General features: G+C 44.2%; 4 protein-coding genes across 12 annotated transcripts; 2 read left to right on the top strand and 2 right to left on the bottom strand.

The window, feature by feature from the left end:
• The first annotated feature begins 8,623 nt into the window (after window positions 1–8,623).
• C13H12orf76 (chromosome 13 C12orf76 homolog) lies at window positions 8,624–12,700 on the top strand. Its single transcript, XM_065890574.1, has 2 exons — window positions 8,624–8,756; window positions 12,615–12,700. The coding sequence occupies exons 1-2, from the start codon at window positions 8,624–8,626 to the stop codon at window positions 12,698–12,700; spliced, it is 219 nt and encodes a 72-aa protein (XP_065746646.1).
• A 3,596-nt stretch (window positions 12,701–16,296) lies between these two features.
• On the bottom strand, window positions 16,297–55,917 carry ANKRD13A (ankyrin repeat domain 13A). The gene is made up of 15 exons (XM_065889623.1): window positions 55,822–55,917; window positions 37,306–37,438; window positions 36,370–36,494; window positions 34,179–34,224; window positions 32,532–32,675; window positions 31,655–31,844; window positions 27,815–27,881; window positions 26,402–26,483; window positions 24,678–24,739; window positions 23,798–23,928; window positions 22,988–23,145; window positions 21,955–22,068; window positions 20,779–20,939; window positions 19,159–19,226; window positions 16,297–18,310 (listed from the first exon to the last, which is right to left on the bottom strand). Exons 1-15 carry the CDS (start codon window positions 55,915–55,917, stop codon window positions 18,115–18,117), a joined length of 1,773 nt encoding a protein of 590 aa, XP_065745695.1. The 3' UTR covers window positions 16,297–18,114.
• A 4,056-nt stretch (window positions 55,918–59,973) lies between these two features.
• On the top strand, window positions 59,974–107,079 carry GIT2 (GIT ArfGAP 2). 9 transcript variants are annotated; one of them, XM_065890195.1, is made up of 20 exons: window positions 59,980–60,173; window positions 64,340–64,473; window positions 65,901–66,013; window positions 66,639–66,744; window positions 68,241–68,327; window positions 68,445–68,575; window positions 70,576–70,670; window positions 80,099–80,144; window positions 80,283–80,288; window positions 81,263–81,314; window positions 84,670–84,742; window positions 84,989–85,086; window positions 86,262–86,373; window positions 89,374–89,516; window positions 91,566–91,715; window positions 95,421–95,669; window positions 101,359–101,441; window positions 102,059–102,247; window positions 105,862–105,925; window positions 106,462–107,079. In XM_065890195.1, exons 1-20 carry the CDS (start codon window positions 60,122–60,124, stop codon window positions 106,672–106,674), a joined length of 2,196 nt encoding a protein of 731 aa, XP_065746267.1. In that variant the 5' UTR covers window positions 59,980–60,121; the 3' UTR covers window positions 106,675–107,079. The 9 variants fall into 9 exon arrangements, with proteins under 9 accessions (XP_065746273.1, XP_065746267.1, XP_065746275.1 ...); XM_065890194.1 differs by lacking the exon at window positions 80,283–80,288 and adding an exon at window positions 97,303–97,392 and having other exon boundaries at window positions 60,122–60,173; window positions 106,462–106,674; XM_065890198.1 differs by lacking the exons at window positions 80,283–80,288; window positions 91,566–91,715 and adding an exon at window positions 97,303–97,392 and having other exon boundaries at window positions 60,122–60,173; window positions 81,266–81,314; window positions 106,462–106,674.
• Window positions 107,080–120,432: 13,353 nt separating this feature from the next.
• Window positions 120,433–133,211, bottom strand: TCHP (trichoplein keratin filament binding). Its single transcript, XM_065890057.1, has 13 exons — window positions 133,072–133,211; window positions 131,556–131,749; window positions 130,348–130,558; window positions 129,682–129,738; window positions 128,240–128,308; window positions 127,186–127,359; window positions 126,237–126,349; window positions 125,986–126,052; window positions 124,707–124,879; window positions 123,781–123,862; window positions 122,229–122,414; window positions 121,503–121,646; window positions 120,433–120,465 (listed from the first exon to the last, which is right to left on the bottom strand). The coding sequence occupies exons 2-13, from the start codon at window positions 131,747–131,749 to the stop codon at window positions 120,433–120,435; spliced, it is 1,503 nt and encodes a 500-aa protein (XP_065746129.1). The 5' UTR covers window positions 133,072–133,211.
• Window positions 133,212–137,951: the final 4,740 nt, after the last annotated feature.

The following is a 137,951-nucleotide window of genomic DNA, read 5'->3' as shown; positions in this document are numbered from 1 at the left end:
CTATTACCACATTTATCATCTGTTGTATAGAATTTTGCAAGTAATGAAAAGCAAACATTTATTGGGGGACTGGATTTAATTCCAAACAAAATATTCATTCACTAACATTTTGTCATAAATACAATCAGTTATAGAAGTTTTGAAAATACTGATATCCTACTATTTAAAAATGACCACAAATAATGGATGATATTTTTGCTTCCACTCTTCCTGTTCTGTACCATTTATGTGTATTCATTGGTTAGTGGCTGTCCATACTCATACTAGTCAGACAACTGTGGGAGTTTACTAATGAGTTCATCCTCCAACACGACCCCCACAGCAGGCAGCCATACCAGCATTCCTAGATCAGCTTGTGGGAGCTACAATGGGCAATAAGAACCTTGCACTCTAAATGCTGAGGATCTGCGTTCTGATTGTGGATTACTGCTTTCTTTAATGGAGGTGCAGACATAAAGGCAGGCCACTATTGTTTCAAACCCCACCAGCTGAGTGGCTTCCAGGGTACTTAAAGGGAAAGCATCTTTTTTTTTTTCCTCTCTTTCATTTTTTCCTTTCCCTTTTTGGGGAAGCCAGATATTTAAAGATTAGGATATTCAAAAGTAATCATATGTATGGGAGAATTTAGAAAGTGACTGCACATTCCCAGAGAAAGACACAGCCTCAGAAAAGACCTGAGAAAACCTTAAGCTTATACCACAGAGTGATTCCAGCACAGAAACAACCTATAACAATTAAAACACACACACACACAAAACAGCCAACACTGCGGAAGAGAAAGAATCAGATTTCCATAGATACCATATTATAAGATTCAAATGTCCAGTATTCAACAAAAAAAGTACAAGGCATAAAAAGAAACAAAGTGTTTTTGGTTTTTTTTTTTTTTTGCAGTACGCGGGCCTCTCACTGTTGCGGCCTCTCCCGTTGCGGAGCACAGGCTCCGGACGCGCAGGCTCAGCGGCCATGGCTCACGGGCCTAGCCGCTCCGCGGCATGTGGGTCTTCCCGGACCGGGGCACGAACCTGTGTCCCTGCATCGGCAGGCGGACTCTCAACCACTGCGCCACCAGGGAAGCCCAACAAGAAAGTATTTGTCTAAAAAAAACCCGACAAAAACCATCCTCAAGGAATACAATATTGCAGATTTACTACACACTATCTTGAGATATTCAAAAAGCTGAACGGAGGCATGGGCAAAGTCAGGAAATTGATTATGCAATTAAACTAGATATCACAACAAAAAATATAGTAGGAAAATCCCCAAATACTTGTAGATTGAACAATACACTTCTAAATAAAACATGGGTCAAAAAAAGTCTCAAGGGGCTTCCCTGGTGGTGCAGTGGTTGAGAATCTGCCTGCCAATGCAGGGGACACGGGTTCGAGCCCTGGTCTGGGAGGATCCCACATGCCGCAGAGCAACTGGGACCGTAAGCCACAAACTACTGAGCCTGTGCGTCTGGAGCCTGCGCTCTGCAACAGGAGAGGCCGCGACAGTGAGAGGCCCGCGCACCACCGTGAAGAGTGGCCCTCGCTCGCTGCAACTAGAGAAAGCCCTCGCACAGAAATGAAGACCCGACACACCCAAAAAAAAAATCTCAAGAGAAAATTGTAAAATATTTTGAACCAAATGAAATGCAAATACAGTTTGTCAAAATGTATGGAAACACTGCCCTAAGAGGGAAATTTATAGAATTAAATGCAACATAATGGAAAATAAGATATAAAATTAATCATTAAGCTTCCATCTTAGAAAGCTAGACAAAGAAATATAATATAAAGTGAGCAAAGAAATAATAAAAATTATTGCAAAAATCACTGAAATTGAAAACAAAAAATCAAAAGAGAATATCAATGAAACCAAAGCTGGCTCTTTGCAAAGAACAATAAAATTCATGAACCTCTAGCTGGGCTAGCCATAAAATTTAAAAAAAAAGAAAAAAGAAGACACAAATTACAAATATGAGAAATGAAAGAGGGAGTGATCATTACTGAGCCTACGGACATTTAAAGGTTAACAAAGGAATATTTTGAACAACTCTATGCCCACAAATTTGGCAGCTTAAATGAACTGAACTAATTCCTTGAAAGACATAAACTACCAAAACCCACACAAGGAGAAATAGATAATCTGAATAGACCTATTTCTACTAAAGAAATTAAATCAATAATGAGTTATCTCCCCAAAATAAGAAAACACCAGGCCCTGATGATTTCACTGGTGAATTCTACCAAATTCTTACAAAGCAAACCATGCTTTTACTATATATTCCAGAAATCACGCTCTTATGTATTAATCCAATTAAGCTGAAAAATTATGTGCACACAAAAACCTGCACGGGACATTTTATGGAAGCTTTATTCATGATTGCTAAAACAAGATACCTTCAATGGGTGGATAGGTTTTTTATTTTAAATAATTTTGATACAACCACGCAATGAGTTATTATTCAATAATTTTAAAAAGAGGAGAAGAGCTATCAAGCCGTGGAAAAACATGGAAGAAACTTAAATGCATATTACAAAGTGAAAGAAGTCAGTCTGAAAAATCTACATGCTCTGTGATTCCGACTATTCTGGAAAAGGCAAAAATATAGAGACAGTATTGGAAAGGGGAGAGGGATTAATAGCTGAAACACAGGGACAGTGAAACTATTCTGTATGACACTGTAGTGGTGAATAAAGACATTATGCATTTGTCAAAAACTATAGAAACATATAACACAAAGAGTAAACCTTAATGTAAACTATGGACTTCAGTTAATAATTATATATCAATACTGGTTCATTAATAGTAACAGATACACCACACTAATGTAAGATGTTGATAATAGGAGAAACTAGGGTGGGGAATGGGAGTATATGAGAACTTTCTCTATTATCTGCTCATTTTCTATGTTAATCTAAAACTGTCCTAAATACTAAAATCTATTAATTAAAAAAATAATCTGAAAAAAAAAATCTGGCTGCACTGTTTCACGGAAAGACCTACTTCTGCTAATGTTCAGCAATCAGCTAATACCCAAACATTAGCTAAGACCTTGTTTACTATTAAATGTAAACCAAACCTGAGTTGTAAATGCATCTTTACTTCTCTGGTCATAGCACAAATTACTGACTTAGTATATCTAAATTTTCACACATGGGAAAAAAAAAAGAATATGGCTTAGCATTTCTATACTTTTCTTTACATATAGTACACCGAATAAACTTCAATCATTATTCTTCAATCTACTTAATGACTTAATTTCCAAAGTACCTTCAATTGACTCATTTGTAGGGTGCACTTTGGGGTATGGCAGGATGCCCATTTTTCTAACCCACTTCTGGGGGTGAGGTGCATATCTTCTTGAATGAGGATCAAATTTTCTTTTTGTATCCATCAGGCCAGATTCTGGGAAATGCATTCACAACAAAGAGAGCGGCTGACATGTTGCTAGCAGAAGAGCGCAGGAAAATTAGTGATAACTTATTCACAGTTCAAACTTTTGATCCCATTATTCACCAGCTGCTTAGTAGAGCCTCCTGAATCAAAGTTGGGCTTTAGGAAGATCTTGCAGTTTGCCGTGCACTTAGACAGACTGCATGGGCAAATACGTTTATTTAGACGGGGCAACATAGGAAGGCAGCACAGTATGGACTGAGAGCATGGGTGCTGGTGCCTGATCACCTGGGTTCAAATCCCACTAGAAGCTGCACGAACCTAGGAAGATTATGTACCCTTCTGTGCCTGAGTTCTCTGCACTGTCCTTAAACAGAACCTATAGCATCATAGTATGAGGCGTAAAATGATTAAATACAAGGAAAGATTAAGAAAGAGTACTTCAGAAGTCCTCTTTAAGTGTTTGATCATTAAATGTCTGGAAGAATAAGTTAGAATCTAGGTAGGGTTGCCTCCAGAGAGAGGACTTGGATGGCTATAGGACAGGGAAGGGTGGATGTTTACTTTTCATCCTTTACGTGGGAAGGGCACTTTACCGCTCATGGAGAATATCTGTTATCATCTCCTGTGATCCCCAGGTCAGCCCTGTGGAATGGGCAGTGCAGGAGCTGTAAAACCCACATTCTGTAGTTCACAGCACTGAAATTTAGAGATTTTAAGTGCCTCGTCCAGTCACATGATGCACGATGGAATTGGGACAGGAATGTATTTGGTTCCTTGAGGACAGAGATCCCTGAACCCCTAAGACTTCTAGATTGCGCCCTATACACAAATCAAGGGCTCCTCTCCCTCTTTTTTTTCAAAATACCCTGACCCAGGGTTTCTGTTGGAGAGAGTTGATGCCCTGGAGGAGATCCTGAGCTACAAGAAGGGCTTAAACCCTGACCCAGCCTCCTGCCTCTAAGTTTCAACTCCTGACCCCAAACATGGCAGATTCCTCCAAACAGAGCCCCTCTGAAGGACAAGGGGAAGTATTACAACCATGTGTCCATCCTCCCCCAGCATCTTCCCACTGTCAGCTGTCTCACATTGAGCCTTCCTGATGACCAGTGTGGACTACCCTGAATGACCAGTGGTCTGTTTGGCCCCCAAGCTGGCTCGGAACTCAGGACATTCCAAACCAACTGTCACATGACAGCTCTGCCAAGAATTAACTTCCTTTCAACGGACCAACCCTGGATGAGCAGTTCATGTGACTTAACTGGGAAAGTGGGCATCTAGGCTGGTGCATTGGTAATTTAATGAATTGAGTCTGTGACCCTCAGTGTTTCACTGACTACTGATGTGAGCAACTGTCTGAGCAGCCTGGCTGGGGAGGAGCCCCGGCTGCACTGGCTCTGAGTGCACATCTTTTCTGCCCATCCTTCCTCACCAGAATCCAGGCCCTACAAGCTTCTCATCGTCCCTAGATCCTGCAGTAGCAGAGGACAGGCTCCCATCTCCTCCTAAAGGGACCCCTCCATAGCCCCACCCTAGAGACCCTACCCCAGGACTTTCTCTGAGGATGACCCAGGCCCTCCTAACCTCGGTCACCAAACGTTCATTCCACTAACCTGATGGCGTGATTGTCTCTTCTCTCCACTCTCCCAGGAAGCATCCAAACACCCAGTGATCCTTATGGAAATCCTGCCACGAAATCCCAGTTTCTTTCCTTTCTAAAAATCTCTGAATCTAGACTGCTAATAATTGGTATTGGATTTTGGCATCACCATTCAGAAGAGTTTGGCCTGTAATTCCCCTTTCCTGCAATGTCTATTGCTAAGATGGTATCAAAATTCTCCTGATTTGATAAAAACAGTATGGGTGTGGTTCCTCTAAATCTCTTCTCTGGAAGATTGTGTTCAAGACTGGCATTATTCCTATCTTAAATATTCGGAAGAATTCAGAGGAAGACACCAGGGCCAGAAGTTTGCTTTGTGAGAAAAATATTCTCGGTATTTTTTTTAATTTGATGGCTGCTTTACATATTATATGGTGCACAGATATTAAGTATACAGCTTGATGACTTCTTATAAATATAAATGTGTGTACTGCCAACATCCAAATCAATATAAAGAATTTCTGAAACACCTAGACAGCATTGTTTTTGCTATTTCCCAGTCAGCAACCCCCAAAAGGAACCCAATGTTCTGACTATGACCACTATATTTTATGTTTCTCTGCTTTCAACATCCAATAAATGGAAACACAAGTATGAACACCTTTGTATCTGGCTGAATATTATGTCTGAATAGTACTGTAATTCATCGACGTTGTTATGAGAAGCAAGAATTTACTCTGAATTGCTGTCTCAGTATATAACATTGTACGTATAAGCACAATAGTTTACTTCCTCTACGTCTTACATACCCTGTGTCGTTTCTCATGGTGGTTACTCAGAATGATGCAGGATGAATGATTCTGTACAGGCCTCCAGGTGGACATAAGCATGTCTCCTTCATGTGTCTGAGGGAGAGAAACCAGTCAAAAAAATATATAACATATCGTATGATTCCATTTATATGAAATGTCCAGATTAGGCAAATCCATAGACACAGAACATAGATTAGTGGTTGCCTGGAGCTAGGGAGAGAAGAGAATGTTTCTTGTTGATTGAAAGTGTTTAGTGACGTGGGCTTCCCTGGTGGCGCAGTGGTTAAGAATCCACCTGCCAATGCAGGGGACACGGGTTCAAGGCCTGGTCCGGGAAGATCCTACATGCCGCGTAGCAACTAAGCCCGCGCCCCGCAACTACTGAAGCCCGCAACTCCTGAAGCCCTCAACTACTGAAGCCCGCGTGCCTAGAGCCCATGCTCTGCAACAAGAGAAGCCACCGCAATGAGAAGCCCGCAGCACAACAAAGAGCAGTCCCTGCTCTCTGCAACTAGAGAAAGCTCACGCACAGCAACGAAGACCCAACGCAGCCAAAAAAAAAAAAAATTAAAATAAATTAAAAAAAAAAAAGTGTTTAGTCCCAGATTCCAAATGGTTTATTAGTTTTAGGAGTTAGTTCCTGAGTCTTAACACAAACTTTGGAAGGTCATTTATGTTCCTTTATGTCCTAGCCAGGGACATAGTTCTCTGGAATAGAATTGTGACTCAGTGTCATCAAACAAACAAAAATAGATGCAACTTTCAAAGTGCTTGAAGCAGATGTACTCAAAATGATGGAGGGCAAAAGTTGCCAAGTCGATGGCTTTAAAATTAGAATGCTGATGAAGCTAAATTTCATCTTGTCTCAGGACACAGGAGCATAAAGATGATTCTGTTTGAGAAAAATGAAAAAGGCAACCTTGATTAACAATAAAAAGGACAAATGGTACAGGAGAGGACAGCTGCTTCCCTGCTCTAAATGTAGGTGAAAATATACATTTTGCAGCTGTATTTTAAATATATAACTTTCTTGGAAGCCAGTCTCTTGTCATTATTTGACACTCTACTTCTGCTGGGGTTTTACCATTTTGAAAATGCAATCTCAAGTGCCCAAGTAAGAAAAATGGTCTAAAAGGACATGAAGGTCATATGTGGAATTCCTGTTTCATGTCAACATGCACTGAAATGAATTAAGGACATGAGAGGGAGGAGGTGAGAGCAAAGATGGCTGGGTCCTACTTCAGCTAAAGGACAGGTCAACAATTGAGACAGTCACTCCCTTTGCTAAAATAATTGGGATACTTCTTGTTCAACTCAGGTTTCTGCAGGTCTACCATGTCAGGATCCTTTGGGGTGAAAATCACAGCCACCTGACTCAACAAAGAAACTAAAGCAAAAAAAGAAAGAAAGGAGGGAAGGAAGGAAGGGAAGAAGGAAGAAAGAAGAAAGAAACTTACTGGGTCAAGTGACTGCAAAGTCTAGCCCAGGTGTCTGGGGCTAGATGCTCAATGTCATCAGACTTCATTTCCATCTCTGCAGTCATCTCAGAGCTCCTTTCTTCTGTGTTGGTTTCATCGTCTCAGCGAATGGTAAAATACGCAGAACAATACCTAGGTCAACAATACCTTGACCCAGGTATTATTCTGTGCAGCATTGGGCCAAACACTTAACTAAGCTGTTTCCTCATTTATTTAGCCAACATTCATGGAACATAATATGCTACTCTTCTAGGCTATGAAACAACAGCGAGCAAGAACAAATCTCTGCCCTCATGGACCTTACATTCTAGGATGATAGCAGGTACCCAGTGCCAACTAAAAATTGTCTCTCGCTATCTGCCTCTACGAGGATGACGTCACTAGCCACTGCAGTCAATGACCTTCAACACACCCTGAAAGGAGTTCAGGGAAGAGATCAGGAATGTGGCACTCTGTGCTCTGGGAAAAACTGGCAGAACAGGCCTTCAGGTAGTTAGATCTTTTTCAGGAGAAGACTTTATGAGCCCAGTTTCTTGCATCTTAAATCTAGGAAAGCACTAAAATCATTGACAGAGACATCTGTTCCTCGTGACTAGCAGCAACCTTCTGCCAAAACGTGTGCTTGATTGCACCTATCCCCCTTCACTAAAATCATATATATAGCAACCTGCCCTCCCCCACCTCTTCAGAGCTGGTCCTCATTTTGCCACAAATAAAACTTAACTCACAACTCTCACCTTGTGATTTCTTTTTTCTCCAGTCAACATCACAAAATAACAAAATGTAGGTTAAATGGGTATGTAGGGTAAATGGGGAGAAGTTAAGAGGGGATGAAAGAGGCAAAAGAGTAGGGAGTGTATATATCGAGGGAGCGGAAGGGCTGCAATTTCAGAAAAAGATGTCCAGGTAAACACTCCCTGAGAAGGTGGCATTCGTAAGATAGGAATACAGTGTCTATTTCTCAGGCCTGTGGTGAAGATTTAGTAAGAAAATACACGGATTTGTAAAATACCTTCGATAGGTCCAAAATGGACCTAAGAAACCTCTCTGGAAAGAGGCCCGCCTAGAACTCTAAGAAAGAGGGAAACTTTGTTCAGGACGGAACTGGGATCGAGGTGGACGTTGCCGGGACGGAACGGTGATCCCCCTGAAAATTGGCCCGGGCGGAAACGTTGGTCTTGGAGGAACGTGGATCCGGGAGGAAGCTTGGTGAGGGCCTAACTCTGGCCGGGACGTACAGTTACCCTGGCAACGACGCGCGCCCGGTGCGACGGAAGGCGGTGCGCGAGAGGTAACCGGGGCGGGGCTTCCGACGGAAGTGGGTCGCTCTCCACTGCTGGGTAGGGAAGATGTTGCGTCCGGGTTGGCGGTGGATTTGCCTCGGTCTGTGCAGCCTCCTGCTGGGTCAGGCGGAGGCCCCGAGCCCCGTGGAGCCGCCGGAGCGGAGCCGGCCGTATGCGGTGCTGCGTGGGCAGAACCTGGGTGAGCGGCCGTGGGCGAGCGGGCGGCGGGGTCGGGTCTGCGCTTTTGCAGTTCCAGGCAGCCGGAGCTTCGCACGCGCGGGTGGACGGCGGGGGCCGTGTGGGGGCAGGCGGTGCAGGTGCGACCCTCTCTCTCCGAAGGCCTGGGACAGAGGCCTGAGCTGCGGTTCAGCGGAAGGCCTGGTCCTTGGTGGGCTTGATACATGCTGGTTGCATGAATGACCCGGGTCACAATCTGGGTCCCCTCCTCTATGGCTGTGTGGGCCCAAGCTAGGCAATACGGCGCATGATATGTACCCCATCCCCTCTTCTTTTCTAATGGAACTAATAGTCATAGTCATAATGATAACTGGCATTTGTCGAGCATTTCCTGTATACCGTGTTGTACTAAGCATTTTGTGTACGTGAGTTTATTTCAGCCTCACAGTAAGTTAATCAGAAAGGTACGGTTTTCAGCCCTGTTTACAGATAAGGGAAGTGAAACTCAGAGAGGTGAAGTTCTTTGTCCAAGGTTACACAGCTAGGAAGTGGTGGAGGCCAGTAGGAGAACCTAAGTTTTGTGGGGCTTGAAGCATACCTTTTGGGAGGATGTCATCAGCATGCACATATATATACACACATATACATACATACGTACATGGCTTTGGAAGGGGCCCTGGAGCTTAAAGCTTGGCAAACTTCACAATAACTCTGAATCTTGTTCTGCCAAAGTCCTTTCTTTGCGCTGAACGTCATTGGTATGTCTGTATATCTGCAAAGCTGCTACATAGTATTGTTTCTGGATTACCTTGACTCTCCATGAACTCATTGTCTGTCATGTATTGACCACTTACTGTGTCCGTAGCACTCTGCTAAGTGGTTTCTATACATTATCCTGCTTAATCCTTCAGAACAGGATTTCTCAGCCTAGGTACTACTGACATACTGGACCAGATGATTCTTTGTTAGGGGGTGGGGAACATACTATTGTGAGCACACACTGTTGTGAGCACTGTAAGATGTTTAACAGTGTCCCCAGCCTTTACCCACTAGATGCCAGTAGCACACCCCACTCCCGGTCCAGATAATCAAAATGTCTCTCGACATTTGCCAAATGGATTTTGCCACTGGGGCAAAATCCCGCTGGTTGAAAACAGTACTATTCAAAGTGTGGTGGCAGAGCAGTGAAGTCTGCAAACTATTTGTTATCTGCAAAGAGATGTCTTACAGCAATTGAAATTGTTTAGAAATTTAACGGTTTGACATTGTTGCAACATCCAAGCAACTCGAAACCACTTCTAGGTCCCTAACCTGGAATGCTTTCTAGGTAGAGGGAGCTGCTAATTAGTCATACACAGTAGGGCTAGGTAGTGGCCTGGGACAGACTAAAAGTTACAAAAACTAGTCCTTTACCACAGCTTTGTTTGAGAAACACTGCCCTAGACCATTCTGTGCAGTGGGTATTTTTATCTCCATTTTTGAAGAAGAGGAAACAGACACAGAGAGACTGTAACTTCTGTAAGGTCACGTAGCCTATAAGTGTAGACAGGAACCCAGACAGTCTAACCCCAAACCCTGCGTTCTTGACCACTGTACTGCACTGCCTGTCTTGGTGGTAATAATGGCTTTCATTTATCATGCACTTATTATCTGTCCGGCACTGTGTTGAGCGCTTTTCATATAAAATATGAAAAAATTTTTGAGCTCTAAAATGAGATTTATTTGAATAAGATACAGTTGACAGATAAAACAGTAATGATGTGGATATGCTTTTCTAATTTTCCAATATTTTGGTTGGTTGACAAACAAATGTCACAGAAGTATTCCAAGTAAGAGTTGGAACTGCCAGGAATATTGTAGAAAAAATGTTCACATGCAGTGAAAAGCTGGATCATACGTCTTTTGGGACCCTTCCAAGGCTAAGATTTTCGGATTCTTTTACAATACGCTGGCCACTTTAATTATTATACTTAAAACAATAGATTCCATGTGACAGTGTTAACTCAATCTTTAAAAAAAATGCAGTATTAGAATAGTTCCAAAACACTACAAAAACATTTCACTTGAAATTCACTATTTTAATGACATTGATATTTAGGCCTTGTGAGATGGGTTTCATTTGCCCCATGTTATAGGGTAGAGAATGAGGCTCGAAAAGGGGAAGTGACCATAAGGAAGGACCTAAGTAGTCTTAACCGTTCTGCCAGGGCCTGCCATTCAGGCAACTAAAGGGAGGGAGAAAAGATAATGATAAAGAGTGGGAGATCAAGGCCCAAAAGTATAGCTATTCCCGTGGATATCGTGTACCTAACAACTCTTGGTTTTAAGCTCATTTTTTGTATTTTTTAAGAAGACTTCCATTCTCCAATTCTAGTCCCCTGCATTCCTGCTTTGGAGGTTTTTGTTTTTGTTTTGTTTTTTTTAGAGCCTTTCCAAAACGCAAAAAAATTGGTTTAAATGGAATAAGACAGCTTTAGGTCCAATTGTAGTCAGAGCCATAGAAACTCATGGAATTCTGAACTTTAAAAATTCGGGCAGGGGCTTCCCTCGTGGCATAGTGGTTGAGAGTCCGCCTGCCGATGCAGGGGACACTGGTTCGTGTCCTGGTCTGGGAAGATCCCACATGCCGCGGAGCGGCTGGGCCCGTGGGCCATGGCTGCTGAGCCTGCGCGTCCGGAGCCTGTGCTCCGCAACAGGAGAGGCCACAACAGTGAGAGGCCCTCGTACTGAAAAAAAAAAAAAAAAAAAAGAAAAAAATTAGGGCAGGGACTTCCCTGGTGGCACAGTGGGTAAGAATCCACATGCCAATGCAGGGGACACGGGTTCGATCCCTGGTCTGGGAAGATCCCACATGCCGTGGAGCAACTAAGCAACTTATTTATTAAAATAAATAAGTTTGTTAAAAAAAAAATTAGGGCAGGTATTTAGGTAACAAGGGCTATTTTGAGATATGACATCTAACTCATGTAAGTCATGTTTAACAGAGACCTTTTTATTTTATTTTTGGCTCCATCGGGTCTTCGTTGCTGCGTGCAGGTTTTCTCTAGTTGTGGCGGGCAGGGGCTACTCTTCATTTCGGTGCGTGGGCTTCTCATCGTGGTGGCTTCTCTTGTTGAGGAGGCTCTAGGCACGTGGGCTTCAGTAGTTGCAGCACATAGGCTCAGTAGTTGTGGCATGCAGGCCCTAGAGTGCACTGGCTTAGTTGCCTTGCGGCACATGAGATCTTAGTTCCCTGACCGGGGATTGAACTCGCGTCCCCTGCATTGGAAGGCGGATTCTTAACCACTGGACCACCAGGGAAGTCCCAGAGGGATCTTATTTCCCGACTAAATCAGATCATGTCACTCTTTGCCTACAAACCTGTCTTTAAACTTAGAATAAAATCCATGTTTCCTTCATGGTCTACAAGGCTCTGCATGAACTGGCTCCAGCCTTCCTCTCTGGCTTCATTCCCCGCCTTTCTTCCTTCACTCCTTCCTCACAGCCACACTCGCCTCCTTCCTGTTCATTGACTTTCTGGCTTGTTCTGGCCTCAGGTGCTTTCATTAGCTGATCCTTGGACATGCAGATCTCCACATGGCCGGCTCCTTCCTCCCATTAAGGCCCCGGTTTGTCCCCTCCTCACTTGCTTCCTCCATCACCACTCCCAGCACTCTCACATTACCGTCTTCCTCATGGCACTTAAAAGCTGTGTGAAATGCTGTCATTTACGTTCTCTCCTCACGTGCATGGCGACACGCCCAGAGAGGGTCTGTCATGGCTGCTTCCCCCACACCTGGCACAGTGCCTGGCACCAAGTGGCATTTGGCAAATCGTTGTCAGTGGACAACTTACAGAACCTGAAGCTGCCGTTAGGAGGTAACCTGTTTTCCTTTTGCAGTGTTGATGGGAACTATTTTCAGCATCCTGCTGGTGACCGTGATCCTTATGGCATTTTGCGTCTACAAGCCCATTCGGCGCCGGTGATGGCCAAGCCAGCCCTCCCACGAGCCTTTGGGAGCAGAATAAGTTGTGTTGCACATGGGTCAGTGGAGAAGGTGGAATCAGAACTTAACTGCTTGGAAACGATCATCGGTCTGGACAGTTGGTAAATGCTGAATGATTTAGAAAAAACATCTAGCCATTATCTTATCCTAACACTGTAATGCAAGTATTTGGCCACTTAAGCCTGCTTCTCAGTGTTTCTTTTTATATCTGGCTGTACCTGTTGAAAGTAAGACCTGAAGCTCCAAGGTTCAGTGTAAAGTTGGAATGTTCACGAGAAAGAAAACATGACTTTGTGAGTGATGTAAAATCCACACTGGAAAGGAATAATCATTAATGCTTGAAAATATTAAGAAGAGTAAGACTTAACATGTAGACATTCCCTGCTTAAGAACCATTTGGTCACAATGGGTTAAGAATCCCAAATGTTTTTAATTATCCCGAGTTGGCCTAGATGCCCCGTTTGCAAAGCAATGTCAGCTGTGGGGAACACAGGCTGCCACTCCTCACTCTGCACGGAGCTCTGCACTCAGACGCCCCCACTGAAGTTGGGGTCACACCAGCTAGGCCTGTGACCATGGGCACCCTTGGGCTGGGAGGCACTGGGGGTGGCCGGAAGTGTTAGCACTTGGCCCATCTGAAAAAGAATTGGTCCCATTCAAACACGTTTATCTCCTTGTCCTGCACTTAAAAGTCTTCCCAGCCCTTGGCCTAGAAGTCAGGGCAGCTTTTCTGATTCGGAATCTAAAAGAGACTCAGCAGGACCTCTTTTCCGTCCTGGGTGGGGAGGGGCTACAGAAGTGCGTGTTCACCGTGGCGGGTGGGTGTGTGTTTACATAGTTTAATTTCAACTTTGAAAATGCTGCTATTCACTTGCACTGTTGGTGAACTGGAATTTTCCCCCATGGAAATACTTTCGTACATACAGTATTTATTTATTTTAAGGGTGCTGGGTTTAACTTTGTTGTTAAATTAAAATGTTTATCTTGTTTGTGCTCCATTCAAGCACAGCACTGATTTTTTTTTTAACAACCGGCACTTAATGTGAAATAACTGATGTGGGATACAGTAACTGACAAGGATTTTGTTTGTAACCCTAACACTGAGTCACTGAAACGTGCTTTTGAGCAAAATGTCCATTAAAACTAAAGTAAAATCTTATGTGCTGTTTTATTCCTAGTAATTATTTTCCAGGCATTTAAAATGCAGGTAGGGGTGTGTGTGCGTGTGTGCACACACTTGAATCTGATTTAATCTCTTGAGGCACTGAAGTGGAATTTTAAATTAATATGTGAAATAACACTACTGCCCCAAGGCAAACTATTGATTATTTCAGAAAACTGACTGTAAGTAATCTCTCAGGCTGGGCCAGGGGCCAGAAGACCTGGATTCTTGTCCCAGCTCCAGTTATAAACAGGCTTAACTTCTCTAGAGCTTCAGTTTTCTCATCTGTGAAACAGTGATATACACACTTCATCTTTCTTTATTATAGTGAGGATCAAATGATGTGAAAAGTAACACAGATGGAGGTGGGGTCACCACAGTTGGCCTGTGCCTTGGAAGCCCGTGTTTATTGACCAGAGGGAGGAATGACTGGGATTCTGAGACTCTGGCACGGACAGAGTTAAGTCCCAGGAGCCCACATCCCCGCCTCATCTGGGATGCCATGTTTTGATATCTGCCTAAAAACTTACTGCCATTTTTAGAATTTTAAAAGGAAACGGTAAAAACTTGTCAGGCCCATAAACCTTGTGACCTGCCGTTTGCCCAGTAATCACCAGCCAGGTAACTGGATCATGTTCAGTTTTCTGAAACAATAGTTATTCCACATACAGATCCAAAACCCAGCCTGCATCATCATCCCCGTGTTACCGTCTGTTAAGTATGAGATTTCAGTCAAAAGTAGGACAAAGAATAACCTTTGTAGAAAAAGGCTTATTTCAGAGAAATGAGTAAAGATGACAACATCAATTCCAGGAGCGAGAGAGCAATAAACTGAAAACTTTTATGCACCAGAGGTTGACCAATTGCTATTTTCAAGTGGAATTATTCTCCTGATCTTCATCTTCAGGAGTGCAGAGGGGCAGTGGCTGAACCCTAGTTTTCCTAAACTGAACTGTAACAAGTCCCCTAACAAACACATCTGACTAATTTACACCAATCATAAAAACAAGTTATTTTAGCAAACACTATCTTAACTTTCTTTTAAGTTGAGATTAAGAAGTCTGCAGGTGCTGCTTGAGAGTAGGGGCTTGGAGTCTTATTAGTGGATTACAGTTTTTCCCACAGGATCTCAATCTTATAGCCACACTCATTTCTAGACATGGGCCTAGCTTGGACTTTGAACTCCATCATTCATGGCACTGCAGCCATTTGAAGTTGCTATAGTCCAACTCATCATCTTTGACGTCATCTGTGTTCAGGAGGAAACTGGGACCAAGCTGGTGGTTATGGTCTCTTTCCTGTCATTATTTAGAGCAGACTTTGCCCTGACGCCTCTTATCCAGCATGGTGTGATGAGCTTGTTTGTGTATCTTCGGAACTTTGTTACCCAGTCAGCCCTCTGTATACCACATCCGTGGATTCACCCAACCACAGATTAAAAATATTTGGGGGAAAAAACATTCCAGAAGGTTCTGAAAAGCAAAACTTGAATTTGCCTCATACCAGCAACTATTTACATTAGCATTTACATTGTATTTATGTCTATTTATATAATTTACATTGTATCAGGTATGTGATCTAGAGATGATTTAAAATATTCAGGAGGATACAGTAAGTTATATGCAAATACCATGCCACTTTATAAGGGACTTGAGCATCCACAGGGTTTTGGTATCCATGGGGCATCCCGGAAACACGCCTCTGCAGACAGTGAGGGAGGACTGTACTTAATTCCCAGCACTGTCTTACGTGTGGAAGTTGCTCGATGAAAGTTTACTGCTGGTAATGGTCCACCCAAGCTTTAATAAACCCTGAAGATAAAGTTAGAAACTGTTAGTTTAATGAAATAAGCCGTAGGTATGGCTTGTCTTGACCTAAGAAGAGTTAGCAGTTTTCACAATGCTCAAAATATTGCTTACTTTCCGCCCACCCCACCCCACCCCAAAAAGCAAAGCAGATCCTTCACAACTTCTGGAAATACCAAGGCCTCATTTCCGGAACCCAAACCTTTTTTACTGGTCACTGCCTTTTTTGTTTTATTACCAACATATTCAGGTGTACGGCAAGTCCAGGAGGCTGAATCATCACCTGAACTTCCAAGAAAGGAGAGAGCAGATTTACTGAGATTAGAGAGATCTAATGTTGGCTTGGCTTCCAGCACTCCACAAGAGACAGTCCCTCTCCAGGGCTGCAGAGGTACTCAGAGCGGCCCAATGCTGGCTTTGGAGTTTCCATTTGAAAGGACTAGCGTGCGGGCGTGTGTGGACCGTGTGACTTGGGCAGGACGCTGAGAGGACTGTGCCACCTTTGTCACGCACAAGCGAGGACTGGGAGGAATTCTAATGTTCCGGTGACATACATAACAGGAAGGGACTAGAAAAACGTGAAGAGAAAAAAAGACTCAAAGGCTGTCTAGAATATTGTACGAGCACCCTCTAAGGAAGCAGTCTTTATTTGTATTTTAAGAGAACACATATCATCGAAAACTGCTGTGACAGTGACACAAAGTTCAGTCCCTTGTTAACTGACCTCCTGGGGAGAAAGTCAAAGACATGGGGAAGCAGAACAATGGAATGCAAACAGAGATTACCTCTGTTCACCTTAGTGAGTAAACGATGGGGCCTAACTGCAGCCATTCCCAAGACGTATCTTGGCTCAAGGTAAACGCCAAGTAAACAAAATGCTAACTGTGTATCTGAAACAAACATGATGCTGCATATACTGGCCTCGTGTGCAGAGAAGGAATTTTGGTCAGACCATGAAAGGAAAGGCAGATGGTCATATGGAATCAAAAGCACAATTCTTTGGGAACGTTTCATTGGCAACGCTAACTGTATATACAGCCGTTAAATGGAGCGGTAGTTCCCGTTTCCCTTCCGGTCCCCAAAGCAGCGCAACAGACAGGAAATGGACGCAAAACAGAGGAGGAGGATATTGTTACTAGGTGATTTCAGTGCAGCCTGTAGGAATGAATCCATGGGCCGGGCTGGAGTGAGGGTGCCCTCGGCCGTATTCCCCAGGTTCTCTATGTTGTGCGGTGGTTATTTACAGAAGAGTTAGACAAAATAGTTAACTACTAAGGGTATCCAAAAAAGGCCTGAGAAAATCTGGTTAAAATGTATAACCTTGTATTGCTACTGATGGGAGCAGTCGTTTTTATATCTTTTAAAAATAATAAAAAGATTCTGTTAAAAAATACATTCATCCAGAAAGATGTTGATTTGAACTCTAAAAAGTAATGTAGAATCATCATTTTCCCTTTTGAATACAGAGCCACTGAGTTCCGTTTGTAGCTCCCTTTCTAGTTTCAAGCCCACCCCTTCCTCTCAGGTGCGCCCAGGGCACGTAGTGAGGTCTTCCTAGGCCTCTGCATGGAGACCCTTCACCAGAGAAGGCCTGGAACACACCCCTGGTTTGGTGATCCTTTGGTCAGCCTGCCCACTTCAGTAACAAGCCTCGGGCTCTCCTAGCAGCTCCTTCAGGGCCAGGATTAGCTGCCTTGGATTTAGCCTGGAGGATCCTGCTCTCAAAGGAACTGCCTTTACAAATTCAAATCAGATCCCTCAAAGTGGAGTGAGGTGGTTTGAAACCATTAGTAATTTTTAAGGCTAAGGCAACATCTGTTGGCATCTGTATATCTTAATTTGATGCAAATAGTTAACCCTAAAATAAAATAGATCCTGTACTTATCTCCTCTCTAGCTGGGTGTGGAAGGAGTGGAATAAGGTGGGGACGGAGTAGAACAGTGACAGTGCCCTAGAAACCCTGTAGAAAGGTAAAAATAGAAAAGCAGAAGGGCACAAATGATCCATTTCTTTGGTGAACTGTACAGAAGTGTCTCCCAAGTTCTCATACACCACACTGCAAAGGCTGCTGCTCTCGTATATAAAAGCACCCTGACTCCGCAAGAACTTGTTTTGTTATCACTCCTTGATAAAAATTAATGTACAAACCTGCGGGGTGGGATTGGGGATTGGGTTTTTATCTAAAGCTGGTAGTAAAAACATGACCTGCAAGCCAGTACAGCTATGGAAAGTGAGGACGCTCTCCTCCCCTGAAGCCTGGAGATGGGGCCGCTGGCCGCCAGCCCGTTCACCAGGGAGCGTCGCGGGTGGCCCCGGGGGGCCCTGGCCCCGCACCTCTGTGGAAAGCAGGGTCCGATGCTGCATCGTGTGAGGCGCAGTCCCTGGGCCCGTGTGCGGACAGAGCCTCCGGGCGGGAGGCAGGAAGGACTACTTCTCGGTGAGCGACAGCTGTAAGACCTGCTGCAGCTCCGCCTCCTCCTCCCGCAGCCGCAGCTCGTGCTCCTCCAGCTCTTTGGCCGAGAGCTCCATGGCCAGCTGCAGGTCGCTGTCAAAACGGCTGGTCTCACGGGAGGCGCCGGGGCACAGGCCTTCAGAGCCGGAGGGGAGGCTCTCCTGGACAGCCCTGCGTGAGAACGACATGGGGCAGAGAAACTTTTAACATCGTCATCGTGGCAGCAGCAGCAGCAGCAGCAGCCATATTTCTTAACTGCGGACCCAGTGTGCGCCGAGCCCGGCGCTTCCTATCCCCTCTTGTACATGATGCCATCGATCCCATGTAACTCTGGTGGTGTAGGTGCTGGATGCAGGTACATACCTGCCCGAGATCACCCAGCCACTAAGTGATGGGGCTAGGAATTGAACCTGGATCTATTTTAAAGCAAAACCCAACTTCAACAGGTTTTCATATGTGCCCAGACTACAGGAAAATGCTTTGTAAAATGAATCTTTCCAGTTTAACCCCTTTTAAAACGGATAATCTGGGAATTCCCTGGCGGTCCAGTGGTTAGGACTCCAAGCTTTCATTGCTGAGGGCACAGGTTCGATCCTTGGTCTGGGAAGTAAGGTCCCACAAGCCACGTGGTGCAGCCAAAAAAAAAAGAATAATAATAATCTAATCATCTCTGTAGCCCTTCCCCAAAGTGGCACCATCCTTAACATTGTATAAACTTCCCACTGACAGCACCTAGACCCTCTGTGATCATACGTTCTTCGCAGAAGATCAGACCGATCAGAAAACATTTACTGGGTGCCTTTCTGCCCACGGCAATGGTTAGTGAACTGGTCAGCAATTCTATCACCAGTTCCTGGAAGCTCAGCCCCCAAGAGTTCAGAGCTGCTTTTATGAGGAATTGACCCAAGAGGAAGCAAGAAAGCCGACATTGTATCAAGTCTCTCTTGCCAGGCCCGCTGTCGAGTGTCCTAAGCGCCTGTGCCAACCTCGGGTCAATCATCAAGAGTCACATCAGTCACCTCTCATCCTGGGCGTCACAGGTATGCGCCTGGCCAGTCCCTCCACTAGAAGCTGGTCCTGAAAGCTCCTAGAAAAGACATGTGACAGACACAAATACCCCTTAGAAGGAATAAACTGTTGTACTGATAACAAAAGGAAAGCAGCAAGAACAAGATTAAGAATATTTACAAGTCCATTATCCACAAAGCTGTGTGAAAAATTAATAGAGACTGGGGTTATCTCTAAAATGACACCCAAATGTCAGCTAGTATATGGTCCACTACCCTGCTTGATTTGATATCAAGTATGAGAAGGTGGTAGCTGTCAATCTATTAAAAACAACTCAACCTCAGGCAAAGTTTCAATGAATAAAGCAGATAATTCTTCTAGAGCAAGACTGGAATACATAACTCATTATTTGTCATCTTTGGCTACTCCTCTTCTCAAAATTTATGGCCGACAAGGTTTAAGTAGCTATTGGGGAAAAAAATAAGCTCACTTATAACAGGAAAAGGAAACGCATACTGGATTGACAGTGACGGCTAGGAGAGGGAAGCCTCTCTTAAGGGGAACATGCCAGCCCTGGGGTCTGGCCCTTGGCCCAGCAGCCTCAGAAAACAGAATGGCTCTAAAAACGGGTCCATGGGAGGCGGGGCTCATGTTACCCAAGCTGAGACTTCAGAAAAACACAGGATGCCAAAAACCTCAGCTGGGGGGACACTGGAGTGTGGGTACCGTTCTCAAAGCTTAGCGGCCCCATGACGGCAAGGCGCTGGGGCTGTTTCATTAAAGAACTCCCAGCACCTGGCACAGAGTCTGGCACAAAGCAGGCACTGTGCAAACATCTGCCGAATGAACGATGGAAGGACAGAAGAAACCAATGAACAAACAAATGGACAACAGGAGCCCAGGACCACACCAAAGGGCAGTGGAGGGAGAAGCAGATCCCACTCTAGTAGAGCAGGAAGCCACAGAGGGAGGGGACAGAGGAGTTACTATCCTCAAGCCCTGGATGGTCCCAGGAAAGTGAGGCCTTGAGGAAGAACCACATAGGAAGACAAGAGGCAACTGTTCTCAGGCTGGTCTGTTCTCTCCTTAGTGCTCAAGAGTTTGAGATTATGCCCCTTACCACAGAATGAAACATCTGAGTAAAAAACAATTTTAACAACGAATCAACCATCCTTTTCATCACACACTTATTGAGCAACCACAACGCAATGACTGGTCTTCATTGGGGAGGAAGTTGGGATTAAAATCCACATACCTTTGTATGAGACTACTGACACATAGATAACATTCTAGGGAAAATATGATGGCGTAAACTAGCAAGAATTTACTGTTTCACCACTGAGAAGTTATAGAGCACGCTCCGAAAGATAGAAGATCATTAGCTACATCAGTGAGTATAAGAAAAAGACAAGTCTGTCAGGCTCTATCCTGTGAATGATGCTGACTGGGGCTATACAGATGGTCTCATAAGCTTTTATAAAAGACCAGGTACATAAAATATAAAATAACCCATGTAAATACCATGAATATGCCAAACTTGTCATTTAGAGTAAGTCGGTCAGGTTAGCCAAAGACTGAGGCCAAACTGAGGCCAAGCTCCCAAGCCCCACCATTTATTCTGATAAATGCACCTGGCTTCTTCTGGACTCCAGTAAGCTCTGCTGGATGGCAAACTGCATTATCTCGTAATCTTCATCCTGCAAATACACGTTTCTCCCGTTGTCTTGAACGTGGTAAGATTCAGGAATTTCAAACACAGATTGATCAACCTCAAAGTTTGTGAGAGTGGAGGCTGAGACACAAAAGGTGACAGTACAGTGCCTGAGTGAGTAAAATAAATTTCCACTTCAACTTTTTATAAAACTTTTTTTTAATTAAAAAATTAAAATGATTAAAATCAAGGTTGGCTACTATGTAAGAGAGATTTCAAGGAAGAATAATCTTGACAGAGAAAAGTACTGGAATACTGTTTTTTTCTTTTTGCCTTCACTTTTTTTTAGTAATAAAATGCATAGTCACACAAAAAATATACAGAAGACTGTAAAATGAAAAGTGAAGATCTCCCTCCCTACACCCTGTCTCCTATTTCCAAATTCCAGAGGTAACCAGTGTTTACTTGTGGGTCCTTTGAGGAATGTGATGTGTATATATCACACAATCACACCAATGTGGGTTTTTTTCCTTTTTTACTATGAAATATAGTAAATATATGAAAGAAGATATATCTATAATCTTAAAATAAAAATGATAATAATAAAACAAAGGCCTATATATCCCTCAACTGGCCTAAGACACAGAACACTATTTTACCACAATAAAAATTTTAAAAAAAAATCAATTACATTTCGATATACTAGCAATGAGTTAACTGGAAAATAAAATTACGAAGTAAGTCCATTTACAATAGCATCCAAAATCTGAATTGGATTGATGGCAAAGGAGCCTGAGGAAATTTTGGGGGGTGATGGAAATCTTCTGTATCTTGCCTGTGGTAGGGGTTACGTGGGTGTATACATTTGCCAAAAGGCACTGAACCGTTACATTTAAAACGGGAGTATTTTATTACATACACGTTACACCTCAATAAAGTTGTTTTTTAAGAACAGGCTGTCTTTTTAATTCGAGTGGGGTCATACATATTCTGCAAGCTTTTTTTCACTTAATTGAAACTAAACCTAAAATTTTCTTTCATTCAAGACAGAGATCTATTCATAAGATACTCTAATTTCAAACTGAATAATTACTATAATGACTAAATGTATGAGTTTTTTTTAATCACATAATCCCACTTTTTTTTTTTTTTTTACCTGAATCAGATGGGGTCCCTTCCACATTTTGAGATACAGTTTCTTCAGCAGTGCTACAGCCATTAACATTTCCAAATGTAATCCGTGCATTTAAGACATGAAACAAGGGAATTTCTAATAAAATAAAAGCTTTTATAAATAAACTTTACTGAGAAGAATAACAGCCAGCATTTACTGAGTGCTTACTATGCTGGTACCATGCCAAGTACTTTTTATAAGTATGATTTCATTTAATCATCATAACCACCCTTCCCAATATACAGATGGGAAAACTGAGATTCAGAGAGGTTAAGCGACTTCTCCTAGATCACAGTAAGTGATCGAGCCAGGATTCAAGTGGATACAGGATACAGGAGCCAGGATACAACTATCCAAAATGTAAATTCCTCACAAGTAATATGTATTATATGTGGTATCACGCAGACTAATTCAAGCCCAGAAACATATTAACGTATCAAAGGATCTTAGTGTCAATTGTCTTCCTCAAATAATAAGTTTAATTTGAAGTTTCACTTAAGTAAGGCTTCATATTAAAACAATGCATGTGTCACATTTTTATGCCTTTTTCATCTGTCAGCACCATCTGTAAACAGAACTGATGGCTGGGGAGGGATCTCCTAATGTTAATATGCAAAATGAACTAAGAATCATGACACTTCTTTTTTTTTTTTTTTTTTTTTTGCGGTACGCGGGCCTCTCACCGTTGTGGCCTCTCATGTTGCAGAGCACAGGGTCGCAGGCTCAGCGGCCATGGCTCACGGGCCCAGCCGCTCCGCGGCATGTGGGATCTTCCCGGACCGGGGCACGAACCCACGTCCCCTGCGTCGGCAGGCAGACTCTCAAGCACTGCGCCACCAGGGAAGCCCATGACACTTCTTTAAACCAAATTAAACTAGAGGATAACTCTGCCCTCCTCCATTAAGTCTACTGTCTGCTTCTTTTGCCTCAGATGCTCCAATTCCCTGAAGCACACTCTGTCTCCCACAAAAACGGGCAGAACCTATGGGCGCTCCTGTGGTTTATTGAACGGTACCTATTTTGACAGGAAATCCAGGTGGGAATTCCAGTTTGATGAAGTCTCTCAGTCGGGCAAAATGCGCACTAGTTCGGGCCATCAGGTCAATGATGGGGATGACCTGCTCCACGAGAGACAGAGGAAACTCCTCACACATCCACAGCATTGCTTTAAACCTGCCGGATTGGATGAGAAAAGACTGAGGCCATCTCCCTCAGACAGGGAGAATGCATTACTTCTATGCAGTAGGCTAGACAACGTCAGCTTCCTTATGCCCCACGCCCCAGCCTTCCCAGTCACCTTACCTCCCCTACGTCTAAGCTGGGAAGGGATTAGAGCCACAAAGAACTCGCATCACCCTGAAATCGGGCAAGCAGGAGAAATGACCTGCGCTACAGCCTTAATCGATAGCAAGCAGGAAGAATGGGTAGCTGGTAGAAACCATTTCATTTGATCAGCTGAAGCTTGTTGGCAGTTAAAAAAATAAATAAGGAATTCTTATATCCAATCTATATTCCATCTGGAGAAGGTCGAATAATAAGATGGGCAATCTACTGTTACCTTTCATCAGATAAAGTAATTTTTGTTTTGGGGTTTTTTGTTTTTTTTTTTTGCAGGATGTAGGACCTTAGTTCCCAGACCAGGGATCAAACCTGTGCCCCCTGCAGTGTAAGGGTCTTAACCACAGGACCGCCAGGGAAGTTCCAGTAATTTGAAATTATTTTTAAAGGAAGGGAACAGAGGAAGGACCGAACATGACACTGGAAAACAGCACGACTTCTGAAACAATCAAGAATCCGTTGACAACGGCTGCTGAGTCTCTCTTACTTTTGTGTTCTAATCGTCAGCTCTTTCGGCCTTCCGATGTCTCTGTCCTTCAGATCAAACTCTTCGTTGAAGTACTCATCAGGTGTGATGGCTGTGGGGTTGTTGGCGGTGGCACACTCTGTGGTGAGGTCCTGCCGAGCCAGAACTCAGGGGAGTCAGAAATGCCAAATGATGCTGACAAGTGGAGGCCTAGGGCACCTAGCCTCTGAGGTGGACATGTTAACCAGCTACAGAGCAGGAAGTTCTAGTCATTAACTTTTTTTTATTAAGTTAACTGCACAGAACAAGAAAATTGACAAACAGATTACCAAACTACATGACCAAGTCTAATGGATTTCTCCATTTCAAATCATTTCTCCACTCTCCTTTTATCTCCTGATTATAGAAAGGAAAAAGAGCGACAGACATAAATATCTGAAAGCACATGGGATCTGGAAGATTCGGAGTTCAGGTTCCAGCTCTGTCCTTCTTTAGCCTGTGGCGTTGGAAAGGTAATTTCACTTTTCTGACCCACAGTGACCTCCACGGCAGCAATTGCATATGGTTATTGTGAGGACTGAGAAAGAAAGTGTTTGTTCAGGTGCTCTATTAAAATATAAAGTCCTGAATCCTTTTTTCAGTTCCATTTTACAGAGAGGGCCTAGTTTAAAACAGGAGAGAAAGCACCTGATTTCTATAATCACTACCTGCCTCTAAAATCTTTATTTTCAAAGACTCACTCATCTTATTCTCTTCCAAAAGAATATCTCAGATTCCAGATGGGGAGTACTTTTTAGCCTGTTCAAATCAAGTGGTCTGCTCAGGATTCAGTAAATGCCACCACAAGTGGAGAAAAGTCATCTCCTGTTAAACCGTGCTGGAAGCTCACACTTCGACTTACCCCTTGAGCACCAAATTGGTGTTCCACAGTCCCCAGCAAAGACTCCAGTGGGTTCCTGTCCGCTACAGAGGAGGGAAAAGTTGAATGTCGAATATTATACCTTAATTATGATTACAGAAAAAGATTCTCATCCTACCTTCATGTTTCTCCATCATGCATTAGGAAATCCATCTATGGACAGGCCAATAAAATCATCCCCAATAGCCATCAGCTAACTTATCCTTTTTTGTTTTCGTTTTTTAAAAAATATTTATTTATTTATTTATGGCTGCGTTGAGTCTTTGTTGCTGCGTGCAGGCTTTCTCTAGTTGTGGTGAGCGGGGGCTCCTCTCCATTGCAGTGCACGGGCTTCTCATTGGGGTGGCTTCTCTTGTTATGGACCTTGGGCTCTAGGCACACAGGCTTCAGTAGTTGTGGCATGCTGGCTCAGCAGTTGTGGCTCACAGGCTTTAGAGCACAGGCTCAGTAGTTGTGGCACACGGGCTTAGTTCCTCCGCGGCATGTGGGATCTTCCCAGACCAGGGATCAAACCCGTGTCCCCTGCATTGGCAGGCAGATTCTTAATCACTGCGCCACCAGGGAAGCCCCTAACTTACTTTTTCTAGGACACTTTTTATTAGGATCTCTAAGCTAGATGAACAATAGTTATAAGAATTCAATCAGAATAGTAGAAAAAGTTTGGATTTAGGAACGAGCCAGATCTGGATTCTAACTGCACCTTGGCTGGTCGGAGGCCTCAGCTTCCTTAACTGTCAAACTGGACGAATGGGAACGGTAGAGGCGGTGTGAGTTAACAATGGCCACATGCTCACCGCACGCTGCAAGCCCCAGTCTCTAGGTTTACGTGTAATAGCTCATCTGATCCTCCCGATGACTCTAAGGCAGGTCTGGCAGCACTCATTTCACTGCTGAGGAGACCAAGGCACAGCAGGTAGGTACTTCACACGGCCCCGAACCGGCCTCGCGCCAGCTGGGATATGGCAGCCATGTATTGGCTATGTTTTGGCTCAGAGCCCAAGTTCTGTCCAAATCTTTCATTGTGATAGTTTGGACTAAATCACTCATTCCAGTGATAAATATTCTCCAATATCCTTATCTACTTTTTCAACCGAATCCAACAATTGTCCTGCATAACACATAAACAAGCCCTGTGAATGGCTTTAATTACAGCCCTGTGGAGCCAACCACAGGGGAGGACCTCCAAGAATGAGTCAGACTAAGGAAAATTTTATAAAAAGGAAATTTGGATTGGCATGACCTAATCACATTAACCCCCAAATTTAAAAGAGGCAACAAAGACTTCCTCTAGACTAAAAAAAAAAAAAAGAGGGGGGAGAAGGGGGACGTCCTTGGTGGCGCAGTGGTTAAGAATCCACCTGCCAATGCAGGGGACACGGGTTTGAGCCCTGGTCCGGGAAGATCCCACATGCCGTGGAGCAACTAAGCCTGTGCGCCACAACTACTGAGCCTGCACTCTAGAGCCCACGAGCCACGGCTACTGAGCCCATGTGCCACAACTACTGAAGCCCGCGCGCCTACAGCCCGTGCTCTGCAACAAGAGAAGCCACCGCAATGAGGAGCCCGCGCGCAGCAATGAAGAGTAACCCCCCGCTCACTGCAACTAGAGAAAGCCCGCACACAGCGACAAAGACCCAACGCAGCCAAATAAATAAGTAAAATAAATAAATTTATTTTTAAAAGAAAGAGAGAAGGGAAGAGATTACCTTTGTATCTCTTTTTTTCTTCCTCAGTCAGATGTTCTGTCCGTATTTTGGTTATCACACTCACATTGTTCACTGTATAAACCTTGAGAGAGATGTGTGAAAGGAAACAGTGACACGGGGAATCAAAACTCAACAAATAAGCATAGCAAGAGCAAGAATGCTGAAGCCAAAACAAAACAAAACCCAGCAAAATAAAAATGAGAAATGGTTAACATTCATCAGAACCCTTCAGAGAAAATACACAGCTACCAACTTAGAAATGCATCAGCAGCTACTTTGCATCTCTGACATTTTTAATTACCCCTGAGTAGTTAACGGTGACAGGCTGCACTTTCCAACTTGCCCTTCTTGTTGCTAAACACTCTCAAAGAAGGCCCTGCAATTTAGGCCTCCCAGCTGGATTTCTACTAAGGGGCCCAAACCTGCATCGTGTACTTGGACTGATTTGTGGTAATCTTATACTCAGACCGACTTAGACAGCCATCGGACAGAAGGAAAAAGGAAGGAACACAAGGTTCTCTACACTGGTAAGATTTAGAGAAAACCAGCAAGCCACTATTTAAAAGGTATTCCGTATATTGACCTCAAATTATTTTAACTGCCAGGGTCAATGCTCTGTTTTCAAGGTTGATTGAAGAATACTGGGGTCCGGAAAATCAAACATCACAGTTCACAGAGAATTAACTATACGCCAAAACGTGGATTCCCAACGTCTAAAGATTCAGGAAACACACCCAGCACTGGAAGGACTATTTCTAAGTACATCTCACTGAGCGTGATGTAAGCTTTCTTTGCTCAGAGGTCACCAGAGGACCCTGCAGCTGCTGGCAGCACCATTGTGAGCCATCAATCCCCGCTGCACTGCAGGGCTAACGAGAGGCCAGGAAACAGCTTTCCAGCTGACACAGTGCCAGATGACTCGAGCAACTGTCGTCTCCACTATGACAACTATCTTCTAAATTCACTGACATCAGGTAAGTGGGCTGGAAGCCTACTGGTTACAATTAGGCTGACTAAAAATATTGGGAGAGTCATAAAAGCTACTTTACAATATATATTTTTTAAACCCACTCAGGTGATTAAAATAAGATGAACAAGCATGTTAAATCTAGTCCTTTCTTTTTCTTTTTTTAAAGAATTAAAGGAATTGTCACTCCCACCAGGACAACTGGTACCTGGACTCATTTCTCTACAACATAGTTTCTCTTTGCCATAACTAGAGACCTCCTTGGGACATGCTATTCCATTTTCTGAAAGTCAAATAAGATAAATCCAAGGAGGAGACACATTAGACAGAACTTATTCCCCAGAGCACCTCCATGGCACAGATGCATGACAAAATCTGAACAGACTCCTCATTTGCATAGAAGCTAAATAGCTATGTTAAATCTTATTTTAAGAGTTTCCTTTTACCTTTGCTTCGTAACCATTAACAACTTCTGCTTTATCTGTCCTCCAGCCCCAGAATCCGGATTTAGTTCTGATAAAAAGTGAACACCACAAATTTCCACATGTACAATATGCCATTCAGATTTATCCCTGCAGCCTTTATAGGTTTCTTCCCCCAGCTTAAGTTAGTGAAGGACACTTGGAAATTAGGGTCCTACTGTCCACAGAAGGATGTTATTAACGACAGATGGCTCAAGCATCCCCCACCCCCTCCCACAGTTATTAATCAATTTGCCTCACCCCCGGCAAGAGAAAGCCTCCATTCTTGGCTTCTTTACGAAAGCTGCCGGCAGAGGCAACAAAGGTGGTGACATTTATTGGACAGCTGTCCCCAAGAAGTGAGTGCAGATGACCAGCGTCCAAGGGCTCGCCACTCTGGGCCAGAGCATTCATCTGAGTCATCCCAGCCGTGGGCACCGATAGAGTCAGTGGCTCTATCCCCATAAGCAGCAGTATCTCAATCCAGGAATTCTTAGAACAGTGAGGCACAGACCATCCTGCTCCTGGGAGAACACGGATGAGGCAGGAACTCATCACTGTGGAGAGCTGCTTGCAGAAGCCATTAGTGCCTGCGGAAAGGCTTGGGAGTTCGCGCGCGTTATCAGGTTTGGTGCAGCGGGGGGGAAAAGAATATCAAAAGCAGTTTTTCAGCCCAGCCATTGAGTCCAGCTCTGTGGAACTGCTTTTAAAGCAGCCCAGCACTTCAGCAGCAGCTGTAGCATTGGTAAAGTGCCCAAACACCCAGTTACTCAACTCAATATACTCCTGGAAAAAAAATGCATTTAGGAGCCAAATGCGGCCAAGAGGCTCTGATTCTTTTTCAAAGCAGCTCACCCTGGGAAATGCTCCCACTCCCGGGGGAGCCCTGCCCAGACTGCCCCTTTGTCTAGGACGTCACATCCCAGCTCCGCTGTGACTGCTGCACTTGGGCCTGTGTCAGGCAACTGCCTGCCTCCTGCTCCGACCCCGGGGTGAAGCAGGACACTGCGCAGGAAGCTCCAGAACGGTGGCCGGGAGGCGGTTATCTACATGTTGTGTTTCCAAACAGTTTGCTTTTCTTCTAATGAGATTTGGTAAATGCAATTAGTCCAGACAGGGTATGCGGAGTTTTATGTGTGCATTACAGTCCATCAGAGAAAGGAGGGACCAGAGCTTACTTTACTATTCGTTATCCACAGTTAGCACAATGTGACCGATGGAGGGAAAGAGAGGACGCCTAAAAGGATGATACCACATGCTAGCTATCTCCAATTTACATTCCAGAAACAAATTTAGGGACCGCACCTGCCTCATTAATGAACCTTAGTCCCCTTTTAGTCGGCGATCGATGAAAATCAAGATATTCCTTTGGGTGAACAGTTCAATCCTCAGTTCCTGTCTTTCACTAAGAACTTGGTATCTTGGCACAGGAAATCATCGCTTTCTGGCACTCGGACTGAAGGATGACTAGGTCTGCTCCACTTCGTCCTTTGTGGATGCTGAGAAATCAGAGCCGCACTTTCTCCCTGGGAACTGCCACACTCCTCACTCAGCCACATCTGCTCTACCTGCAATCCTGGCTGCTCCATTTCCTTCCCCACATCCACTCTCTGACAGCTTAGTTATTAAACTCAACCTCTACATCCTATTTTAAAACCAAGATTCTAATAAATCCTTGGCTCCTTGATTAACTGTACATGCAGAGGCATCTGATAATGATAGGAGAAAACCCAGCTTCCTCTTTTGCCATTTTCACCTCTGCCCGTCTCCACTGAGACCACCATGCCAAAGGCCACTTAGCACATGCTGGGACTCGGAGGCTGCCACACAATGTGGAGAAAGGCTCTGAGGGTGGCAGGGAATGCTCTGTTTAAGGTGGGCAGCACAGAACCTTTCAGAGGAGAGACAAATCCAAACTGCAACCAGAGGGTATATATCCGCAGGCTCAAAATTCACTCGGACAAAAGTATTACTTTGCAAACATCAAGCTCAGAGTAAGATTAGGAGAAAGAAAGGGGTGAAGAAGACTGTCCTAACAGGCCCACATCTTCCAAATTTGATCAGCTGAACACTAGCTCACACCTCGGGTAAGAACCAGGCAAGCACACTTTTTCTAGCAGCAAACCTCATCCTCAAGAGGGGCCCAAGCCCTTGCTTGAACCACGAGAAGCTCACTGAGCACCTATTTCATTCCAAGCACCACCGAAACCAGCAGGTGCCTTCTAGAAATTCTCTCTCAGCAACTTTCTGATGCTTGCAAAATGAGGGTTAGCCTGAACCATCTGAAAACCCCGGGACCACAGGAATACAAAATGTAACTCAGTACAAATGGAAGGGGGGCTGTCTACCCTCCGCTGGGTGACAGCCAGTAACCATCACAATTCTCTGTAAATTACACTTCAGAGCAAACAATGACGCTACAACTCTGCTGCTAAACTAGGGGGAACGGTGGCTCCTCTCATGACATCTGAGATTTCATCTCGAGATTGCCTCCTTTTTTCTTTTCAGCTGAGGAAAACAGGAACCTGAAGATGAGGCCGCTTGCTCAGAGCTGCACAGTTAGCAGCCCTGCCGAGGGTGCCAGGTTCCTCCAGCCCTCGGCTCCCCCATCTTCCAGCTTTATGAGCAGAGCCCTAGGCTGGCGTGCCCTCCCGGCCTGCAGAAGCAAATGCTGAAGCCTGGAGATGTTTTCCCGAGACCCTTCCAGGTAGAGCCACGGTCAGTCCCTAAACCTTGCTGTCCCTGGAAGACAGCGGCTGTCACCTGGTGAGGCCGGCTCGAGGAGGCTGGCAACAGGGGACTGATCCTGCCTCAGGGGATGTCACTCCCAAAGCAGCAGCATACCTGGCATTTTCTCTTCTGCTACCAACAAATACCCTAATTCCACAGCTTGATCTAAATTAGGGGAAAGGGGCACTTAAACCTTACGTTTGATTAAACCAAAGACTCTCAGTTTTATTAATAAATTTTATACTGGAAACAAAGAAGAAAAAGAAAAGATAGAACAGTCAGTATATTCATTAAGAGAAAAGAAAGCCTAAATCCAGAAGAATAGTGTCCATGTCAGCTCAGGCTACGTCCGCTGCTTTGGTTTACAGAGAGCTGGATGTGACATCCTAGGCAAACACTCAGGGCTCTTACAGAATCCCTCAGTTCAGTGTGTTCTACGGTAGAAGCACTCAGGCCAACAGCTATGACAGCCTCCACCCCCTTACAAAGGCCCTCCCCGCCTCGGCTCTGCCCACAGGCAGAGGCCCAGAAATGGTGTTCTCACCTGGGTTAACCGAGGCACAGACCTCCCCAGAGGTTTCTCCAGATAAAGTCTGGAATAAAACTGAAACCCCTCCAGACTCTTGCTCTAAACTATTAGGCCTCATGGGGAAGCAGGAGGTGGATGAGGGGGAGAACCACATTGAATTGTATGATAAGTGTGTATTTGACTGACTAATATCAGTATAACCACACTCAGTACTGGACCCATTCTACCTCGGAAACTCAAAGCTCCATGATTTGGGACTAGGGAGTCTTGTGGATTGCCAAACACAGAAATAAAATTCAAGTAAAATCCATCAGAAAAGGGCCCATAAAAGAACATGAAGACATTTCTCCAAGACTTAACCAATGTGCCATAAAAATGATACATGGTGGAGGATGTCAGCTGTGGTTTGTTTGGTTAGAGCAGAGATCAACTTTAAAACCCACTAGTGTTTCTTACACCATATTAGAAAAATCCCAATCCACCCATACTTTCCAATTAATATATACGTGGCACTAAAGATAGCAGTAAAGGGATTAGACGTGAAAATGCAGAACCTAAATCCATACCTTTCAAAAGCAATGTTTTTAGTATCAAGGCTGGTGTTAATGACTGGGCTTGTGAGCCGCCTCTCAACCTCCCTGCCTTTTGGCTTCATCAAGTCCAGAGTGAGGCGCTCCATTTCCTGGGAAAGGTCAAAGTGTTCGGTGGTGACCACTTTGTCATCGTGGTTGACTTCCATTAACTCTGCCCAGTTGTCTGCTCACGGAAAGAAGGGCATAACTAAGCACAGCGTAAGTAAGATGCAAAACCCAAGAAGCTCTGTATGTTAAACTGCATCATCTTTCACACACACCCCATCCCCCCCCACCCCCTGGTGCTATCTGATAAAACCTAAAGACTATTGATTATCGATTACCTATTTGCCCAGGAATGATCTGGCCAACTTTCCATAACTCAGAGGAGGCTCTGGGCCATCTTCCCCAAAGATGCAGACTTTTTAAATAACTTGTATTTTTTGTTAGCAACACATTTCATCTGTGTACTACTTCTTTAAGTATATGATTACCTAATTAATATAAATTATTTATGCACAATACTGGGTTAGCCACACCATTTCTCACCCTCCATTAGGGGACCATGCCTGATTATGGAGGCAATATAAAGAGACACAAGACAGAGTCTTGCACTCAGAGGTTTAGGAACATCATACGTCAAGAGGGTAACAGTGTTGGGTGGTAAATGGTATGTGCAAGAGAACTATCCAGATAAGAAATAAGATACAGGAATTGAGAGTTGAATAACTAATAAGAATAACGGCAACAACAACAAAACATGCCCCAGAGACAGGCACGGAAAAGGCACATAAGTGTGAATACATTTTGATGGTTAAAAAATCACTCAGAACTTAGGAAGAGCAGTGATTACTAAAACAGAACCACTCACCTTCTCCCTTAAAGATAAAACTCCGCCTCCCTCTTATCCAGCTCATGTTCTCAAATCCCAGCAATGTGATATCCACACGCAGTTTGGCACCACTTTTCCAAATGCGACAGACATCATTCGGGCATATTCTGGAAACCAAGGGCACTGGAGAAGAGAAGTGTACTACTGAGAAAAGCCCGAGGGCCAAGCAGAACAGCCAGGCCCCAGAAATCAGGATTCTGACTTTAATGAAAGGACAGGAGTGGCAAGATGGCGTCGGTCATACAGAACTGGGCTTGACTCCCACACTTACAATACAAGGAGTCATTCTTAAAATATAAAAATGGACTTTCTGTTCTACAGCTGTTTATAAAACTGCAGATCTATGTCTTGTCCAGAGAAAACGCTAAATCAATTTCCTAAGAGTATTCTCAATCCCGAATGAACCCCTCTCACTGACTACCATCAGGGCTAGAATGCATCCATCTGGCTGTCCTTATCCACATATGCTACACTCGCCATCTGGCTGAGGCCCCCCTATACTGTCAGGCCCACCATTCAAGATATCAAATGTCTAAAATATGCTACTTTTTTAACAAAAACTGAGATCAGAGTGGTTATTTGCATTAAAAAGAACTCAGTTTCACAGAAGAAGCTGAAGTTCTGTTCTTTCACATACTTTTTACTTCATTTAAATGTTTTATTATAAATATGACTTCTTGCCTGAAAGGGAAGTCTGGAAGTGAAAACAGCTGAAAATCTGGGAGTTAGAAACTGTCATTAACTGATCTACAAGAAACAGAAGTAGAACATCTAGGAAAATTACTGTCAGTCAATTTGCCTTACATAAGATTTTGGAGAAATACATCCATTTTGTTAAAAAAAAGCTATTCCAATATTCATCTCATCTTCTTCCTTAGAAAAACAAGTTTAGGACTTCCCTGGTGGCGCATTGGTTAAGAATCCGCCTGCCAGTGCAGGGGACACGGGTTCGAGCCCTGGTCCGGGACGATCCCACATGCTGCAGAGCAACTAAGCCTGTGCACCACAACTACTGAGCCTGTGCTCTAGAGCCCACGAGCCACAACTACTGAAGCCCGCGTGCCTAGAGTCCATGCTCCACAACAAGAAAAGCCACCGCAATGAGAAGCCCGTGCACCACAACGAAGAGCAGCCCCCACTCGCCGCAACTAGAGAAAGCCCGTGCGCAGCAACGAAGACCCAACGCAGCCAAAAATAAATAAATAATTAATTTTTTAAAAAAAGAAAAGAGAAACAAGTTTAAAAGGATCGCGTTGAACTCCACAAGGAAATGAGTAACTGATTTATGATAAACCTTACTAAGATTTTAGCCATTTAAAGTGAGATATTAAAAAACGAATAATATAGATAAATGTCAGCGATAACTGATAAAAGGAAGAGACAAAATTGTCTATATATTGTACTGATGAATGCTTGGGAGAAAAAGCCTTATGCACGTGGTAAAAGTTTGGAAGGAACACACCTAAAGCATCAACAACAGTTGTGTTTATGTGGGACTGTGGGTGACTGTCTTCCCTTACTCTCATCTATTCATTTTCTAGATTAAAAAAAATACATATAACTTTTATAAAAAGTTATATAAGCCTATATTCAAGCTAAATAAATTTCAAGCCCACAGCCACTCACCCCAGCTGGTGAATTCCCACTTCATCTGCACGTAGAAATCTGGAGCCTGAAGGACAAAGGTTTAAAATAAATTACCCCTTACAGCGGAAACTAACACAACATTGTAAATCAACTATACTCCAATTAAAATTAATTTTTAAAAAATAAAATAAAAAATGAAATAAATTACCCTTGGTACCATTAACTAAACACAAACACAGTAAGGTTTACTAGGGGTGTTTAAAAGGGAGAGCGAGAAAGAACAGAGAAGAAGAAACATAAATCGCAAACCCATCACACTAAATCCTTATTTTATGTTCAGGCTGTTATTTTATCTTAATATAAAATATGTCTAGACAGTTAATAAAGTTAACTGCAAGTGACAAGGTTGGAGGGAGATAAAGTCAAAGTTGATTTAGGGGCTCAACCGTGTTCCTAACAGTAATGGCCCATGAGCCAGGAGGATGGGCTCAAGCACCACCACACGATATGGGTCACAGGCTGGTCTAAGCAGAGAAGAGGGAGCACGGACCCCATCTGTTCTACGGGGAACTTGACTGTGAAAGGCTTTGTGTGCTGGGAAGTGCTTGGTGTTTATTGGACCACTCTGAAACCAAGAGGCTGCAAGACATCACTGCCCCCAGAAAGTTGAGTTTTCCCTCCAGAAGACTTTTGCCCCACTTTCCTCTTAAAGTTTTAGGATTTGGCTTTTTGAGGTTTCACACCACCACAGCAGGCCTGTTTAGGATGATTTTCTGACCTACCATGAATTCCTACAGAAGGTTCTTGGAGAGCTACTTAAGAAATCCAACAGTTAGCATGAAGGAAGAAAAATGCCAGAAATTCCAGGTGTTTTTCTGCTCAAGAAAAACCAGATTCCAATGATGGGTGAAGACACTCCGAGGGGCAATGGATAAGAAATGTGGACACGTAACAAGGAGACACTGTTGAAAGACAAGCCGTCATGCATGGCCTCTGGTGCCACCAAGCACCATGTTATTTGTGGGCTGTCTATAACCTCCAGCAGAGAATACCACTCAGTGCAGTTCACTGCTATGGATCAATACGGGTAAAAAACAGAAAGTCTTTTATACTGAATTTTTTAAGTGTGGGTGACCCCATGTTAAATAAGTCATTTTCTGCTTTGTCAAACGGACAAATGATGTTTTTAGTTCCTCCTACAGTGAGTTAGATAAGAAAACAAATCTATGTAATCTTTATGCACTCAAACACACATCTATTTTAAAAACAATGGATACAACAATTTCATACTTCATGGACGGGTTTTTTGTAGTATGTGTAAAATGAATGTCTTAGGCAGGATTTAGCTTGTGTCACAGCAATTTTTAAGAAGAGTGCTCAGATAACAAGCAGTGATTGTCTCACAGCAAAGTTATTCCTTTTCTCAACAGAATTGTTAATTTTTCTCAAGAAATGTGGAGAGCCGATTTATCTAGCAAATATCTTTGGAAATACTTGGGGAGCTCACTTCTGTGTTTAAACTGAGAATAAACAACATGAAAATTGAACCGCTGGTACTTTCTCGTCTCCTGCTGCCTCGGGAATATTGCATATAGTTAACCAATAAGACAGTTATTGCAAGTGACAAAGGTTATCTGAAGAATGGTAACCACCATCCAAAACAATCCAAGAACCTAGAAGTAAAGTCTTTTAAGAAAATTCTCTGTCACAGAGCCCATACATCATTCACAAGAGAGAGAAACTGCCCCAAAGCCAATAACTATAAATAAATTAAGGGAATGGATTAGAAGTCACAAAATACAAATGGCTAAAAGTGACAGGGGTGTCAAGAAGAGCTGCACACAGACTTCTGAGCCTCAGCAGGCCCTGAAAATCCCCATAAAGTCACAATGTTCATTACAATTTCCCCAAGATGACCTGAGCTCGGGATGCTACTTGTAAGAAAACAGGCAGCTAGACAAATTAATTGCTTGATGTCCATTTGTCTTTAGTTCTAATTTTTAAGTAACACTTAAAAGAGTAAGTCTTAATGACCCGGAAACGTAATTTGTGAAAGACTTCATACATTTAACAAGTTGGAAAAGCAAGGAATAATGCATTTGGTATTCAATACATCGTATTCATGACTCATAAAACTCTTTAGGAAGGCACACAAGGATGTCAAACTGTGTCTGCAGCTGCTGTGTCAGCATTTAACTCCAATGATGGCACTGTCAATTTTTATGGCTACCTCGAGAATTTTCTGGAGCAGCTCGGGAACTCCCTCGAGGGCCATGGATGTGTTGTGGAAGTCCCGATGCTGAAGGACTGTGTACACCATCTCGGGATCACCAGTGCTCACAGCCTCGTGCAAAACTGGAAGGCACAAAAGTGAAATTTGACCCCCCTGTATTCTCACACTTTCTGACAAATTCCAAAGCCACTATGAAAAGTATCTAACTGGATCAAAGGCCAATATTCTCTTCAAAGTGGGACCCAGGCTGCAGCCCCCCCCCGATCGTTATGACCATGACTACTTACTTCTAGCCCTTACCTGACTGAGAAGAGAAGAGAACATAGCACTCTTAGCCTCTTGAGCAAACCCTACCATCGTTCCCTTTCCCCGCTTTCTTACCACTGGCTCTGAAATACTGACAGTGTCTTCAGAGCTGGCTTTCACTGTGTGATCACATAACTGTGGAGATGGGCAGGTAGGGTTTGTGTTGTGTATATCCTTGCTCAGTCAACTCAAAATTACTCTGAGAGTAATTTTGAGAGTATGAGAGTGTGCAAAACAAGTGAAGTGCCAGGATTTCACTGGAAAATACTACTACTTTCAGCTATAATTTTTTTGATTTTGTCTATCCTCATGGACTCGCTAGAGTTACCACCACATTCCTCAGGGGAAATCCGGCCTCTACACTCATGTCCGATGCACATAGAGCCGCTTTCTGGATAAGGAGTCACCCTCTACCCAGGGCTCTTGGCCCAGGACATAATTCAGACCACTGTGCTGCAGACAAGCCAGCAGCATCCGAGGCTCTCATCTTCTCGCCCAGCCCCAAGTTCCAAGAGAGAAAGAGTCTTAAGATAAAGATGACTTGGGACAATAAGGATTGAAACTGGCCTTTGTTCAGAAAGAGAAAACAAAATGAAAGGCTTTAAATTATTTTACAAGTATACTTGCCTGTCCATCCCTCGCGATTTTCTTTTGTAACGTCTGCTTTATGTCGGAGCAAGACTCTAGCAGATTCCAAATGTCCCAAAGAAACAGCAAGATGCAATAAGGTTCGACCTCGCGGATCCAGAGCCTCCACATTCTGTAAAGTAAACACTGGCATTTATATAATTGGATATATTACATAAAAACGTGGAAAGGAGTTTGAGAGATAATATTCAGTATAAAAATTTAAAATAGGAGGGTCGGGGCTTCCCTGGTGGAGCAGTGGTTGACAGTCCGCCTGCCGATGCAGGGGATATGGGTTCGTGCGCCGGTCCGGGAAGATCCCACATGCCGCGGAGCGGCTGGGCCCGTGAGCCATGGCCACTGGGCCTGCGCGTCCGGAGCCTGTGCTCCGCAACGGGAGAGGCCACAGCAGTGAGAGGCCCGCTTACCGCAAAAAAACAAACAAACAAATAAATAAATAAATAAAATAGGAGGGTCTGGGAGAACCCTGTTGACATAGCGTCACACAGAAGGGATTTGGTGTGTTCACAGTGGTGGCAGTAGAATCTCTCTGACACATCTGGGCCAAAAAAGCATCTGGGCTACTGAGACAGGACTCCCCATTCTCCTGCAAAAGTAAGCCCAGGAGGCTTGAGACAGTACCCTCAATGTGCTGTGGATGGTAAATGTCATTTAATCCTAAGACAGTTCAGAATTAAATATGAGAAAGATGAAATACACCAAATCCACAGTATTCATTTTTGTGTTAACTTTAGTAGTATTCTGTGTAATATGGCATTTTCAATGTTTGTAAGATTTAGATAATGTATTAGAGAATATGACAAATTAGCCTGTGATTCTAATGTAAGATATACCATTGAATAATTGATTCTGGACTCGTATTAGAGATTTTTACTAGTGTGCAAATAATATTAAAAAAGAGGGGGACTGGTTCAAGATAGCAGAGTAGAAGGATGTGTGCTCACTCCCTCTTGCGAGAGCACCGGAATCACAACTAACTGCTGAACAATCATCGACAGGAGGACACTGGAACTCACCAAAAAAGAAACCCCACATCCAGAGACAAAGGAGAAGCCACAATGAGATGGTAGGAGGGGCACAATCACGATAAATTCAAATCCCATAACCACTGGGTGGGTAACGCAAAACTTGGAGAACACTTATACCACAGAAGTCCACCCACTGGAGTGAAGGTTCTGAGTCCCATGTCAGGCTTCCCAATCTGGGGGTCTGGCAACGGGAGGAGGAATTCCTAGAGAATCAGACTTTGAAGGCTAGCGGGATTTGACTGCAGGACTTCAACAGGACTGCAGGAAACAGAGACTCCACTCTTGGAGGGCACATACAAAGTAGTGTGAGCAGTGGGACCCAGGGGAAGGAGCACTGACCCCATAGGAGACTAAATCAGACCTACCTGCTAGTGTTGGAGGGTCTCCTGCAAAGGCGGGACAGAGGTGGCTGTGGCTCACCATGGGGACAAGGACACTGGCAGCAAAAGTTCTGGGAAGTACTCCTTGGCGTGAGCCCTCCCAGAGTCCACCATTAGCCCCAGCAAAGAGCCCAGTAGGCTCCAGTGCTGGGTTGCCTCAGGCCAAACAACCAACATGAGGGAACTCAGCCCCACCCATCAGCAGACAAGCAGATTAAAGTTTTACTGAGCTCTGCCCACCAGGGCAACACCCAGCTCCACCCACCACCAGTCCCTCTGATCAGGAACCTTGTACAAGCCTCTTAGATAGCCTCATCCACCAGAGGGCAGACAGCAGAAGCAAGAAGAACTACAATTCTGCAGCCTGTGGAAGGAAAACCACATTCACAGAAAGACAGACAAAATGAAAAGGCAGAGGACTTTGTACCAGATGAAGGAACAAGATAAAACCCCAGAAAAACAACTAAATGAAGTGGAGATAGGCAACCTTCCAGAGAAAGAACTCAGAATATTGATAGTGAAGATGATCCAGGACCTTGGAAAAAGAATGGAGGCAAAGATCGAGAAGATGCAAGAAATGTTTAACAAAGACCTAGAAGAATTAAAGAACAAACACTAAAGAACAAACAAACAGAGATGAACAATCCAATAACTGAAATGAAAAATACACCAGAAGGAATCAATAGCAGAATAAATGAGGCAGAAGAACGGATAAGTGACCTGGAAGACAGAATGGTGGAATTCACTGCTGCAGAACAGAATGGAGAAAAAAGACTGAAAAGAAATGAAGACAGCCTAAGAGACCGCTGTGATAACATTAAACGCAACAACATTCGCATTATAGGGGTCCCAGGAGGAGAAGTGAGAGAGAAAGGACCCGAGAAAATATTTGAAGAGATTATAGTCGAAAACTTCCCTAACATGGGAGAGGAAATAGCCACCCAAGTCCAGGAAGCGCAGAGTCCCATACAGGATAAACCCAAGGAGAGACACGCTGAGACACATAGTAATCAAACTGACAAAAATTAAAGACAAAGAAAATTATTGAAAGCAACAAGGGAAAAATGACAAATAACATACAAGGGAACTCCCATAAGGTTAACAGCTGATTTCTCCGCAGAAACGCAACAAGTCAGAAGGGAGTGGCATGATATATTTGAAGTGATGAAAGGGAAGAAACTACAACCAAGATTACTCTACCCAGCAAGGATCTCATTCAGATTCAACAGAGAAATCAAAAGCCTTACAGACAAGCAAAAGCTAAGAGAATTCAGCACCACCAAACCAGCTCTACAGCAAATGCTAAAGGAACTTCTCTAAGTGGGAAACACAAGAAAGGAAAAGGACCTACAAAAACAAACCCAAAACAATTAAGAAAATGGTAATAGGAAAATACATATTGATAATTACCTTAAACGTGAATGGATTAAATGCTCCAACCAAAAGACACAGGCTTACTGAATGGATACAAAAACAAGACCCACATATATGCTGTCTACAAGAGACCCACTTCAGACCTAGGGACACATACAGACTGAAAGTGAGAGGATGGAAAAACATATTCCATGCAAATGGAAATCAGAAGAAAGCTGGAATAGCAATACTCGTATCAGATAAAATAGACTTTAAAATGAAGAATGTTACAAGAGACAAGGAAGGACACTACATAATGATCAGGGATCAATCCAAGAAGATATAACAATTATAAATATATATGCACCCAACACAGGAGCACCTCAATACATAAGGCAACTAACAGCTATAAAAGAGGAAATTGACAGTAACACAGTAATAGTGGGGGACTTTAACACCTCACTTACACCAATGGACAGATCATACAGACAGAAAATTAATAAAGAAACACAAGCTTTAAATGACACAACAGACCAGATAGATTTAATTGATATTTATAGGAAATTCCACCAAAAAACAACAAATTACACTTTCTTCTCAAGTGCGCACAGAACATTCTCCAGGATTGATCACATTTCGGGTCACAAATCAAGCCTCGGTAAATTTAAGAAAATTGAAAGCATATCAAGCATCTTTTCCGACCACAATGCTATGAGATTAAAATGCATCACAGGGAAAAAAATGTAAAAACACTAACACATGGAGGCTAAACAATACGTTACTAAATAACCAAGAGATCACTGAAGAAATCAAAGAGGAAATAAAAAAATACCTAGAGACAAATTACAACAAAAACACCATGATCCAAAACCTGTGGGATGCAACAAAAGCAGTTCTAAGAGGGAAGTTTATAGCAATACAAGCCTACCTGAAGAAACAAGAAAAACCTCAAATAAACAATCTAAACTTACACCTAAAGGAACTAGAGAAAGAAGAACAAACAAAACACAAAGTTAGCAGAAGGAAAGAAATCATAAAGATCACAGCAGAAATAAATGAAATACAAACAAAGAAAACAACAGCAAATATCAATAAAACTAAAAGCTGGTTCTTTGAGAAGATAAACAAAACTGATAAACCTTTAGCCAGACTCATCAAGAAAAAGAGGGAGAGAACTCATATCAATAAAGTAAGAAATGAAAAAGGAGAAGTTACAACAGACACTGCAGAAATACAAAGCATCATAAGGGACTACTACAAGCAACTCTATGCCAATGAAATGGACAACCTGGAAGAAATGGACAAATTCTTAGAAAGGTATAAACTTCCAAGACTGAAACAGGAAGAAACAGAAAATATGAACAGACCAATCACAAGGAATGAAATTGATACTGTGATTAAAAATCTTCCAACAAATAAAAGTCCAGGACCAGACGGCTTCCCAGGTGAATTCTATCAAACATTTAGAGAAGAGGTAACACCCATCCTTCTCAAACTCTTCCAAAAAACTGCAGAGGAAGGAACACTCCCAAACTCATTCTATGAGGCCACCATCACCCTGATACCAAAACCAAAGATACTACAAAAAAAGAAAATTACAGACCAATATCACTGATGAATGTAGATGCAAAAATCCTCAACAAAATACTAGCAAACAAAATCCAACAACACATTAAAAGGATCATACACCATGATCAAGTGGGATTTATCCCAGGGATACAAGGATTCTTCAATATATGCAAATCAGTCAATGTGACACACCATATTAACAAAGTGAAGAAGAAAAACCATATGATCATCTCAATAGATGCAGAAAAAGCTTTTGACAAAACTCAACACCGATTTATGATAAAAACTCTCCAGAAAGTGGGCATAGAGGCAACCTACCTCAACATAATAAAGGCCATATACGACAAACCCACAGCAAACATCATTCTCAATGGTGAAAAACTGAAAGCATTTCCTCTAAAATCAGGAACAAGACAAGGATGTCCACTCTCACCACTATTATTCAACATAGTTTGGGAAGTCCTAGCCATGGCAATCAGAGAAGAAAAAGAAATAAAAGGAATACAAATTGGAAAAGAAGAAGTAAAACTGTCACTGTTTACAGATGACATGATACTATACATAGAGAATTATAAACATGCAACCAGAAAACTACTAGGTTAATCAATGAATTTGGTAAAGTTGCAGGATACAAAATTAATGCACAGAAATCTCTTTCATTCCTATATACTAACAATGAAAGGTCAGAAAGAGAAATTAAGGAAACAATCCCATTCACCATTGCAACAAAAAGAATAAAATACCTAGGAATAGGGCTTCCCTGGTGGTGCAGTGGTTCAGAGTCTGCCTGCCGATGCAGGGGACACGGGTTCGTGCCCCGGTCCGGGAAGATCCCACATGCCGCGGAGTGGCTGGGCCCATGAGCCATGGCCGCTGAGCCTGCGCGTCCAGAGCCTGTGCTCCACAACAGGAGATGCCACAACAGTGAGAGGCCCGCGTACCGCAAAAAAAAAAAAACCTAGGAATAAACCTACCTAAGGAGGTAAAAGACCTGTACTCAGGGCTTCCCTGGTGGCACAGTGATTAAGAATCCACCTGCCAATGCAGGGGACACGGGTTCAAACCCTGGTCCGGGAAGATCCCACATGCTGCAGAGCAACTAAGCCCGTACGCCACAACTACTGAGCCTGCACTCTAGAGCCTGCGTGCCACAACTACTGAGCCCGCGTGCCACAACTACTGAAGCCCGCACGCCTAGAGCCCATGCCCCGCAACAAGAGAAGCTGCCACAATGAGAAGCCTGCACACCACAACGAAGAGTAGCCCCTGCTCGACGCAACTAAAGAAAGCCCACGCACAGCAATGAAGACCCAACGTGGTCATAAATAAATAAATAAATAAGAAAATCTTTACTCAGAAAACTATAAAACACTGATGAAAGAAATCAAAGATGACACAAACAGATGGAGACATATACCATGTTCTTGGATTTCAAGAATCAATATTGTGAAAATGACTAAACTACCCAAAGCAATCTACAGATTCAATGCAATCCCTATCAAATTACCAGTGGCATTTTTTACAGAGCTAGAACAAAAAATCTTAAAATTTGTATGGAGACACAAAAGACCCCGAATAGCCAAAGCAGTCTTGATGGAAAAAAATGGAGCTGGAGGAATCAGACTCCCTGACCTCAGACTATACTACAAAGCTACAGTAATCAAGACAATATGGTACTGGCACAAAAACAGAAATACAGATCAATGGAACAGGATAGAAAGCCGAGATAAACCCACGCACCTATGGTCAACTAATCTATGACAAAGGAGACAAGGATATACAATGGAGAAAAGACAGTCTCTTCAGTAAGTGGTGCTGGGAAAACTAGACAGCTACATGTAAAAGAATGAAATTAGAACACTCCCTAACACCATACACAAAAATACACACAAAATCCATACACAAAATGGATTAGAGACCTAAATGTAAGACCAGACACTATAAAACTCTTAGAGGAAAACATAGGAAGAACACTCTTTGACATAAACTACAGCAAGATTTTTTTTGATCCACCTCCTAGAGTAATGGAAATAAAAACAAAAATAAACAAATGGGACCTAAAGAAATTTAAAAGCTTTTGCAAAGCAAAGGAAACTACAAACAAGACAAAAAGACAACTCTCAAAATGGGAGAAAATATTTGCCAATGAATCAACAAAGGATTAATTTCCAAAATATATATACAGCTCATGCAGCTCAATATTAAAAAAAATAACCCAATCAAAAATGGGCAAGGGAAGCTTCCTTGGTGGCACAGTGGTTAAGAATGTGCCTGCCAATGCAGGGGACACGGGTTCAAGCCCTGGTCCAGGAAGATCCCATATGCCATGGAGTAACTAAGCCCACGTACCACAACTACTGAGCCTGTGCTCCAGAGCCAGTGAGCCACGACTCCTGAAGCTTGGGCACCCGGAGCCCATGCTCTGCAACAAGAGAAGCCATCGTAATGAGAAGCCCGCACACCGCAACGAAGAGTAGCCCCCGCTCACTGCAACTAGAGAAAGACTGTGCACAGCAACAAAGACCCAACGCAGCCAAAAATAAATAAATAAAGTAAATAATAATTAGGGAAAAAAATGGGCAGAAGACCAAAATAGACATCTCTCCAAAGAAGACATACAGATGGTCAAGAAGCACATGAAAAGCTGCTCAACATCACTAATTATTAGAGAAATGCAAATCAAAACTACAATGAGGTATCACCTCACACCAGTTAGAATGGGCATCATCAGAAAATCTACAAACAACAAATGCTGGAGAGGGTGTGGAGAAAAGGGATCCCTCTTGCACTGTTGGTGGAAATGTAAATTGATATAGCCACTATGGAGAACAGTATGGAGGTTCCTTAAAAAACTAAAAATAGAATTACCATATGACCCAGCAATCCCACTACTGGGCATATACCCAGAGAAAACCATAATTCAAAAAGACACATGCACGCCAATGTTCACTGCAGCACTATTTACAATAACCAGGTCATGGCAGCAACCTAAATGCCCATCGACCAAAGAATGAATAAAGAAGATGTGGTACATATATACAATGGAATATTACTCAGCCATAAAAAGGAACGAAACTGGGTCATTTGTAGAGACATGGATGGATCTAGAGACTGTCATACAGAGTGAAGTAAGTCAGAAAGAGAAAAACAAATATCGTATATTAATGCATATATGTGGAACCTAGAAGAATGGTACAGATGAACCAGTTTGCAGGGCAGAAATAGTGACACAGATGTAGAGAACAAACGTATGGACACCAAGGAGAGAAAATGGCAGGGGGATGGTGGTGGTGGTGGGATGAATTGGGAGATTGGGACTGCCATATATACACTAATATGTATAAAATAGATAATAAGAATCTGCTATATGAAAAAATAAAATTCAAAAAAAATTAAAAATAGTATTTGCACATCATGACAGCACTATATGGGAAAATGAATGCTTGCAAGTGCAAGACTGAAACATGATTCTGGGAGCTATACATAAAGATGACAGTTACTAAGTTCCTTTTTCTATAAAGTTAAGTGCCTCATAAACACTGGCTATAGGCCTCAGATCACTGAACACAACCTTAAGCACGAATGGCATTGAACACAACAGCACTCAAATTAAGTCTAAATAAGGCTAAGGGCTTTCACGGAAATGCAACCACCCTATGATGTGGAACATGGGGGATTTCTCCAGCACATCTCAGCATTCAAGTCAAGAACAGGAAGTGCAGGACTTTAATCAAAACCGAAAGTACAGGGCTTCCCTGGTGGCGCAGTGGTTGAGAGTCCGCCTGCCAATACAGGGGACACGGGTTCGTGCCCTGGTCTGGGAAGATCCCACATGCCGCGGCGTGGCTGGGCCCGTGAGCCATGGCCGCTGAGCCTGCGTGTCTGGAGCCTGTGCTCCGCAACGGGAGAGGCCACAACAGTGAGAGGCCCGCGTACCGCAAAAAAAAAAAAAAAAAAAAAAACCGAAAGTACAAAAGATAATTTGAGTTAGAATAAAATTACATTCTCTAGCCGGATTCCCACCAAAACACCACTCTCATTATTGTGTGTTGAGTGCCCTGAAGTAGCAGCACCCACGGGTTCCACAGACAACCAGCATGATCCACCAGGCATGTGTGTGGACATATTTGCAGATAAATGTCCATTTGGCTTTGACTCTTCATTCCTATTTTGGCCCTCCTCCTGGCACCTGCGCTGGGTCTCCAGAGCTCAGTCTGAACAACTGGGTGCTGCCTTCCAAAGACGGCTCTGGATGTTCTTCCAAGGACACAAGAAACTGCCATGGGGCCTTTGGAATATAAAAACTTTTACGTGCCATGATACTGCTGAGAAAATGTGCTTTATGTTGATTTGAGATGCTAGTTGTTGTGCAGCCTCCAGAGGTATCCAGAACAAGCCACTATTAGCCACAGGAAAGGAAGGTAAGCCGGACTGTGGGTAAGCAGCTACTATCCAACAGCTACTGAGCTTCCCTGTTTTGCTAATTGCATCGTGGCTATTGTGGAGTGAAGACAGGAACTGCTACTGAGGAAAAACAGAAGTGGTCGAAGACATTCTGCTAAGTGAACATGCGTCCTCCTGGACCAACCCCAGGCCTCAGCGTTCTCTCAGGTGCTGAAATGCCAACAAGTATCCTGGAACGGGGCCCACACCACCTCCTGGGATTCCCTGACTTTTCCCAAGGGGACGGCCTGTCTATCTCACCAAAGCGTCCAAAGGGCAGGATCCGAGTCTCCTATTTCTTAGCTTCTGCCACCGTAGACTCTAATTTGCATTAAATCATCGTTCTTTAAAAAAAGTAATATGGCTTTAAACTATTAACTAAGCTGAAGTTTACTAGGAAAGAAATAATTGGCAAATTCATCATTTTCTTTCATGTCTCTTACAGATAGTTTTCTTTTTTTTTTTTTTTTTTTTTTTTTTTTGCGGTACGCGGGCCTCTCACTGTTGTGGCCTCTGCCGCTGCGGAGCACAGGCTCCGGACGCGCAGGCTCAGTGGCCATGGCTCACGGGCCTAGCCGCTCCGCGGCATGTGGGATCTTCCCGGACCGGGGCATGAACCTGTGTCCCTGGCATCGGCAGGCGGACTCTCAACCACTGCGCCACCAGGGGAGCCCCAGATACTGTTTTCTTACTCAACAAGTTCAGTGTACTACATGAAAGGTGCTAGGGTTAGCATACTGCCCGACACAGGAGATGCTTAACAATATTTACCACACAAAAGGGGAAACTCTTACTTTAATTCATACCCCAGAACAAAACTAACATCTCGGACTAAGCTCCTGGGCAACCATTAAGATACAACGTATAAAATGAAAGCCAAATATATTTTGTTGACATTCTTCTGTTTTGGACCACAGGGAAAACTGTATGTCGGAGCCACATAGCTGCACACTTTGCATGGCTAACTGTTCAGAGCCTCCTGTGCCTCTCCTCATTTGAAAGGAGAGAAGGAAGGAAGAATAATATAATATATTACGGTGACAGTGTGATTTAAAACAATGGATGAATAACAATTAGAGTGGAAAAAAAGGATAGAAAATCAATAGAGAAAAATCAACAAAACCAAAAGTTGGCTCTTGGAAAATATCAACAAAATTGACAAAATTTCAGCTAGACTGACGAAGGAAAAAAAAAGAGAGAAGACTAAAGTTACCAAAATCAGGAATGTAAAAGGGGATATTACTAACAACTCTACAGAAATTAGAAGTATTATAAATGAATGCTATGAACAACCGTATGCCAACAAATTAGAATTTAGATGAAATGCACATACTCCTAGACAGCCACAAACTAGCAAAACTGACTTAGGAAAAAATAGAAAACCTGAAAAAAATTTATAACAAGAAAAGAGATTGAATCAGTAATTTTAAAACTTCCCAGGAAAAAAACCTCAGGCCTAGATGGCTTCACTAGTGAATTCTACCAAATGTTCAATAAATTAATACCAATTCTTCACAAACCCAAAAAAACAGAAGAGGAAGGAAAACTTCTCAATTCATTTTATAAGCCCAGTATTATCCTGATGATGAACACGTCACCAAAAAGAAAACCACAGACCAGTATCTCTTGTGAATATAGGTACAAAAATCCTCAACAATATTCTAGCAAAGTAAATTCAGCAACATATAAAAAGGGCTATTGTACACCATGACCAAGTGAGTTTATCCCACAAATGCCAAGGGTGGCTTAACATCTGACGATCAATTAATGTAACACAGCATATCAATAGAATAAAATAAAATAAAAAACACATGACCATCTCGATACATGAGTGCTGTGGTCTGAAGGTGAAGTGTCCACCCAAACTTTGTATGTTGAAATCCTAACCTCTAAAGATGATGGTATTAGGAAGTGGGGCCTTTGGGAAGTGCTTAGATCATGAGAGTGAAGCCCTCATGAATGGAATTAGTGCCTTTATAAAAGAGGCTCCAGAGAGCTTGCTAACCACCTTCTACCATGTTAGGACACAGTGAGAATGCACCTGCTATGAACCAGGAGGAGAGCCCTCAGCAGCCACCACACCAAACCTGCTGGCACCATGATCTTGGACTTCAAGGCTCCAGAACTATAAGAAATAAATTTCTATTGTTTATAAACTATCCTCTCTATGATATTTGTTACCGCAGCTCAAATGGACTAAGACAATGCAGAAAAAGCATTTCACAAAATCCCACACCCCTTCATGATAAAAAAACACTCAACAAACTAGGAATGGAAGGGAACTTCCTCAAACAGCATCCACCTGTGAAAACCCCACAGCTAATATCATATTTAATGGTGAAAGACTGGATGCTTTCCTCCTAAGATAGGAACAAGACAAGAAAGTTCTCTTTCATCACTTCTATTCAGCATTGTACTAGAGGTTCTAACCAAGGCAATAAGGCAAGAAAAATAAATAAAAGGCATCCAGATTGGAAAGGAAGACATAAAACTATCTCTACTCACAGACAACATGATCTCATATATAGAAAATCCTAAGAAATCTACTTAAAAACTATTAGAACTAATGATTTCTGCAAGGCTGCAGGATATGAGAGCAATACAGAAAAATCAATTGTATATCTATACACTCGTAGCAACTCAAAAATGAAACTTTAAAAATTCCTTTTACAGGGCTTCCCTGGTGGTGCAGTGGTTAAGAATCCGCCTGCCAAAAAAAAAAAAAAGAATCCGCCTGCCAATGCAGGAGACACGGGTTCGAGCCCTCATCCAGGAAGATCCCACATGCCTCAGAGCAACTAACCCTGTGGGCCACAACTACTGAGCCTGCGTGCTTAGAGCCCATGCTCTGCAACAAGAGAAGCCACTGCAATGAGAAGCCCGCACACTGCAACAAAGAGTAGCCCCCACTCGCTGCAACTAGAGAAAGCCTGCATGCAGCAATGAAGACCAATTGCAGCCAAAAATGAATGAATGAATGAATTACTTTTTTAAAATTCCTTTTACAACAGCATTGAAAAGAATAAAACATTTGGGAATAAGCAACAAAAGAAGTATAAACCTTACACTCCGAAAACCATAAAGCATTGTTGAAAGAAATTAAGATCTAAATAAATGGAAAAGCATCCCATGTTCATGGTTCAGAAGACTTAATATTTTAACATGTCAAAACTCCCTAAACTGAGCTACAGAGTCAATGCAATCTCTATCAAAATTCCAGCTGACTTTCTGCAGAAACGAACAAGCTTATACTAACATTCATAGGAAATGCAAGGAACCCAGAATAGCCAAAACCATCTTGAAACAAAGAGTAAAATTTGAGGATTCACACTTCCCAATTTCAAAACTTACTACACAAAGCTACAGCAATCAAGACAGTGTGGTACTGGCCAAAGGACAGACATATAAATCAATGGAATACAATCTAGAGTCCAGAAATAAACTTATACATTTATGGTCAATTGATTTTCAACAAGGGCACCAAAATAACGGGGAAAGAATAATCTTTTCAACAAATGGTACTTGAACAACTAGATATCCACATGCAAAAGAATGAAGTACTGTATATACCATATGCAAAAATTAGCTCAAAGTTGATCAAAAACCTAAATGTAAGAGCTAAAACACTAAAACTCTTAGGAGAAAACATAGGATTATATCTTTGCGAACTTGTGTTAACCAAAACCTTCTCAGATACAACACCAAATGCATAAGAGACAAAAGAAAATGCAGATAAACTACACTCCATCTAAACTGAAAACTGCTGTACTTCAAATGACATAAAGAAAGTAAAAAGACAACCTAAAGAATGGAAGAAAATATTTGCAAGTCATATGCTTAATAAGGGGCTAGTATCCGGAAAATATGAAGAACTCTAACTACTCAAGAATAAAAAGACAAATAATCCAGTTTTAAAATGGGCAAAGGATTTAAATAGACATTTCTTCAAAGAAGATATGCCAATGCCCAATAAGCACATGAAAGATGCTCAACATAACTAATCATTAGGGTAATGCAACACAAGACCACAAAGTGATAATACCTCACCCCCATTAGGATGGCTACAATCAAAAAGACAGACAATAACAAGTGTTGACAAGGATGTGGAGAAACTAGAACACTCATACACTGCTGGTGGCAATGTAAAATGGTGCAGTCAATTTGAAAAGGAGTTGGCAGTTCCTCCAAAAGTTAAACATAGAATTACTGTAAGACCCAGCAATTCCACTTGCAGGTGTTTACCCAAAAAAAATAAAAACATACAACCACACAAAAACTTGCACACAGATATGCATAGCAGCATTATTCATAATGGCCCAAAGGTGGGAAAAAACAAATGTCCATCAACTGACAAATGAATAAACAAAATGTACTCTATACATACAATGGAATATTATTCAGCCATTAAAAGGAATGAAGTACTAATACCTCCACAACATGGATGAACCTTGAAAACATCATGTTAGGTTAAAGAAGCCAAACACAAAAGGCCACATATTGTATGACTGCACTTACATGAAATGTCCAGAATAAGCAAATCTGTACAGATAGCAAGCAGCTTAATGGTTGTCTGGGGCTGAAGGTGTTGGGGGGAAATAGGAAATGACAGCTAATGGGCATGGGGTTTCTTTTTGGGGTGATGAAAATGTTCTGGAATGTGACAGTGGTGACAGTCACACAACTCTGAATATACTAAAAAACAGTGAATAATATACTTTAATGGGTGAATTGCATAAGTGAATTATATCTCAATAAAGATGTTTGAAAACCAACATATGTATGTGTTTTATGTAAGACATAAAACTAATCTACCCTCTATCTATATGCTGTTTGACGAGTTGCTTAATTTCTCTTGAGCTTCAGTTTGCTCCCTTGTAAAACAGGATTAAAAAAAACCCAATAAAACCCCATCTACCTTACAAAGTTCTTACAAGGGCAAAGGCACAAGCCTAACCCACACAGAAAGCACTTCGAAGAGCCAGCACTTATTATCATACACCTACATTACATAGTTTCATATAAGCCGTCACTTTCTCCCTAAAAGGGATTTGTTCAAATTTCCTTAGTTAATAGTGGAGCTTAGGGTCTTCAACTAATAATGTTAGCTTAGTGAGCAAGACCTTTCAGAATTTAACTGGAATTCACTGTCGAAGCTGAGCATGTAAGTTTTTCCTTTAAGTTTCTTCAGTCATGAGCCGTACCAAATTAAAAATCCCCACCCTCTTAACTATCATCGTGCCCCGAAAGAAGAAAAGGAATGAGATTTCTACACGTCTCCTTATGTGATAATGTAAGCCCACCGACTTTTCTTGTCCAAGCCCTCTTTGCCAGCCCGCTGTTCTCCAGCCGCAGTCAAGGCGCAGCTGAGTGCGGGCTGCAGAGCCAGACAACCGGGCCCACTTCCGGACCCCTCACTAGCCTTGGGTGGATTACTCAACCCCTCTGAGCCTTGGTCCCTAGCGCACAGCCAGAGCTTCCGAAACTCTCACAGGGGCCTCCTGGGGAGGCCTCAGGTAAGAGGCTGCTAAGCAGCCGTCCATTCGCTTGAGAGAGTCAACCACCCTCATTCCTGTGCACTCTCAGACCACCTTGGTCCTCTGCAGCTATGGCCTGAGCTGGTTCTCCCACTCCTAGTCGGGGGTCGGGGTCAGGAAGCCATACAAGCCTGGTTCCTAAGGTGAGCCTGAGCCTCTGAGGGCTGAGGAGGAGAAGCTGAGAGGAGGCTCCAGGCTCTTCCCCTTGGATGCAAGGCTCTGGCTCACAGCGGGCCTCTAGCCAACAGGCACTGGCTTGAACGTGTGCCCAGTGGCCTCACCCAGCCTAGCCCCTGGCTGGGATGAGAACCCCAGGGTGGTTCCCTGGTCAGGCTCCGGGCACTGCTGCTGCTAGAACATCCTCTTCCTCTTGCCCAGATTTTGAGCTTTCACTGCTGGCTCCCTAACAGGGGGCTGGCCCTGGAGTCAGGCATCATCTGCCACCCTCTTCTCCACTGGATCCCAGGGCTTTCTCTCCCCTGCTAAGGTGCACTGACTGACCTTTGCATTTGTCCCCGTAAATTTTCCTTCATTCTTCCAGCATCAGCAGGAAGGCCAAAAGATGTTTAACAGACCTCTTTGGCTAAGTGACAAATGACATAACCATAACACAAATCATTTCAACTGTACCAATCAACTTCAAGGCCCTGCTGAATATTAAAGGCAGTAGAGCTGATGGGTTAAGAGGCACTTAATAAAGTGCCTCTGCTGAGTAAACACTGAAAGCGTGAAACAATCTCATCACTGGCAAAGTTACACAAGCAGTGAACTCCAGCTATTAGCAAGACGGTGGCACTGGGGCTGACTCACTCACACTCAGAAACACGTGCTTATCCTCTTCATCTGGATAAACTCGATTCTTTCTGTGCCACTGTTCCTAGAACAAAATAAAATTCTTATAGCTACCAGTGTGCCTGCTTCACGTCTCACTCGTGGGACGGAAGGAATGAAGGAACAGACAGCAGAAAATTACTGGCAAACAAAGCCTCAAGTGAAACAGCTGGTTTTATTGCTGCGGTGATAAGAATTTTTTTGTTTTTAATTATGCAACCAATACGTGTTCTTTGTAGAAAAATTGGAACATACATAAAAGAAGCTACATTCCCAGGATGATTATAATAATAGCAGCAGCAAGTATGGTAAATGTACTGCTCCCATTTACTAAGTGCCTTTGCTTTCTGATCTGTTCTCTGCTTCATTCTCCAGAATCCTGAAATGGAGGCACTTTCACTGAAAGAAGTAAAGCGGAAGGGTTAAGAATACAGGATTAAAACAGACTGTGACTTTCTGGGTTGACATCCTGGGTTCGACTACTGGGTAAGCAGGTGACTGAACCTCTCCACCTCCGTTTCCTCATCTGTGAAATGGGAATCACAATAGCACTCACCCCAGGGGACTGATGTGAGAATTAAATCTAAAATTTCACATAAAACATTTCAGCACGGTGCCTGGCAAAACAGCAAAATACCGCGTTTTGACAGGTGATGAACCAATTCGGCAAGGGTAAATTAAGCACCCAAGCTCACAATCTAACCTGCGATAGCACTGGCCATTAACCTAACTGCCTCCAAGGCACAGGTGTAGGCAACTGTTTCGTAATTAACAGAAGATCTCCATAAATATGAAAGCAGCAAAATATTCCCTGCCTTGTACTTTAAAGACATCAATTATCAACTTCTTGACCCTGAAGCAGTTACATAATTTGCAGGACCCAGAGAAAAATCAAAATGCAAGGCCCCTTAATCAAAAAAAAAAATTTAGACCTTCAAGACGATAACTGCAGAGCATTAAACCAAGCACGAGGGACTTCCCTGCCTGGTGGTCCAGTGGTTAAGACTCCACGCTTCCACTGCAGGGGGCACGGGTTCGATCCCTGGTCGGAGAACTAAGATCCCGCATGCCGCACAGCACAGCCAAAAAAAAAAAAAAAAAAAAAAAACCACCAAGCACCAGCCACTTCTGAGCACAAGGCCCTGTGCAACTGCCAGGTCGCACACCCTTGAAGCCAGCCCCATGTCCACCCCTTCAACGGCCAAGTTTCAGGATCGAAACTGGATTGCATGCTCATGATAATCAAGCTTCCACAGTCAAGATGTTCTTTCTGAATACACTTCAACTATCCCTTCCCCAGAGAAAACAGGATACTGTGGAATGATCTACAGTGATAACCAATAACAAAGCCAAAACCAAATAATTAGCAAAGATGAATATTCTCTCCCGACCTCCTTGCCAGTCAAAGGCATTAAGGATCAATTTACTCCGGGACAACCTGCTGCAAACTTATAATTCTCTAATCGCGAATGTCCTTAACGTTTTTCAAGGTAAGAGGCACAGCGAACTTTCGATGAACATGTCTATCACAGCTTGCAGGAAAAAGAAATAATTCAACCATGCCACATTGTAGATTATAAACCAAGACTTGGTCTTATCGAACAAGTTTTTCTATAAAGAAAGACTGCGCTTCATTTAAACTCTTTTCCTCACTCCAATGAACAGAAAGCCTGCTGCTTTCAGAAATCAGTATTGAACGTGTGTGTGGTTTAAGGACAATGATGAACCTCTATATCAAATAGGATTTTAGTTTTGTGACTTTCCTTGTACTTTATCTCAATATTTCGTAAGAAGCTGGGCGGCCCCGATACCAAGGAAGTGCAGAAGCAAGACGTAGCAGAACTAAAAACAAGACTGTCTGGTCATTTTTAAAGTGTCCAAGGTGAGACTGAAATCTGAGAGCAAAATCATGGAGGATTCTCTCTGAGCCACGTTTAGTAAAAAAAACGGAATTAAATCTTCAGGTATACCGCAATGCCTAATGGTGAATCATTTACTCTTGGGGCATGATCTAATTAACAGCAATGACTCTTACAACGAAAGTTTATTCTGTCGGGACAGAGAATTTAAATGAAAAAAGAGCAACTTTTGACTTCCAGTGGGTGCTCAACAGACTTAAAAGGGAGATGTCAAGGTACAAGAACACACTTAGCAGTAACCGTTCATCACATGGGGGGATGCTGACCTTGCTCAATTATTGCCAACCATAAGAAAACCAATGCCCCTTTTCCTCTAAAATTTCTTGACAATTACAGCATCAAATTGGAGCCATTCAAACACCAGAACTTTAGCACACTGTATAAAATGAAGTCAACCAGAACAATTATACCAAATAATTACAAATCCTCATCCTAACTGCTAAGTCTGTTAGTTTGTAACTTGAGGATACCAATACCTCCCAGAATTGCTGGGATGCCTTTAAGGCAGGGTTTCTCAAGCAAAATGCTACTGACATTTTGGGACAGATAAATCTTAGTTGGGGAGGGGGGTGTCTTACGCATTTGTGCATTATAGGATATTGAGCAGCTTCCCTGGCCTCTACCCATTAGATTCCAGTAACACCCACTCCCCACTTGGAACAACCAAAAATGTCCCCATTAATTACTTGATGTGTGGGATGAAGGATGAAATCACTTCCAACTGAGAACCACTGCTTTATACAGATGGGAATAAATAAAAGGTAAGGAATCAAAGCACTTTAAAATAGGAAGTGATTTTAAGGATGCTGTGCACCAGTGATTCTCAAACTTGACCTATTGATAATAGTCAAGTACAAGGTTTGCCCACAGGGGTATCAACACCCTCATTCTACAAATAAGTGGACGTGGGCCAGAAAAGGAAAATGCCTTGCCCAAGGTCACAGGGCAAGTTAGAACCTGGACTCCAAACCCAACCAAGCCCTTCCTTACAAAACGTATGGGTGGGGTGAGAGGTGTGTGTTGCTCATACATTTTGGGGAGAGGCAGGCCTAATTGGTTAAGACGGTGCGCTCTGGAGCCAGCTGGCCAGAGTTAAAAATCCTGATTTGGTATTTATTAGGTGAGGGACCTTGTGTAAGGCACATAACCTCTGAGAGCCTCAGTTTCCTTCTCTGTCAAATTTAACGATAGTACCTACCTCCTAGGGTTGTTGGAAAGGCTGAGAGAGATAATATATATAAAACCTCGACACAGGGCCTGGAACACATTAAACACTCAATACATGTTATTATTATTATTATTATTGTCCCACGACTGCAGAGTGGAAGGGGTCTGCAGGGCCCCGAGGGCAGAGGGCTGGAGATGGGCTCAGGGAGGCGATGCGACCCCCGACTCCCCCCTCCTCTCGCCGGGGGCGGACCCCCGCCTCGCCCCTCACCTGGCCCTGCAGCTCCTTCTCCAGCTGCCGGTAGTCGTTGTTCCAGACCAGGACGTGTAAAGGGAAGTGGCCGCTAGCGTCGCAGGCAGAGGACATGGCGAGGAGGCCGCAGCCGGGCCCTCACCGCCCGCTTGCCAAGTCTCAGCACCGGCAGGGTCTCCGGCGCCCGCCCGGCGGCCGGCGAGCGAGAGAACCAGGGGAGCGAGCGAGGGGCGCGGTACGAGGCAAGGGGGACTAGCTAGCCAGGTGAGGGGCACGCGCGGGAGGTCGGCGGTCGCGGGCCGGGTCGGGGACGGGGTCGGCCGCGCCCACCCCGCGCCCCGCCGCGCTCCCGCCTGCGCTGACAGCTCCCGAACCGACTTCTGCGGGCAGAACTGCCCCAAACAGGGAAGTGCGGGGAGCGAACCACCGCGCGCCGTGGCGGGGGGGAGGAGAGGACAACCACCTGGTCCGGGGTCCGCCTAACCCCACCCACCTGAAGTCCACATCTGGAAACACAGTAATGCCCAAAACAGAGCTAAAACTCTCTTCTTTAGCCCAGAATCTCTACATGGAAAACTCGGTCTACCCTTCATCACCCCCTTTCCCCCTGCTCCAGCTTTCTCATATGGTTCGGTCCACAACTGGGCCTCTTCCACCGGCTCTGTGGTCACGGGGTGACAACAGACGCCTGGACCAAACCATTCTAGTTACTGACTCCCTAGCCTTTTTGGACCTGGGCATATGCTTCCACGATTGGTCAGGAGCCATTTTGGAAGTGGGCAGCACCAAACAATTTTCACGGGGGAATTATAAACTCTAGAGAAGTGGCATCAAATAGTTGCACAATAAGAGGATGGTTCTATCTCAGGATTTCTCAACTTCGGCACATTTTGAACCACGTAATTTTTTTTTTTTTTGCTATTCTGGTAGCTCTGATTCTTTTTAATTTATTTATTTTTTACTTTTATTTATTTTGATTTTTTATACAATTTTAAAAAGTTGCTTTCCGGGGCTTCCCTGGTGGCACAGTGGTTAAGAATCCACCTGCCAATGCAGAGGACACGGGTTCAATCCCTGGTCTGGGAAGATCCCACATGCCGCGGAGCAACTAAGCCCGTGTGCCACAACTACTGAGCCTGTGCTCTAGAGCCCGCGAGCCACAACTACTGAGCCCGCGTGCCACAACTACTGAAGCCCGCACGCCTAGAGCCCGTGCTCCACAATGAGAAGCCACTGCAATGAGAAGCCTGCGCACTGCAACGAAGAGTAGCCCCCACTCGCCACAACTAGAGAAAGCCTGCACGCAGCAGCGAAGACCCAACACAGCCAAAAATAAATAAATATATATATTTTTAAAGTTGCTTTCCATTTACAGTTTTTACTAAATATTGGCTATATTCCCAGTGTTGTACAATACATCCTTGAGTCTATCTTACACCCAATAGTTTGTGCCTCCTCCCCTACCCTTATATTACCCCTCTCCCCAGTGTTAACCACTAGTTTGCTCTCTATATCTGTGAATCTGCTTCTTTTTTGTTATATTTACAACTTTGTTGTATTTTTTAGATTCCACGTATAAGTGATATCATACAGTATTTATCTTTCTCTGTCTGACTTATTTCACTTAGCATAATGACCTCCAAGTCCATCCATGTTGCTGCAAATGGCAAAATTTCATTCTTTTTTTTAATGCCTGAGTGGTATTCCATTGTTGAATACTACATAAAGGGAACATACCTCAACATAATAAAGGCCATATATGACAAACCTACAGCTAACATCATACTCAATGGTGAAAAGCTGAAAGCATTTCCTCTGAAATCAGGAACAAGATAAGGATGCCCACTCTCACCACTTTTATACAACATAGTTTTGGAAGTCCTAGCCACAGCAATCAGAGAAGAAAAAGAAATAAAAGGAACCCAAATTGGAAAGGAAGATGTGAACCACATAATTCTTTACGTGGGACTTGTCCTGTGCTTTGTAGGATGTTGAGCAGCATCCCTGGCCATTCTATCCACTGGATGCCAGTAACACTACCCCCAAAATGTCTCCAGACATTGCCAAATGCCCCCCGGAGGACAAAAATCCATCCCCCACCCCCCCACTGAGAAGCACTGTTCTACCTGAACCCCATACTGGGTTATGATTCAAAGTTACCTAAGGTGGTGGTTTATTCCACATATGAATGTCATCTATTTTTGAAGCTAGCCATTTGAATTTGGGGTTATGGCCAAAAGGACTAATAGATAATACTTAGACTTGACCACAGTCAGCCACTATTAAGTTCATTCTTTGGGTTTCAATCTAAGACACTATAACTCCTTGACTCAATGAAGAACCAAGTCAACTTACAGCTACTCACCAGCCTGAGCTTTCTGCACAGCTGTCTACAACTAGACCACATAACTGGGCAAAGTTATTTAATGCATCTTGGAAGCATACCCTCTGCCTTCCCTGCTTGTGCACATCCAGCTTTTCAGATGCCTGCAACAACAGCTGTTCAAGAATCCTGGCCTAATCCATTCTCCACATGTGTTGAGTCCAGAAGATTTGTTAGTCTGCAAACCAAAACAGGGTGCAGGAGCATCAGGATGGAACCCAGAGGCTCTAACTGTGGAATGTGTGGGAATTATGTGGTTATGCCCATACCACACATTTATAAAAATGGAGAGATGAACCAAAGACCAGTGCTTCTGAGACCTCTTCCAGGACTTCTCTCCTTTCAGAAGCCTTGTGCAATTTAATTTTCTTTCTCTTCATCATCCTATGTTTATTGAACATTTCTCTTAATTCATTAGTCGGAAAACTCCACGATAACTGCTCACCAGAGTACCTAATGTTAAAACAGTACCTGGCCCACAATAGGCATGGAATATTTGCTGAAGGGAGATCATGGTTGTGTTTACATATAATGCATACAATATTCATTAGCATTAGGATCACACCTCTGCTCTTCTTCCACTGCTTAAACTCATCTCATTGTGTTTATCTCACACCATCCTGTGAGTTAGATTATCTATTCTTATCCTCAAGACAAAAAAAAAAAGCTGTGATTAGAAAATAATAGTAATATCAAATTCCAGGGCTTCCCTGGTGGCGCATTGGTTAAGAATCCGCCTGCCAATGCAGGGGACACGGGTTCGAGCCCTGGTCTGGGAAGATCCCACACGCCGCGGAGCAACTAAGCCCATGCGCCAACACTGCTTAGCCTGTGCTCTGGAGCCCGCGAGCCACAACTACTGAGCCTGCAAACCACAACTACTGAAGCCCGCATGCCTAGAGTCCATGCTCCACAATAAGAGAAGCCACCGTAATGAGAAGCCTGTGCACCGCAAGGAAGAGTAGCCCCCGCTCACCGCAACTGGACAAAGCCCGTGCGCAGCAACAAAGACCCAACTCAGCCAAAAAACAAAATTTTTTTATAATAATAATAGGAGTTACTATTATTGAGGGCTTACTATGGGGCAGGCACACCACACTCTTCTGTAAATTATCCCATTTGTCCTTAGCCAGACAGTAAATATTTAGCTTTGCACGTCATATATGTTTTGTTGAATATTCTTCATCCTATCCCTTCTCTCCTTTTTCTTCTTTACAACCCTTTAAAAATGTAAAAATCATTTTTAAGTAACAGGCTATACAAAAGCAAATCATGGCCTACGGGTAGATACACATTATCTCCATTTTGCAGATGAGATTAAAACTGCAGCGTAAGGAAACATCTAACATATTCCTATTTTACTTATTGTAGATCTAGTGCAGCTGAAAGTAAGCACCATAAAGACAGGAAATTTCGTCTTCTTGGCTCACTGCTCCTTCTCCAGTGCCTGGAGCAGTGTGTGGAACATAGTAGATGCTCAATAAATATTTGCTGAATAAAGGAATGCATAAATAAGTGAACTTGGCCAAAGTTATGCTAGATGACTTGACTACCGATAGCCTCAGGAAGGTTGCGGCTGCATACCTCTAGTCACTAGATTTTGCTGCTTCCCCTGATATTAATCAGCGCTGGGAAGAAGCGAATCTCTTCCAGAGAGGGAGACACCAAATCAAGGAAATTTGGAAGTAGGACAGAAGACACCTGCCCTCACTCAAGATGGCGACAAGGCAGCGTGCCCTTTCCGGTCACATGACCTGCCCGTCGCCGAAGGGCGCCTCCCCGCGCCTGCGTGCTGCGCCGCGGCTGTGAGGCGCTGAGGGGAGAGGCACCGCAGCCAGCACCGCCGTGGGGACCCGTTAGAGCGGAAGCGCCGCCGCCGCCGCCGCCTTCGCTGTCCCCGGCCACTAGGTTCCCGGCAGGTGGGAGGCGGGAGCCATGTCGAAGCGGCTCCGGAGCAGTGAGGTGTGCGCTGACTGCAGCGGGCCGGGTGAGTCGCACCAGCCGGGCCCGCTCCCTTCATCTCTCCTGGCCGGGACTCCTGTCCCGGGGCCGCCCCCTCGGGCCGGGCGGGTCCCGGCTGTCGAGCTCTGCACGCTATGTCTGGGGTCGGGACGAGGAGGAATCTCGGCGGCCTTGGGGCGGGACCGTCCCGGGCCTGTCTGAGCCGGAGCGGGCAGGGGGTCGCCGCCCTCCCGTCCCTTCCTTCCCTCTCGTCCCCTCTGTCCCAGGCCGGGCGGTGAAACGGCGGGGTCGGGCCCGCTTTCCCAACAGGAAGGGGCTTGGGCAATCTACAGGAAGGCCAGTTACAGAAGTGAAATCCGAGCGTCCTCCCGGCTGCGGCCCCCAGAGGCTGCAGGTGTCAGCCCCCTCCCCACAGCTACCCAGACTCCCAACCCCAGGAGGGGGCCCTGGGGCCCTGCCCGGAGTGGGTGACATTCGCCGCTTCCCTCCACTGAGACTCGCCAGAGGACCCCCATGGATGAGTTCCCCGCTCCTGACATCCCTACTCCCACTCCACCGCGGAGAATCTCCAGGATGTCGGCGACTTGCAAATGCGACCGGCACTTAGGAGGCAATGCCGGTTTCAAGTTGTGAGATCTGAACGAGCTGAGTTCAAACTAGATTTTGCCTCTGGGTGACCTTGGGCTAGTGACTTCATTTGGCCGAGTCTTGATTTCCTCATTTTTCCGATGAGGATAATTGGGAGTACAGTGCTCAGGGGTAGGGAAGATTCCATGAATATTCTTAGAATCATCTCATTTAAGGCGGTTTTTTTCCTTTTTTTCTTTTTTGTACTGTGTACAGAGCCTTTACAGTCCCTTAAAGCTATAGTTGAATTTCTAAATCATACATTAATTACACCTTACAAAACAACCACACACCAAATCACGGGCAAGTGTACCCATTTGTGCCTTCAGGCAGTATAGGCATATGGGAGCATTGAAAGGCCAAAACCATTCCTCCCATGCATAGTTTTCAGATTTAGAGTTCAGATCCATCTTAGCGGTTGGAACTGGGTTGACGGGTCTCTATGCTGTTTTCAGTGTTTGGATTTATCTGCTTTGAATTTGAAGTTGTAAGATGGCTTCTTTGGCACAATAGCACCCAATAAACGATCTTAACGAAATGAGCACCAGTGTTTTTGCAACTTTTCGGAACTTCATCTTGTCATATGGAAGTGGAGACTGATTTTAAATAGTATTGTGATAACTCAAACCTTATGTGGTTATTTCACGGCCTGTATACTGTGAGTGGGGTTACCAGTTTCCTTTGAAGATAGGGAGATGGGTGGAGGAGTTTAAAAAGAAGTGTTTCAGAAACCAAGTTAGTGTGTTATACGAGCTCCATTGTATTCTCTAAAAATGTTATTTGTTCCACTTCCTTATTTTCTTGCCTGTTTTCAGTTGAACTTTCTGTGATGTTTGATTCACATGAATTTAGATTCAAACTTCCTGTTGAAATGCATTTTCTTTGCTTCTCAGTGGATGGTATGGGGCAAAGGAAAACTGCATCTCTATTGCCACACTAAATACTCAACTAAATAATAAATGCAGTCTTGCACTTCTCCGGCGTTTTGTGCATTTCAGAACATTTTCTCTTCCATTGTTATCTTTTTAGTTGTTGTCTCATGCCTCATCTACAGAGACTTGAGTCACTTCCTTCCTGTTTTGAATATAATTAGGCTACCTTGAAATGTTCTGAACTTGAGCAGCTGGGAATTTGTGCTGCCTTTTCTGCAAAGCCCTAGTAAAAGAGTTACCTTTAGGGTTGGGGATCCCTTTGAGATTCTTTTTTTTTTTTAATTAATTTATTTATTTTTGGCTGTATTGGGTCTTCGTTGCTGCATGCGGGCTTTCTCTAGTTGCAGTGAGCGGGGGCTACTCTTTATTGCGGTGCTCGGGCTTCTCATTGCAATGGCTTCTCTTGTGCGAGCATGGGCCCTAGGGGCGCGGGCTTCAGTAGTTTCGGCACGTGGGCTCAGTAGTTGTGGTTCGTGGGCTCTAGAGCGCAGGCTCAGTAGTTGTGGCGCACAGGCTTAGTTCCTCCGTGGCATGTGGGATCTTCCCAGACCAGGGATCGAACCTGTGTCCCCTGCATTGACAGGTAGATTCTTAACCTCTGTGCCACCAGGGAAGTGACCCTTTTGAGATTCTGATGAATGCTCAGGCCTTCTTCCCAGAAAATGCACACATGCTTAACTCTTTCATACAGAATTTATGTTAAGATTTCTCAGAGGGGTTATAGACATTTCTGAAGCCCATTGGTTGTGTTCCTAGAACCCAGGTTAAGAAGCCCTGGAATAAAACGTTCAGATAAACTGGAAGGGGTTCACCCACTCTCAGTCGTACAAACTCGATTTGGATTTTACTGTGTTGTTAACATTCTGATGTTCTCTCCATGGGATTCTGATTCACGATGTTAAGGTGATTAATATAGAACCTTGCTTAGTGTGTGTTAAATCCTTGTTGTCTTGTTCCTGTTAAATTTCCTCCAAGAAGATTGTGAATACTCTGAATGATACGTGAAAAGCAAAGGTAATATTCAAAACGAACAGTCTTTTTGTATGTGTGTCATTAGTCATAGTACCATACTGCAAAAAGCAAAGTTGTTATGTATCTTTGCAGGGATCCTTCATCTTGGTGTTTCCAAACTTTGCTTTTTAGAATGGCTTAGTAGTACTGACATAGTTGTACTTCATTGAATAATTTTGTTTCTGTTTTATTTCATGGCAAACATTTGACTAACTATGATCAAATCTTAGTATTCAATAAATAGTTTACCTTTTTTTTTTAAAGTGAATCTAGTTCATATCCTACTCTGAGTTCAACTGCCTGAAAACTCCACTGAGATTTTTCACTGTAGTAAGACAGTGTTCGTGTGAAACATTCAATGTTTCATGTATTAGCAAACAAAAACTTTCTCTAGTGGCCATGAATTTCAGTGGGCTCTTGAAAATATTTGAATGGTACTTAAAATAATTTGGAAATATTACTATATGCAGGGAACTTCACTTACTCTTTATATCCTCACCACCCTAAGATGTGGTGTTCTTCCCATTTGATCCATGATGAGGACCCTCAGAGAAATAACTTGCCTGAGATCATTATGCAAGAAGTGGCAGAGTTGAGGTTCAAACCCTGGACTGCTTATCTCCAGAGCCAACCCTCTTAACCACTACACTCTTTGACTCCCAGTTTGTCTTTGATTGAAATCCCATAACTTTTCATTATATGGTTGGAAGGGGTTTGAATAAACTGTTAGAAATGGTAAAGATGGTGTACATGCATTTTAGAGATTTTTGTGGGCATTGAAGAATTTTTAAATATACCCCTTAAGCCAGGCAGCTTGAGCGGCACCCATTGTCACCCCATTGTGAGTCTGACGAAATGTAGAAGGTCTGTCTTTATTTTGAGTTTCTAAATATTCAGTTTACTTTCCCAGTGTGAGTTATTCTTACTGCTTACCAAGTGTGAATTATTCTTGTTTCAAAGGATGTCTGATGAAGCTCTGTGGGACTTCACAGGAAAAAATGTGTTGTGCACACACCAGAAGTATTACTCCCTTGTATTTTACATCTTTGCTTCTGTGAAGCCGCTGTTTTTACAGCTTCTGTCCTTTGAGATCAGTGGCGAGATCGGACTCAACAATTAGGTATTTATTTAAAATACCTAATGGGTATGATAGCACATTTCCTAGCACACAGGAGGTCAGGTTTCCCAGTCTGTGTTCAGAACCATAGCAGCTGAGCAGTTGTATAGTTGTGTCACTTGCAGCTTTCTGCTAAGCCCCGTGGCATGTAGATGTGTAGCAGTTGTAGGGTAGCTGTCTTTTCACCACTCACGTCACATAATGCTGTGTGGATTGTTCACTGGCACAGTTATGTTATCTTGCTACTGGTGGAGATGGATTCGAAATGATTCAGGTGAATCCTCTCAGTTTGCTTCTCTTAACGTTGATTGAAAGAGCACACATCTGAGATGGTAGATCTCATTAGGGTATCAGACAAACTCGCCAGCTTGATATGTTGCCTAGCATACTAAAACAACAGAAATGTCTTGTTTTTCTGAAAAACCAAACCGCAGTCATCTTTTGCCATCTGGCGGAATAGCAACCACCTGGTATCCTTGCCACTGATTTCATTCTCCTTTCCAGATCCTTCCTGGGCATCAGTAAATAGGGGAACTTTTATATGTGACGAGTGCTGCAGTGTCCATCGGAGTCTAGGGCGCCATATCTCTCAAGTAAGGCATCTTAAACACACACCATGGCCTCCAACATTGCTTCAGGTAAAGAATAAGAATTCTGCTCATGGTTTGTAATTTAAGTTTTTAGGGCTCACTGTTTTAGCACTAAAATTATACTTCTTAAATCTTACAAAAATGTTTGACTCATAATTGAGCAGAGGTGCCATGCTTATTGATGCTATATATAATTATTGAATTCATATTTAAGATTTTTTTCCCTCCTAATGTAAATCTTGTCCCAAAATCTGAACTATAGGTAGACAGTCATTAGAATTTCCTGCTAATGTTTCATTGCTGACTTTCTAGAATGTCACCAGAAATTGTTCTTAAACCGTCTGTCTTTCCCACATACCGTGATGAATGTTTCTGAAAGTGACTGCCTTAGAAACTTTTCATGAAGTTGTCCGCTTTGATAGAAGCATGGACTGGGATTCCTCAGAAATTTCTGAAACATCTGATTTAAGTTCTCTTAAAGTTCTTGTAACCTGTTAGAGACAATTAAGTTCTGTTTTGATTGAATGCCTAACACCCTGCTAAGTGTTCAGGGGGCCTTTTGTTTTCTTTGGGGGTCCATTGTCATGTCACCGGTACTTCTCTCTCGGGGTACACATTCTTCGAGTTATGTTTGAACTCAGACTTACGCATGTGTTTCGCCTTCATTTGTTTTGAGTACATATTTTACTAAATCTGTGCCAGCTGCACAACATGTCCTTAAAACTTGCCTATGTGTACCAAAGGATCAGAACAAGTGAATGTGGATCTTTGATGTGACAATATCTTCACGGACGTAAAAAACAGATGGGGCCATGTCAGGAGTCATGCTTTGAAATGAAATTGGGAGACATGGTTTATTAATAACTTTTGCTTAGAAGTTTCTAACAGCTCATTCTCATGTGAAAATGGATGTTTACTGCTGTCAGATTATACAGAGTACTCATTATATTATAGGATCTGAATAAAGTTCAGAGATGAGTAGTTTAAAATGCCAGATTTGACCCTAAAACAATTCCCAGAGTATGGCACGTGAACCACCAGTGGTACTCAAGGTAGATGTAGGTAATACTCAAATATTTATTTAAATGGTTGCCTAAAACTGTAACTAGCACATCAAATTATAATTGCTAGTGAAAGTTTTAGAAAGTAAGTGGATTTAAAGAAAAATGTTAAGAACCTTGAAAACAGAATTTGGATGCTCAGGCTTGGGAAATACTGTCCTAAAGTGTCAAAGTACTCTTTCTTCATCATCTATGAGAAAATGTAATCGAACCCATTTAAGTACCTGCTGGTCAAACCTGAATCCTGCGTGCAGGTTCATCTTTCTCATTCTAAAACAGAAGATAATGACGTGTGTGATATCCCAGTCATGCTAGTGTTTGTAATAGGGCTTTGTTTTCCCAGTTCAGTCACTGATTCCCACTGGATGTTTGCAGAAAGAAATTTAAATATAATTTTATGCTGCTTGGTTTTAGATGGTTGAAACCTTGTATAATAATGGTGCTAATTCTATATGGGAGCATTCTTTGCTGGACCCTGCCTCTCTTATCAGTGGAAGACGCAAAGCTAATCCACAGGATAAAGTACAGTGAGTGAAATGTTTATAAATACTCTTATTTCTTCGTAACCCCTGGGGCCCGCTGAAAGGAGTGCAGCTGTTTTTGACCAGCCCCTACAGGGGCAGCACGGGAGGTGGTCACCCAGTTTTGCATTGACCTGTTTGCTATTAGGAATGCAGAACAAAGCCAAGCATGGGACCATCTCTTTTGCATGGTTACCCAGCACAATTCAGTGGTTTCTCCGGTTTAAGACTAAGGCTTGGTGGCTTTTGATGTAATCACATTTGAGCTTTGGCACTCAAACAGTAGGCAGCCAGACCAGAAATCTTGGTTCTGGGCTCCAGTCTGCCTGATGCCTCACTTATAAGATGGGATGAAGAGCTGCTTCCTCGCAAGGTTGCTAGGAAGAAAATTACACAGAGCAGAAAAATGCTATAAAAAGCAGGTATTCTGCAGTCCTGGCCATTATAATGACTAATGTATGTTTTCAGACTTCAGGCCTGACAACACACTGCTGAAACTTACTTCAGTATTGTTCATTCTGTTCTTGAGTGGGGGATGTGGGTCACTTCCTCTTCTTTTTACAGTCTGAAGAATGGGGAATGTCATAGCTGAACTGCAAGTGAACTGTTTTCTTTTTTGTTTTCGAACCAGTCCTAATAAAGCAGAATTCATCAGAGCAAAGTATCAGATGTTAGCATTTGTCCACCGCTTGCCCTGCCGGGATGACGATAGTGTGACTGCCAAAGATCTTAGTAAGGTGGGTCACACCTTTTAAAATCCCTAAAATTGCTGGATGAAGCAGCATATCGGCTGATTTGAAAAAAACTTAGAAAGAAAAGAAAAACAAAAGCTCCTTTCTGTACACTAAATAATTAGTAACAGCTTTTTTTGCAGTTGGTTTCTTCTTTCATCTTACTTCAAATGGCAAGCATTCATGTTAGTGGAGGTATAAGGAGCAGAGGAACAAATAAGTATCCAGAAAACTATTTGTGTTTTTCAGATATGGTTCTAAAATTGTATTTCTGTAAGTTTTTGTTTAGCTTTGAAATAAGAGCCATCTCAGAGTTTGTTTCTAGGGGGGACTAGAAGGTTTGTGGGACTTCTGCAGGCTTCTAGGTTGCATGCTGAGTGGGATCTTCAGGAAGCAGGGTGTGACTCGAAGCTGTAGTACACGGGATGGTTTATTAAACTTGCAAAATGAGTAGATGGTTTTCTTTATGTGGGCCTTTACATGTTTTTGAGAGATGCCACGAAAATACATATCCTTATTTTCAAAGCACTGCTTTCGGCAAATGCTCACACAGATCGTAGGCACTCATAATTTTAAACTTTGCATGGAAATGTATATGATTGTTACTTCCATTTATTAATAAGACTTGGTATGTGTTTTTTACCGCAATTTAAAAAAATATAATTAAAAAATAAGACTTGGATACAGATGTTAGTGTAGATTTCTCCATTGCTATGATAAGAGTTATTGCATTTTGGACAATTCTAGGTTAGACTTGAAGGAAGGCAGCTCTTCTGAATGTATAAGGGCACTTCTGTAGTGGTACAGAATTTGGTATAGCACAGGCCTATTTCCCACCCTGAAAGACTTCATTAAATCATTGTATACAAGGCCAAGAACAGTGTAGAGGAGAGGGTGTGATATAAGGCAGAATCCTGTGACTTGCATGGTATAGGATATGAAGCTCCAAAGCCCTAGGTTCAATAATAACAACAAATAACAACATCAACAATAATAATAGCAGCTGTATTCTTTGAGCATTTCCTATGTACCAGGCTCCATGCTTTGTTATATCATTGAGTCCTTACAGTAACCCTGTGAATAGGTGGCATTCTTATCACCATTTTAGAGATAAGGAAACTGAGGTTCAGACTGCTAAAGAACTTCCTCACGTTCACACAGCTTGAGGGGTGTATGGTTTGAAATTCAGACTTCAGAGCCATGCTCAGCCACCTCTTCACACTCCCTCTCACTCAAGGTCTGGTTGTGCCACTTAGATCATGCATTTGGTCAGGTCAGCCTTCCCAGCCCTAGTTTCCTGTCAGGAAAATGGGCCTGACCCTGCCTTAGAGCCCGGGGATGGTTGTGACCAGCAAGGGAGAGACTGCTTCATCCACCTTACTGAGCTAAATAAAGATGATGTAGTACTACTATAATGTGTATTAAAATAGTCTGCCAGCTGCTCTGCTACGACAGTCTTTACATTTTTAACAAATATTCTTTCTTGTGTGTGTATTTTTCAGCAACTCCATTCAAGCGTGAGAACAGGGAATCTTGAAACCTGTTTGAGGCTATTATCATTAGGAGCACAAGCCAACTTTTTTCACCCTGTAAGAAAGCATGAATTGATTCAGATATTAAATTGAAACGAAATGGGTTGCATTCGTGTAGCCTTTCGTTTATTTAATTTTGCTTCTTTTTGTATACTTTTTATTAATGATTCTTAGGAGAAAGGAAACACCCCACTCCATGTTGCCTCTAAAGCAGGGCAGATTTTACAGGCGGAATTATTGGCAGTATATGGAGCAGACCCAGGCACACAGGATGCGAGTGGGAAAACTCCTGTTGATTATGCAAGGTAAGAGGCTAGACTCTTGTCACCTCTCTCTGTTTGGGATTATTTCTGTTGTGTATGATTCATTGTTAAGTGGCTAAATTGTGTATGATTAACATTTAACCCCTTCAGAGGTTTGCATGCTATTATTTTGCAGATGAAGGTATTTCAAACGCATATGATCTTAGAGCCAGCTAAAGTCAGGGAGGGTAGAACCATTAACCATTGTGCTTAGCTTCCAGTCTTTCATTTCTTTTTATCCTTTAAACGCAGTGGTATTTGAGCCATAGTTGTACAGATCAAGTATGAAGAATTGCAGAACCCACTCCTCAGTTTTTTAATAGTTTTATTCATTGCTTGAACTTAGAAACAAATCTATATGGATAGATATGTGGTTAAACAAGTATAGTAAAATGTTAATTGCAGGATTTAGGTAGTGGACATCTGGGTGCTTGCTATAAAATTCTTTAACTTTTTGTTTCAAAATTTTGGCTGTGAAGTGCTGGAAAATAAATAAATACATCCATAGATTAGGCTTGAATATCATTTAAATGATAGAAGATGGATCATCTTTCCTTCTTTTTCCAAATTAACTTTTTCCAAATTAACTGCAAAGAATTATACTCTGCAGAGGATAAAATGACAAGTGACAACTTGAAAATGGCAAGTGAAATGGACTCTGCCCTCCTAGAATTTACTCTCTCAGGGAGGAGGAGGTTCATAAATGCATGTAAGAGTTAAATGAGGCAAGATAATGTAGAACTCATTACCAAAATTGATACATATATAGGATTTCTTCACTGTGGCCCAGATCATTAAGAAATGTCTTTAGTTGGTCTTTGAAGAGTAGATTGGATTTGGGTGTGTGAAGATGAGCTAAGGTGTTCCAGGTGAGAAGAAGGGCGTGGGTCAAGTTCAGGAAGAAGGGATGGACAGGGATGTTCGGCACAGCAGGAGACCTGATTGGATAGAGCAGAGTGTGTCTGGGAATAAGAGCTAAGGTACTGAGGAATACAGTATTTCATCAGGTCTAACGCTCTACTGTTTATATGGGTCATCATTATTTCATATACCATTAAAAAGGAAAAGACTCAACCAATTAAATGATGATGTACTATCAACTGTAGGATACTTCCTGATTTCACAGATGTTAAAAAATGAGAAAAAGAGATGTGCATCACAGAAATCAAAGATGTGTGGGTAGCTTGGAGAATATTTTTGTAGTACGTCGTATGTGGGAAGAGAAACTGGCAGAAACTGACTTCATATTTTAAGGGGAACAGAGCCCTCAGTAAATGATAATTATCACTTATCTTGGAATTTCCTCTTGTACCTTGCACATAATAGTCTCTCAGGGTAATGATTTATTTATATGCCTTGTTACTTAAAGGATTTCAAGCAGCTTAAATATTTGTTTCAAAGGCAAAATTAATATTTTCTGTGATGGAAATTAAAGACAAGGAGGTGTGAGCTATGCATTAGGTTGGTCTGTCTCTCCCTGAATCAAAGACCTTGAAGTGGTTACTGAACTCTAATCCAGAAGTCAGGCTGGCTGCATGAGAAGCATCTAGGGGAAGGACCTTTTTCAAAATATTAATGTCCACACTGCTCCTGTTTTTATTGATTCAGAATTTCCAAGGGTGGGTCCTGGACATCTGTATATTTTTTTAAGCATGCTAGTTAATTTTTGAGAACCTCTACCCTTGACCATTTATTAATTTTATTTTCTACCTCATTAGATGAAGTTATTCTTTGTCCCTCTCATAAGTCCTTGAATTCCTTATTAAGTACTCTGTCTTATAAATTAATAAAGGAAAGGCGATAGTTGAGATTGTGAAAACAGTTTTTATAAAGGTGGGAATCGAAGTAGACTTGACAGTTTACCTCACACAAAAAGGTTGATTATTCTAAAAAGTCACGTTTGATAAATGACTCAGGTATCTCAGGGGACGTCTCTGTACTTTTCTATTCTAGCTCCAGTGGCCAGCGAGCAATATAAATGGTACTTTGTTTTCTCTTGGTAGGCAAGGAGGGCACCATGAGCTGGCAGAACGCCTCGTAGAAATACAGTATGAGCTGACTGACAGACTAGCCTTCTATCTGTGTGGCAGGAAACCAGGTGAGTTGAAAGGACAGCAGCCTCTCCACACCTCCAGCCAGTCAGTCTCTGGAAAAACAAATTGGGACACTATCATTTATGATCTCTGCTTTAATGTATCCTTGAGAAAATTGCAAATAAGGATTTCTATTTGCAATGAAAGCTACAGCATTTTTTGTTATATGTGAAATATGTAACATCGGTCAAATCTTGAATTTTAGTTTTTAAAATTTTAGCTCTACAGTAGTGACTGTTTCAGGAATCAAAGAGCATAATTGAACCCAAACTGAACGTGCACAACGGTTCTTGTGATTAATGGGAGTAGGAATGGAAGAGCAAAGGATTAACTTTTGTAGTTATTTGCAGAATTCTGCTATCTAAGGAATGGGAAAAAGTAAAAAAGTGAACTTTACCATTAACCAGCTTTGCTCATGAGGTAGAACTGGGGTCAGCAAACTGTGGTCCATGGGCCAGATAAGCCTATCACCTGTTTTTTTTCAAATAAAGTTTTACTGCAAGATAACCATGCCCATTCATTTACATATTATCTACGGCTGCTTTCACACTACAGCAGCAGAGTTAAGTAGGTTGAGTAGTTGCAACAGAGACCATACGGCCACAAAGCCCAGAATATTTACAATCAGGCCCTTTGCAGAAAAAGTTTGCCAACCCTTGATATAGAATATCCACATACGTGTATACAGTGGTTCTCCACCCTGGTTGTACAACAGAGTTAAGAGCCCTTGGTGTGGTTCCAGTTCCCAGTGAGATGGAATAAGCACACCCCCCACCCTGTCTCTCCTGCTGAACACAGTTATAAACTATGGACCAAATACATGGAGTAGCTATCTGAGGACTGCAGCAGGTAGATTAGGGAACTCAAAGTACCATCAAGCTGGTGGTGAGTGTCCCCTTTATTTTGCTTCTGATATGGCATCCAGGACAGCCTAAAACCTGGAACTGCATAGCAGGTGCAAAGAAGCCTTCTCTGTGTGGTCTGAGGAGCAGGAAGTGGGATTCCTACAGGACAAAGAATAGGAGAATTCCCCTGGGTTTTTTTTCTCTTCCTTTTTTCCCCACCCTAGTCCCTAGGCAATCCTATGGCTTCAGAAGTGGCAACAGCAGTGGCAGCACAGGTGCCTAAATCTCTGACCAAGAGCCTGAGGGAATCCTGATTGCTTTTGTTTTTCTCTTTATTCTCTCACCACTTGGCCCCGGAGACAGAACCTCACCTGGTCAGGTACCTGCTAGAACAAAATATTAACATTCTCCATAGAGTTTAAGGAAGATTCAGAGTCTCCACGACGTAATATGCAAAATGTCAGGGATACCACCCATAATTACTCCACATGTGAAGAACCAGGAAAATCCCAAAGACTTGCACGGAAAAAGGTAGTTAACAGATGCCAACCCTAGATGACTCAGATGTTGGAATTATCAGATAAAGATTTTAAAACAGATAGTAACATCATGCTCTAAGAAGTAAGTGTGAACGTTCTTGAAACAAATCTAATATAGACAGTCTCCACAGAGAAATAGAAGATATAGAAAAGAACAGAACAGAAATGTTAGAATTAAAAAATCCAATAACTAAAATTTTAAAACTCACTGGTTGGGCTTAATAGCAGATGGAGATGGCAAAGAAAAGAGTGCATTGAAAATAGATCACTAGAAATAATCCAGTTTGAGCAACAGAGAGAAAAAAAGAGTAGGAGGAAAAGAAACCAAGCAGAGCCTTAGGGACCTATGGGACAAAATCAAAACATTTGTATCATCACACTCCCAGAAGGAGATCATAAAGAATGTGATGCAGGGGCTTCCCTGGTAGCGCAGTGGTTCAGAGTCCGCCTGCTGATGCAGGGGACACGGGTTCGTGCCCCGGTCCGGGAAGATCCCACGTGCCGCAGAGCGGCTGCACCCGTGAGCCATGGCCGCTGAGTCTGCGCGTCCGGAGCCTGTGCTCCACAACGGGAGAGGCCCGTGTACCGCGAAAAAAAAAAAAAAATGTGATGCAGAAAAAAATACTTGAAGAAATATGGCTAAAAACTCTAAATTTGGCAAAAGAAGTAAGCTTACAATTCAAGAGTCTCCGAGAACTCCAAACGAATAAACTCAAAAGAAATCATCACTCAGACACATCAAAATCGAACTGCTAAAAATCGAAGAAAGAAAATGTCTTGAAAGCAGCCGAGGAAAAAAATGACATACCATGCAAAGGGACAATTATTTGTATGATTGTGGATTTCTCATCAGAAACCATGGAGATGGAAAGGAAGCAGAACAATTTTTTTTTTTTTTTTTTTTTGCCACACCACGGGGCATGCGGAACTTCCCCGACCAGGGATCAAATGTGCACCCCCTGCAGTGGAAGTGGGAGTCTTAAGCACTGGACCACTAGGGAAGCCCCAGCAGAACAATATTTTTTAAGTGCTGAAAGAAAAGAACTGTCAACCTACAACTCTATTTCCAGTGAAAATAACTTCAGGAATGAAGAAAAAATAAAGACTTTCTTATTTCATAAATTTATTTTATTTATTTTTATTTTTGGCTGTATTGGGTCTTTGTTGCTGCACATGGGCTTTTCTGTAGTTGCGGCGAGCGGGGGCTACTCTTTGTTGTGGTGTGCGGACTTCTCGTTGCAGTGGCTCCTCTTGTTGCGGAGCATGGGCTCTAGGTGCACGGGCTTCAGTAGTTGTGGCACACGGGCTCAGTAGTTGTGGCTCGTGTGCTGTAGAGCGTAGGCTTAGTAGTTGTGGTGCACGGGCTTAGTTGTTCCACGGCATGTGGGATCTTCCCAGACCAGAGCTCGAACCCGTGTCCCCTGCATTGGCAGGCGGATTCTTAACCACTGTGCCACCAGGAAATTCCCGAAAAAATACTTTTTTTTTTTTTGGACATCAGCTCAGCTTTATTTATTTATTTATTTATTTATTTATCTTTGGCTGTGTTGGGTCTTCGTTTCTGTGCGAGGGCTTTCTCTAGTTGCAGTAAGTGGGGGACACTCTTCATCGCGGTGCGCGGGCCTCTCACTATCGTGGCTTCTCTTGTTGCGTAGCACAGGCTCCAGATGCGCAGGCTCAGTAGTTGTGGCTCACGGGCCTAGTTGCTCCGCAGCATGTGGGATACTCCCAGACCAGGGCTCGAACCCTTGTCCCCTGCATTGGCAGGCAGACTCTCAACCACTGCGCCACCAGGGAAGCCCCTAAAGACATTTTAAGATGAAAGAAAATAAGAGAATTAGTTGCTCTAACAGAAATACTAAAGAAAGTTCTTTGGGTTGAAGGGAATTGATACCAGAGGGAATCTTGGAGCTTTAGAAATGAAAGAAGAACAGAAATAATAAGTATCTGGATAAGTACAATAGGCTGTGTTTTCTTCTTAAGTTTTCTAAAATGTGTATGACAGTTTAAAGCAAAAGTTATAGTATTGTATAGTGGGGTTTTCAGCATATGTCAGTGTAATGCATTTGACAATTATAACATAAAAGGGAGAGGGTAAAAGAAATATGGAGGTAAATTTTTGCATTCTTCTTAAAATGGTAAAATACTATTTCTAAGTAGATTGTAAAAAGTTATGTATAGTTTAATCCCTAGCACTGAAAAAAGACTATACAGTGATATATGGTCAGAAACTCTAGAGATAAATTAAAATGGAATGTTAAAAATTACCCAAATAATCAAAAGATGTTTTGATTCAAAATATTCAAAAAAAGAGAGGAAAGGAGAGAGAGAGGAACAAACAACTGAGGTTCAAATAGAAACTAAATAATAAATCATAGACTTAAATCCAAATGTAATGATAATTACATTAAATGTTAATGATCTAAACACCAATTAAAAGCAGAGATTGTCAGAATGGATTAAAAAAAAGAAAACAAGCCCTAACTGTATGCTATGTCCAAGAAACCCCCTTTAAATATAATGGTATAGGTAAGTTAAAAAGCAAAAAGGGGTAAAAAGATATACCATGCCAACACTAAGTAAAAGAAAGCTGGAGGGGGGCTTCCCTGGTGGCGCAGTGGTTGAGAGTCCGCCTGCTGATGCAGGGGACACGAGTTCTTGCCCCGGTCCGGGAAGATCCCACATGCCGGAGAGCGGCTGGGCCCGTGAGCCATGGCCGCTGAGCCTGTGCGTCTGGAGCCTGTGCTCCGCAACGGGAGAGGCCACGACAGTGAGAGGCCCGTGTAACGCAAAAAAAAAAAAAAAAAAAAAACAAAGCAAGCTAGAGTGGCTATATTAATATCAAGCAAAGTAGACTTCAGAGCAAAGGAAATTAGCAGGGATAGAGAGGGACACAACGTGATAAAAGGGTCAACTCACTAAAAAAACATAACAATTCTAAATGGGTACACACCCAGCAATAGAGCTGCAAAATATAGGAAGCAAACTTTGATAGAACTGAAAGGAGAAAAGGTCAAATCCACAATTATTGTTGGAGACTCAACAGTCTTCGTTTAGTTAATAGATAGAACTAGAGGTAGAAAATCAGCAAGGATATTGAACTGAAACCATCAACCAACTGCATCTGGTTGACATTTATAGCATCCTCTCCCTAACAACATCAGAACATATGTTCCTTTCGAGTACACAGTCAAACATTCCAAGATAGACCATATTCTGGGTCATAAAACAAACCTTAGCAAGTCTAAAATAATTAAAATCCTAGAAAGTATATTCTCTGACCATAATGGAATTAAGCTAGAAATAAATAATCAAAATATAAGTGGAAAATACCCAAATGCTTGGAAATTAAACAGCATACTTCTAAATAATCCATGGGTCTAAGAGGAAGTCTTCAGGGAAATTAGAAAATATTTTCCGATGAACAAAAATGAAAAGACAGCAAATCAAAATTTGTGGGATGGAGCTAAAGCAAGGCTTACAGGAAATTTTATAGCATTAAATTATTATGCTAGAAAAGAAGAAAGGTCTCAAATCCTAATTTAAGCTTCCCAACCCTCAAGAAACTAGAAAAAGATGAGCAAAATAAACCCAAAGCAAGCAGAAGTTAAGAAATAATAAAAAGTAGAAATCAATGAAATTGAGAAAGGAGAACAGTAGAGAGAAATCAATTAAACCAAAAGCTGATTCTTTGTAGAGATTAATGAAATTGGTAAATGTCTAGACATACTGACAAAGAAAAAAGGAAAGAATACACGTAGGAGGATGTCACTAAAAAACCCACAGGGCTTCCCTGGTGGCGCAGTGGTTGAGGGTCCGCCTGCCGATGCAGGAGACACGGGTTCATGGCCCGGTCCGGGAAGATCCCACATGCCGCAGAGTGGCTGGGCCCATAAGCCATGGCTGCTGAGCCTGCGTGTCTGGAGCCTGTGCTCCGCAACGGGAGAGGCCATAGCAGTAAGAGGCCCGTGTACCACAAAAAAAAAAAAAAAAAAAAAAAACAAACAAAAAAACCCCACAGACATTAAAGGGTAATGCAAAATATAAATAACTGTACATATAAATTGGACAACTTAGATAAAATGAACCAATTCTTTGAAAGCCACAAACTACCAACACCTATCCAAGAAGAAAGAGATAATGTAAATATATAATCCTACATTTTAAAGAACTTGAATTTGTACTTAAAAACATTCCATTAAAGAAAACCCTAGCCCAGATGATGGCACTAGTAAATACTATGAACCAGCTGAAGTGGTATTGCCATACAGCAATACAGTCAGTGTGGCTTATGACTCACATGGCTTGCTAGCTTTGCAGTTATAATTCTTTACAGATATTTTTAAGTATTTTATATTATTATACTTTATTTTATATTATTATACTATATTTTATATTATATTATTATATTATTAAGTATTTTAAGTATTCGGAATTCACATTTCAATTTTTGCCCATAAAATGAGACTATCCTACCAAACATTCGAAGAAGAAATAACATCCGTTTTATGTGATATTTTTTAGAAAATAGAAAGGTAGGGGGGACTTGAGGACATGGGCAGGGGGAAGGGTAAGCTGGGATGAAGTGAGAGAGAGGCATGGACATATATACACTACCAAATGTAAAATAGATAGCTAATGGGAAGCAGCCACATAGCACAGGGAGATCAGCTCGGTGCTTTGTGTCCACCTAGAGGGGTGAGATAGGGAGGGTGGGAGGAGACGCAAGAGGGAGGAGATACGGGGATATATGTATATGTATAACTGATTCACTTTGTTATAAAGCAGAAACTAGCGCACCATTGTAAAGCAATTATACTCCAGTAAAGATGTTAAAAAAAAAAAACAGTAAAAAAAAAAAAGGTAGGGGGAAATGGTTCTCAAGTCGTTTTATGAGGCCAGCATTACCCCAATACCAAACCCAGCAAAGATGGCACCAAAAAATATCCCTCACTAACAGGGACACCAAAATTCTCAACAAATTATAAGCAGATTGAATCCAACAATATGTAAAAAGGAAAATGTAATATACCAAGTGGGGTTTCCAGATATATGACTGATATTTGAAAATATTTGAAAATCAGTTAATGTGATTCATCACATTAACAGACTAAAAAAAGAAAGCTGTACAATCTTACCTGTTGATGCAGAAAAAGCATTTAATAAAATTCAGCATCCCTTTGTGATTAAAGAAAAAAGAAAAACCTTAGCAAACTAGGAATAGAAGGGACTTCCTTAATCCGATAAAGAGTATCTATTGAAAAGCCACAGTTAACATCATCTTTAATGATGAGAGATTGAATGCTTTTGCCTGAAAATCAGAAACAAGGCTAGGATGTCCACTGTCACCACTTCTATTCAACATTGCACTGGAAATCCTAATCAGTGCCATAAGGCAAGAAAACCAAATAAAAGGCACACTGATTAAAAAGGAAGAAATACAACTGCCTGTATTCATAATGAAATGATTTCCATGTAGAAAATCCCAAGGAATCTATAATAAAGTTTCTAGAACTAATGAATGAGTTTAGCAAGGTTGCAGGATGCAAGATGAACAACCCAAAATGAATCATATTTCTGTAGACTAACAGTGGGCAATTAGAACCTGAAACTAGAAAAATAATAACATTTATAATAGCTTCAAAGTAAATACTTAGGTATAAATCTAACAAAATATATGTGGAATCTATATGCCAAAAATTACAAAATGCTGATGAAGGAAATCAAGGAAAGCCTGAAAAAGGGTTTCTACTATGTTTATGGATTGAAATACTCAATATAGTTAACATGACGATTCTCCACAAATTAATTTGTAAATTTAATGCAATTAAAGGATTTGCTTATTGACATGGACATCCTGGTTCTAAATTTTACATGGAAAAACAAAGGAACTAGAATAGCCAAGACAGTTTTGCAAAAGAACAGTAGTAACATAGGAGGAATCACACCACCCAATTTTAAGACTTGCTGTAAAGCTCTGCTGTACTCAAGACAGTGGTTATGGTGAAGAGGTGGACATACAGATCAATGAAACTGTATAGAGAATCCAGAAATAGACGCACACAAATACATTCAATTGACTTTTTTTTTTCTTTCTTTTTTTTTTGTGGTACACGGGCCTCTCACTGCTGTGGCCTCTCCCGTTGTGCAGCACAGGCTCCGGACGCACAGCCTTAGCGGCCATGGCTCATGGGCCCAGCCACTCCGCGGCATGTGGGATCTTCCCGAACCGGGGCACGAACCCGTGTCCCCTGCATCGGCAGGCAGACTCTCAACCACTGCGCCACCAGGGAAGCCCCATTCAATTGACTTTTGACAAAAGTTGCAAAGGCAGTTCAATTAAGAAAGGACAGTACAGTATATGGTGTTGGAACAACTGAATATCCATGTGCAGAAAAACGAGCTTCAACCTAAACCTCACATCTTGTATAAAAACTGAGGGGACTTTCCTGATAGTCCAGTGGTAAAGAATCCGCCTTCCAATGCAGGGGACATGGGTTCGATCCCTGGTCAGGGAACTAGGTTCCTACATGCCAGGGCAGCTAAGCCCGCATGCCACAACTACTGAGCGCGCATGCCTCAACTAGAGAGCTCGTGTGCCACAAACTACAGAGCCCACACGCTCTGGAACCCGCACACCACAACTACAGAGCCCATGTGCCCTGGAACCTGTGCGCCACAACTGGAGAAGAGAAAACCCGCACACCACAACTAGAGAGAAGCCCACATGCTGCAACAAAAGATCCCGCATGTCTTAACAAAGATCCTGCGTGCCGCAACTAAGACTCGATGCAGCCAATAAATAAACAAATAAAATGTTTTTTAAAAAACTAACTGAAAATGGATCATAGATGTAAATGTAAAACCTAAAACTTTAATACTTCTAGAAGAAAACAGAAAATCTTAGTGGTCTTGGATTATATAAAGTACTTAAATGTAACACCAAAAGCACAATCCGTAGAAGAAAATATTGATAAGCTGGCCTTTGTCAAAATTTTAAGCTTTTTTTCTGCAAAAACTATAGTTAAGGGCTTTCCTGGTGGCGTAGTGGTTGAGAGTCCGCCTGCCGATGCAGGGGACACGGGTTCGTGCCCCGGTCCGGGAAGATCCCACATGCTGCGGAGCGGCTGGGCCCGTGAGCCATGGCCGCTGAGCCTGCGCATCCAGAGCCTGTGTTCCGCAATGGGAGAGGCCACAACAGTGAGAGGCCCACATACCGCAAAAAAAAAAACAAAAACAAAAAACCCAGTGTGATACCACTAAGTACCTATTAGAATGACCAAAATAAAACAAAACTCAAAACAACACTAGTGCCGGGGAAGGTGTGGAACAATGGTAACTCTCATACGTTGCAGTTAGAAAAGTGATAGAGCTACCCTGGAAAAAAGTCTAGCAGTTTCTTACCAAGTTAAACATGCATTTACCTATAACCCAGAAGTCCTAGGTATTTATGCAAGAGAAGTAAAGACTTATGTTTACACAAAAACCTGTATGTGAATGCTCATAGTGGCTTTACTCATTGACACATGATCAGTGTCCTCCACAAGCTTGATTAGGACTCAGTCAGCATTATAGGAGACAGAGCACGTGCCTGGACCTGCCCAGACCACCTGGGCCAGCCCTGACTGTTTTATGCTAATTGATTAATTTGAAGGTAAGCCACTAAAGCTCAAGGAAGCCCCACCATCCCACATGGGAGAGCAGATGGAAGCCTGCTCCAAGCTACTTCAGCTCCCTAAATGTCCTTTCCATGGCTGAAGATCATTAGTTATACTGGGGACAGACAGCGTAAGGATTAGGGTGAGCATTGGCTTTCCACTTAATGACGTTGGGACCTTTGTACCAGAAGAAAATAAGGAAATGATCCTTGCTACTGGCCAGATTTTGAGAAGTTGTAGTCAATCTGGCAACTTCTGTTTCTCCCACATAGATCATAATTATGGGAAGATACTAATTGCAAAACATAAATTGAGAAAATAATGATGATATTCCTTTACGGATCTTATCAATATTTATATGAACAAAACTTTGACTTGGTTTCTGTTTCAGATCACAAAAATGGACAGCACTTTATAATACCTCAAATGGCAGACAGGTAAGGCCATTGAAATACCAATCAATATTATCTGTCACTAGTATTTCCTTGGTTGTATAGTGTTTAAGTGTATTATATTTTGTGTTTAACAAAGCCCATACATTTTTCTCTTTTATGGCTATGCAATTTGGAAATAAGATGGCTGTAAGTAAACCACCATATAAAACTTAAGTTTGAAAAAGCACAAGTAAGAAATTTGCTAATCCAATTGGAGTTAGAGATACTGTCACAGTTTTAGCTAGTTGTGACAGTATATTGTGTCTCTGGATATATCACAGAATATTTCTATGTTATAAGAGTGTAGCCTTTGTCTATGACAGGGATCAGCAAATTTTGTTGTTCTTAAGGGCTAGATAGTAAGTATTTTAGGCTTTTTGGGCCATACAGCCTCTGCCACAACTACTCAACTTTACCAGTTGTAAATGAAAGCATCCATGGACACTATGTAAATGAAGGGCATGTCTGTTCCAATAAAATTTTATTTCTGGATACTAAAATTTTAATTTCATATAATTTTCACATATTATGAAGTATCATTTGTTGGGGTTTTTTTTCCAACCACTTAAAAATGTAAAAACTATGCTTAGCTCATAGGCCGAACAAAATGTGGGTTATAATCTGTTGCCCCTGGTCTGTAAGGTCAGATGAGTTCACGGCTGCAGAAATGAACTTTAAACCCTGATTTAGCCAATAAACTTTGCATAAGTACTGGCAAGAGTTTATGAAATGGTTAATTGCTATTCCATATGTAATCTTACCATTCTGTTTTTTAACATTCTGCCCTTTTTGTATTTTCCTCTGCATGCTTTTTTTAACACTTTAAAAATTACGACTTCTCACATAAAGGGCCTGGGGACTAACCTGGCAATAATTTTGCCTTTTGGCTAGTAGGTGATTATTTTTCGGTTTACCACTTTGCATGATTATGGTATTTCTAGGAGATACTTTCACTAAGTTCTGTTCAGTTTCCTCACTGACGATTGGGCTGTAGAATTTTGGCCTCTGACCTTGTCCATGAACTGTAATTAATATCTTAATCCCTTGGCTATCTTAATCTTCTACAGAGCTCATGAAAATGGTTTTATTTATTTGCTTATTAGTTTTGTACACTTTCTTAGCAGCCTGGATTTGTCTGAATTGGCAAAAGCTGCTAAGAAGAAACTTCAGTCTGTGAGTATCTCTCTTTCCTAGTGAACTCCTGTATGGAAAACCATGTGTCCTGCTAATACCTGTTCTTAGCCCATTACCTAGTACATCAAATGACTTTGTTTCATGCTCTCAGATGTTAAATCAGAAGCAGACCATCGAGTATGTAGCAAAGAAGAATGAAAGTACTAGTAAGTTTAGTATATCCAGTTTATTGGCTTGGCTTCAAATAATGGCATTTTTCTCTGTCATTTTAAAAGTGAAGACTGTGCCTTTGACATTAGGAAGTTGTTTCTCCCCGTAAGAGTTCCCTAGTTTCTCTCAATGTACATGAATAAATGGGACACACTTCTTGGGATTACTTCCTGTAGCCTCATAGGATGCTAGAGAATGATAAGAGCTGAAACTGGAATGGTGAGTACTGTAGATTGACTAGCTGCTATTTGGGATCCAGCCACCGCTAACTGTCGTGCGTGTCCCACGCCATTCATCAGAGTTTTGTAAATGTAGGCTTCTAACTGCTGGTTCTGCCTCAACTATGTGCTCAGAGTTTGCCCAGTTCTGCAGGTCACAAGCTCACTTTAGTCTCTGTGTTTCTCTTCAGCCTGCCCATTTCAGCCTTAGTCAGGACCCCGAGAAATCTACTCCTCTGGGAACAGTTTCTCTCTGTTTAGTCCCCACTAATGAAGCCTCGCCCAGTGCTTCCCCAGCCGTTTTAACCACCAGATTACCCGCCTCAGCTGTTCTCATTGCTCTCAAGATCAGAACCAAGATTCTTAACTTCTTTTCGTAGCCTTTATGGGCGTCATCCCACTCTCACCCTTCAGTTCTTGCCCTGCTTCCCAACTGGTTCCCACGGTGTTGGTATGGGTGTGGGTGTGGGTGTGGGTGTGGGTGTGGGTGTGGGTGTGGGTGTGGGTGTGGGTGGGTGCGTGCGTTTAAATATTTCTTTAAGGGTTAGCACCCTCGGAGGCCACCTTCAAGTCCTCTTTCAGGAATCCTCTTTTGCCTGCTGTGCTTTCCCAGCTACCCTCCCTTTCATCATTCAAGTAGCTGAAATCTGACCCCCTTCACAGTGTAGGTAGGAGTTTTCCCAAAGCCTAACTCTGAACTTGCAACTCCCCTAATTTATGTCTTACTCTTCATTCCCCTTTTCATAGAAGACTCTTTACTAGAATTTCATATAATATTAAGTACTAAATATTATATTAAATGAATTTCTCATTACTAGCATTTAACTGTAATATGAAATAAATGTATTTTATGCAATTTGGTGTCTCTGTGTTCTCTATCTGCAGTTTTGTGTGTATGTGTTTTTATTGCCTTTCTTAAATTAAGGAGGTCATATAGTAAGATGATTAGGATGATAAGCTTTGGAGTCAGCAGTGAATATTCTGTGATTTCCTTTTAATTACTTAACAGTATGTAAGCCAATTTTTATTTTAAATAATTCAAACATGGATAAAATCCAAGCTCCCCTTGACTGTCCTATTCTACATTTGCTAGGCTGAAAGCTGGGGTTATGTCTGTAATATCTCTAGCGTGTGGCAGGCACTAGATAAACATCTGGGACAAAGTTGAGCATAGTTCTCAAGAACTTGGGCTGTGGGTCAGACTGGTCAGGTGTGGATCTCGGCTCTGACGAGCTCCTTCACCTCTGTGTACCTCGGTGTCCTCTCCTAGAAAGGGAGATGGTGATCCAGCAGAGGCAGCAAGTCAGAGCTGCCCAGTGAGTGTGAGCTGCCCCCACGCTGTGGTCTCCGCCTCCTATCAGTGCCAATTCAGTGTTTATCCCACAATATCTCCCTCTCTCCCTCCCTCCCTCCCTCCCTCCCTCTTTCCTTCCTCCCTCCCTAGTGAAAAGCTGGGAGAAATATAAGACCACTAATGTATTCCTTGAATTAGTAAAGTAAATATTAACATTTTAAGAGAAACTTGCATCCCAGGTCCATCACTTCTTGGCTTTGTGACTTTAGGTAAGCTAACTTCTGTGCCTTGATATCCTTCTCTGTAAAGTGGTATAATAGTAGTTCCTGTCTTCAGAGAGGTGTTGTATTTACAATGATGATGGTATTAGCAAGGCTCCTGGGATGTAAGCCCGCAACAGTGTTGCTGCTGTAGTTATTAGTAATAATAACATTAGCTTGTAGCCCCTTAGAGGAAACAGATTGGGTGTTTATGGTACAAGTTCAGTTTCCCAATCCTTCATCACCTTATCCAGCAAAAGGCTCTCAGAGTTTATTTTTAAATGTAAATGTAATGTAACCACACTAGATAAAATTTGGAAAATAGAGAAGGGGAATCATCCTCATTTACTATATTCTTAATGGGTTCACGCTCAATATTTTGGTATATTTTTTCTCATTCTTGTTTCCGATGCCTACCTTTTTTTTTTTTAACTGAAGCATAATTATAGAATTTTATATCCTGCTTTTGTCACCTAACAATGTATTGTACCCATTTTAACGAGTTCAGTGAGGTGTGTGCAGCCAGCTTTAAATTCTGCATGAAGTACCTTCTGGTCAGTGTATGAATGGATATTTACTGGGTCCCATCTTGGTGCCGGGTACTGTGTGGGGATGTAGGGAACAGTAGAGGATGGAACAAATTCAGCATCTTCCCTCACAGAGTGGGGAAGCAGTCAACTCGGAAGTAACAGCCACCGAGCGGCAGGGTTTCATGAGGCAAAAAGTGCAGAAAGAGCTAGAGCCAGCCTGTTAGGGGCTTAGCCTCCTCTGGGTTGAGGAAGACCCAGTTGCTGCCAGGAGGTCACCCCAGTCTGTGGGGATTGTTTTGTTGGGACACTGCACAATGTACTGATTAGACGGGCTGTCCTTGGTAGGGGACGCTTAGGTAGTTTTGTAGGGGTTTGGGGGACCTCTACTGAGGAAGACAGCAGAGAGACTTAACCGAGGTCTGGGTGGTATTTTCCTTCAGTGGCACTTTTTATCCTCTCGAAATGGTGTGTTTTGACTTCTTTATCCTACCAAGGGTTTCAGATCCCATATACTGGGGGCAGAGCGGGTACTGGCAAACATTCTCAAAAGAGCAGAAGAGACTTTAAAAAGGTGATGTCACACGAAGAGCGGAGAACTGGACCCTGCCTTTGAGATAGGCACTTTAGATGCCTCTTGCTTCCCTTATGGCACAGCCCTATCTGCATATCAGGAGGGAGGCTGCTGTGGGTGGCAGGTATTTCTAGAGGATCTGTACTATTTTGGAAATGTTACTGTCTGTTTAATAATGGTGGGCATTTACTAAGTAAGCACTGGCTTTGCATAAGACGTTGGAGGTAGAAGGGTGAATACGTCGCAGTCCCCACTCATCTTCCTAGTGTTAATCCTTGTCCCTTGTGTTCCTGATATTTTTTTACTTTCAGCTAAGTAATCATTTGTTTGAAGAACTTGCCATGGATGTGTACGATGAAGTTGACAGGCGAGAGACTGATGCAGGTGACTTAACATGTGGCTTTATCTACTAAGCTTCTGTTATCAGTAGGCAGCAACAAGCTGCCAGCCTCAGTGTTTTGCCCAATTTTTACTGTCCTGATAACACGTGTGTCAACATTGACTCTCGTGTATGCTGGCTTCAGAGTGTGCTGTCCCTAGTCTACCTAGTAATGCGAGAGCCGCGGCTCTTAGAGGAGCAGTGGTGCCCGTGGTGATGAGATTCTATCTCTGGCTCTTTCCTCTGGCTAGTCTGGCTTGCCACGCAAAATCACAGCACCCTGGTGACCGAGACAACCGTCGTCCCCTTCCTTCCAGTCAATCCCGAGTATTCATCGACACGGAACCAGGCAAGTGGCCAAGTCCAAAAACTCACTAGTAGTGATATTTGGGGAATGGCTGATATCATGGCATTTTATTTTCCCAGGACAGGTATGTAAGATTTTTTGATTGATTAAAATGTTAATATCCTTTACACACACACCCTCACAAGTTGATAAGAAAAGCAATAGAAGTTAATAGATGACTGGGAAAGAATATAAAACAATTCACAAAAGAAATACAAATGGCTGGAATTCCCTCACGGTCCAGTGGTTAGGACTCCGCACTTTCACTGCTGATGGCACAGGTTCAATCCCTGGTTGGGGAACTAAGATTCCACAAGTACAAGGGCAAAAAAAGAAAGAAAGAAAGTAAGAAATAATAAATGGCTTTCAAATGTGAAGAAATGTTTAATCTCATTAGTAATCAAAGAAAGTAACCTGAAGGCATTAATGCAAGTTTTATCAATCAACTTAATAAAGTATCAATACATACTAAAGGATACTCCAGACTGGTAAGGATGTGGCAAGATGGGCTTTCTCATGCTACAGATAAGAGTTTAAATTGCTGCAGACCTCAGAAAAGCAATCTGTTAACTGGTTTCAGAGGCCTCAAGATTAACTGCATCCTTCCACATAGGAATTCCTCATCTGGGAATATGTTCTAATAAACTAAAAATACAAAGCTTTATGCACATTTTCATCGAAGCACTGTATGTAATAACAGAGCACTGAAAAGAGCCTAACCATCCACCAAGAGCAGTGAAACTGAGTAAATTATGAAGCTCTTTTCATTTTTATTGATTACTGGTTATATATAATGATATAATGAGTCCCGGCATCTAGACTATAACTTTATGTTGAAATTTTAAAATTTGTCCCTTCAAATTAATTTTTGATTAGTAGGCCTACTTCAAAACTGAATTGATATTAGAAAGAAAGCATTAAGAGAGCCATTTTGTTTTGGTTCACAAAAATAGATACGCATTGTGAGAACTTAAATGTTATATTGTTCTATTATGTAAATGGTTTTAAACTGTTCACAAGGAAAATGTTAAATTTGATTCAGTTATGGCTGTGATTGATGATACTTTGAGCATGCTGGAAGGTCTTTGCCGAAGTCTAACAGTAGTCTGACTAGTTTTATGTGAATATGTGTATATTTTTACATCTGGGACTCTTTCCAATTATTTTCTCACCCTCAGGGCAGACAGAAACTAGCTCGGTTTAACGCCCATGAGTTTGCCACTCTGGTTATCGACATTCTCAGTGATGCCAAGAGGAGACAGCAAGGTAGTCCTCTCTCTAGTTCAAAAGGTAACTGTTTCAGACCTCTAAATGTTTGCTTCTTTGGCCTTAAAACTTCGCACGAGTGTTAAAGTTATAAAAATAATTAAAGCAGTCATTGACACCACAGCTTAGTTAAAGCCCTGTAAGTTTTATTGGTGCTATGTTGTGACAACAAGTTTCTCTCTTTGAGTCCTGGTGAATTATAAATATTTCAGCGCTATTAACTGTGATTCAGATTTATCTTATATATGATTTTTTACCTCTTGGGTCACCTGTCTTCCCTAAAAAATTGCATTGTGAAATTAACTCAAAAGTCTGACTTAGATCTTGTTAAAGGACATAAGAAACTAAACCCTCTTGACTGAAATTCCAGCTAACCTGCTGTTGTTTACCTACAAGACTGAGTTCTCCATAATTAGAATTTGTCGCTATAAACTTTAGATGTCTACAGCAAGAGTTATTGGGGTTTAAAATTGTGAAGAGAGCACCAAGCACCTATTTCCGAGGTGCCCTTTGAGTCTTGTTCAGTAGCTCAGGGTCCTGTCTCCATGCTTGGGAACGTACTTCCTCCCCAGCCCTGATGCTGTATCTTTTTTGTTTTTTTCTAATTGTAGAAATAATACATTTTTAAATTGAAAAACATGTAAACAGGAAAAATACATACTGTAAAGATTCAGTTTTCAGTCAGCATCACACTCCCCAGAGATAGTAATCGTTAACTGACAGCGATTTGTTCTTCTTGATTTTACTTATTCAACCAGACATAAACAAGTTCTAAGAAACTTTATTAAATTTTGGTGAAGGTGCAGTGATAAGGGTCCTTTAAAGTCTCAAAATGTACAAATTCTTTGATTTGGTGTTTCCATTTCTAGGTGTTAATTGAGAGGAAATAGAGATGTTACATGTATGTTATATATAGCACTGGAAACATTAGAAACAAATAAGCAATAATAGAGCAATTGTTAGTTACATATTTGAATAGTGCACACTTTTTTTCAGAGACTATGTAATGACATAATATAAAGTAATAAATTAATTTTTTAAAAAGCTTTAGTATAATCCAAATTTTGTAAGGAAAACATTTATATACATATGTACAAGTGAATATATCACATGTAAATATAAATATACCACTAATCCCCATTACTCACGGATCTCGTATTTGCCAATTCACCTATTCATTAAAATTTGTTGCCTCAAAATCATACTGACAGCACGTTGATGGTAATTTGTGGCTGTATGCAACATGCTGAGAAATTTGAGTCACCCAAAATGCACGTTCCCAGCTGAGATTGAACAAGGCCATGCTCTGCCTTATTGCAACTCTTATACTGTAAACAGGTGTCCTTTTTGAGATTTATTTAGTGCCACAGTTTTCACACTTTTACCGTTTTTGTTGATGATTTCACTATTTGAAGTGGTCCCCAAGTAGAGTGCTGAAGAGCTGTGTAGGATTCCTAAATGCAAGAAGGTCGTGTTGTGCCTTGTGGAGAAAATACATGTGTTAGACTAGCTTCGTTCAGGCGTGAGTTATAGTGCTGTTGGCCATGAGTTCAATGTTAATAGATCAACAACATATATTAAAGATGTCTTTAAACAGAATCACATGTAAAATGAGGTTATACATTTATCAGTTGACAAAAATGTGATCAGAGGTTTGCAGGAACCTAACCCTGTGTTTCCAGTCAGAACAATGGTTTAGTATTTGCTAATTTGTTCTTCACAGCAACTTTATAGACCGTAACTGCTACAAATAATGAAATTGACTGTATGTATGTGTATATGCTTAGGAAAAAGACTGGAAGGAAATAGAACCACATGTATCAATAGCTATGAATGATTACTCTATCAGTTTCAATTTTTCTATATTGAATCTTTATCACTTCTATAATCTGATGGCACGTATATATATATATTTTTAATTTATTTATTTTATTTAATTATTTTTGGCTGCGTTGGGTCTTCGTTGCTGCGCACAGTCTTTCTCTGGTTGCAGCGAGCAGGGGCTGCTCTTCGTTGGGGTGTGCGGGCTTCTTATTGCAGTGGCTTCTCTTGTTGTGGAGCACGGGCTCTAGGCGCATGGGCTCAGTAGTTGTGGCACATGGGCTTCAGTAGTTGTGGCTTGCGGGATCTAGAGCACAGGCTCAGTAGTTGTGGTGCACAGGCTTAGTTGCTCCGAGGCTTGTGGGATCTTCCTGGAGCAGGGCTCCAACCCGTGTCCCCTGCATTGGCAGGCGGATTCTTAACCATTGCACCACCAGGGAAGCCCCGGCATGTATATTTTAAATATTAATTTTAAAAATTAAAATTCCTTTTAAGTAAACATAATTTATCACCAAGATATTATCCATCGAAATATCCAGAAACAATATTGGAAATTAGAGGTTTGCTTGAGTTGCCTGAAAGAAAGTGGAGAGACTTGGATAATTTGTGAAATCTTTCATTCAAAATGTCTTGGAGCCAATGGAGTCATCCCTGCTTCCCTATAGACCATACCTTCCTGGTGTGCCCACGTGTGTCCAATGGATCATTCTCCTCTTTCTCTCTCACTGGCATTCAGCTAACGAAAGGCTGATGTGCCTACTCTTTGATCACCTGGTTTCTAGGCTCCACTTTAAGAATTTCCTTTCTGTTTTGACTTGACATTACCTTGTAAACAAGGTACAATTATAACTGAATTGCAGTTAATCTTACATTAGTTACAGCTTTATTTTCATGATTTCGAGCTACACCCTGTTTCCTTGAATGATTACAAATTTGGGAACCTGTCCCCTTATCTGAGCAGCTTTTTCCTAAACCATCTAATTAATTTGCCCACATTTGGCAGGTCGCTCAGAGGAATGCTTAAATCTGTCTCTGGAGTTTTTAGTAGACTTTCTGTTCAGTTGATAACTTGCTGTTATCCCTTTTTGGTGTGAATATAACCCTGCTATTTCTGTCATTTTCTTCTAGTCTTTTAAATGGCTAGTTTTTTAGGAAAAAAGTTTTTTGCAAGCCTGAAGTAAAGTTTTTTGCTTCTATTGATAGACAATGTGGAGCTCATACTGAAAACAATCAGTAACCAGCACAGTGGTGAGAGTCAGGACAATGACCAGCCGGACTATGACAGTGTGGCATCAGATGAAGACACGGATCTGGACGCCACTGCGAGCAAGGCACACAGGCAGAAGGTGAGGTGGCACACCGCACACAGAAAGAGACTGTGTTTTCTTTTCAGATCTTTCCCTCTGAAAATTTGCCTGCTTTGTAAATCACTTGAGGGCTAGGCTTGTGAAAAGTGCTCTGGAAGTAGAGTCAGGTTTTCTACTAGCTTGGGCCAAGCAAAGGTCAATGAGGTAAATAGTTTTAAAATAGGGGGTCTGTTGTCCCTGAGTCAATTGTTGACTCACAGCCCTTCTGCAGTTTTGACTTTATAAAACCTGTGAGGAAGGACTGGTGGGTTTTATTCTTTAAACGAATGTTTACTTTCGTTGGGTAGTTATCCACACTTCCCTGGATAATATTCTCCTGAGTGAGGCCTAGTCCCTTTCCTCTATGAGGCCGTCACTGCCCGCCCAGGAGGAGAGAGAACTGCAGTACAGGGTCATAAACACAGACACAAGAGGGGGGTGGGGCGGTCAACAGAGACACAACTTGTCACTGAGGAGGAGTATCAGGGGAGGCTTTAACGTGTGCCTTGAAGAATGCCTGGGGAAAAAAAAAGAATGCCTGGGATGTGGGTGTGTGGAGAGGCTGGGGAGGGTGGGCTAGACAGAGAGGAAGTGAGACAGCGGAGTGGGGGGGGCGGGGGAATCTGGTCACGTGTGGAGTCAGCCTGAAAGGAGTGGGAGTCAGAGCTGCAGCAGAGGGCAGGGGTCACACCATATGCAGGGGCATGACGCCAGACCAAAGAGCCTGGACCTTGGCCAACAGTGCAGAGCCCAGGAAGCTTTTAGGCAGGGCAGGAGGGTGATGTCAGCCATGTTGGGTCCTCTGTTTTGGGAGGACTGTTCCAGTGGACCAGGGAGTGGAGGAAGGGAACCCAAGTAGGAGGTGCTGACGAGGTCCAAACAAGAGGTTACACACGTTTACCTCAGGGCCTTGTCTGGGAGGGTCTGGATGGAAGAACAGTTACTGTAGCAAAGTGTGAGCCCGAGGACAGGGCAGCAGGGGCCTGGCTGGTCTACCCACTGCTGAGTGTCCCAGACCTGGCCCACAGAGGAGCCCAGCAAACATTTGAGAATGGATGAACAGGAGGAAGATAAAAAAGGCAGGGCTTGGCAATAAGTTGGATATTTGAAGTGGGAAGGTAGACTTACTGGAGTTCTGTCCAGAGTTTTCCAGCTTACACAGCTGTGAGAACCAGTGGTGCCACTGGCAGATGCAGGGAATGTGGAGCGGGTAGCAGGAGTCACCTGTTCCATCTGAAACATCTCTGCCCGGTCTCCACAGAAGCGCTGGGTTCACTCGAGTGAAAGCCGGGTCATGACAGGACCCTACACGACGGGGTCCCTAGACTGGCCGGCCTCCGCCTCCTCTCCGCCTTGCACACCCATTCCCTCCAGCTGAGCCCTGCCACTGGCTGTAACACCCTTCCTCCAGACAGCCATCTGACTAATGACCTCCCCTCCTGCAGGCTGTTGCTCATGTCCCACCTACCCACGTGTCAGGTTAAAATGCACCCGCCTTCACCCCAGCTTCAGCTCCCCAGCCCCTCACTCTGATCCATTCTATTTATTTTCCATCTCACTTATCACCTTTCACCGTACTGTATAGTTTTTTTTTTTTTTCCCTTTCTCACTCTGTTGGGATGTAAACACCATGGAAGCAGGAATCTTTATCTATTTTCTTTTCTTATGTATCCCAAGCCCCTAGAACACTGCCTGATGCTTAGTAAAAAAGCATCAGAAAAGTTGGAATGAGTGAATTAATGAAATAATGAATAAAAAAAATGAATGAGCAAGAGAAAGGCAGACAAGACAGATGTGCATAGTCATTGTCAGAAAGGATTTGTAGCCCCACTCTCTGGTCTATTAGAAAATAATTGACTTTAAAATTTTTCAAATACTTTCGTAGCCCTACCTTTATGTTTTATTTTTGCATTACGCTTAGAAGCTTTGATTTGGTTTGATTAACTTTGCGATCCAGCTGGCATGGTCAGAATTTGAAATTCTTTAGCAGTTGGTCTTGAATGTTATCATTGTCTCAGATTGTGAACATTTTCCCCAATTTATTTTTAGAGCCTAGATTCAGATTTATCAGATGGACCAGTCACTGTGCAGGAATTTATGGAGGTCAAAAACGCTCTAGTGGCTTCTGAGGCCAAGATACAACAGCTAATGAAGGTGAATAACAACTTGAGTGACGAGCTGAGAATTATGCAGAAAAAGGTAACATGTCAATAAATGCCAGGACGGTTGCTCTTTAACCCCGTAGTATAAGGAAGAATCCCAGGCATGATGCTTGTGGTCAGAGGGAAGAAGCACAGATCTAAAAATCTTTGAGCCAAGCTGTCTTTTTGGAAGCAGTATGTATTTTGGATATTTTAAGTGAAGTAGCTTTGATTAGAAATAAATCCAGTGTAAGTTTCCCAGGTAGGAAAACATTACAGCCTATTAAGTGTTTGTGTCAGTTGTAGAAACCCTTGCACTATCCTGTGCTTCCTGGGAAGCTAGACACCACTCCATGGATGTCATTCTTCCTATTTATTGCTTGTTCTAAAGAATAAGCACGCCATGAAGACAGGGCAGACGAAAGCCCAGGACAGGTGTATGTGTTTATCCACATTCCAAACCCCATGCCACACAAGGGGTACTGTCCCTGTTCACTGTAGTCTAAGATATTACCCACCCCTGCCCTGGCAGCCCAGTCCCACAGCCCTGCTTTTTTTTCACCAGTAATTACCACTAATTTATGATGTCCTCAGAGCCACAGAATAGGTACTCAGTAAATGTAAGAAAACTTTGTGTTTGCACCAGCGAGAACTGTACGCTGGTAAGAAACAATCCCATTTGCTCGGCATTTCCTTGTTTGCCGCCTTTTGAGAGAGTTAGAAATATATAAATATATTAATCTCTATCTGTAAAAAAAGTATGGCTAATAGTAGCAAGGAATATGCTTCAGAGAGGATTACGTATATAACTCTTTATAAGAATGCTAAGAAAAAGAAGTGGAAAGATTCTAAATTCTGCCCGAGACTTTGTAGGTACTGCTCCCATCATTCAGTGCTCTACAAAATGAGATTCTGTACACTTCCTTAAACAGAAACAAAACAAAGTATATATCTGTGTCTTCCTACTATCATTTGAAGAGTGATGCTTCAGAATCATTATCAAGAACAGAGGACATGGTGCACCTCATTTGTGGCTGGGCCCTTTTCAGTGGTGCTTACTAAAGGAAGGCTGAAGATCTAAGAAGAGGTCCGTGCCCCTCTGCTTGTTAGGGAAGAACACTGCAGTGCACCCTTGTCTGCGGCTTGGTCCAGGATTCTTTTGAGTTCTAGGTCGTTTTTGGAGACGTTTTGAGATAGATGGCCTCAATACCTGTAATAGAAGGGGACAAGAATGCCTGAAGATTGATCAGATTTTAATCAAACACTTGTCCTGTGCTACCCTGGCCCTGTCGCCGGCTGGTGTGCAGCCATGAACAAGACAGACAAAGTGCCTTTTTGCCATAGCATACAGGACTTGCACTTTTTCTGTCTTTTCTGGAATATTTTTGTTTAATGAATCACAGTTTGTCTCATTAATTGAGCTAATGCATTTTTTTGAGGTGACTTTTTCTGAAACATGCTGACTTTGCCACTGCAAATCAGTCTGCTAAGCATCACCATTTTTATTCTTATTATTCTCCTTTTAGTATTTGTAGAAATCACCAGAGATAACCTCGAATCTCTGAAAGCAAATGTCTCAAGCTTCTTTAAGAAATGCAGAGTGGAATTATTTGCCATTGTTCATAGATTATCTCCTCAATTCTTAGAAATGCTTTTGATTTATGAACCTATTATCTATAACTTTTCATGTCCTGTTATACTCCTTCCAGCCAAAAAAAGTGTAGTCTGGTTCTTATTAAGATAAGCACCATTCAGATTTATCTGAGGATATCTCGCTAAGTACAGAGTACTAAAATTTAAAAAAATTGAGACCAGGAACTAGTGGTCATCAAAGCACATTAAAGCAAAACCCAGGCTGGATGTTTTAGAGTGAAAAGTGTGAAGATAAAGTTTAAGATTTCAAGACCTTGTCTAAAATACTCTAAGAGGTTTTCACATAGACACACAAGCATGTGACCAGATCCCCCAGTCCTACACTGAGGACCATGTGTCGGTTATGCTCCTCACTGGTTGGACCTTGACCATTTCATTGTAGAACATGGGTTCCCTAATAAGTAGTTTTGACAGGCACTTTATGCCTGTCTGTTTCCTAGAATGTAGGAATTTTCAGTAGCTGTTTGTCACTTTGCAGCTGTTCTTTCTTTGGAAAGGGAGTTGCAGATACAAGTTATGCCATGAAAGCCTTTCTGGTGTAGAAGCAATCTATCCTTTCTTAGGGATCACGCTTTGAGAAAACTGAGAATGAGAGTATTTCTGTTGCAAAGACAGTAAATCAGACTTTCACAAAAGTTTGGCACTACTAATATAAAGTATGTGGAATTTGTTTATTTAGCGAAGATGCATTGATTTTATTTCAAAGTTAGGTAAAGTTTTTTAATATATATATAGTTGACGAAGTAGCATGATTTGTGTCTGATCTTTCACATTTAACAGTTGCTTGGAAAAGATGCTAATTAATGAAGAGGAGCAGCCACTATTGGTGTATTTTTCACAGATCGGTGCTTTCTAAAATAGAAATTGAAAGTAACTCCTAACACTGAATGGGCTTGCTATTGAAAAAGTAATGATCTCCTGGTGCAAACACAGTTGCTTGTGGACTTAAGCCTTGGCCCTGGTGGGGAATTTGGTCACATTTTACAATCTCTGTCAAAGAGTAGACAGCAGAACTCACACCACACCCAGCTTATAAAATGTCCTGGAAGATGGAGGAGCACCAGAGGGGAAGGACGTTGTGCAGCCTGGACTCAGTTAATTGTGTTTAAAATGCCAGATGCTAAAGAGTAACTCGGTTCCTTGCTGATCCCTTAACTCTAATTCATCCAGCGCCATGAAGCAGCCTGCATGTAAGGAATGGAAGGAGCGTTCAGGGTCTCCAAGTGACAGCCTCTAACTAAAACGGGGTGGTGCCAGGCAGATTAGATGTTTAAAGCTGACACCACCACGGTCGCATTTTTGGGCGGCAGAGCCAAAGGAGAGAGAGGCCAGGTATTCCGGCCCTGGCTGAAAGATGACCGATCACCAGAGGGCAGCGCGCGCTACGTGGAGCGTTCAGACGAAGATGTTGATAGTTCAATAGGTCTCCGGTTTTCTTCGTGATATGTTAATATAGCAAACTTAACCAAGATCTGGTTCCCTCTCTTTTTAAAAAAGTGCTAAATTGTTTGGAATTTTAAAGAGTATTATGTAATAAAAACTTGTTGATCTTATTTTTTCTTGTTGGCTTTTTGGGAAGCAGTAGCTCATCTGATTTTTCATAAGCTGAATTTCACTGTCTTTCTTGCTTTGCAAAGCAACTCTGGTTATCTTTGTGCTGCTTCCATGGTGTCTGCTGACATTTTTGGCATTTGCAAATTGCTCAGGTCTCATTTGAAAAGCAAGTTACCTAAGTGATGTCTTAATGATCTCAAGCTCTTGCTTGAAACAGCCTTAGAATAATCCAGAGTGCAGCTTGCCTGCAAACGTTTCCCAGGCCCACCATGACCAATTTTTACGTGGTTAGACAGTTCGCTTTTAAAAAGTCCAAACTGCAACTTTTTCCATTCAGAAATTAGCTATTTAATTTGCTTAAGTGACAAAGTGAGTTGATTGCGTTTCACTTATTCTAGAAGAAAGAGTTTTGGTTTGTAGTTGCCTTTGACTTTCAACCCAGCAAGCTATTAACTGTTCTTATTGTTAAAGCTGGTAGTTGTATGCGTTTACTTGGTGTTTGCTTTTTCTGCTTGCTATAGAAAAACACAGTCCCACTGCCAAACATGTCTTTCAGCTTCAAACACTCCAGAGTGAAAATTCGAACCTCAGGAAACAGGCCACAACCAATATATATCAGGTGCAAACTGATTCTGAGTACACAGACACTTCCAACCACTCTTCTTTAAAGAGACGTCCATCTGCCCGGGGCAGTAGGCCCATGTCCATGTACGAGACGGGATCAGGTCAGAAACCCTATCTCCCAATGGGAGAAGTGAACCACCCCGAAGAGAGCAGGACGAGACTCCAGCCTTTCCCCGCGCACGTAAGTAACACCACTGGCGCTTCTGCTTTTCACTCTCTGTCCAGCCTGACTCCTGCCTTCCCTCTTCTGAACCTGCAGATCCCCAGTCTCTGCTTTGCCAAATTGGGCTACAAGAGTCGTCCTTGTGTTTGCTGTATTAACATGTCGACAGGTGCTTGCGGTGTTCCCACAAGCACTCAGGGCCACTGGCCGAAAGTTTTCCAACGACCCTGGGGATTCTGGCTCTTGCTCAGCCCCTCTCCCCTTTTTCTCCCCCGTATCCATAATATCTTTCCCAGCCAGCCACTATTGGAACTTTCTTGGTAACAAGCTTCCTTCCCTATTTCCAAAAACAAAAGCAAATTATAAAGGTTACTGGCGGCAGTAAGTACCGTCTTCTTTGAGGTAGATGGGCATGTGCCCCCTTAGGCACAGGAGCCCTGAGAATTCAAGGAGCACCTCCTCTGCTCCTCCCAGTGGAGCGGGTGGCGTCTGTGGCCTGGGCATGCAGGCCAGGTCTGGAAGCCTCTGGGCCTCCGCAGCCCCTGCACCTGTGGTCAGTGTGCCTGCTTAGCTGCATCCTCCTCCCTGCATGGAGAAAGTGTTGCTTTTTCACCTCATAAGAATGAGATGTAAGAATTCTATATCGACCTTACAAGCGTTACATTCCAAAGATTGTATTCTGTAACAGGCTACTAATGCTCCTATTCTACAGTGGAATAACTGTTGTGTTGTGAGGGTTTCAGATATTATATTTCTTGGGGATTAATTTGTTTTAAAAAACCTATGTTTTGACAAAATGTTGCAGGCATTTTGAACCTATGTGATGTTTTCTCAAAGAGTAATATTTATCTTTTTGAATGTCAGAGTTTATTCTTCAGTCCACTCTTATAGGAATTTCCAAAAAAATTCTCAGAGTAAATAGAAAGTAAAGGATATGGTCTAGGAAATTAAGCCCTAGTTTAATTTTGTCAAGCTTTAATGTGATAAAATTACAGTGTTGTTATATTGTAATTGGGAGTCTACTACTTCAACTTTTTAAGTTGTTTGGGCTGAACATTCTAAAGCAATTGATTTGATACATTGGGTGTAATGGGAATGCCATTGAACTAAGTTAAGAATCTTATTTTTGTATAACTGAAAACAAAATTTAGGAAAAGCCACTTTGTTAGTTTTCACAGTGTACTTTTTAATTTTAGAAACATTTAAAATGTAAGAACGTCTTATTATTGTAAAAGTTCTATATCTGTACTAAGGATCAGATTGATAGCGTATACCAACTTTAAATCATTTGTATAGTTTTTCATTTCATATCATCTGTCCTGGTTAAAAAACAAATGTTTGTTTAAGGCTATCTATTAAAAAAAAAAGAAACATTGGCAAATTTGACAAATTATGCTAGGTATTGTCTTTCCCTCATAGAAAAGTAGCCTTATAAATTCCAAGTAATTTCCAAGAGGCATTTCACTAAGGGATTAAACATCTCTAGGGATCTGTCATTGGCTAGCGTGGAAGTTTCAGCACTGATCTCATGTGTGTAGTGAGTCGCTTTTTAGGATTCTTTTCTGGGAAACCTGGGCCGAAGCCAGGGTAGGAGGTGGGGTTTTTTGTTTGTTTTGTGTTTTCCCGAGTGTGTTTCTTTTTCCCCTTCCAGATTGGGAGGAGTGCGCTTGTGACCTCCTCTTCGTCTCTGCCTTCCTTCCCCTCCACACTTTCCTGGTCGAGGGACGAGAGCGCCCGAAGGGTTAAGTACACTCTGAATGCTCTGCTCTCTGGAGGAGGGGCAGCGCTCCTGGCGCTCTGTGCTTCTCCCAGCCCTCCCTCCCTCCGCTAACTGCACTCTGTCCTGCATGAGGCAGCGCTTCCCTCCTGGTGTCTCAGCTCTCAGCACTCACACACGCATGCATGTCTGCAGGAGGCGGCCTCCGTCTCCTCGAACTCCACATTGCTCAGTCTCACGTGACATTTAACACAGTCTGCAGTTCACCCTGTAACACTGATTCTGAGCATTCTGTCTTTTTAAACAATCAGAAAATTAGCTGGCTGCTGGCTAAATATTATAATAGGGCAAATCTGTCCAAATTTGTTCAGAGAACTAGTGTATTTGGACTAAAGGAAACACTAAGACATCGTGCTCTTTATTTTTTATTGTTTTTTTACTTCTTGACATATTTTACCTCAGCACCTTACTTGACAAGCCAAGGTTTTGCAGTCCCTGCATTCTGCATCCAGATTGCAACACATGGCAGCACTGGAGGTGTAGGCACCTGTTAGTATGAAGCTGTTCACTTTGTTCTTTGGTCAAGTCCAGCTTGCTGACGTATAATTTACATTCCCAGTAACAGCACATGATACAGGTAAGCTCCTTTTAGAGTAGCCAGGCAGCAAGTATTTATCAAGCACCTTGTCCACACCCAGCCTTTTGGAAAGTCAGTTAAAGGGTCCTGGGGACTTAGGTGACCTCCCTGCTCCCAAAGGCACTGTCAGTTTAAAAAACAGTTTCATGCATGAAGAGTACATGGCAGCAAGCTGAGAAAGTCATGACAGAGCACAGGCTTTGCAGACCTGCGTTCAGGTCCTGGCTCTTTTGTTTTTTACTGGAAGGGCAGTGCGGCTAAAGTGAGAGGAAGGAGGGTGGGTGTGGGTGAGGGACCACCTTTACAGACCAGGGGGATTTGCACTGCCCTTTGTCCGTTCCCTCCACATCGGCAGGAACGATGGAGAATCTTGCCCACTGCCAGTGCCTTATGGCATGTGGAGGCCCTTTGGGGGTTCTTTTCTGCACTTTTGAGGTAATCTTTTAAAAAAAAACCTCTTGACATATGCTACTATCTTCTGAGCAGTTCTGAAATTGAACTGCACTATTTATATTATGGTATTTCAGTTAAAGTAAGGGGCAGTTAAATAGAAATGAATATCTTATTTGAAATGTTGTTGCTAAGAGTCAAGTAAACCTCTTTTTGTCCACTGTGAAAGTTTTTAAAAATTTTTTGGTAGTTTTGAGAATTATTGCAAGGGCTGCTTACTGAGACAGTGTTTTATACTGGCCATTTAAACGGGTAATCCTCATTGCTCCTGACAGCTTCATCGTGAGGTTAGGCTTTTATGGCATGTCTGTACGCAGAGAAAACTACCAATCTATTAAATAAACTGAACCAGCACCAGCTATAAGGTAACTTTTCTATTAACAGCTTTGAGAGAGCAGCACTTTATCTAGTAGACCTTAGTTCTGCATGTTTACAATAATTTTCATAAAATTAATGCTGACTAATTTGAAATCCTGAAATATGCTTTTGTTGATAACGATGAAGGATTTAATGTAAGTAACGGATTTCCTGGGCGGTTATTGTTGTACGTTGTTTTCTGTATTTGAGAAACATTTCCTGAGTACTTTTATTAGATATATGAATCATTACTCTTCTAAAATGTTTCAATGAAACTTGGTACTTTTGATCATTGTGGAGGTAATGCATTTGATTTGTAATTGTCAAATTTACATCAAGGAAGGCAAAAAGATCCATTATAAAAAGGTGGGGTTTTTCTGGGTTTAATTCCGTTTTCTAGCTTTTTCCACCGGAGCAGCTCTGGACAAATGTCCCAGAATAATTATTTAAATACACATTTTTTACATTCCATTTTATGCTGTGTATGTGCCTGTACACACACAAACACACACTCATCTCTGTGTGTGTATGTATATATAAAAACTAAAGGAAAAGTAATGTATTAGTCAGACATTCACTGTGAAAGGTAAGAAGAGATTTTTTTGTTTTGTTTTGTCTTTTGTTTTTTGTTTTGTTTTGTTTTTTGAGATCATCTCTGCAAGAGCCTGGTTTCACTGTTCCCTGCCTGCCTTTGTTCTTCCATGTAGATAGCCAGTAGCCAGTAACTCACTGATTGATCCATAAAGCCAAACCGAAAGCAGCTAGTGAAGCAGAACTGCTTGCTGGTAGGAGATATAAACAAAGGGATCTTAAATGTTATAGTAGTTTTTACAGAACTTAGCTTTACAGACTCTCTTTATAGCTGCAGGCCAACATTTTCAGTCATTTGCCAGATGTATTTGAGTGGTTTCAGTATGAACTCGTATTGAACTTTAGGAGCCCAGTGCAAGTGTCTTACGTTAAGTGGCTGGGACCAAATAGAGCATTTGGGGGAAACATGAAAGACCTCAGCAGACAGAGAAAGAGTGTTCTCCCTGGGAGAGGGCAGAGAGGGGTCATGGGGATAGTAAGCAACACGTGGTATGAATAAGGAGCCTTTCCCCATCTCAGGGCTGGCTGCCTACCTGCCTAACCGCCCGCATAGGGCCTTCAGAGGGCCAAGCAGCATTATCAGGAAGGAGCAAATAATTAAACTTTACGGAGACTTACTTAACTGACTCACTCTAAGGGAGCCATTCATTTGAGTGGAGCTACAGGGTCTCCGTGTGTTTAAACGGGGCTCTGAGTTTACAGGCGCTTTATCTTTAGCCACATTTTATTGCAGCAACAATAAAATTCCTTAGGCACATGTTTTGATTAACTTGGATTAAATTCAAGTTACAGAGCTAGAAATAGCTCATATTTCTCTTTTGCAATTGGTAATCAATTTAGGTTTTAAATCAGCTTCCACTGATTTCTGTTCAAATGAAGAAATTCCCAAGCACTATGGGTAAAATAAATACTGAGGGGAAATCCTTTGTATTAAATGCTCCAGAACTAACATAGTCCCCTTCAAAGGAATGTGGTCCCCTTCAAATGTTGTCACCCCAGAAGGCCCTGTACTTAGCAGTGCTGCCATTTGCTCAAAACAGTTGTAGGCTTCCTGTGTCCCATTTTTGTTGCACCATATCTTTATGTTTTAAGGGATAGATGTTTGGGGAGACAGATGAAAGGGGTTGGAAACCAAGTGTCACACCAGGTTAATCCGTTTTGGTTCACAAACAACGTGTGGCAATGAATGAATGGTTTCTGGTTTCCTTGTGTGGCTCACACAAGCCGTCTCTGAGGATAGTTCTTGGAGAGCTGTGTTGTGAGCAGTGGTGGTCCTCAGGGCCCCAGGTGTGTGGGGTATTGGAGGTAGCAGGAGACAGGAAGCCCAGGTTCTTAGTCCAGGTTTTCTGCTGACTCTTTGGCCTTGGGGGTGAGCCCCAGCTCTTTTGGCCCTTCCTTTTCTCATCTGGTATTAGACTAGCTGATCTGCAGGCGACTCCCAGTGCTGACATCTGTGGATATATGTGCGGACCCATTTGCTTCTTAAATGGGCCCCATTATATTATAGTTAAACTCCATACTCCTCAGAGAGCTAAACATGAGCGTTGCCTTGCACGTCTGTTAGTTTGTACCGGGGGTCTGTGTATGGAGCAGCTAAGAAGCAAAGAAGAAAAAGGGGCAGAGAAGGAAAGAAACCATTTCTGGATCCACTATTCATCTGTTACTAAATTTAAAAAAATTTTTTGTTTTATTTTCTGGCCACGCCACGCAGCTTGCAGGATCATAGTTCCCTGACCAGAGATGAAACCCGGGCCCCGGACAGTGAAAGCACCATCTCCTAACCACTGAACCACCAGGGAATTCCCTGTTCCTAAATTTTTAATAAAGCATCGGCCCCCGTCCCAGATGAGATCTGGGGCATGATGGCCACGTAGCCTGACAGGTAACAATTCCTGAGAAGGCACCCAAGAAGTGTCTGGTGCTCTCAACTAATGGGGTCGCCTTTTCTCTTGTAGGCATCCAGGCTGGAGAAGCAGAACAGCACACCTGAAAGTGACTATGACAACACTCCCAATGACAGGGACCCGGATGACTTGGGGTACATGTGCAGGAAGAATGCCCTGGGGCTGGGCTCTTCAACCAGAGACCGAGCAGCGTGGTCAGGAGGCACACTTCACCCCCTGCACCCGCTTCTCTGTTTTCAGACCCATAAGGTCCTCAGATATTAAGGCATAAGTTCATAGTTCACACCTCTTCCCATCTCCCATTATTGCCACAGGGGCCTTTTGTTCTTTTACCAGCAGGTTAGACTCATCTCTGAGTCTCTGTAATGCGCTTCAAGTCAGTTCTCCATTTCATTTTCCAGTCAACGTTAGGTTACAGCCTGTATTTGCGTCCCAAGGAATTGTCTCGATTAGGGTGGCTTCATAACCACACACCCTCCCTGTTCCGGTTGTTCCCTCCTTTTCCCCATCTTTAGCCTTCCTACTAGGGTCATCATGTCCACCCCTATGGTAGAGTGAAACAGCCTCCCTATGAGCTGTGGCTGCCTGCTGATGAACCAGCCTTACCCTGAGTCTCCTGCCAGACAGGGTAAAGGAAACCACAAAAGCAGCCCACTCGCGCCTTCGGCACATGCACATGCTGTGGCTCCTAGAAGCAGAGAGGCAGCTGATAACTACCTGTCACATTTAACCACTTCTTCAACGCTCACAGGTCAAGCAGGAAGGGAAGGCAAAGAAATACAGTGTGGCAAGGTGATGGCTCAGGCCCAGATGCGGCAGAGCCCCACACGGCCCCGAGCCCCATCTTCCCCAGCACCGAAGACGTCATCCGGAAGACTGAACAGATCACTAAAAACATACAGGAGCTCTTAAGAGCAGCCCAAGAAAATAAACACGACAGGTAAGGAGGCTTGAATATCTGGCCTGGCGGGACGTGTGCACATGCTCTGGGAGAGATGCTGTTGCTCCCTTATAGATGGGGATTTTTTTTTTTAATACGCTCACTTCAAAAGTTGTTGAAGGGCTTCCCTGGTGGCGCAATGGTTGAGAGTCCGCCTGCCGATGCAGGGGACACGGGTTCGTGCCCCGGTCTGGGAAGATCCCACATGCCGCAGAGCGGCTGGGCCCGTGAGCCGTGGCCGCTGAGCCTGCGCGTCCGGAGCCTGTGCTCCGCAACGGGAGAGGCCACAACAGTGAGAGGCCCGCGTACGGCAAAAAAAAAAAAAAAGTTGTTGAAAATTTCAGGTTTATGTAACAGGCTTAAAAACAAATTTGTCTTTTTTTTATGTAGTATTTTTAATCTTTCATCTTCTTATGAAGTGCTCTGAATATAGCTGCCTCTAGAGATAGAATTGCGGCGTATTTGGGGTAGTGACATTCCCAGTTCTTGAGGTGAAAGAAGCTACCTCAAAACTGGCAACACATTCTCCCGGCCATACTGCTGTCTGTGGTCTCCTTAGCTGGGGAGAAATCTACTGCCATAGAAGGTATCCTGAAATGAACCTGATTTCTTACCTTTTTCCCTCATGCATGTGCACATCTAAGAAGCAAGTGGTTTTTAGAAAAGTTGATCTAATTGTCACGCAAATCATTCTCTGCCCCTGAATGAAGAGTCTGCTCACTCTGGGCAGAACCATATCTTGCGGAGTTATTTCTTACTGCAGAGAAGGGTCCAGCTCTCGTTCTAACTCACCCCTCTGTCCTCTGGTAAGTTGTTAGCTGTTGCAGGTGGTATCCTAGTCTCACGCGGCCGGCCTGCTCCAGACACAATCATGACACGTTTAACATCATCCCACTGAGTTTATGAAAGTGGCAAAATTTGATCAAAACCCAAGAACAATCTCATTTTTTTCATTGTCAGCAAAGTTTAGGGCTTCAGTGAAGAACTTCTCTCCATGCCTTTGCACGAACAAAAGTTGTTCAAGGAACACAGTACTGCTTCTTCTTTTTCCTGTTCTCTTCCATGAAAAGATGCACCAGTGTTTTTTGCATTCTCCGTGTCCCTCGCACTGCCATGCTCACCTCCCCATTTTCTACTGTCTTCCATTTTGCTGTACAGCTCAGACTTCTCCCAGTGTCATTATTTCCCACTCAGTAGGAGAGGAATGGTCAGTGTTTATTGAAGGAACAGAGCTAGTCTTCATGGATGGACTGCTGGAGGCTCCTCAGAGAAAAAGAGGAACCTGCATAATTTCTCAGCCTCCTTCCACGAAAATTATGTAGCTGTTTATCTCCCCCCTGCCCCGCACATCCTCTTTATCACACGCCCTTCCTGCCTCACACGCTACAGGTGTGGAGTTCCTCTGCTCAGCACCACAGTTGGCAACAGGCAACTTCATTACCACATTACATAAAGCAAAACGTTTCACACCTCAAATGTATCAAGGCACCGTGATAACAGGGTGAACTCCTTCCTTGGGGCTCTCCCACCATTGAACAACATGCTTCACTTCTCATTTCCCCCAGCTCAGAAGTGCCTTGCTCGTATTTCAAACAGCAGCCAAAAACTATGCTTACATTAAGTTTCTCTCTTCGATGGTTGTCAAAAATATAAATATCTGCCCTGGAGCTGTTTCTGGCTTCAAAGATCACAATATATGGTGCTTGGTACAATTTGGGAAGTTTCTTTTTTTTTTTTAAGACGTACAAATCCATTCAATATATGTCATGATCTGTTTTCTGTAAGAACCATGAGAGAATGGTGCAGAGATTTTTAATCATCAACTCACTCTTTTGGTTTAAACTAGAATTGGTCTAGAGAATTTTTATTTTATAAATTGTTCGGTGTTCTCTTAAAATCTCTGGTTCCTTGCGTATCTGAGACACTTTCTCTTTTTTTTGGCTGCATTGGGTCTTCGTTGCTGCGCGCGGGCTTTCTCTAGTTGCGGCGAGCGGGGGCTACTCTTTGTTGAGGTGCGTGGGCCTCTCATTGCAGTGGCTTCTCCTGTTGCGGAGCACAGGCCCTAGAGTGCACGGGCTTCAGTAGTTGTGGCGCACGGGCTCTAGAGCACAGGCTCAGTAGTTGTGGCACACGGGCTTAGTTGGTCCACGGCATGTGGGATCTTCCCGGACCAGGGCTCGAACCCGTGTCCCCTGCATTGGCAGACGGATTCTTTTTTTTTTTTTTTTTTTTTTTTTTTTGCGGTACGCGGGCCTCTCACTGCTGTGGCCTCTCCCGCTGCAGAGCACAGGCTCCGGACGCACAGGCTCCGCGGCCATGGCTCACGGGCCGCTCCGCGGCACGTGGGATCCTCCCGGACCGGGGCACAAACGCGTGTCCCCTGCATTGGCAGGCGGACTCTCAACCACTGCGCCACCAGGGAAGCCCTGGCAGACGGATTCTTAACCACTGTGCCACGAGGGAAGTCCCGACACTTTCATTTATAATCTTGCATTATATGAATTAAACCCATGCCTTTTTCTCTTGTTTTCTCCTCTCGATATCCATTGCTTATGCTTGTCCTAAGTGGACCAGTAGCCCATGCAGGCACGGTCAGGCTTAGTCCTGGTCCCCTGGGCTGAGCAAGCTCCCCACAGCCCCTGACCTTCCCTCAGCCTGGTCCCATCCCCTCAGCCTCCAGCCTCACTCCCTGCCTGTCTCTGTTTCTGTCTCTCTCTCTTACACACAATTACACAGTCCAGGGATTACTGCATATTATGCACAAAAGCCTTTTCAAGGAAAGATAACAAGTTGTGAACATGGACTCCCTGTGGTAGAGAAGGAGGAGGACTTTGTCATTAATCTGCATGTGCTTTCTTTCGTGGCTTATTCAGGACTTCCTAAAATATGTTGTAATGAGTGAGTTTTTGAGAGATGTCCTTAGGAAAAATGTCTCCTCTATGTAGCAGGAGGAAAGGGTGAATTATATTTCTGGGTCAAAATGAAAACCATAACCAGCAAAACATAAAAAACTCTTAGGTGTGGATCTCAGTTAATGCTCAAGAAACATTTGTGGCTGATACAGTGGTTGCTGTGGACATTGCCTTTTTTTGAGGGCCTTTGTCACCAGATGGGTTGTTGCCCCTTCACATTTGCAAGTTAAATAACTCCTATGCATTGGTGTTTTTGTTATTACATGGTGTATGGTTCTAACTGCTCATAAAGGTAAAAGTTGGGAATTCCCCATTGGAAGGCATTTTGGTATAATTCAAACCAGTTTCTTGAGATGCAATGATTTAATTAAAATGTAGGCAGTCTTAATTTGAATGACCACCTTGAGGAGGTGTAGATATCTTTACAGACTAACTGTTCTGTGGTTCCACCTGGCTGGTAGTGGACGTTGCCTACATTCATACCTGGAGACTGTTTTTGTCTGATTGAATGAACTGTCAAGAAAGGATGGGGCCCCTGCTTTATCACAGAGCACCTCCTGTTGATGTGGGATCCACAGCAGGTTGGCCAAGGCCTCAACCCCTTTGTTATGGGAATGTAAATGGGACCTATTCTTAGCCGAGTATTCTCTGTCTCTGAATTATTTTCACTGTCTTTGAATAACCTCTTCAATATTCTTGCAGTTATATTCCCTGCTCAGAGAGGATACATGTAGCTGTTACAGAAATGGCAGCATTATTCCCCAAAGTAAGTCACTCCCTACTAACTTGGTTCAGATCCCTTTTAATGAATCGTAAGAAATTTCTTTATGACCTTTACATTATATTAATCTTTTTGTAGCACAGGAAGTTTTGAATATGCAAATAGCCATATAGAGCTTTGAAATACTTTTTGTGCTACATGAGTATTGATTTGGGTTTAATAAGACAAGAATGTACAAGCCAAATGCTGAAAGGTAAAGCATTAATAGAATGAAATTTTATCTGGAATATTTCACCCAAGTGGATTAATATTTTTCAAAAACCACTTCAGTATAGCACTACTAAATGCATACTATTAAATACACTGCACGCACTTTGACCTTTGAGACAGAGCCCTTCAGCATCCGCCACACTGTGGGTTGCCAAGCTTGCAATGTTCCGAGCACCCTCAGTGAAAAAGTGCTGGACGGAACTGCTGTTCACTGTGGAATAGTTTGAGTTGTTTTCTGAGGAATGCTTGTCCGTGCTCTCGGATACATCCACCCTGCAGTTCATGGCGAATGCCTATGTTTTTCTGTTTAGAAACCCAGGTCCGACATGGTGAGGACTTCCCTCCGCTTACTGACATCCAGTGCCTACCGACTCCAGTCGGAGTGCAAGAAGACCCTCCCAGGTGACCCGGGCCCGCCCACGGACATCCAGCTGGTCACGCAGCAGGTCATCCAGTGTGCGTACGACATCGCCAAGGCCGCCAAACAGCTGGTCACCATCACCACCAAAGAGAACAACAACTGAATGGCAGGGCTGGCCCGGCCCTTCTGTTTTTGAGGCTTTTCTAGGTCCGGTTTCCAATTTAGACATGGAACTCTTTCGATTTTTACAGAAACAAACGTTTAATGAAAATTTAAAACTTTTAAAAAGAAAACTCAGTATTATTTTTGCATGTTTTCTAACAAATTTTCAACTATTAATTTAACCCACTTGCCTTACTTGTGCCTGTTTGCCAGTTTACCTTCTGACGTGCTGTTGTGCTGTCCGTGACCGTCGAGTTAATGATCATAGATATCCAAAAGCAGATCTTCACTGTTTAGAGTATTTTAGAACTTTTCCATGCCTTCAGACTCCTTGCCTATGGCTAAAACTATAAGAGAGAGTTTTACTGAAACATTCTCTGGAGAGAGTTGGGTTAAAAAAAAAAAAGTCAACATTGTCTGTTCCCTCTCAAGTATTGTGCAATAAGCAGATTTTCCAGCCTCCACTGCAGAATCTCTAAGTTTGGGGTATCTCCAAGCAGGCATGTTAGAGAAAGGACTTTGCCACTTTCTAAAAATAGTGTAACAATCTCTCTTGGAAGGAAACAATGAAGTGTTCGATTTCCTTTAACTGTTCTATCATATTAGGTGTTCTCTCATCTGATTTTTCGATCCTATCTTCTATTTCTGTTTTACTATCATTCTCAAGTCTCCATGGCATCCGATAAGCACTCATGCTCCCTGTCGTGTGTCCCTTGGCCGTGTTATCACGTACACTCTGCGGAGCCTCAGTCCCACGAGCCGTAACTAATTTTGTCCCTCCCCATTCAGATAGCACTGCCATAAACGGTGACAGGAGCAGTGATCTGCTCCCCTTACTCCTCTAGCCGCCTAAAGCCTTCCCACACGATCTGCTTCGCATATCTCGCCACCTTTAAGGACTTCTTATGAGGTAAGATGTGTACAATCACCTGAGTTGGCTTCTCTTCCATTATCTCACTGGTACTTCACAATTAGACATCACCTTTCAAGGGACTTCCAATGCAGGGGGTGTGGGTTCGATCCCTGGTTGGGGAGCAAGTTACTAAAAAGGGCTTTGTTGTTCTAAAAGCTAAAGCATATTCCTTCCTGCTTGTTCCCGCAGTTTTGTGTGGGTGTGGCTCAGACCCTGACCTAGACCAGAGGGGCCAGGTGGTACTGACATTGGTGAGTGAAGCGAGCCAGGTGCCCAGGGCAGGGGACAGTGGGGGAGCCCATGGCACATCAGTGGTCACAGCAGCTCCCTGGCTCCACTCAGGCTGCCACGTGGAAAAGTGGGCCTGGGGTTGCTGGAGCTTTGATTTGTCAGGAGACACCAGATATTTTTTGTGCCGTCTCTCCACTTGTAAATGTTCGCAACTCATCTAAAAGTGTTCACGGCACACGTGTGGATGAGCTTCGGCCTCTAGGCTGCCAGCTCACAGCTCTGCTGTGTAGTGTGAGGGCCTGGCTTCCCTGGTCTCCCCCGGTTTAGCCTCTGAACCTTACCTGTAGCGTGGCCACCGTACCCTGTGATCAGTTGCTGTTAGTCCTTGTTTCACCCATCTTTTCTGTCCCGTAGCGCTCGTTCACACACGTGAAAAAGTCAAAATAATCAGAGTTGCCTAAAAACATCCTCAATAAGCCTGTATTTTCACAGAACTGTTTGATTCACAAACACCTTTGTAGTGTGACCGAATGCTTTCGGAGAGGCGAACCGCAATGGTGTTTGGTTTACTAAGTCACTGTGAGTGGGTGCTTTCGCCGGCTTTTGCTGCACTGAGTAGTGTGGGGAAAGGGTCCACATCTCCAAGACTTGTCTGCACAAACCTAAGTGCCGTGCTCTTATTGGATGCTGAGGGGACGCCTTCTCGAGGAATGTCTTCTACCTTAAGTTCAAGCACTGTCTGAGAACCTTTTCTGCATGCTGCATGTACCGGGCTGTCCCTCCTCTTCCTTGCAAACACGTGCCCTCCTGCCAGGCCTACGTGGGCTCCTCGGGAAAGGCCCAGCGGCAGTTCAGAGTCAGTGCCCTTGGCCTCCCAGAGAGGATGGGCTTCTGCATAATGAGTCGCCTGCGGTGGGTGAAGTGGTGTCTTCACTCCAACACTCAGGACCTGCAGTGGAGGACGCTGTTTCGTGCCCCTGGAGAAAGTCAAGGAACGTGGGGACCACCAAAGCATTTCCCGTTGTGAGAACACCACAGGAGGTTGCTCTGTTAACCCACAGTGCCAAAACCCGGGAAGGAAGTTCCCAGGTGGAGTGACAGGAGGGCCACAGCTCGTCCTTCTTATCAAAGTGCCCTGCCCGTTTCCTCGGCCCTGAGAGGCCAGGGTTAGAGGTCCCCGGGGCCTGCGGACAACTCGCACCTTGTCTGAACAGTTGTTCACCGTCTTTTGCACATGGGTTCCACAGCCTTGCACTAGTGTCTGCGTTCTGTAATGTCATTCTCTTACCCTTGATTCTCAAATCCCCGCCCCCTCAAAAGCCCCTCGGAGCTGAGAGGTCGGAGGTAGGAAACCGGCATTTGCCACTTGCTGGGGGAGACGGCTCCACCCCTGAGCTCCTTCAGCTGAAGTCATCTTCTGCCTCGGCATGCAAATAGTTCTTACTTGCCAAAGAACAATGAATCGGGCCCAAAGACCAAATACAGCATCTCATCAATTGGAACTATAAACGCACAACTCAGGAGCTGTCCTCCAATTCCTCCAGCGGTTTAAGCTGCGGAACCAGAGTGAGACCAGCATGAGTGTCCTCCGCAGCCACCCTGAGCTCCCAAAGCAGAGAGTTTTCCTTCTTTCCTCGTCCCGGTTGAAGGTCACCTTGATTTTACAAAAGAAAATGCTGCATAGGAAAAATGAAATGCCTTTTATTCCAATGTGTTTTATCCATGTCACCCATTATTCTGTACTTATTTTTCCTGTTTGTTGTACATTCTATTCCTGTAATTATTGTTCAACCCTTTAAGCGTTGTAAAATCGTTTTGGAATTTGTGCCTGCTAGTTATGCAATAAACAGGCTCTGTAAGTGTCCTTGTGGTAATTCTATGCTTCCCATCAATAAGTTGATGTTTCCAGATACTAGGTCAAAGTTCCTAGAAAGTTCTTCCCACAGAACCCCATCTTCGATGAGAGATGGTATCAAATGTGCCTCCACCCTGGGGCGGCTTTGTCCGTTTTCAGAAAGGATGACCTTTTCCTCCTCTCTGCTCAGCAGATAGCTTTCTTACGAGAAGTCCTGCATCAGGGAATCAGTTCCATGTATCTTATCATGATGCATTTACTCCTCACGTTAAATTTTGTAAATTCAGCGAAAGCCAGCCGAGCGCAGGCGCCCTCACTTCTCCTGGGCAGGTGATCGGGTGGTGAAGTCAGTTCGGTCTCTCGAGGCGCCCAGTCTTATACTTTCAGAGCCAGGCTGTTGTGCAGGTTCACATGGGAGAGCTGTGGGATAGATTCACACTGGGTTTAACAAGGATACCCACAGTCCCCGACGACTGTCCTCCCCACGGGTGACTTGGGGCACTTCTCCCAAACGGAAGAAGGGATGGGGCAGCACGGGTGCCTTTCTAAGCGAGAAGTCCGGGGAAGACGGAGCACCCTGTCTGTGTGATCCAGCTCGTCCGAGGACCTCGCAGTTCAGACCCATCAGCTCACTCCCAGAGGCAGCTCCTAGGGCAGGGGTTCTCCAGTGAGCCAGCATCAGAGCCCCTGGAGGGCTTGTGAAAGAGTCTCCTGTTCATCTCTGATGCAGCAGCTCTGGGGCAGGGACCCAAGAATCTGCGTTTCTAACAGGGTCCCAGGGATGCTGCTGCTGGTGGTCCAGGGACCACACTCTGAGAAGCACCGCTGTAGGCCATTTTTAGGGCCCGTCACCAACACCACACAGCTCCTTGCCTTCTGCTTTCGAGACATGCCTGGGACCTGGGACCCTTTACTGCAGTGTTGCAAAGCTTGCACCTGGACCCACCTCGCCTCAAGCTACAAAATACAGAGAAACTATATTCGACTAAAAATCACTGTGTGCATGGGCAGTTGGGGCAAATTCTGGACCCAAAAGATACAAAAAGACAAAAAAAAAAAAACAACCCACCAAAACACTGCCATTTCTGAAGAGCCAGGAGCAAAAACAGCATGTTGGGAGCAAAAGTAGGATACTGAGCATGCCCCTGCACTCAACACCACCTAAGGGGGAGGTAAAATACCTAAGCCACCCCTCCAGCTAGACCTCTGGACACATCCCTACCCTCACCCCACATAAGGAACAGGCTTGCCCCACCTGCCAGCTAGCGAGCAAGCCAGGGAAACTGGTGTTTGTTCTCGCTCCCCCCCCCCCCGCCCGCTGCAGCAGGGGCCCCAATAAAGCCTTGCCTGAATTTCATGTCTGGCCTCTAGTCAATTTCTCTTGATTGGGGAAGGCCAAGAACCCTGGTCGGTATCACTCTTAGCCATGTTTTTGTAATAATTATAATTAAAGCTCACATTTATCAACTATTTACTCTGTGCCAGGCACTGTGCTGGGTTCCTTATGTATATTAACTTGTTGAATCCTATCTGCAGCCCTATGAAGCAGGAGGAGTTGTTCCCATTTTACATATGAGGAAGTTACACTTGAGGTTACTGCATCCAGAGATGAGGGAGAGCGTGTGAGTTACTGCCAGTCCGGTGTGTCTTCCTCGTAATCAGCCAAGGTGGGTTTTCATGACCCTAGAGGGGTCTGTGACTAAGGAGCTCAGAGAACATGGCCTCTGTGCGGAGGTGAAGCCCGGGGAGGCTGCATCCCTGAACGTCTGCATAAGAGGTAATGTGTGAATAAAGGGCATTAGTAAGTAACCAGGGCACAGTCTTCTTGTGCCCATAAGACGTGTCTCACCCTTGAGCCCCAGGCACCAGGACCCCTCCAGCATTGGTTGAGCGACCGACTGGCAGGACTGTCCACTGGCTCCCAAGCACCATGGGCATTGCTTTCTCAACCGTGGGGCTTCACAGAGGCGGCCTCACCACAGGGACAGCTCGGGGGCCATCTGAGGTTGACACTCTGCGAGGCTGTCCAGGAGCCGGCCCCCATGGCCCACGGTCGCCGGGCAGAGGTGGCCACCAAACCAGAAACCAGAGCCACACCGGGTGGGACGGATTCCTTCATAGCTTTACGGGGGCATGTGGCAGCTCACCACAGAGCAGGTCCCCGGGGAGGGGCCTCTTGGGACAAGGAAAGGCACAGTGAAGCCCTGCTTCATCCTGCCCCCCAAAACATACCATCCTCCCTCCCCCACACCCAGGTCCTTGTTCACAAGTACAGCTTCCCTGACCACGCTCCCCAAACTTCCCAGCCTGTTTCTCACCCCAGTGCATCTTCTCCCCCAAATCCCTTTTCACCCCTCACCCCTTCCCAACACCTTCCCCTCTCTTCCCTCTCAGGCCCCTCACTCCCCTCCCTTCCTCTCCAGCCCTTGTAGCACCACCCTCTGTGTCCTGCCCCTGCCCTCAGCCTTCTCTCCACCTCCTTTCCCTTTCAGATCCCCAGGTAATTACCTCTCACCCAGCCTTGGCCTCTTCTCTTGCCTTAGTCCTGTAAGCTCCATCTTTCTCCCAGGTCCTCCTTTCCTCAGGAGCCCAGGACACATTACGGACAGGAAGTCTGGTCTTAAAATTTGCACACACATCCCCACCCACACGATGGCCTAAGAGTGGCTCTTAGCCCCCCTCGCCCCACACCTTGCTATCTGCTTCCCTCTCCCAGCCCTCCCCTCTCAGGACCTCTCCCTCTTTCAATACTTCCCCACCCTACCCCACCCCGTTCCTTTCAGACCAGAAGGGCTGAGTTCATACTGGCACTCGTTGTGTGCGGTCACTGGGCTAAGTGCAATTTTATACGGTAGCAACTGAAACAACCCCCCATTTTGCAGATGAGGAAACTGAGGCCCAGTTAGTGGTGGTGGAGCAAGTCAGAGCACAGGGCCTGTGCTCAACCATGGGGCTCTTCCTGGCACAGTGGACCCTCCAGGATGAGGGCTGCAGGAATGTGGCAGACAGCAGACCTTCTGGAAGCAGAAGAGGGTGAGGAATGGCCACGACCTGGATAGAGGTAAGGTGGGAGGGAGGTGTGGGGCAGACTCAGCGGCAATCCTCTTGCCTGGGAGCATCAGAGAGGAAGGCCAGGATGCTGGTCTCTGTGTGGTCTTCTGCCCACCCTGGGTGCCAGGGGAATTTAAAGGAATGTTGAACACCAGGTTTTTGGTTTGTCTTCCAATTCCGTGTTTACCACAGTATTTCTTGTCTTTTCTGTCTGTTTCAAATTGAGACATTTGGTAACCACTACTCAAAGTCAGACTCTGATCTGTGAGTGGAGGATGTTGCCCAACTCGGCTGCTTCAACAGTTCAGGGCCTCACAGATCCCACAGGGCATGGTAGAGGCACCCAGGTCGGTCCTTCTGGAAGGATCAGCCCTGTGCCTGCTGCTGGAAGCCAGGGGGGCTCCCTCCAGGGGACTGGATGGGACTCCCTGCACTCAGGGAGGGAGGGAGGAAGCTGGCTCAGTGGAGGAGCGCAGCCTATCCGGCCTGCGCTATTCAAGCAAGGTGGAAATCCTGCCAGAGTCCAGCAGCAGAGATGAGGGTGCTTCCACCACTGGCAGGTTGTTTACTGGGCAGGGGAGGAGGCAGGGATCCTCTTGGCAGGAAAAATAGGTCCATTTGAGCTTGGTGGTTTCGGTATCTATCTTACCCATCCTCACATCCCCATTCTCCACTTTTCATGGATGAAGAAGAACTGGCCCAAAGAGGGGTCACCTGGCCCCTAAGTGGTGGGGCATCAGGACAGGAACCCGGGCCAGCCTGGGCCACAGCCTCTGCCCTTCCCCCTCCATTCTGTTCACCCTACCTCCCCCAACCTGGACTCTTATGTACAGAAATATGTCTAACGCATCCATGCAGAATTATAATGTGGCCCCCTGTGTCTCTGCCACCAGGTCAAGAAACAGAGCATTGCCTTTTCATTAGAAGGCCCCATGGGTCCTTCCTTCCCCAGACTTCAGTGCTAATTGCTTCCTTGCTTTTGGTTGAACACCTGTGTGTACCCCTTTTTAAGTAAGAGCTTTCTTTTGCCCGTTTTCAAACTTGTAACCGGAGCCACTGATGTATGCTTTTCTTCCTTCACATTGAGATTCATCTAGGTCAACGTGCGTGTGTAGCTCTATTTAGTACATTCCCCATGTTGTGCAGTCTTCACTGAACGTATACACCATGATTTATCTATCTAGTATTTTATGGATGGACGTTTGAGTTTAGCTTTTGGCTCTTATGAAAAATACTGCTTTGAAAAATCTATCTTCTGGTACATGTATTGTATGTTTCTGTAGGGTATATGTATACCTAGGCATGGGACTCCTGGGTCATGGAGATGTGCATCTCCAAACTGTAAGATGTTTCCATGCTGTCTTCCAAAGGGTGGAACCAGCAGAAGATGAGATTTCCCCTTGTTCTACATCTTCATCAACAGTGGTGTAATAGGCGGTTTTAATGTTGCCAATCCAGTGGGCTTGTATCTAGTAGTTTTAATTCGCATTTCCTGATCTATAATTCAGCTGCGTGCTTTTCCATGTTTATCATAGCCATTTAGATTTCCTGTTTGGTGAAGCGCCTGTTTGAGTGTTTACCTGTTTTTCATTAGGTGCTGTTTTTTTTCTTTTTAAATTATTCATAGGAGGGTTTTCTTTTTTTTTTAATGTTCTGAACATTTTGTTGCTATCTGTGTTGCAAACATCCTTGCGCATTCTGTGGGCATGCCTCCCTCTCAGGTGTCTTTTGAAGATAAGCTTTTTTAATGTAGTCAGATTTATCAATCCTTTCCTTATGGTTAGTGTGCCTTGGGTCTTAAGAAACCTTCCCTACACTAGATTACTATTATGTTTTATTTTGATATAATCGTAGACCCACAAAATAATTGCAAAAACTGTACCCTGTGCCCTTCACTCAGCTTCCCCCAGTGGTGACATCTTACATAACTATAGTACAATATCAAAATCAGGACACTGCTTTTGGTGCAATCACAGACCTCATTCAGATATCATAGATTTTAGACACATTTGTGTGTGTGTAGTTCTTGCCATTTTGCCACGCAAGTAGGTTCCTGTCACCACATGAAGATACAGACCTGCTGCATCACCAGACACCTCCCTTCTGCTGCCCCTTGAGTCATACCTGTCTCCTGGCAACCATGAATCTGTTCTCCCTCATTTTCTCCTTTCAAAAATGTTATATATGTGGAACCATATAGCATGTGACCTTTTGAGATTGGCTTTTTCACTCAGCGTAATACCCATCCAAGTTGTTCAGAGACCGAGGTCATGGGGAGGGGCCCCAGAACCCACCGTAGGACCGTGTCCTGACCAGAAACCTTCCACACCCATATTTGGAAATGGGTCCTTAATTTTTCCTGCCAGAGGGTAGGAAATACCTCCTTAAGGAATAGAGGCTGGTTATTTAGTTTGGGTTTATCTTGTAGTTTTGTTAATTATCTAGTATTTGCCTTTTTTTTTTTTTTTTGCAGTACGTGGGCGTCTTACTGTTGTGGCCTCTCCCGCTGCAGAGCACAGGCTCCGGACGCGCAGGCTCAGCGGCCATGGCTCACGGGCCCAGCCGCTCCGCGGCACGTGGGATCCTCCCGGACCGGGGCACGAACCCCTGTCCCCTGCATCGGCAGGCGGACTCCCAACCACTGCGCCACCAGGGAAGCCCTTTTCTTTGTTTTTTTAATAACATTTTCCCCTCATTTCAAAGGTTATAAATGTTCTCTGTGGAAAATATAGAAAAGCACCCAAAACGAGAAATACCCATTATCCCAACTTTGAGAAATACCCACAAAGTAATATTATGTTTCCTTAAAAATGAAGTTACGTAGCTATTGCTTTTGATCAGCTTTTTAACACAGCATGAACATTTCTCCAGAATTTTCAGAAAATTTTAAGCATTCCATTTCATTTTAATTCACTGTATAATACCCCAAACTCAAACAGCCTCCTCGTGTTGGACATATAGGTTATCAGTTTTTGCTATTCTAACTAATGCTGAGGAACATCTTTGTTCCAGTCTGATTGTTACTTATGTTCCTGGGCCAGGGGGCAGCTTGGTGCATTTAGGGAGGGCTCCTGGAGGGCTAGCCACTATGGGGCCTGGTAGGCTAGGGGAGGATTTGGGTCTTGGTCCTAAATGCAGAGGGACACCGTTGAAGACAGTGGAAGATTTTCATTTCAGGTGTGTGTTTGTAAAAGATCTGCAGGATGGAGAGAAAAGTGAGGTGGATGGGTGACTTCAGGCAGAAGTCAGTGGTAGGGATGAAAGATAGATGGTGGTGAGAGGGAGCAAAGTGGATGGACTCAGAGATTTCAGGTCAAAGTAGCAGGACTCAGTGCCCTGGGGTATGGCTCCTGCAGCGGGCAGGTGGATGGTGGTGCCATTCACTTATCTGAGAACGCTGCAGGAGGGCCAGATGGCTGTTGCTGTTGTTTCGTTTAATGATGGGAGTTTAGGAGAGATCTTTTGATTATTCTTGTTGTGCTGAGTTTGAGGCATCTTTGGGACATAGAGTGGAGATGTCAGAGCGCTAGCAGATATAGGAGTCAGGACCAGAGATACAGATCCAGGAGTTATGGATGTGTACATGGCACTGGATGCCAGGGACCTGGCTCACATCATGTAGGAAGGGCCTGTGTGGTGCCTGGGCCTGAAAGCCTGGCAGAGGCCAAAGTAACTCTGCACAGGTGCCCAAAGAACCCCGCTTGTATCGTCAAGAATGTGTATGGTAACTGTAAGCCAGGCTGTTCAGTTTGTCTCAGGAGTGACAAGTCAGCAGCATGAATGACAGTGCCACACGGCTTGGCTAATCACACACATGGGGAACTCAACACAGCAATGTTCTCTACCATAACTGTTTCTGCATAGAAATGGAGGATTGGGTGTTTGGGGGAAAAAAATGAGCAAAAGAGAAGTCTTTTAGGTCAGCTAATAACCAAAATGAGAAAAAGAGTGCCAAAGCCCTACAAGGACAGTGTCACAACATAAAACAAGGCTTTCTCATCATCATCACTGTAAGGCTGAAATAGTTCTTCTAGCTATCTAGCCAGAGATAATCTTGAATGTGTGCAACATAAGTTATGTGTCCATATGTTTATAGAAACACTATTTTTATTTTTATTTATTTATTTACTTTCTGGCCTTGCCACACTGCATGTGGGATCTTAGTTCCCCGACCAGGGAGTGAACCCGTGCCCCCTGCATTGGAAGCACTGAGTCTTAGCCACTGGACTGCCAGGGAAGTCCAAGAAACACCATTTTTTAAAGAAAAAAATTAGAAGCCAAATGAGAATGAATAAATAATACTACCATCATTAATACCATTTATATTAGCACCCAAAAAATGAAACACTTATGTATAAAGTCTTAATAAAAAATTAACTTAAAAAATCACATGCTGGGCTTCCCTGGTGACGCAGTGGTTGAGAGTCCGCCTGCCGATGCAGGGGACACGGGTTCGTGCCCCGGTCCAGGAAGATCCCACATGCCGCGGAGTGGCTAGGCCCGTGAGCCATGGCCGCTGAGCCTGTGCGTCCGGAGCCTGTGCTCCGCAACGGGATAGGCCACAACAGTGAGAGGCCTGCGTACCGCCAAAAAAAAAAATCACATGCTTATATCCTTTGAGGTAGATTTTTTTTTCTACCTTTTAGAACTTCTGAGTGATCATAACATTAAGTCAGAAAGTAAATAACCCTCTAAAGTGAAGACATGACAATGTCAAACTCCCTAAAATAAAATTCCAGGTGGCTTCACGGCTGAAGTTCGGCAAGGTCAGCAGGCACTGCTGACGTTAATACTTTTGAAGGCATTATAATGATGCTTTATATTTTATGAAGACTGAAAACTACCTAAAAACCCAGATTGTGAAAAAATATTCATTATATTCATAAGGAAATGTTGATATACTGAATATATTTATGGCACACATGGTTCCTTCAGTCCCACGAGTTACAACTGGCTCTGTGCCCGCCAGTGACGCCTGCTTATCCATGCACTTGTTTGATTCCTGTGCCTGTTCTTGTTCAGCTTTTTAACTTCCCCAGGTCTCGCAGAGCATCCACCCTAAACAGGTTATGTGCTGAGGGAGCAAAAAGAGTGAGAATTGTTTACACACAGAACATGTTAGTAATGGCTTCAACACCATCTGTTCTAAAGGAATTGAACCTTGTAGAAGAATCTGCTATAGAATGATCTATAAATTATTAATTTTACAGTAAGTAGAAAAAGGTGCTTAAAACAACAAAACCAATATATGTGTATGTATATAGCTACAACACAATCAACAGATAAGAGCTAAGAAGAGTATGTGCTATACCAGAAACAGTAAGACAGTGGAATCTCTAAATCTGGAAACAAAGATTGAGGCCCAGTTTAGAATGGAAACAGTTAAATATATTAGTGTGTAGAACCAGTATAATGTAATCTTTAATGCTAATAAGATTCCTGCCAGGCTTCAAAAACAAAAAACTCAAAGAAATAAGAAATATTCAGTAAACCTACAAACCATGCAGCGTGGCCAAAAAAACAAAAAGACAGATAATCTGGGGGAATTCCCTGGTGGTCCAGTGATTAGGATTCTGCGCTTTCACTGCTGAGGGCCCAGGTTCAATCCCTGGTCGGGGAACTAAGATCCCACAAGCCGCGTGGCGTGGCGGAAGAAAAAAAATTCTGTCCACATCGATTCTGTCCTGGAGCTTGGACAATGTATGACTGCTAATAATTCCCTGTAGTCTACTTAGGAGAGGCTCCAATGGAAATGAGAGACAATACCACTTTCACAAGAAAAATGAATATAACCTAGAAAATGTGACCATAGAAAATATTCAAACCTGTAAGAGATGTGGATTAAATCAGTAAAAACCTATCATTCTGGGCTTTCCTGGTGGCGCAGTGGTTGAGAGTCCGCCTGCCGATGCAGGGGACGCGGGTTCATGCCCCGGTCTGGGAAGATCCCACATGCCGCGGAGCGGCTAGGCCCGTGAGCCATGGCCGCTGAGCCTGCGCGTCCGGAGCCTGTGCTCCGCAGCGGGAGAGGCCACAACGGTGAGAGGCCCGCGTACCACAAAAAAACAAACAAAAAAAACAAAAACAAAAAAAACCTATCATTCTATACAACCCACTTTGCAGCAATTAATAAAAGCAACAATGACAAAGCTTGGAAGCAATGCTGTCAAACCAGAACTTTATTTCACAACTAATGAACACCTGAAAGAAGGGAAGTAAATATGAGCACACATAATGAAAGTGGTGCTCAGGGGATCATATCCAAAGAAATGTAAGACAAAGTGAAAAACAGATTAAGGACGCAGTTCGCAGCTCAATTTGTTTTTACAGCACAATGGAAGTGAAAGGCAATGCAGCCCTTAGACTCGGAATTTTTAAATAAACTTTGTTTTAATAACCTGGAACCCAGCCCTGTAATTAGCTGTAATTTACTGAGATATGGAATCTTGAACACAATGTAATGAAAACTGAAACCTCAGAGGAGGAACATGAAAAAAATACAAGTCATAAAAATACGATTATTGCTGCAAGGAACTTACAGCTATTTATAGAGATAAATCTAGGACTATGTCACATTGATAGAACAGTGGGAAGACAGATTTTTGGCCGACCTGTGGTTGAGTCTGATTTCGTTTTTTCAGGTTCAGTGCCCCTTCCTCTGGGCACATAAATCCCAGAAGCCTGCATACAGCTGAGCCCTTCCCAAGACACTAGAGGTCCAAGGTGTCATGCCAAAAGGTTAGCCAACCAGGTGACCTTCTGAGGTCCCCCTTTTTTTTCTTTTTTTTTTGCGGTACGTGGGCCTTTCACTGCTGTGGCCTCTCCTGTTGCGGAGCACAGGCTCCGGACGCACAGGCTCTGCGGCCATGGCTCACGGGCCTAGCTGCTCCGCAGCATGTGGGATCTTACTGGACTGGGGCATGAACCCATGTCTCCTGCATCGGCAGGCAGACTCTCAACCACTGCACCACCAGGGAAGCCCCTCTGAGGTCCCTTTTTGAGGCTCAGTTACATATACATTGGGATCATCACCCCTGCCCCCATGCAATGCTCTATGGAAATTCTACCAAAATGCTTCTTTAAGGAGGAAAGACTCATTTATCACCACCTTTTTAGAAAGCATCCATGGACGACATCAGATTGTCTCAGGGTTCATAGTTCTTTTCTTCCATAAAACAGGACGTGATCCTTTTGGGACAACTAAATTAATAAATCCTGAAATGAATAAACTGTACCAAGACCCACAAATTTGTTTTCAATAGAAGAGTTAAATTTAAATGGCAATTTTAAAAACTGAAATATTTCTCTATCTCTAGCTGGAGTCCTCACTGGAGGTTGACAATTAGGGGTGAGACAACAGGAAACCATGTATCCTGTCATGGAACACAACGTGTAACTCCTAGCTTTGACTTAGAATCTATATTATTTATCAACATATTACAAGACTGTGACAGCACTGTCAATGTGTTAACTGTGAAGCCCCTTTCTAGGATAAGAAAGGCAGGAAAGGGCCTCCTGCTGCATGCTGCAAATCCATCACAGCTTAAAGTCTGGCCAGATCCTCTCTCTGTTTAATTGTGGAACTGGACAGGCTCGCTGAACTATTTTACAGTGACCCGAACGCTGGAACAGAACACGTAAGACGGTCTGGCGGCTGCATGTCAGAGGCCTCGCCAGCCTTGCTCTCTGTGCTTACAGTACCAACAGAGTCAGTTCCAAGCGATTCTGGGATGTCCGTAAGGCTGGGAAGAGAAAGAAAACATAAGACTGATTAGGTCAGCAGTCTTTGGAGCGCTGGAAATTAATCTCATTTTAAGAAAGAGCTACAAGCACAGTATAAATGGCTATTTTCATTTAGAGATGAAAAGTCTTTGACCTTAGGCCCTAAATGAGGCCCTCTTTTTTTTAAGTACCAGCCCTAAGTAACATTTCACGTGGCTCTCTGAGACCTCGATCTGAGACACTCACTGATCCATGATGGAGTAAGTTTAGAAAATGCTGTTCCCTGTGCCTTGAGATCCCTGGCCACTTAGGACACTGACGTTCTGCAGCAGGTGTGGTACCTGCTCTGTTTCATCAGCTTCCCAGAGTTTCTGACCACAGAGAAGCTGGCCTCTCTGTTAGAACGCCAGAGTGGCCCTGCTAAAGGAGGGACAAAGGCGACACGCCTGCTGAGCCCTCAGTCAGTTCCTGGGTGCTTTAGTCATCAGCTCCCAGGGGTGACGGCCTCTGCTTGTCTGTGATCCCCCGATACCCCGCACTGGGGGTCACTCAAGTAGTTCGTGAGGCAGGGAAAGAAGGAAGGAGAGGATCAGATGATAGGGAGGGGGCAACCGCAGGTACCGAGGGCAGGAGAGGAAGGGAAACAAGCCCCTGGTCACCCCGGTCAGCTGGGCTCTGCTGTCTGGACAGTTAGGACCCAGCACCACTGTGCCTTCACCTCTCACCAGCCACGGCAAAGCTCTTCTTGGATTGTTCTCTATCCCGAACAGGGTGGCCAGGCACGCAGCTTAGCAGTCAGGACCTCAGTCCTTGGGCTGCAGTGGCAGGAGCCACAGCAAAGTCGCCACAAGGGCTGTTTGAGGCCCAGTGAAGGACTGAAACAGACGCTGTGTCAAGGTTCCTACCAGTCGAGAAAGGAAGAAACACACAAGAAGAGGAGCAAGGAAGAATCTGAGCTGCTGGGAAGCAGCCCTGCGCCCTGGGCTGTGAGCCAGCCTGGGAGAGCAGGGCCAGGCTGCGCAGCACGGCAGCAGCGCCGTCCGCTGCGGCTCCCTACCTTGGGCCGGTAGCCCTGCTCGGCCATCATCTTCGCCTCCTGCCGCAGCAGGGCGTCTGTGAGCTGCTCTGCCTGCCTCGCCTCTTCTTCCTCCTCCTCTTCCTGCTGGTCCGCTTCCCACGCCTGCAGCTGGCGCTCTGCAACCTGGCCACCGAGAGCAAAGTCACCCGAGACGGGCCGCAGGGCAGAACCCTGCCTCTGATCCAGAGGGAGAGGCTCAGGTCCCCCCGCTGGAGCATCAGCGCTCAGCACTAGTGGTGGCAGTGCCCTCATGGGAAGGACATTCATGGTACCGAATGGTACCATGGTACTGGAGAGGTTATGTGTGTGGTAAAATGCACCTTGTAAAAAGCTCTGGACGTAGCCACGTGTTGGGAAGACCCTTCTGTGTTAACTATTAGGTACTGAATTGAATAAAAAGAGACTTGTGGCCAGTGAGCCAGGTGCTTGCAGATGCAGCCAGGAAAGAGGCAAGGAATGGTAACAGCAGCCTTGTTTCCACGGGAGACAGAGGACCCGGAGCGGGGCTGGAGCTACAACCAGGAGGGTCAGGGTTCCAGCGGGAAATGAAAAGGGATGCTCTGAGCTCCCAAACGTGGGCTTCCTGGACAAGGTCCAGGCCAGGCTGTGGAAATAAGTCAAGGGTCCCTGAACCCTGTGCCATGATGGTACAGGAACCCCAGCAGGGCCTGCTGCCCGTGCGTTCATCCCAGGGCTCAGCCCCACCTGGGCTTCCAGCTCCTGCTTCCTGGCCGATTTCAGTTCTTCGCTCTCCTTTTTCTCACGATGAGCTGACTCTCTGGCCTCCTCAAGATCTCGAATAAGTTGCTCTCTGTGTCTCAGGGATTCCTCTTGCTCCCGTCGGTTTTGTTCAATCTTTTCCTGTATTTGTTTTTGTCTTCCTGTCAGAACCTATCCTCAGCGGAAAGGAAGAGGGAAGATTTTGGTTAGACTTTAACAGATGCCTGTTCTACCAGCCGTGGACAGTCTGCAGCTGCAGCTACATGGAGACCAGACCCAGCCTAATCCTCAGCCTCAGGCCCAAATACACCAGGATGAAGGCAAGCCCAGACTACGGGATCGGTCCAAACAATCGGCCACGTTTCCCACGCGTCTCCATCGCACACAGAGTGCACGTGGACTGTGCGTATGGAGACAGCCGAGCACCAGAGATCAAAGCAGGCAGGGATGGAGCTCCGTCCCCAGGGCACAGACACATAGCAACAAGGTGACTCTCACTCCCTATCAGTGAGTTCTAGAAAACGTAAGAAATCACAAGCCACGTAGATGGCCACAGGCAGGGTCTGGGTCATCCCACCAACCTTGTGGATTTAAATTTACTGCTCAAAGCAGCAGAAACCTGCTGTGTTTGATTCTTGGCCAGAGCAGGATTATGTCCACATGATGGTCGGGACTTGGCAACCAGGACCAGCAGGAAGCCACCTGCCATACCCAACAGTCATGCTCTCTGGGGGGGACATGTAAAGTGGCCACAATGAGGAGGAACATTTTAAATGGGGGAAAAAAATAAAAAGATGCTGGAGAGTATCTGGTATTCACAAAAGTGAAAAAGCACCAGTTGAGACCGGATTTCCCATGGGTTCTAAAATGTAGCATGCTGGCCTGCACAGAATATAATTTCCATTTTAAACCACTTTAAGATAACTTCCAATACATGGATAATAAAGACCTTTTCCCCCCAAAAGATTTCCTTTGAATTGGGGTGTGTTTTATAATGCACTACTTATATATGACAAATAAAAGTCATGTTCCTTAGTCTACTTCTGGTTTTGCACTCCAAGAAAAAAATCCTAAATGTGGAAACGGCTTCTGCACCAAGATGTTCACTGCAGTAATATATAACGGCTCAAAATCAGAAAAAAAATGGATCCACAAAAGGAAACGGAAAAACAAACTACTGTATACCCACAAGATACATTACACAGCCATCAAAATGACATTTACAAAGAAGATATAATAGTATAATAAAATGATTGAAATCAAATAGCTCAGTATAGTATGTAGAAAAAACATTATCCATAGAAACAGAAGCGTAGAAGGAAATAAATAGTGGCTGTGTAGATGATGTAGATGGTGACTGTTTTTTTACTTTTCTGTACTGAATTTTTTCCTAGTAAGCGTATATTACTTTTATAATAATATTGAAAGTCCACTGAAAATGCCCAGAGGGGACTCTGTTCCCAGAACATTTGGCAGGGTCAGCACGTGGTCACCAACCCAACACCCGCCCGGCCACCTGCGCCCACTCCCGGATTACCTCGCTCATCAGCCGGTCTCGAGCACTCCTCTCGCGGGCCCACTCTGCCTCTCTCTTTTCCCACATTTCCTTAGCCTCCTCCCTAGGGAGACACAGAGAGGATGACAGCTGGATCCTTACCACCACCGGTGGTAGAAGAGAACCAACAGGGCTCCAAGGCACCAGGTAGCACATACCTTCTGTGCAGCCGACCTCCAAATAAACTTCCAGCAGATTACAGGGAAGGACAACTTCACAGAAAGTATTACTATCGTAAGCACTTTAAGTTCCCTTTTTTAACCCTCCATCTCCTTACAAAAAGCACTGGTGAAGACGTGCATCCAGGACATTTTAAACACTGAAGTGAATGAAACCATCGGGGCTGGAGAAGAGGAGGGGCACGCCGGTGCCTGAGCTCTGTCACCATGTTCCTGCGGTCACTCTAGCTCGCCCTGTGGCCTGGGGCAAGTGAGTGACTGCCTCGACTCCCCGTGACCCAAGTACTCTGTGACCCCAGCACTGGGCTGGATGTCAGGATTAAACAGGAGGAGGACCGTAAAGCACTGAGCACAGTGTCTGGCGCACGGTAAGTGCTCAATAAGTGTTACCTGTTATTCCAGTACTTCAATCTACCAGATTAAGTTTTAGGATCCAGACCCATTCATATAGACCTAAGAAGCATTCAATGTCTCCATAATTTATAACCATTTCCTTTCAAGTTTCTAAGATCTCAGATGAACAGATCCTTACTCTAAACCCTAACGGCTTCCACCTTAAATAACCCGAGGGAAACACCCCACAAGCCAGGTCCACTAGCAAAGATGTGCTCCTCACGAATGATGGACAGAGGAACAAGGATGGGAGTTTCAACAGCAGACAACCCTCACAGCGACCTGCTGACCTGCGGGAATCGAGGTGCAAGCAGAGGCCAGAATGCCACCTCTCACCTCAACAGCATCTGCAGCTCCGCCTCCCGCGCCCTCTCCAGTTGCAGCTGCTCCTCGATGACCCGCTTCATCCAGGCCACATCGGCCTGGGCCTGCTCCCTCCGGGCCAGGTGCACGCGCTGGTTCTCGTCCTCCTCCTCCAGCAGCGCCTGCAGGATGCGCCTGTCTGCCTCCTAGAGGAAGGACGAGGAAGCGCAGTGGGCGCGGTGCCCAGCCCTGCAGTAGCAACAGCCTCAGCTCTGCCAGCCCCTCGGCACTGAAAGCAGGCGTTCTGGGAAGACATGGGCTGTTTCCAGAGCAGGCAGGCTGTGATCACGTAGGGATGATTTAGACACCACAGAGGCCCAGGAGCTTTTCTCTGCCCACAGGGAGAGACCCTCTGCCACCACACGCACATCTCTGCCCTCGGACACATCTGGTAGCACAGCTTTTTAGAACACAATTTGCCAGCAATTCCACTTCACAGGATATAAGCTACAGAGACACAAATGCACAGAGATATATGCACAAAGTGCTCACTGCAGCTGTTCCGTAAGAGGAAAGCCGACTGGGGTGGGAAAGCAACTCTCCTGTCTGGTCTCAGTGAGGGAGCCCATCAAAATACTTGCAAGGAATACCGAGCAGCTAGTCAAAAAGAACAAGCTCAGTCTAAGAACACTGGTCTGGAAGCCTGAGGTGTACTCTTAGGTACTATGCTGTGCAATGCCACTTCAAGTACATTTAAAAATGAAACTGAAAATCCCCCAAACTCACCACTTCCCTGTATGTGTGTGTATGTAAATACAGTTGATTCCTGAACAACATGGGTTTGAACTGTGTGAGTCCACTTACACACGGATCTTTTTCAATAAATATACTAGTGTTTTCATTTTACAGATCTTTAACTAAGTGTGGGAAAAGTGTTTGACTAGAGAGTACAGTAGGTAGACGGAAATGAACTAGGGTTTGAGTCCTGATTCTAACCAAACTGTTTTAGCTTCCTGCCCTTCAGTGGGTCATTTATCAATTCGTTTTTGAGGCAGAGAGAGCAGTACGTGGGTTTTCAACTCCGTGGGGGTCAGCACCCCTAACCCCCACGTGGTTCAGGGGTCACCTGCATATCTAGAAAGATGTACACCCAAACAGACACCTCTGGGAGGAGCAGGGATTGCGGGGGCTGCTGGTCAAGGGGGGATCTCACTTGGTGTTTTCTTATGAGAACGCACCCATTACTAAGCAATGGAAAACATGCTTTTCAAAAGGAAGTGAAAGAAACTCCAGGCTGTCCCTTCAGATTTACCAGTTCCTCTTGGATCTGCTGTGTACGTCTGTTGAGCTGCACGTTATACTGATGTCTCAAAAAGCGTCTAGAAATGAGAAAATATGGGTTGCCTTCAGTGTTTCCTAAAGAATTAAGCAGAGGTTAGACAGCCGCTTTCTGCAGATTGTATCCCGTTCGGTTTCAGGGTTACCACTGCACGTCTGAGAAAGTGAGAGGCTCGCCCGCTTGGGGAAGGCAGGCGAGGGGTTGGGGGTCCTTCTCACACGTACCCCAGCTCCGCCTTCTGCCACAAGGCTGCCATCTGCTTCCGCTCTTCCTCCAGCCTCTCCAGCTCCCAGCGCTGCTTCAGCAGATTCTCCTGCTCCTTCTTTAGTTTGGTGGCCTACGGGTACAAGACGGTAAACCCAGGTAAGTGCATGAGAATCAGAGCTCCTTCATCCCTCAGCAGACACGACACAACAAGGGTGGCCTGGCCACCTGGTGCCAGGATCCCCTTCCACCCCTGGGGCTCTGAGCCCCTTGGCCCAGCTCACTCATTCATCTTGCTGGGCCTTCCCAACCCTGCCAACAAGGATGAACCCCTGCCCCGTGCTCCCACAGGGCCCTGCACTTTCCAAGCCTATTGTAACTAAACATCTGTCTCCCTGACCCGATACAGCTCCCAGCTGTATCCCTAGCAGCCAGCCCAGTGCTCGGCACTTAGAATACGTCGTGGGCACAAAGGATCTAGTTCTTGAATCATTCTGGCCTGGGGAAGGGGGGAGTGCTCCCCTCGCCTGCATGAGAAGATCCAGCCCCTCAGAGCAACTGTGCACAGTATTCTCAAAACAGCTTCCAGGACCAAAGATCCTCATGGTTTGTGCCTTGAGACCCCCAAACTGCTAGTCTCCCGCGAGAGCTGTGTGCTGGATCATCAGACTAAGTCAAGTCTACTAAGAGCACTTGAAATCCAAGTACTCAGGAGGCTCTCGGACAGCAGGCCTCTCTACACACATCGGAGGGGACGCGTGTTATCTCCTGACGGTTGACACTCTAGAATCTGGGCACAGAAAGAATCACAGGTGGGAGCACATGTCAGAAGGAGAGCCCAGCGTTGTTTCCCTTCTTAGAATCGCCCCCCCGGATATGGTCTCTGTTTAGCGCAGCTTTTTAAACGCCCGTTTCCTAACAAGAAGGAGCTGCGAGCGAGGAGGCCCTGGCGCCGGGGCTCGCCCTCACCTCCATCTCCTTCACCTTCAGCTCCTCCATCTGCTGGCGCAGCGCGTCTGCCTGCAGTTTACCCTCCAGTTGCCTCCTCTCCTCTTCTGCTTTCATCCGTTCCAGCGCTTCCCGGCGGGCCGTTTCATATTCATTTTCATACCGTTTTTCCTTTTCCTCTTCGGCGGCTTCTTGCTGCATGGAGCCAAAGGGACCCGGGGGTGAGTATCTGTAGCATGGAGCTGGCAAAGACCCTGCTCCCCACCACCGGCCAGCAAGCCTCAGGGCCCGTTCCTCATTCCAACACGTCTGCACCCGAGGAGGCCACGCACTTATCAGCTGTGTGGCCCAGGCAAAGGTGCATCTTCCTGGGCTCGATTCTCACTGTGGGAACCATGGGAGTGGTGCTGCCCTCAGAGACGAAGCTGGGGAGGCTCTCAGCACAGTGCCTGGTACAGAGGAGGGGCTCAAGAACACCAGGGTTCCTTCCCTTCCACAAGTCAACAAAACACTTTCCAAAATGAACCCAGAGGTGAAGCAATGGGTCCACGGAGGTGTGGACTTTTATCCCCAGAGTTGCTGCTATAAACCAAGGTTGAGACTTTATGACGTAAATTACATCAAAAGAGGGTGCTGCAACAGAAACAACCTTTAAGGATGCATGTTGCGTCTACCATCAACCAGCCCTGGACGCCTTGTCTTACTCTCTGCCCCTGGGAGTGATCACGTAGGATTCTTGTCTGCATAAGAGCAGCAAACATTCAGTTTTAACATGTGTTAAGTAAACCGAGAAAAAGTCTATTCCTGTGTTGGAGTCATTAACATTGAAAACAAGAAACAAATTCAAAGACATGGACACAGGGCTTCCCTGGTGGCGCAGTGGTTGAGAGTCCGCCTGCCGATGCAGGGGACACGGGTTCGTGCCCTGGTCCGGGAAGATCCCACATGCCGCAGAGCATGGCCGCTGAGCCCGTGCTCCGCCACGGGAGAGGCCACAACAGTGAGAGGCCCACGTACCACAAAAAAAAAAAAAAAAAAAAAAGACATGGAGACAGTCTCCCAACACATACCACACCTGTTTTTTTTCCTCTTTCTGTGTTTCCCAAGAGTTTATCACATGTTTCTTGTGAAGTTCCAATTCAATCTGAGGACGAGAAGGCAGAGAATAAACTTCCTAACTGATTCATTGGACACATATTCACTGCCGAGTACAGTGTCATGGCCTGGAATGTGGCCAGGTGTCTTATAAGTAAGTGCATGGTGACCCCAACATATACAGTCTGATTGCAAGTCATTTAGAAAACCAAAGGACCAGTCAATTCTAAACCATGTCAAGAATTGGAAAAAAGTAACAAACTTTTCTTCCAGTACCCTTGGGGCTGAGCCAGAACAGGTCAGCAGACACTGAAATGGAAATCTAATCTCAAAGGCCACCCTGGTAGGTCTAAAGCCTGCCAGGCCCCAGGGCAGAAGCTAGATGAGGAACAGACTCAACCTTTGGCCTGGCTCCCCAGTACTCCCTCTGCAACAGAGAAGCTGTAAAAACATGCACTACCTGTATCAATAGATGCAACAAATTTGGGGTAATTAATAAGAGATTTGGGTTTAAACAGTCTTTTGGATCAGAAAATGAATTGTACCACTGTCCAAAAGCTTTTGTTTGGGAAATTGTTTATAAAAGTTTTAAATTTCTTCCTCAACTCACACATGTAAACCTTTGCAACTAACTTGAATGTTCTGAATAAACATCTGAGTACATGACTTTGGAGGAGCCACTGAAATCTACAAATGGCTGGGGAGAGGAGTCCTCCTGGGTTTAGCGCTAACCGCACAGCACTGCAGAGCAGCCAGATGCTCTAGTACTTGTGACTGGCAATTTCTACATGAAGTTATGAGCACACAAGTGAACACACCAAGTGGATACACAAACTATACACTGAAACTAATTAATTATATCCTTCATGGGATTCTCTCCCTCTAGCCCAATCTCTGCTGAATGATGTCACCCCAGCCAAGACGCCCCGCTCTCTCCTTGCCCCGAAGCCTGTGGATTTGTCCCCCTTTCTCCTGCCACCCCAGTTCTGACCTTTACCATTACTTGCCTGGGCTGCGGCAGCAACCCCTCAATTGACATCACCCATTCCCCCCCACCTCGACATTACTGCCAAAGCTGCTGCTCCCCAAAATGCAGCTGGGACCCTGTCGCACCCCTGCTTAAAATCACGTAGGTGCTCCCCAGCACTTCCAGGGGAAGACCGTATGAGGCCGTCCAAGGTGGCCCCTTCTGCCTACCCAGCCTCTGCCCTTGGGGTCCCCCCTCCCTATCAGACGTCCCAACCTCACAGCCACTTGTAGCTGTTAACCGAATGACCCAGATCTTCTGTGTGGGGCTTCTTTTCAAGGTGGCTGGAGTGATCTCTGTTTCACCCCAGCACAAGATGCAAGCTTAAAAACAAGACGGGAAACATGACTTCATCTACTTAGGCAAATCAACAGAAGGATCTCCTTGGTTTTCACCTCTCGAAGTTTGGGGTTGTTCTTTTTCCAGTGTTCATACAAAAGCTGTTCAGCAATCTGTCAAGAAAACACAAAGAGGGAAGCCTGATGTCACTTTTCCAATCTGTCCACATTTTGGATAACCCACAATAGAAGTCAGCTCAGGCTAAGAGCTCCTCCGCTGGCACCCGGCACTGTGCCTGCCCTTCAGACCTCCCACATGCCTCACACCCACGGCGCTGGGAGCCAGACACCTGATTGGAAGCACACAGTGCTGACAAATGACTCTTATAATGGTGACAAAAGGGGGCCCAAATCTGATGCTACAGATGGGTCCTAGATACTAAAGATCTGTTTCAAAATATACAACAGGCTTAAAAACAGAGTTCTGGGGCTCACCATCGCACACAACTACTTTGGAAGATAAAATATACCACTCCCAGCCCTTTGTGGGACCAGAGAACTAGAATAAAGAAAAAGGACTCAGATGTAATAATTAAGGGGCCAAAGAGAATAGAGATGACTCATGGAAAACACACATAAAGAACAACTCAGAGTAAGCACTTTTCCCGACTGGCTCTGGAGTGAAGTGCCGTCTCAACAGGTCAGAGCCCCCGAGGGGACCCCAAGTGGCATCACTGACAGGCTGGGGACTCCCGCTCTGCAGCCTCCTAAAAAGCTACTTACCAGTTTCCTTTGCTCCTCTCGGGCTGACTTCAGATTCCTGTGCTGCTCCCGGATTCTTCTTTCCCTCAAGTTCATGCTCAGCCTCAGCTCCTCCAGTTCTCTGGCCAGCAGGTCCTGCTCCTCTGCCAGAAGCTGCCTGAGTCTCTGCCGTCGGGCCTCCAGACGCTTCCTCCCCTCCTCCTTCATCTTCTCCCGCTGGTAGGCGTGCATGCTGGTTAAGAAGGAGCCACCATCAACCAGATGTGCTACAGCCGCACAGGGAACACGTGGCTGGTTGTGTGGGTGACAGAGGCTGAGGCAGACAGAATGTGGTGACCCGGGAAGGTTTCTTCCAGCCAAAGTGAACAGAGGTGACAGAACTACTACGCATAATAGAATCTTGTTTTTGCAAGAAGAAAATGTATAATGGGCTTATATATGCGCGTACTAATGGTACCAGCTAATATTATTTGAGCAGTTACTGTGTACCAGGTACTACATACCTGGACGGTTTTATATTAATCATCACATAAATCCTATAAAGTAGGTTCTGTTTTAGCCCCACTTCACTGATGAGGAAACTGAGCTCATTCATACAGCAAGTGACACAGTCAGGGTTTCTATCTAGGTCTGTCCGACTCCAAAACCTATGCTTTTTTTTTTTGCGGTACGCGGGCCTCTCACTGTTGTGGCCTCTCCCGTTGCGGAACACAGGCTCCGGACGCGCAGGCTCAGCCGGCATGTGGCTCACGGGCTCCGCGGCATGTGGGATCTTCCTGGACCGGGGCACGAACCCGTGTCCCGTGCATCGGCAGGCAGACTCTCAACCACTGTGCCACCAGGGAAGCCCCTAAAACCTATGCTTTTAACTTCAATGTTTTTACATGCATTTCTACAGAAAATGGGTGTATATGTGTATATATATTTACACACAAACACAAATGGAGAAGAGTATGGGAGGATATGCACCAGACAGTTCACTGTGGTTCTCTCCTGGGGGTATGGGGTTACGAAGGAGACTTCCACATTCTACATACATTTCTCATTTTATCTTTTTCAGTGCGAATTTGTTACTTCACTGATGATCTTTTTTTCAATTTCCAGTTGGAAAGACATCACTGTGCAGGTAATCCATGCTGTCCAGCCACACTCCCCCAGGTCCTTAAGGTCACATCTCCTGACAGCAAGTGGCCCTCAACCCTAAACGATGGCGGTCACCACACAATTACCTCCTCTGGTAGGAGGCCTTGGAGCTCCATTCTGCCTGTTTGGAGCTGCAGATGTCAGACACCTTGAAGTAGCGGCTGTTCTGATCCCACTGCTGCCGAAGCTGGGCCTCCTGCTCCCGGCGTTGCTGTCGTGCAGCCTGCTGATCCGGGAGCCTCCGGCTGCACCCGGAGGAGGGCAGCGTGGGGAGTGCCATCTGAGGAGAACAGCAGTGGTAAGAAAATGAGCCTGCTGCAACCCCTCATCCCTTTAATGCGTGATCCTCACCCCTTGGCTGAACACTGGAATCGCCTGGTAGAGCCTGGGCCCCATTCCAGACTAGTTAAATCAAACAGTCTTAGTGTAGGCCCCCAGGCACCAGTATTTTAAAAATGACTTGTCATCAGGACTGCAAATCATCTACTTAAATAAGCGTGGACTGCACCGGGCTGTGAGCCAGACATCATGAAGGGCACTGCAGACAGAGACAGAGAACCAGTCCTGGCAACGCTGGACAAGCACACTGGGGACTTCTATGCTCTGCCTAAGGTAACATAGATAATAATCTAAGGAATACTTGTGTGTGCCAAGCCCTTGACATATACGATCTTTTTCATTGTTACTATCGCCCCATTTTTTGGCAGGTGAGAAAACTTAAGTTCAAAGAGGTAAAATGACTTGCTCAAGATTACAAAAGCAGGAAGTGGAGGAAATTTATAAAAGAGCTGGGATCCTAATTCATGTTAGTCTGAGATGAGTGCCCGGACTCTGTAGACTGCAAGAGGCTGCCTGTTGGGGCCAACATGCCCTGGCTTCGGCAACCCGCAGAGAGTGGCCCAATCCAGGTGTCACATCTGGAAGTGTTCTGGATTAGCATGGAGGGAGATCCCTCATCTTACGGATGGAGAAACCACCACCCAGAGAGAGGAATGAATTTGCATGGGTCAAGAAGCAATCTGGGGACACAGCTGGAGACTCGAAAGCAGAACCAGTCTCACTCCGGACACCTTTTCCCCTGGTCCAAAAGCTGCCCTATGTGCAAGGTCTACACAGTGCTTGGCTGTGACAATACTTAAGGAGCTTCTGTTGAATAAGCAAGCTCAGAGTCCTCCGATCCCGAAGTAAAGTGATCTGCGTCTATGGGCCGAGTTTAGCCTGAGGCTGCCAGTTTATGATCTGTCTTCAGACTGTGGCAGGCTTGACAAACTGTTTTCCTTGCCCTGTGAGCCGCCCGCGGATAAATCTTTGCACCAGGAGTCAGAAAACTTAAGATTCCGGTCCCGGATCTGCCACCAACAAGCTGGGCTGCTCCCTGAAAAAGTCGCATCCCTCTGTAACAAAAGCGGTTACAGAGGGAAGTGTCGGACCCAGAGCGCGCGGGGAGCAGAGTGAGAACGGGAAGCCGAACCCCCGGGCTCCCTGCGATCGCGTCCCGCGACAGCGGACGCGCTTCCCGCCAGCGCGGGGCCGACTGCAGCGGGGCTCTGAGGGTCCCGGCCCCAAAGCCGGCCCCCGGCCGAGCCCAAACCCCCGACTTACGTTTCTCTGCGCCCCGGAATCTTCGAAGGCTGTCCCGGCCTGAGCTGCAGCATGTCCCAACCGAGCCCGGTCCGGCCCGCTGCAACCCTTCCGGGCAGAACTGCACCTACGCCGGCCGTTTCCCCGCTCGTTGCCGGGGCAACGGGTCGGCGACGGAGCGCCGCGAGGGCCAAGCCTCCTGCAGCGCGATTACTAGACGCGCAGAGAGGAAAAAGAAGGCTGCGTTTTTCTCTGGTGCCCCCGCGTGATGGGCGGGAGCTCAATCGCAAACGTCGCTAGTCCTGGAAACAGGCAAGGAAAGAGGAAAAGAATCCATTCACTACACCAAATTTAGGATAAAGGTGAGGATGGGGGGAAATCAGAGGGATATGATAGGGGAGGTGATTATAAGCCAGTGGTTCTCAAACCTGGCTGCGCATGAGAATCATCTCGGGAGCTCTTAAAAATCCAGATGTCCAAACCAAACTCCAGACAAATCCCATCAAGCTCCCTGAGGGTATCAGTGGTTGTCTAAGCCCCCCAGGTGCTTTCGACGTGCAGCCAGCTCGCAGAACTGCTGGCGTCAGTAGGGACGAGTTATTGGTAACTTTCTATTGTCTTAGGATAGTGGTGGGTTCAAGTCTGTTCATTCTCTTAGTGTGTTTTATAACTCGCAGGTGTTACGTGTATTATCTTATGTATCAACTATTCCGTTAAAAAAATGAATACATCCGCTCTTTGATTCATGCTCTTTTCATTTTCCCATTCTTGTCTTCATTTACTCTCTCCTTCATTCCTTCCTCCCTTTATTCCATTCTCTGTTTTCCTGGATGCAGCATAATGTCCGGTTGAACAGTGTGGCCTCTGCTGCAACCTCCACCACGCTAGTCATGTGGTCTTGGACAGGTCACTTCATCACTCTGAGCCTCAGTGTCCTCGTCTGTGAGAGGAGGATGTTAAACATGTGATTGGTAAGTTTCATTGGGTGTCCTGGCATGGGAGGAGAAAACAATGAGAATGTTAAAGTAATTGAAAAAGGAGGCCGTGAGACTGGGGAGGCCCTGATGCCTCCATAGCCTATGCAAGCCAACCTAAACCGAGGCCAGAGCCAATGCACTTGAATCCGAGAAAATGAAACTTACCAATCACCAACAGCCAGCTAGGCGTTCCCAAACAAGGCAACCCCTTAAGCAATAGCCAATCAAATGATTTCCTTGCTTTCACATCTTCTTTCTAAAAACCTCTCTCCTAGATTCTGCCGGTGGAGCGCTCCTGACCACCTTTTCTTTGGTGCTGCCTGATTCAAATAGTAAGTCTTGAAAATTTTACTGTACCTCAGTTTAGCTTTTAAAAAGGATACCATCAGGGCTGCTTTCCAGGGTCGCCCTTGTGAGAGGAAATGAAGGTTTCCATGGAGAGGGCCCAACAGCAGAGCACCTCAGGTGAGCTCAGGTGAGCATCTCAGGTGAGCACTGTCTCTCACATCCCCCTTTACTCGGGTGAGCACTGTCTCTTACATCCCCCTTTACTTGACACATGTTTACTCAGCATCTGCCCTGCCTCATGCGTGAGATTCCCTAGGGTCAGCCGCCGATTGGTCCCAACCCCTTTGGCCAAGGTCATGGCCACTCTTCCATATTGTGTCCCCAGTGGAGAAGGGAAGCAGCCACCCACTCTGATCAACCCAGCCAGAGCTGCCCACACAACAAAAGAGCCCAATAAATAAATACTTGTTGATGGGCCTCCTTGAGTGTGGTAGGAACTTTAGAAACATGTGAATTGTGTTGTGGGAGACTTGCCTTCAGGTCCTTCAGGTCCTGATTTTGTGCCTCTCTGGGCCTCAGTTGCCTCATCTGTATAATGGCCTTAAAGGACCAAACAAGCTCCACTACTGGGATCAAGGGCCTAGGGCTTGACTGGCCTGGTCCTGGAAGCCTGAGGCCCCAGGGCATAGCCTCTGGGCCTCTTCTTCTGGGATGGCACTTGCCCAAGGAACCACAGCTTATAGGTGGTAGAGCCAGGACTTGAACCCAGCTCTGTCTGATTCCAGGTCCTGAACACTCTCTGAAGCACCAAGAGGGTAGGGATCATTACCTTCCGTGCTGTGGTTCCAGTGCCTGGCACAATGTAGGCACTTAATAAATATTCGTCGAGAATGAATGAGTAGATTCCCCCCAACTTGAGTCCTTCTTTTTCTCCAAAAGAAAAAGGGAAAGATGGTATTGAAAGACAACAAAAAGAAAGACATAAAGGGACTAACATTGTTTGAATACCTACCATGTGTCAGATGCTTTTAGAGGTAGTTTCTTGTTTAAGCTTCCCTCTAACATGTGAGGTTCCTGCCTGCATTTTGCAGATGAGGAAACTGAGACTGAGATCTCAAGCAACTCTCTTGAGGTCACACGGCAAGGACGACAAGCGTCAGGATTTACACCCAACCTCCAGAGCTTGTAAATCTCTTTTCAGTCTGCTTTTCCAGCAGCTTGTGACTTGTAGATGTAGCTCTTAAAAGAGGCCAGCAGATGTGGGCCAGCTGGGCCATATAAAGAGTTCAGCAATATTAAATATTTAGTGACAGTTTGATGACTACGGCCCACAAGGGACTAGGAGAGAAAGCCCTGGCAGGCAACCATCGAGGTGGACGCTGCACACACTGGGCCCTGGGCCAGCGCACCATTCCTTGGGGCTGTTCTTGGACTTGTCTTTGGGTGTCCTGGCATGGGAGGAGAAAACAGGAATGGGGAGGTGGCATGATGACACGGGAGCAGCTCCCTATTAGCTGAAATGTGACAAGTGCTGGGGGCCATGCAATGCCCTCACTTAATCAGCAGGTGGCGATGCCAAGGCACATTTACCTACGCTGGGTTTTCACAGCGTTTCAACATCAACCACCCTGGTTTCTCTCTTCATACCTGAGCTGGGCTCCCTACCCTCCCTAAGACAAGGATGCAGAAGCAGACAGGTGAGCTCAAAGACCCTGGGGCTATGGGGCTGCCTCTCAGAGCCCCAGTTTTGTGTTTTATTAGCACTCAATTGTTTGACTAGCACTGAATTATTTCGTATCTCTGAGCTTCAATTTTCTCACCTGTAAAATGGGGATAGTAGTGCTGGTTTGTTTAACAGCTGCCTCAACCCAGTGCTGGACACATGATTAGCACTTGATAAGTGATACCTGTTCGTGTTATAATTGCCTTAATGCCAATAGTTTTCTGCATAGCGCCTGCTCAAGTGCTGGGTTTAGTTCCCTTTCTCCTGAGGGAAGGAGCTGAGAAACTGTTACAGGCAGACATTGGAGATACGTCAGGTTCAGTTCCAGACCCCCACAATAAAGCAAGTACCACAATAAAATGAGTCACACAGATTTCTTAGTTTCCATGCATATGTAAGTTACATTTACACTATACTGTGGTCTATTAATTGTGCAACAGCATTATGTCTAAACAAACAACACACATACCTTAATTAAAAAGTACTTTATTGGGGCTTCCCTGGTGGCGCAGTGGTTGAGAGTCCGCCTGCCGATTCAGGGGACGCGGGTTCGTGCCCCGGTCTGGGAAGATCCCACATGCCGCGGAGCGGCTGGGCCCGTGAGCCGTGGCCGCTGAGCCTGCGCATCCAGAGCCTGTGCTCCGCAACAGAAGAGGCCACAACGGTGAGAGGCCCGCATACCGCTAAAAAACCAAAAAAACTTTATTGGGACTTCCGTGGTGGCGCAGTGGTTAAGAATCCGCCTGCCAATGCAGGGGACACGGGTTCGAGCCCTGGTCCGGGAAAATCCCATGTGCCACGGAGCAACTAAGCCCTTGTGCCACAACTACTGAGCCTGTGCTCTAGAGCCCGAGAGCCACAACTGCCGAGCCCACGAGTCACAACTACTGAAGCCCACACGCCTAGAGCCCGTGCTCCGCAACAAGAGAAGCCACCGCCATGAGAAGCCCACACACTGTGACGAAGTGTAGCCCCCGCTCGCCATAACTAAAGCCAGCGTGCGGCAAAGAAACCCAACACAGCCAAAAAATAAATAAAATAAAATAAATACTTTATTGATAAAAAAATGCCAACCATCATCTGAGCCTCAGCATGTCATGATCTTTTTGCAATACTCACATCAAAAATCATCGATCAGGGACTTCCCTGGCAGTCCAGTGGTTAAGACTGCACTTCCAATGCTGGGGGCGTGGGTTTGATCCCTAGTTGGGAACTAAGATCCCACATGCTTCACCGAAGTGCGGCCAAAAAAAGAAACCCCGAGAAACAAAAAACAGATCACCGATCACAGATGACCATAACAAATATAATAATAATGGAGAAGTTTGAAATATTGTGAGAATTACCAGTGTCTTGGTGACACAGAGACATGAAATGAGCAAAGTCTGTTGGAAAAATGACACCGGCAGACTCTGTTGACACAGGGTTGCCACAAACCTTCCATTTGTATAGAACACAGTATCTGTGAAGTGCAATAGAGTGAGCTCTGCCTGTGCTCATTTGCTCACCACCAGTTGATAAACACATAGCCATTCTCCCAGTTTCCCTGCTTGAGTTGCACATTGATTGGGGTGGGGTGTCTCCTCCTCTCTGCGTGTGCTTCAGGAGCAAAGCCTGATTTGTCTAAGTCAGCTATGATGGAACCATGCCCTTGACTGGGTTGGCGGTGGGCTTGGGGCCCAGTCCTGCCCAATGACATTTAAGGGCACATCTCCTGGGGGTAGGGGTGGTTTTGCTGGGTCTGTGGGAGACCTGTGGTACTGCTGCGGCCCTCCTCTCCGGGAGGAAGCCCCTGACACAGCTGACCGTGACCTTCGCAGGGCAGGAACAGAAGAATCTGGTCCTTGGTGGTGATGTCAAATATGGAATTAACCCACCAAGTGGGCCCCCACTCCATAGCTTGGGATTCCTTT

Source organism: Phocoena phocoena, chromosome 13, assembly GCF_963924675.1.
Source record: "Phocoena phocoena chromosome 13, mPhoPho1.1, whole genome shotgun sequence".
Classification (NCBI taxonomy): Eukaryota; Metazoa; Chordata; class Mammalia; order Artiodactyla; family Phocoenidae; genus Phocoena; species Phocoena phocoena.
The sequence above is the reverse complement of the archived record's forward strand: the minus strand, read 5'-3'. Positions and strand labels throughout refer to the sequence as shown.

What these genes read in the sequence shown, in the direction of transcription:
- GIT2 (XM_065890194.1), top strand. Translation starts at nt 60,122, where the DNA reads ATGTCGAAGCGGCTCCGGAGCAGTGAGGTGTGCGCTGACTGCAGCGGG. An exon ending in AATCCACAGGATAAAGTACA is followed by an intron (nt 66,014 to 66,638) that starts GTGAGTGAAATG and finishes TTTTCGAACCAG; the next exon opens with TCCTAATAAAGCAGAATTCA. An exon ending in CTGCCAAAGATCTTAGTAAG is followed by an intron (nt 66,745 to 68,240) that starts GTGGGTCACACC and finishes TGTATTTTTCAG; the next exon opens with CAACTCCATTCAAGCGTGAG.
- C13H12orf76 (XM_065890574.1), top strand. Translation starts at nt 8,624, where the DNA reads ATGTTGCGTCCGGGTTGGCGGTGGATTTGCCTCGGTCTGTGCAGCCTC. An exon ending in GCTGCGTGGGCAGAACCTGG is followed by an intron (nt 8,757 to 12,614) that starts GTGAGCGGCCGT and finishes TTCCTTTTGCAG; the next exon opens with TGTTGATGGGAACTATTTTC.
- ANKRD13A (XM_065889623.1), bottom strand. Translation starts at nt 55,917, where the DNA reads ATGTCCTCTGCCTGCGACGCTAGCGGCCACTTCCCTTTACACGTCCTG. An exon ending in AAAAACATTGCTTTTGAAAG is followed by an intron (nt 27,882 to 31,654) that starts GTATGGATTTAG and finishes ACTTTTTATCAG; the next exon opens with AACTAAATCCGGATTCTGGG. An exon ending in TGGAGTCCAGAAGAAGCCAG is followed by an intron (nt 19,227 to 20,778) that starts GTGCATTTATCA and finishes TGTCTTTTCTAG; the next exon opens with GAGCTTTCAGGACCAGCTTC.
- TCHP (XM_065890057.1), bottom strand. Translation starts at nt 131,749, where the DNA reads ATGGCACTCCCCACGCTGCCCTCCTCCGGGTGCAGCCGGAGGCTCCCG. An exon ending in GAGAGGAGCAAAGGAAACTG is followed by an intron (nt 129,739 to 130,347) that starts GTAAGTAGCTTT and finishes TTTTCTTGACAG; the next exon opens with ATTGCTGAACAGCTTTTGTA. An exon ending in AGCAGGAGCTGGAAGCCCAG is followed by an intron (nt 121,647 to 122,228) that starts GTGGGGCTGAGC and finishes CTCGGTGGCCAG; the next exon opens with GTTGCAGAGCGCCAGCTGCA.